Consider the following 144,179-nt stretch of genomic DNA (forward strand, 5'->3'; position numbering starts at 1 on the left):
GTGAAGCATTTACTATGTGCCAGGCACTGTCCTAAGCACTGGGAGGAAATACGAGCGAATCGGTATGGGGACAGTCTCTGTCCCACATGGGGCTCACCGTCTTAATCCCCATTTAACAGATGAAGTAACTGAAGCACAGAGAAGGGAAGTGATTTGCCCAAGGTCACACAGCAGTCAAGTGGTGGAGCCGGGATCAGAACCCATGATCTTCTGACTCCCAGGTCCGTGCTCTATCTACTTGGCCGTGCTTTCGCTGCTGTGACTTTTCCAGTGAGTCAACTGTATTCAAGTACTTACTGTGTGCAGAGCACTGTACTGAGTGCTTAGGAAGTACAATATAATAATAATAATAATAGATAATAGAGGGAAAGACAGACATTAATATAAATAATAAACTCCAGATAAGTGTATAAATGCAGTGGGGCTGGAGGGAGTGGTAAATAAAGGGAAGAGGTCAGAGCAACACAGAAGGGAGAGGAGGAAAGGAGGGCTTAGTCAGGGAAGGCCTCTGGGAGGAGACGTGCCTTCAATAAGGCTTTGAAATGCGGGACAGTAATTTTCCGTCGGTTACGAGGAGGGAGGGCAGAGGCAGGCCGTGGGAGAGGGGTCAACGGCGAGGAGATAGAGGTACGGTGAGAAGGTTGGCCTTAAAGCTAACGCTGGTTACCCTGACTTACTCATTTTCGGGTTCCAAGCTCCCGTGTCCAGGTATCGTGGCAGGAGCTTACCTGTCTCTTTGGTCTTTTAACGCGACTCTCTGAAAAGTCTTACCTTTCCACCCCACCCAACTTTCCAGACCACCGCCGAGTGTCTCCACAGTGTCTCGCCATCTTCTCTTTCAAATCCCCTCACTGGGTGAGTTGCTTTACTTCTTACTCGATATAATAGGAATTTTTTTAAGTCCTTACTATGTGTCAAGTACTGTTCTAAGCTCTAGGGTAGTCCCTGTCCCATAAGGGGCTTCATTCTAAATAGGAAGGAGAACAGATATTGAATCCCAATTTTACAGTTGAGGAAACTGAGGCACAGGGAAGTTAAGCGACTTGCCCAAAATCACACAGGAGGCAAGGGGTGGAACCGGACCTCTGACTCCCATGGCCGTGCTTTTTCCATTAGGCTTCACTGCTTCCCATTTGACATTTCTGTCAAATGTCTAGCTCCCGGTGTTAAGTCAAGCAGGCTGTGGTCTTTACGGTCACTGGGTTTTACATAGTAAAGCCAAGGCTTTTAAGTGTTTTTAAAAGGAATAAGTAGAGGCAAGAACTGGAGTAGATACAAGACTATCAAGTCAGACAGCTTCTGTCCCACGGGGGCCTCACAGATTAAGTCATAGGAAGAACAGACGTCGAATCCCCATTTTACAGAAGGGGAAACTGAGACTGTGACGTTTAGTGACCTGCCCAAGGTCACACGACAGGCCATTAGCAGAGCCAGAATTAGAACCCAGGACCGTATTCTTTCCACTAGGCCGATCCGATCTCCTCCGGCTGAGTCTCTGGGAGATCTCCACAGATATTTTTGCCTCTGATTTGCCATTGGTAGGATATTAAAATCATTTTGGGGTCTAAGCCTCAGTAATTTGATCATTAGAACTCAGATCATCTCGTCATCTTCATTCTTATGCTCAGATTACCTTAGACTGAGCAAGATAGCCCCAGAGAACCAGCGAGCACAGGAAAATAAAATGCGATATTTTCTGGTTCCTAGCCTCATGAGGAAATTCTGAAGCATTTAATTGTGCGACTGGATTTCGAGCAGAATTTCTTGATGGGATCGATAGAGCACAGATCATTGGAGAAGTCAACGCTAAAATGAAGGGATGGACGTGTCTGCTTATTCTACTCTGTTCTGCAGAGTGCTTAGTACAGAGCTCTGCACCTTGTAAGCACTTAATAAAAAGCAACTAGCGATTGATTGGTCGTCGTCAGGAGTCAGAATGTTTATATGAACATTTACTGTTTGTGTTTTCCCCTGTTAGGATTTGGGCTCCCTGAGGGCTACGAAGTTGCCATTTTGCTACTTTATTAAATATCTAGTATAATGCTTTGCTCATCAAAGGGGCTCAGCGAATACTCCTGGTGACTGATTCTGAGCCACTGTTTCTTTATCTCAAATTCATTCTGTTAACCATTCTAACCGCATTTCCTTCAATAGTATTTATTGAGCGCTTACTATGTGCAGAGCACTGTACTAAGCACTTGGAATGTACAAATCGGTAACAGAGACAGTCCCTGCCCTTTGACGGGCTTACAGAACGAGGGTGCTTGAAGAAAATACTGAAGTAAAAGATTTGAGTCCTGCCTTCAAGGCGCTTACGGTCAAAGAGGAAGCCAAGAAGACATAAATGGGTGAGTGATCAAGAGCTGAAAGAATATGAGAATAGTTGTCTTTCACTGAAAGCTCACTGTGGACAGGGAATGTGTCTGTTTATTGTTACACTGTACTCTCCCAAGCGCTTAGTGCATGGTGTGGAGGATAGAACGTGGGCCTGGGAGTCAGAAGGTCATAGGTTCTAGTCCCAGCTCCGCCACTTCTCTGCTGTGTGGGCTTGGGCAAGTCACTTCGCTTCTCTGGGCCTCAGTTACCTCATCTGTAAAATGGAGATTAAAACTGGGAGCCCTATGTGGGACAGGGACTGTCCCCGACTTGATCCGCTTGCATCCACTCCAGCGCTTAGCACAGTTCCTAGTAAGCGCTTAGCAAATACCACAACTATGATAATCATTATTATCGTTACAGTGCTCCGCCCACAGTAAATGCTCAAAAAATACCATCGCATGTATACGTTTTCCAGAACGACACTACCGACGGTGAAAGCCTTGCAGGATCGTGCAGGAGTGGCCGAAAGGATCGATGCTGATCGACAATTCTATTCCACACTGTGAACGTGCAAAAATTGCCAAGTGGCCTAAGGAACTCGGTGAAACCTCTCTGAGCAGCCAAGTTTCCTCAGTAATTGCCAGAGGCGACATCTGTTGATGGGTCAATTGCTCTAAAAAGATTGATTGGACACACCACGCTAATCTTCTTCTGCGCTGCTGATGTTGCGAAAGGTCATGTGGAACTGCCTTTTGGTCCAAAGTCACTGTGCAATTTAGAGAAGACATGGGTGACCGTGTTTTTCAATAGCCTGTCCAGGAGATGAGGGGTAGAATTCCGCCAGCCGCATAAAGCAGAGAAAGCCCAGAAATTTCCGCACAGGTGGATATATGAAGGAACGCTGGCTTATGGCGTTATGTCTCCAACTGCTTTCGTGTGCGGGATGTAGTAGAGCGATGGTCTAGATCCCCAGTTTGACCCCTTGTTTTCTTAGCAGAGGTAAATGAGAAGCAGTGGGGCCTAGTGGAAAGAGCACAGGCCCGGGGGTCAGAAGGACCTGGGTCGTCATCGATTGCTCGGTCTTTGACCCCGGGCTTCTCTGTGACACTTTGCTTCTCTGCGCCTCAGTTTCCTCAACTGTAAAATGGGGATTAAACCTGTTCTCCCTCCTACTTAGACCACGAGCCCCACGTGGGACAGGAACCGGGACCGACCTAATTAACTGGCACCCACCCCAGCGCTTAGAACTGTGTTTGACTTGTAGTAAATCGCAACGGCAATCAGCAAATACTAGAAACAGCGTGGCTTAGCGGAAAGAGCCCGGGGCTGTGCGTCAGGGGACGTGGGTTCTCATCCCGGCTCCGCCGCTTGTCTGCTGTGTGACCCTGGGCAAGTCACCTCACTTCTCTATGCTTCAGTTCCCTCATCTGTAAAGTGGGGATGAAGACTGTGAGCCCCACCTGGGACAACTTGATGACCTAGTATCTACCCCAGTGCTTAGAACAGTGCTTGGAACATAGTGAGTGCTTAGCAAATACCGTCATTATTATTATTATTATAAAAAAAAAACCTGATAGGTGGATATGAGTTCTGAGAGGAAGGAATAGCCCAAAGTGAGGGGTTAGTCATGAAGGAGGTGGTTTTAATAAGAGCTTGGAAGCCTCCCAGCAGTTATCCATAACAGTTCCTCATCCATACCATCCCCTCGGCACGTATGACTGTTTGGATGTTCATGACCTAGTGTTTCTCAGTAACGCCCGATTTAATGTTGGTATTTGTTAAGCGCTTCCTATGTGCCGAGCACCGTTCTAAGCGCTGGGGGAGATACAGGGTCATCAGGTCGTCCTACGTGAGGCTCACCGTTAATCCCCATTTTACAGATGAGGGAACTGAGGTGGCACAGAGAAGTGAAGCGACTTGCCCACAGTCACACAGCTGACACGTGGCAGATCCGGGATTCGAACCCATGACCTCAGGTCCCAAGCCCGGGCTCTTTCCACCGAGCCACGCTGCTTCTCTATTTCCTCTCACAATTCTTCTCCCCTCACCTTTCTGCATCATCTATCCACTTGGATCTGTAGTCCTTAAAGTACTTTGATTCTCACCCCACCTCCGGTTCCGTAGCATTTTTGTACGTATCCTTATAATCTGCCTTTTCCTCATCTGTCTCTCTCCTCCACTAGACTGTAAGCTCCTCAAGGGCAGGGATGGTGCCTTCCAACTCTACTCTCCCAAATCTCCCCAGTGCACACGGTGAGTGCTCAATCTCGTCTTATGCCGTCGAGTCGTTTCCGACCCATAGCGACATCCCGGACACATCTCTCCCAGAACGCCCCGCTCTCACTGCAGTCGCCCCGGTAGTGGATCCATAGAATTTTCTAGGTAAAAATCCGTAATGATAATAATAATAATAATGTTGGTATTTGTTAAGCGCTTACTATGTGCAGAGCACTGTTCTAAGCACTGGGGTAGACACAGGGGAATCAGGTCGTCCCACGTGGGGCTCACAGTCTTAATCCCCATTTTACAGATGAGGTAACTGGGGCCCAGAGAAGTGAAGTGACTCGCCCACAGTCACCCAGCCGACAAGTGGCAGAGTCGGGATTCGAACTCATGACCTCTGACTCCCAGGCCCGAGCTCTTTCCACTGAGCCACGCCGAAGCGGTTTACCATTACCTCCTTCCGCGCATTAAACTCGAGTCTCCGCCCTCGACTCTCTCCCGTGCCTCTGCTGCCCAGCACGGGCGGGTTTTTACCTTGTAGCGGACGGCCTTCCACTCGCTAGCCAGTGGCCAAACTTGGAACGGAACGGGTGGGCCTTTGTTTGACTCTCACTCCCTTTGCCGAGTCTGACGGAGTACTGGAAACTCTCCAGATGCGACCCTGAGGGAGGTGCTCAATAAATACCATTAATTGAGATAATAATAATGTTGGTATTTGTTAAGCGCTTACTATGTGCAGAGCACTGTTCTAAGAGCTGGGGGTGATACAGGGTCATCAGGTCATCCCACGTGAGGTTCACATTAATCCCCATTTTACAGATGAGGGAACTGAGGCACAGAGAAGTGAAGTGACTTGCCCACAGTCACACAGCTAACAAGCGGCAGAGCCGGGATTCGAACCCCTGACCTCTGACTCCCAAGCCAGGGCTCTTTCCAGTGAGCCACGCTGCTTCTCCCGACTCTGCCAGCCGATCAAGTCACTAAACCTCCCTGTACCTCAGTCTCCTTCTCTATAAAATGGGAATAAAATCCCTGTTCTCCCTCCTTCTTAGACCCATCTAGGATAGGGGACTTATCATCTTTTATCTACCTCAGGTCTTACAGCTCTTGCCCCGCAAATACCATTATCTCTATTAACATTCGCCTATTTCATTTGGTCGTATCTGCGCCGCTACTTCCCCCCCCCCCATGGGGAATGGTATCATATACGTTTGATATTTATATAACCGATGCGCCCGATAAATATAAGTGATTAATCGGAAGAGGAGAAGGACGTTCCGGAGGGAAAAGGCATGAGCAGTCGGTCTGTAGTAAGAGAGTGGAGAGTTAGGAAATTGCTTGGGAGGAGCAAAGGGAACAAGTTAGAGGGGGAGAAGGGAGCAGACAGGAAAGAGGCGGTCAGTTGGTGAAACGCCTTGAAACTGGCGGTCGAGAGTGTTTGTTTTACTAGACTAGACCGTAAGTTCGTCGTGGGCAGGGAATGTGTCCGTCTATCGTCGGACTGTACTCTCCCAAGCGCTTAGGAGAGTGCTCTGCACACAGGAAACTCTCAATCAGTACCACCGAATGAACCTGTCAGCTGTGTGACCGTGGGCGAGTCACTTAACTTCTCTGTGCCTCGGTGACCTCATCTGTAAAATGAGGATGAAGACGGTGAGCCCCACGTGGGCCGACCTGATTCCCCTGTGTCTACCCCAGCGCTCAGAACGGTGCTCTGCGCATAGTAAGCGCTCAACCAATACCAACATTATTATTACTGCCTCACGAAGAACAGAACGATAGGCTTTGCAGCTTGATGAAGAGGCACACATTCGATCACTTGGTCCTAGGGGGAAAAACACTCAAGCGGAAGATTCACGCGCTCCTCACCGGCCTGTATTAGAAACTGTTCTCCGGAGGTCACTTGAAACACTATATCGATCGTTAAAACATGGGGAATTCCTTTTCGATTCACACCCAGTCCACGGGCCCCGGAGGCTTTTCTGGTGGGAAACACTCTTCGTTGGACAGTTATTACATCACCCTCCTCACGAAGAAACAGTCGGTCGCTCACCCCGGTTCGGAAGCCGAGCCACCTCTCCCCCTCGCTCCTCGGGAGAAGTTAATATTTTCCCTCGCATTGCCCGGCAACGCTTTCTGGAGGCGAAAAGAGAAAAGGAAAAAAGCAAAAAACAGAACTGTGGTTGCTAAAGGCAGAGTTCTTGTGTTTGGGAATCAGTGCTGTTAGTTTGTTCCCAGCTAGGCCACGTACCTTGCTTAATGAGTGGAAGAATGTCTTTTCCAACCAAAAAGATATTTGCTGATTGGCACGAGGCGGTCTCTTTAACCCTACGGATGCCATGCTCTAGACTCTCAGCCCCTTGTGGGCAGGGATTGTCTCTCTTGAATAATTTGTTAAGCGCTTACTATGTGCAGAGCACCGTTCTAAGCGCCGGGGGAGATACGGGGTCATCAGGTTGTCCCACGTGGGGCTCCCAGTCTTCATCCCCATTTGACAGATGAGGTAACTGAGGCACAGAGAAGTGAAGTGACTCGCCCACCGTCACACAGCTGACGGGTGGCGGAGCCGGGATTCGAACCCACGACCTCTGACTCCCAAGCCCGGGCTCCTCCCACTGAGCCACGCTGCTGCTGCTTTATTACCGAATGGTACTTTCCAAGCGCTCAGGACAGTCCTCTGCACACGGTAAGCGCTCAGTAAATACTGTTGAATGAGTTTCCGTTGCGGGTGTGTGCGCGATATAATAATAATAAAGTTGGTATTCGTTAAGCGCTTACTATGTGCAGAGCACCGTTCTAAGCGCTGGGGGAAGATACGGGGTCATCAGGTTGTCCCACGTGGGGCTCCCAGTCTTCATCCCCATTTGACAGATGAGGTAACTGAGGCACAGAGAAGTGAAGTGACTCGCCCACCGTCACACAGCTGACAAGTGGCAGAGCCTCGATATCTTATCACCAGGTCGCTTCCACTAGCCTGTTGTGGGCAGGGACTCTCTCTCTCTCTATTGCTGAATTGGACTTTCCAAACGTTTAATGCAACGCTCCGCACACAGTAAGCGCTCAATAAATATGATTGAATGAATGAATGAATTTCCACCGCGCGTGTCTGCTCGATATCTTATCACCAGGTCGCTTCGACTTGCCCGCTTGTCCCGCTTCATCTTGTTTAATACTAAGGTTGGTAAATAGGCTACCTTAGGCTTTTATAATAATAATAATGTTGGTATCTGTTATGCGCTTACTATGTGCCGAGCACCGTTCAAAGCGCTGTGGGAGATACAGGGTCATCAGGTCGTCCCACGTGAGGCTCACGGTCTTTCATCCCCATTTTACACATGAGGAAACTGAGGCCCAGAGAAGTGAAGTGACTCGTCCACCGTCACACAGCTGACAGGTGGCGGAGCCGGGATTCGAACCCATGCCCTCTGACTCCCAAGCCCGGGCTCTTTCCACTGAGTTAGGCGCTTACTGTGCTTCAAGCACTGTGCTAAGCACTGAGCAAGATACAGTGTAATGATAACGTTGGTATCTGTTAAGCGCTTACTAGGTGCCGAGCACTGTTCTAAGCACTGGGGGAGATACAGGGGAATCGGGTTGTCCCACGTGAGGCTCACGGTCTTAATCCCGTTTCACAGATGAGGTCACCGAGGCACCGATCAGATGCGAGCCCCACGTGGGACAACCCGATTCCCCTGTGTCTACCCCAGCGCTTAGAACAGTGCTCGGCACCTAGTAAGCGCTTAACAGATACCAACGTTATTATTACTGTTATCAGCCGCAGTCCCCGTCCCACCCCCGGAGCTCACGTTCCGAGGGAGATGGAGAAAGGCTATTTTATCCTCGCTTCACAGTTGTGAAAATGAAGGGAAGTTTCCTTTCTTTTAAATCCCAGCCGCGTGGCCTAGTGGGAAGAATAAATAAAATAAACGGCGGTATGTGTTAAGCGCTTACTATGTGCAGAGCACTGTTCTAAGCGCTGGGGAATGGGAGGTGATCAGGTTGCCCCATGTGGGGCTCACAGTTTTAATCCCCATTTTACAGATGAGGGAACTGAGGCACGGGGAAGGGAAGTGACTTGCCCACAGTCACCCAGCTGGCAAGCGGCAGAGCCGGGATTAGAACCCACGACCTCTGACTCCCAAGCCCGGGCTCTTTCCACTGAGCCACGCACGGGTCTGGGAGTCGGAGGACATGGATTGCAATCCCAGCACTGCCTGTTGCCTGCTGTGTGACCTTGGGCAAGTCAGCTCTCTGCAGTCAGTTTCCTCACCTGGAAAATGGGAATTAATGCCTGTTCTCCCTCCTACCTGGACTGTCAGTTCCATGAGCGTCAGGGCTGGTCCCGAACCTCATCATCTTATATCCCCCTCAGCATTTAATGCAGTGCTCAGTGGAAAGAGCCCGGGCTTGGGAGTCAGAGGTCATGGGTTCGAATCCCGGTTCTGCCACTTGTCAGCTGGGTGACTGTGGGCAAGTCACTTCTCTGGGCCTCAGTTCCCCCATCTGGAAAAGGGGGATGAAACCTGTGAGCCTCACGTGGGACAACCTGATGACCCTGTATCTACCCTAGCGCTTAGAACAGTGCTCTGCACGTAGTGAGCGCTTAAATACCAACATCATTATCATTAATGTGGCACTTGGCAGATAGTAAGTGCTTAATAAGTAGTAATTACTATAATTATTGTACTTATTAAGCATTTACTATCTGCCAAGTCCAACGTTGATAATAATAATAATGGCTATTATTATCATTAGAGGCTGTGAAATGTCCTTGCAAACTTTCTGAAGGTCCCATCGTCTCCATTTGGCCGCTCGTTTTGGGCGTTTTCTATTTATTTTCGCCTCTAGGGTTGGCGGAGGGCCCCGATTCCAGTACGCATCCCTGTCAAGTGCAGAGTGTACCCAGCAAGAGGTAATATAATATGGAGAAATTAAATTAGGGCAGATCACTAACAGCTCAATTGCCTTTAGACGAAGTTGAGAGCTTTTCCTCGCTCCCAAGGCTATTTTTAGGTGTGTGTAGGGGGGGCGGAGGGGGACGGAGGATCTGGGGCGGTCGAGACTGGACGTTCCCCTCCCCTACTACGGCCAACTGGCCGCCGAGACTGTGGCAGCCTAAATGATCTGGAAGGGATGGAGGTGGAAAAGTAACTCCAGGGCTCTGAGCTTCGGGCTTCAGCTCTTGATCCTATTTAGTCGCCGTCGTTTTTACGAGACGTCCTTCCCCTCGACTCCGTTTATCGCCGTCGTTCTCGTCCGTCCGTCTCCCCCGATCGGACCGTGAGCCCGTCAGAGGGCAGGGACCGTCCCTATCTGTTGCCGACCCGTCCGTTCCAAGCGCTCAGTCCGGTGCTCCGCACATGGTAAGCGCTCAATAAATACTATTGAATGAATGAATGGTTGTTGTGGAAATACCGAGTCCTCGGGTTATTTCAACTTCTGAGCCTCAGTAGTCAACTGGGGTTCGTCCCGAAGGTCGCGGCTTGGAACTGACACATCACCACCACAATCATCGTGCATCTACCCCAGCGCTTAGTACGGTGTCTGGCACATAGTAGGCGTTGACCAAATACCACAATTCTCGTTATTATTATGATGACGTTTATCAGAGATAATAATGTTGGCATTTGTTAAGCGCTCACTATGTGCCGAGCACTGTTCTAAGCGCTGGGGGAGACACAGGGGAATCGGGTCGTCCCACGTGGGGCTCGCGGTCTTAATCCACAGATGAGGTAACTGAGGCCCAGAGAAGTGAAGTGACTCGCCCACAGTCACCCAGCTGACGAGTGGCGGAGCTGGGATTCGAACTCACGACTTCTGACTCCGAAGCCCGTGCTCTTTCCACTGAGCCGCGCCGCTTCTCCGAGCAATCTATTCTGAGATCCCATCCTTAGAGCAAATTTACTGGAACATTCTCACCCTACTGGTCGATGACGTTCAAGTCCTTAATAACGGTGATGCTTCACACTCCGAGTGAATTTTTCACAGCTCCGGCATCGAACAATTCAACATTCAGTCAATAGTATTTACTGAGCGCCTATTGCGTGCATAACACTGGGCCGAGCTCTCGCGAAAGTCGAGCGCAACGGAGTGGGAAGACACGTTCACTGGCCTCGATGAGCTTACGGTCTAGAGGGAGAGGCCGAAACATGAGTATTCACTGAGAAGCAGCGAGGCCCAGTGGAAAGAGCCCGGGCTTGGGAGTCAGAGGTCATGGGTTCGAATCCCCGCTCCGCCACTTGGCAGCTGGGTGACCGTGGGCGGGTCAGTTCACTTCTCTGGGCCTCAGTTACCTCATCCGCAAAATGGGGATTAACTGTGAGCCTCTCGTGGGACGACCCGATCGCCCCGTATCTACCCCAGCTCTTAGAACAGTGCTCTGCACATAGTAAGCGCTGAACACATGTCGACGTTATTATTATAAATAAAGAAGCGATGGATATTTACATAAATGCTACGCGGCTGAGTGCGGGGTGAATATCGAGTGCTAGAAGGGTTGAGCTCCAAGTGCGTAGATAATAATAATAACGTTGGTATCTGTTAAGCGCTTACTACGTGCAGAGCACCGTTCTAAGCACCGGGGTAGATGCAGGGTAATTAAGTCGTCCCACACGAGGCTCACAGTCTTCATCCCCATTTTCCAGATGAGGGAACTGAGGCCCAGAGAAGTTAAGTGACTCGTCCACAGTCACACAGCTGACTAGTGGCGGAGCCGGGATTAGAACCCACGACCGCTGACTCCCGAGCCGGGGCTCTTCCCACTGAGCCACGCTGCTTCTCTAACGCAGAAGGGAGAGAAAGTCTGGGAATAGAGGGCTTAGTGAGGGAAGGCCTCTCGGAGGAGGTGTCATCTCAATAAGGTGGAGAGAGTGGTGGGTCTGGAGGATACGGAGGGGGAGGAAGTTCCAGGCCAGAGGGAGGAGGCGGGAAAGGGGTCAGCAGTGAGAGAGAAGCAGCGTGGCCTATTGGAAAGAGCCCGGGTTTGGGACTCAGAGGTCGTGGGTTCTGATCCCGGCTCGGCCGCTTGTCCGCTGTGTGACCTCGGACAAGTCACCTGACTTCTCTGAGCCTCAGTCGCTCCCTCTGTAAAGTGGGGGTGGAGACTGCGAGCCCCCCCGGGGGACAACCTGATCACCTCGTATCTACTCCAGAGCTTAGAACAGTGCTTGGCACACAGTACGCGCTTAAGCACCGCCATCATTATTATTCCAAGTGAGATGGAGGCACAGCGAACAAGATGGCTCCAGAGGAGTCAAGTGTGGGGGCTAGGCTATAGTAGGCGATCGGCAAGGTGACGGAGGAGGGGACGGACTGAGTGTTTTAGAGACGATGGAAAGGAGTTTCTTTTTGGTATGGTGGGCAACCACCGGAGATCCTAACACATTCGGGAGAGGCGGACTTGAACTTTTCATAGAAAGATGATCCGGGTAAATGAATCACGTTCATTTGTAGTGCACGATAAATCATATACATCCAATCCTTTGCTCTCGGTTACGAATCTTGAATATGCCAATCGATAGTAAACGGCGGGCATACGGTACTGTGCTTAGTTGTGACTTTTATACTCGTTCCACTGCGCTTCACGGAACTGTCCGTCCGCTGCGCCGATCGAGCCGGACTGCCTAATAATAGCTTCTGCAAGAATGAGGTTAAAGAATCGGTTCAGTAAACTGACGGTGATTATTTACTCGAGCTGAATTTCTGCAAACCCAAAATGCTCATTTTGAAATGATTGAGGATCGCCTAATCGCGCGGATTCCCGCCGGACCCCATCCCCAAGTAGTCGGACCGAGACGGGCTGTGATCACTGCCCATTTTTCACGAAATAGAGGAGAAATCGCCCAGAGTCAAGGGTATGGAAAGAAAGGATGACATTGCGCAGGCTTGGGAAAAGTCTGCTTTCAAATCAGATAAGGTGTCTTATATGATAATATTTAAATTGGGCCAAGTCAATAACACAGATTATTTTTTAGCTAATGGATTTGCTAAAAGGTCACAGTGGGGACCTTGTGAACTCGGCCGGATAAACATCCGCGATCCTAAAGGTTATGTATAATTTTCCACAGACGCAGTTCATCGCTCTACCTGCGCCGAGACCACCGTGGTTGAAGAGACCGTTACAGGGTAGGATCCGATCACCCGGCGATATTTACTAAGCGGTCGAGCGCGGGTGCTGTCGCGTGGCCCCGAGCGAGGCCAACAGCCGATATCTGCAAATCCAGAGGAAAGGGAATGGAAAAGTCAGTCTCCCGGGAGCCCTCCCCACTTTACTGTGGCAGTGGAGATGCTGGGTTAAGTTAATAATTATTATTATTATGGTATTTGTTCGTTCATTCAATCATATTCATTGAGCGCTTACTGTGCGTTGCGCACCGTACTAAACGCTGGGGTAGATACAAGGTAATCAGGCCGTCCCTCGTGGAGCTCACAGTCTCGATCCCCATTTCTCTGAGGCCCAGAGAAAATAATAATGTTGGTATTTGTTAAGCGCTCACTGTGTGCAGAGCACCGTTCTAAGCGCTGGGGGAGATCCGGGGTCATCAGGTTGTGTCACGTGAGGCTCACAGTTAATCCCCATTTTACAGATGAGGTCACTGAGGCCCAGAGAAGTTGAGTGGCTCGCCCAAGATCACCCAGCAGACAGGTGGCGGTGCCGGGATTAGAACCCACGTCCCCTGACTCCCGACCCCCGGGCTCTTTCCGCTGAGCCTCGCTACTTCTCTGATCATTAGCAAGACGTTCAAGATGATACGTAGACTTTCCCATGATGTAACCGACCTGGAAAATGTATGTGTTTGTTTGAATATTCTCACCCAATCCGTTGACGGTCTTCAAGTCTAGAATAACGGTGATGCCTTGCACTCTGAGTGAAATTTCACAATTCCAGCGTAGAAGAATACAACAGTCAATCAAAAGTATTTATTGAGCGCGTAGGGTGTGCTGGTGTTTCTCAGCAAAGCTTTCGTCATCCATGGTGACCCATCATGACCACCTTGGTGACGCAGAACGTGGAGGGGAGGGACGGCCATTAGACCGTGAGCCCGGGCAGGGATAGTCTCTATCTGTTGCCGAATTGTCCATTCCAAGCGCTTAGTACGGTGCTCCGCACATAGTAAGCGCTCAATAAATACTATTGAATGAATGGCGCTCACAGCCTAAGGTACGGTAGAGAAGCAGCGTGGCTCAGTGGCAAGAGCCCAGGCTCGGGAGTCAGAAGTCATGGGTTCGAATGCCGGCTCTGCCACTTAGCTGTGTGACCGTGGGCAAGTCACTTCACTTCTCTGGGCCTCATTTCCCTCATCTGTAAAATGGGGATGAAGACTGTGAGCCTCACGTGGGACAACCTGGCTACCCTGTATCTACCCCAGTGCTTAGAACGGTGCTCTGCACATAGTAAGCGCTTAATAAATACCAACATTATCATTCTTATTACTACGGTGAGGGGACCTGGCAGTTGGAGTGGGATGAGAGCGAATCACGGTTTAGACTGGTGACCTCGGACCAGCCGCCCCTGGAAGCTACCCTCTGCCTCCGCCCCCACTTCCCACGCCGCGGCTTCGGCTTTCCGCCGCCCCGGCATTGTGAGCCGCCGATCGGTCCGTCGTATTTCTCGAGTGCTTATGGGGCGGCGTGGCGCAATGGATAGAAGACGGGCCCGGGAGGCAGGAGATCACGGGTTCTAATCCCACCTCCGCCCCCTGTCTGCCGTGTGACCTTGGACGAGTCACTGTGCCTCAGTAACCTCGTCTGCAAAATGGGGATCGAGACCGTGAGCCCCCACGGGGGGCAGGGACTCAGCCCGATTCGCTCGGATCCACCCCACCGCTTAGAACGGTGCCCGGTGCGCAGCGAGCGCTTAACAAATGCCGTAATTATTATAATCGTAATTGTTATTACCGGGGGCAGAGCACTTTACGGAGCGCCTGGGACTCATCCAACGGGGAAGGAAATCATGGCTACCACCCTGGGGGCTGCTGGTCAGGACTGGGTCCAGGCAGGACTTGAAAATGTTCACTCCTCCTTCTTCCCCCTCCCCGCCACCGCCCCGCACGTGGCCGTCGCAATTTACGTCTCCTGGAAGCCGTATATGTGCAAAACCCAGTTCTTTCGGTGGACAAAGTCCGAACGATAACTCTTGAAGTTTATGGACCTTAAAGGAAAGTGTACGGTCAACTGTTCTAAAGTATTCTGAAGGAAAGATTACTCTTGGCGGCGGCTTGAGAAGCAGCGTGGTCTAGTGAAAGAGCACGGGCCTCGGCGTCGGAAGATCTGGATCCACCCTGCCACTCGTCTGCTCCGTGTGGCCTTGGGCAAGTCACTTAACTGTTCTGTGCCTCAGTTTCCTCATCCGTAGAACGGGGATTTAATACCCGTCCTTCCTCCCGCTTAGACCGTGAGCCCCGTGGGGGACAGAGACCGCGTCCAACCTGATTATCTTGTACCTGCTCCATCTCTCCGTAGAGTATCTGCTTCGTAGTAGGTACTTAACAAACGCCCCAATTCAATCACTCGATCCAAATCAGTTGTATTGACTGAGCGCTTACGCTGTTCGGGGCACTGCTTGGAAGAGTACAGTTCAGCAGTAAACAATCACGTTCCCCGCCCACAAGGAGCTTACAGCTGAGACGGGGAGAATATACTATCGTTCTTCCAAATTAGTGTATCAGACGTGTCATTCCAACTGAGTTTCGAGGCTTGTGGTTACTTCGACTCATTGTTGAGTTCGCACGGAATGGTTAAATTCGTACCAAGCTCCAAGGAGGGGCAGAATTTGGGCACGGGGTTCGGTAAAAGATTTCAGCCATTCCCCAGCGTGGGCATGGACGGTGCCATATCTGGAGGCCGCGGCACCGACTTTCAAAGACTGTAAGCTCCTCAAGGGCAAGGTCTATGTCTACCGACTCCACTGTGTTGTCCTCTCCCAAGTGTTCAGTACGATGCTGTGCGCACGGTAAGTATTCAGGAATCAACAGATACCACTGACTGATTGATAGGCTGAAATATACCCCACGGCATCTCCAGGAACTGGTCTCTACAGGGCCGGTCTACTTGCATTTTCTTAACTAAAACGTGAACAGAAGCGATACGATGAGACAATGACAGGATCTCTAAATGAATGTCATCAAGAGAAAAAACACTTCTAATTTCTCAGACTCTGATAACAATAATAAGTATTATTATTATGGCATTCGTTACGTGTTTAATGATAACGTTGGTATTTGTTCAGCGCTTACTATAGGCAGTAAGCGCTGGGGTAGCTACAGGCTAATGAGATTGTCCCACGTGAGGCTCACAGTTTTAATCCCCATTTTACAGATGAGGTCACTGAGGCCCAGAGAAGTGAAGTGACTTGCCCACATTCACATAGTTGACAGGTGGAAGAGCTGGGATTCGAACCCATGACCTCTGACTCCCAGGCCCTTGTTCTTTCCACCGAGCCACACTGCCTCAATGTCTGTCACCCACTCCGGACTGTAAGATCCTTGCGGGTAGAGATCGTCTCTACCAACCCCGTGGTGGTGTACTCTGCCAAGAGAAGCAGCCTGGTGTAATACAGTGCTCTGCACATAGTAAACGCTTAACAAATACCAACATTATTATTATTATTATGATTAATAGATAGAGCAAGAGGCTGGGAGTCAGAAGATCACGGGTTCTTAACCCAGCTCCGCCGCTCGTCTGCTGTGTGACCTCAGCTAAGTCACTTTGCTTCTCTGGGCCTCAGTCACCTTATCTGTAACATGGGATTGAGACTGTGAGCCCCACATGGGACAGGGACCTGGTCCAACCCCGTTTCCTTGTATCCACCCCTGGCACATAGTAAGTGCTTAAAAAATACCATTATTATTATTTTTACTTGGCATGGTACTTAATACTATTGACCAACTGAACATGCTCCATTTGAGGACTATGTTTCTAGATAGGGTGTGAAATCCTCCTTATGATGCAGCTTGGCTTAGTGGGAAGGGCAAGGGCCTGAGAATCAGAAGACTTAAGAATTTAAGAACACGAATGAATGAATGAATGGATGGATGAATGAATGAATGAATGAAAAGAAGACCTGCGTTCGAATCTCAGCTCCACCATTTTTCTTTCCATCGTATTTATTGAGCGCTTACTGTGTGCAGAGCACTGTACTAAGTGCTTGAAAAGTACAGTTCAGCAATAAAGAGAGACAATCCTGCCCACATCGGGCTCACAGTCTAGAAGGGGGGGAACGGACATCAAAACAAGTAAACGGGCATCAACAGCATCAGTGTAAATAAATAGAATTATAGCTCTGTACACTTCAAAACAAATTCACAGGGATTAATATAATTAAATAGAATTATAGATATATAATTAGTTATAATTATAAATAATTAATTATAGAATTCATTATAATTATAGAATTATCTACACACGTACTGTGGGACCGGAGGGTGGACCAAAGGGAGTGAGTCGGGGCGATGGGGTGGGAGAGCTGAGGAAGAGGGGGGGCTTAGTCTGGGACCATTTGCCTACTCTGCGACCATACGCAAGTCACTTAACTTGCATTCATTCATTCGATCCTATTTATTGAGCGCTTACACTGTGCAGAGCACTGTACTAAGCCCTTGGAAAGTACAATTAACTTCTCTGTGCCCCGATTTCCTCATCTGTAAAATGGGCATTAAATACCCATCGAGAAGCAGCATGTCTCAGTGGAAAGAGCCCGGGCTTGGGAGTCAGAGGTCATGGGTACGAATCCCAGCTCTGCCACTTGGCAGCTGTGTGACTTTGGGCAAGTCACTTAACTTCTCTGTGCCTCAGTTACCTCATCTGGAAAATGGGGATGAAGACCGTGAGCCTCACGTGGGACAACCCGATGACCCTGTGTCTACCCCAGCGCTTAGAACAGTGCTCTGCACATAGTAAGCGCTTAACAAATACCAACATTATAGAGAAGCAGCGTGGCTTAGTGGAAAGAGCCCGGGCTTGGGAGTCAGAGGTCGTGAGTTCTTATCCCGGCTCCCCCGCTTGTCTGCTGTGTGACCTTGGGCAAGTCACTTAACTTCTCTGTGCCTCAGTTACCTCATCTGTAAAAATGAGGATTAAAAAATGGGAGCCCCGTGTGGGACAATCTGATTACCTTGTATCTATCCCAGTGCTTAGAGCAGTGCTCAGCACATAGTAAGCGCTTAACAAATACTATACCCATTCTCCCTCCTCTTTAGATGGTGCGCTCCATTTGAGACAGGGCCTGTTTCTGATGATCTAAAATGGCAGATAAGAACAATAAAAAATTACCCCAAAGGCTTCAGACTCCATTTTTAAGACATAAGACGAGTCTAGATCTTGTCTCTCCAGAACCGTAACCGGTAATAGTAGTTGTAACGATATTTATTCATCGCCTTCTGAGTGTAAAGTGCTGTACTAATATGGAGGAAAAAATATACCGGTGAGAATTAGACGGGGTCCCCGGCGGCGGAAGAACGGGACAGGGAAAATAGAGGAGGAGCTGATGACGCTACTCCGATGCATTTTGCATACCATTTGCTTCAAAATGGACAGTAATTCAGAGCACATGTCGATCATTTTCGCAATGCTTTCTGGAACCAAACGCAAATTTTTTTTTGTGCTTTACCGATTGACGCCGAACAATATCAAATTTTACAGTGCTTCGCTATTAGGCCTTCAGTGCCAATTATTTTCACGTGCACTAAACATTCTGCCTGCCATAACGCGGCACAGTCAAGGACGGAAACCGAGGTGCCACATTTCAATGCGCTTTGCCCTGGTGCTCAGCTATATTTTTTAAACCATCTTCGAGTGTCTCTGACAGCTTTTCACATACAGTCCAAGGTCCCGGCAGTCTACCGAGGCAAAATCTTTCCACCCGTGGGAAGCAGTGCATAATTGACCACTGTGGTATGCTGCAAAAGAGATAATGCAGAAAGTCCCAAGATAGGTCAGCTTATTAAAAAATTAACTTTCTATACCAAAGTGATGACGTATTCATCATCGCGCACTGATCTCTGCAAAAAGAAACAGAGGTCTGCGGTACAAATTCGTCCCCTTGACCAGAATTTTGTTTTCGCTCTTTTTTTTTAAGGCTTTTAAAAAAAATTCTGTACTGGAATTTTTTAAATCTCGTATTCAACTGTAGTTAGGTTGTTCCATTTGGCATATTTTGTAATTCTGCTAATGGGCCAGGCTGAAAGCTCCCTCTTTAGCCTATTTTCACATGCCAGTGGCTCCGCGGACAGTAACAGAACCCCCAGATGTAGCCCAACGAACAAAAACGCCACATCGCTGGCGAGCCTAGTGCACAGATACTAAAAAGATGGGGAAACCAAACAGACGCTCGCTCAAACCGAAGGAGGGTTTCTATTTTAAAACTTTTTGAAAAAGCAAACCCATTGTTTTGGCTTGGTGAAGATGTTTTTATCGTCTTGCTTTTAGAATTACCCTTAGAAGCAAAAGTTGTAAATGGTTGCTCCAGCCACAGAGAGACAGCTTATTAGTTTCAAACGCTGGATAGAAGCATGTAGCATTTCCAAGAAGATTTCTGGCTTCACCCTTTTAACCCAAAGACTCACTATAAATAGATGGTAAAGTCTGGGATTTCCACAGCTAAGTGCTGCTATAAATAGTTTTAAACATTTTCCCACTTCATGCTTTCTAAAAGAACATTCTCCACTTCCTTTCTCCAGTAACCTTTGGGAATAGAACTAGATCACATTCAGAACTTGAAATCCTTTTAATGAGCCTCCTAGCAGCCGATCTCCAAGTGCATCTTACCTAGAAAGGACTAAAATAAACGTGGCAAGAACTATTTTCACACGTTTGCTCCTATTACTCATCCCTCACATCGTAATCCATTTTTACTCGTTATAGGACGCGCAAAGTTATTTTTTTCTAATCTAATTCATAGATAGGTAAGACTTAATAGATTTATAGACTGAGTTAATCAGGTGTTAGCCTTAAAATCGACGATAGTGTTTTTCAGGTTTTCTGAGACATTTCCAAAAGTCGTTCAGAAATGTGGGGCTCGGATTCATTTTTTTCTGGTCTGTTGTTAGACGGTTAAGCCTGGATTTAATGTTCAGAGTTAGTGGAATAGATCACTAAGGCTAGCTCCCAAATTGCTCCTGTTTATTCTTGATAAAAATTCCCATTTGCAGAGACACTTTCCTTGGAATAAAGGGGAGAGAAATGTGTTTACTGCCTGAGTTCTAGCGACCCCTGCTGAAGGATTGTCAAAGAACCATCACTTCTGGTGGCTGAAGAAAATAATAATACTAATACTACTAATAATAATAGTATTTGTTAAGCGCTTACTATGTGCCAAGCACTGTTCTAAGCGCTGGGGTAGATACAGGGTAATCAGGTTGTCCCACATGGGGTTCACAGCCTTCATCCCCTGGGAAGAGCCTGGGCTTCGGAGTCAGAGGTCATGAGTTCCACTCCCGGCTCTGCCCCTTGTCAGCTGGGTGACCTTGGGCAAGTCGCTTCACTTCTCTGTGCCTCAGTTACCTCATCTGTAAAATGGGGATTAACCGTGAGCCTCACGGGGGACGACCTGATGACCCTGTGTCACCCCCAGCGCTTAGAACAGTGCTCTGCACATAGTAAGCGCTTAACAAATACCAACAGCATTATTATTATCCCCATTTCACAGAATGGCCCAGAGAATTTCAGACCCCATCTTCGACCGTGGGAAGGCGAGGAGGTGATATGGAGCTATAAAAAAAAATATTCAACTGTTCTGTTAAAGGGTGGTGAGAGGGAAAGCCCTAACATTTGAATCGGGGGCTGCGGGCTTCAACGATGCGGGGAAAAAATGAGAAATTACTGTGACTGGGGGGGGGGGGTCATTCATTCATTCAGTAGAATTTATTGAGCGCTTACTATGTGCAGAGCACTGTCCCATGGAGGATGCTGTGTTCTAGTGAAGTCAGACAGAACTACCCTCCCCACAGCACTTGTGTATATTTGTACGTATTCATTACTCTATTCATTTTATTAATGATGTGTACATATCTATGATTTTATTTATCTATTTTGATGCCGTTGATGCCTGTCTACTTGTTTTGTTTTCTTGTCTTTCTCCCCCTTCTGGACTGTGAGCCCGTTGTTGGGCGGGGACTGTCTATATCTCTTGCCGAATTATACTTTCCAAGCCCTTAGTACAGTGCTCTGCACACAGTAAATGCTCAAAAAATACGATTGAACGAATGAATGAACCACCTCTAACGCAATGCTTACCTCACAATAAATGCACCATAGGAAAAGGAAATATCTGCTGAACTATATGCAAACTATAGGAGTCGTAAAAAAGAAACTGGACACATCCAGGCCTATGGATGCACAGCTTCTGGATAAACCGTATCATTAACTGGTATTCAATGAGGCGTGATAACCATACTGGGCCAATCTGTCTTTCGCCCTTTTCAAACTGTGCTTTTAAACGATAACCAACCTCCCCCAGTCATCTTAAATAAATGGGTTTGGGACTTACGCCTGAAGCTCTTACCAAGCGAGGCCGGTTAACGTCTTGGAAACGGTGCTTCAGTGGGAAGCACGTGGGACTAGGAGTTAGGGGACCTGGGTTCCAAACCCTCTTCGGCCACTTGTCCGCTGTGTGACCTTGGGCAAGTCGCTCGACTTCTCTGTGCCTCGCTTTCCTCGTTTCTAAAATGGGAAGTAAATACCTGTTTTCCCTTCAGTTTAGTCCAGTCACAGAGGCCTCGTCCAACTGGATTACTTTGTATCTAGTACAGTGCTTGGACCATGTATATGTGTATTCATTCATTCATTCATTCATTCATTCTATAGCATTTATTGAGCGCTTACTATGTGCAGAGCACTGTACTAAGCGCTTGGAATGGACAAATCGGTAACAGATAGAGACAGTCCCTGCCCTTTGACGGGCTTACGGTCTAATCGGGGGAGACGGACAGACAAGAACGATGGCAATAAATAGAATCTAGGGGATGAACATCTGATTAAAACAGTAGCAAATAAATAGAATTAAGGCGATGTACATTTCATTAACAAAATAAATAGTGTAATGAAAATGTGTATATATATGTGTATGTATTGTGTATGTATGTACATATTTATAATTATAATTCTATTTTTATTAATGACGTGTATATATCTATAATTCTATTTATTTATAGTGTTGCTACTGACGCCTGTTTACTTGTTTTTATGTCTGTCTCCCCCCCTCTAGACTGTGAGCCCATTGTGAGCAGGGATTGTCTCTGTTACTCAGTTGTACTTCCCAAGTGCTTAGTACGGTGCCCTGCACACAGTAAGCACTCAATAAGCGTGATCGAATGAATGAACGACCATATTAAGTGCTTAACAAATACCACAACTATCAATAATCCAACTGAGAAGCTATCTCACGTAGTCCTGTTGGAAAATTCAGTGGAATAGCAAAGGAAATTAAGCTTCAATTTATTTAAAAAGCAAAGTCATCCGGTTGTCCTAATTCTTTTTTTATAGCATCAGAGGAGAAATCAGGTGGAGACAGGATGATATTGATGGTGATGATGATGATGATTCTGGAGTCTACCACAGGGAATGATGGAAGCCTTTGTACTGAGACTTCAGGACCAAGGATTTTCGAAAAGGAATGGACGAGAGTCTCAGTGGTTCTCACAGTGTCTCTCTCTCTTACAGACTCACACTCTGTCTTCGCTTCCAGGCACGTTACCGCTCAGGCACAGGATATGAGGGGTGAGTAGATAGGCAGGCACCCTCTCAGGGGTCGCCCCTGGAGAGTTTCCAGTCCTCTACCGGACTCGACTACGGGAAGGAGAGTCAAGCAGATGCCTGCCCATTCCATTCCTAGCCTGGTCAGTCGCTAGCGTATGGCAGGCCATCTGCTACAATTCAAGACTCCCCTGTGCTGGGCAGCAGCGGTACGGGAGAGAGTCAAGGGTGGAGACTCAGGTTTACCCCCCGGAAGAAGGCATCGGTAAACCACTTCCGTATTTTTACCAAGAAGACTCTAGGGATCCACTGTCAGAATGATTGCAGAAGGAGGTGGGGCGTTCTGGGAGAGATGTGTCCGTGGCGTGGCCACGGGTCAGAGAAGACTTGACGGCATAAGGCAAGACTCGGTAGGCAGGAGTGCAGCATAGTGTGAAGTCCACGCAAAGGTTTGTCTTTTATTTATAGGACCCACTTATGGCCTAAATAACTGCAGTGAATGTCAAGACTAGCCCTCTCCACTTAAATTTCCCCTAGAGGTTGACAACTCCGCTCTGCCCACCTCCCCAATCTTCAACCTTGGCATTATCCTTGACCCCTTTGTTCTCTTTCAATTTCCACAGTCAGTCTGTCTCTAAAGCCTGTCTTGCGGTCCTCAACTTTTCTCAGATCCCTTTTTCCCTCCCCACCATCCTCTCCATCCAAACAGCCCCTTTTCTGATTCTGCTGCTGTTCGTATTCTAGCTAGGCTACGGAATCAGCCTCCTCACTCGTCTCCCCGTCTCTAGCCTATCCTTCGCCCCACTATCGTTGGGCTGAAATATCATTCTGCCTCCATCCCTCCCCTCCTCAAAAACCCTCAGGGGTTCCCCATTCCTCCCCACAGCAAACGATCCCCTCGCCATTGGCTGTGAGACATTATTTTAACCAGTCACTCTGGCACAGGGAGACAGCTGACGCTGGGGACAGGAAGTGTGTCTACCAACTCTGTTCTATTGTAGTCAGTCAGTCGTATTTATGGAGCACTCACTGTGTGCAGAACACTATACTAAGCGCTTGGGAGAGAACACCGTAACGATATAACAGCCACATTCCCTGCCCACAGCGAGCGTACAGTCTAGAGGGGAAGACAGACCCCTTCCCAGCCCCACAGCACTAACGTTCATATCTGTGATTTATTTATATTATTGTCTGTTTCCTGCCCTCTAGACTGTAAGCTTGTTATGGGCAGGGAATGTGTCCATTTACTGTTGTGTTCTCTCAAGTGCTTAGTACAATGCTCTGCAAATACGATCGAATGAATAAATCAATGAGTTACAGATGTGCATAAGTGCTGTGGGGCTGGGAGGGGGGATGAATAAAGGGAGCAAGTCAGGGTGACACAGAAAGAAGTCGAAGAAAAGGAAAGAGGGTTTAGTTAGGGAAGGCCTCTTGGAGGAGATGGGCCTTCGGTAAGGCTGGGAAGGGGAGGAGAGTAATTGTCCGCTCCCAAGTACTACGTATAGTTCTCTGCACACTGGAAGCACTCAATAAATATGACTGACTGGGTAAAAGTCTCCTAGGCGGGCCAGCAACCTGCGATTCAAATTATTTTGATTGTTCCCTTTGCCTTTGGTTAGAGCGGAAACTCCTTGTGACCAAGGACCGTGTATCAGGCTTCTGTTGTACACAGGGTGACGTGGGGTAAGCCACTTCTGCTGCCGCTTTGTGACCTTGGCTAAGCCACTTAAATGACCTGTGCCTCAGTTTCTTCATCTATAAAATGAGAATTCATTGCCAGTTCCCCCTTCTAATTAGACCGTGAACTCCATGTGGGACAGGAATCCTGTCTGACCTGATTAGTTTGTATCTACCTCAGCGCATAGGGCCGGGGTACATAAGAAGTGCTTAAGAAATACCGCAATTATTATTATTGTCGTTACTATCATTATTATTATTTTCAATAAATTCCTTTACCATGACTGCACTATTCAGTAAATGGTAATAATGCAAAGGTATAGGAGTCTGGTTTCTGACTTTTGGGAGTCTAAAATCGACAGAGAAGCTGCGTGGTCTAGAGTATAGGCCTAGGAGTCAGAGGGACCTAGGGAGAAGCAGCTTGGCATTGTGGAAAGGGCACGGGCTTGGGCGTCAGAAGTCGTGGGTTCTAATTCTGACTCTGCCACTGATCACCTGTGTGACTTTGGGCAAGTCACTTGACTTCTCTATGCCTCAGTATCGCATCTGTAAAATGGGTATTAAGACCGGGAGCCCTACGTGGGACCACCCGATTACCTTGTATCTCCCTCAGCACTTAAAACAGTGCTCGGCACACAGTAAGCGCTTAACAAATGCCATCATCATCATCATCATCATCATCATTATTATTATTATTAATCCTGGCTTCGTCACTTGTCTGTTGTGTGACTTTGGGCAAGTCATTTAAATTCTCTGTGCTAATAGAGAATGTAAAAATTGGGGCTCAAAACTGTGAGCCCCATGTGGGACTTGGATTGTGTCCAACCTGATTAGCTTCTACCTACCTCAGAGCTTAGTACGGTGTCTGGTACATAGTAAAGACTTAACGAATACCCTAAAGAAAGGAAAAACCCTCCTTTTCAATGTGTCTTGCCACACCCATACACAAAGCGGGTGCTGCATTACAGCCGCATTCAACCGAGGAAGCATTTCGTCTGGTTTTAGAAGACTTGGGACCCAAATGTGGCTTGTGGTCCCAGAGTAAACGCCAGTTGGCATTAGCCCCCCTTCCCAACTAATCAAACAGTCAACAAATGGTATATTTGTTGAGGATTTACTGCTTGCAGAGCACTGTGCTAAATGCTTGGAAGAATACAGTACAAGGGAGTTGGTAGGTACGTTCCCATCCACAAGAAACATCCCACTCTTTCATTAAACCCCTCCGCCTCTAGCTCCTCACCATTTCTCTAGACTTTCTGGATTTTTCTCTCCTGCCTCTGCTGGGCTGAGTCTGGAGAGATTTCCTGAAGAAAACACACCATCCTCTCTAAGCAGGTGTTTCCACCTTTTACCTGCCTTATCGGTACGGATTAACCAGAGGAAGCTCGGTGATTGGAACTGTCTACTTAAAATTGGCCGAGGCATTTTAGATGTTTTGTAAATAAAGGCACTGCACAATATATTTTATTATATAGCTTATATGCTTAATCATTTGTTAATTCTATGGTGTTTCCAGTGACAGTGTATGGATCCAGAAGCTGGACGGTGAAAAGATGGGATAGAAAGAACATCGATTCTTTTGAAATGTTGTGTTGGACAAGGCTTCTGTGAATAGCGTAGACTCCCCCGAAAAACAAAAAAATGGGTGTGGGAGCAAATTAAGCCAATGTGGTCTTTGGAAGGCCAAATGATTTGACTGAGATTAGTGTATTTTGGACACATCATCAGGAGGACTGATTCTCTGGAGAAGACACTAATGCTAGGAAAAGTCTAGGGAAAAAACGGAAGAGATAGACCGGCAGCTAGGTGGTTGGAAAATAATACAACGGAAGAACCGTAGGCGAGGTTACGGCTTATGGCAGAAGATAGGACGCCTGGAAAAAATATATCCATTGAGTCGCTGTGAACCGGAAGCAACTTGACAACACTTACTAATAATAACAATAATAATAATTTGTTAAGCACTATGCTAAGGAATGGAGTAGATAGAGGACAATCAGATGACACCGTCTCTGTCCCACTTTGATCTCAAGATTTAAGGGACTGTATAAGCACCCCCTTAAACTGTAAGTTCCTTGTGGGTGTGGACAGGGATCACTTCTACCAACTCTGTTGTATAGTACTTTCCCCATGGCTCAATACGGTGCTCTGCACACAGCATGTGCTCAATAAGTAGAGAAGCAGCATGGTCTAGTGGCAAGAGCGGGACCCTGGGAGTCAGAGGACCTGAGTGCTAATCCCTGCTCTGCTCCTTCTCTTCTGTGTGATCTTGGAGAAGTCACTTAACTTCTCTCTGTTTCCTCATCTGTAAAATGGGGATCCGAAACCTGTCCCCCCTCCCACTTAGCCTGTGAGTCCTTAGACTTGGTCCATATGGAGCGTGAGGGTGACACACAAATTTGTGAAGCGTTCCATATTTTTCTGTTTTGCTTTGCTATTTGTCTCCCCCATTTAGACTGCGAGCCCGTCTTTGGGCACGGACCGTCTCTATCTGTTGCTGAATTGCCCATTCCAAGCGCTTACTACAGTGCTCTGCACATAGTAAGCGCTCAATAAATACTATTAAATGAATGAATGAATCACTGTGACTCTGTGTATTCATTCAATAGTATTTATTGAATACTAGGGGTTTGAGGAAGCGCTCACTATGTGCGGAGCACTGTACTAAGCACTCGGAATGGACAAATCGGTAACAGATAGAGACAGTCCCTGCCCTTTGATGGGCTTACAGCCTATCTCATAAGGGACAGAGACTGTGGTGAACCCAATTCTTTTATACTACTCCATTGTGCTTAGTACAGTGCTTGACACATAGTAAGTGCTTAACAAATGCCATCTTTAATAATAATAATGTTGGTATTTGTTAAGCGCTTACTATGTGCAGAGCACTGTTCTAAGCGCTGGGGTCGATACGGGGTAATCAAGTTGTCCCACGGGAGGCTCACAGTTAATCCCCATTTTGCAGATGAGGTAACTGAGGCCCAGAGAAGTGAAGTGACTTGCCCACAGTCACACAGCTGCCAAGTGGCAGAGCTGGGATTCGAACCCATGACCTCTGATTCCCAAGCCCGGACCCTTTTCACTGAGCCTTTGTCATTAAATAATAATAATAATAATGATGTTGGTATTTGTTAAGCGCTTAATATGTGCCGAGCACTGTTCTAAGCGCTGGGGTAGATGCAGGGAAATCAGATTGTCCCACGTGAGGCTCACAGTCTTCATCCCCACTTTCCGGATGAGGTAACTGAGGCACAGAGAAGTTGTGACTTGCCCACAGTCACACAGCTGACAAGTGGCAGAGCTGGGATTCGAACCCATGACCACTGACTCCCAAGCCCGGGCTCTTTCCAGTGAGCCACGCTGCATCGACTGAATGATTAATTCACGGAATTTCACGATAATATCAACCCAGAAATATTTCTGGTTGTCCATTTAGTGCAGAACGACGTACTACAGCGCTCGAGAGAGTACGATAGAATAAGTAGATATGATCCTGCTTTCAAAATGGTCTCATCTAGTGGGAGAGAACGGCACTAAAATGATTTACAGATGGGTGGGAAAAGGAGAAAAGGATGTGAACGTAAGTTAGCGTTTAAATGACGGGGTAAGCAAGGTTTTTACATAGATGCTACAGGAGGTTGAGACTACCAAAGCGCTTAAGTGACATGGAACTGCTGAAGTGGCAGTTGCTGGGATATAAAGTGGAGGGAAGAAAATTAATTGGGGAAGGACTCTCAGAGGAGAACTCCTGGAGGACACGTGATTTCCGAAGAACTGGCCCGGGAGATCAGCGGCCCGTCGGCTAAGAAGGGGGAGGACGTTCCGGGCCGCGGGGAGGGCGTGGGCATGACAAAGAGGATGGTGGTAGAGGGACAAAGCCAGAGCATGGTGAGCAGATAAGTCTGAGAGGACCAAGAACGTGAGCTTGGCGCAGTGGAAGATGAGAGCGGATAAATAATAATGATATTGGTATCTGTTAAGCGCTCACTATGTGCCGAGCACCGTTCTAAGCACTGGGGGGAGATACAGGGTCATCAGGTCGTCCCACGTGAGGCTCGCGGTTAATCCCCGTTTTACAGATGAGGTAGCTGAGGCCCAGAGAAGTGAAGTGACTAGCCCACAGTCACACAGCTGACAGGTGGCAGAGCCGGGATTCCAACCCGTGACCTCTGACTCCGAAGCCCAGGCTCTTTCCACTGAGCCACGCTGCTTCCCCTAGGAGGAAGGGAGTTGATGGAGCGCCTCAGAGCCAGTGGTCAGGGATTTCTACATTAATATTCATACCTCTCATTTATAATTCACTGAGTACATAATTCCTGGACTTGGCTCCCAGAGCAAATCCCCTATTTATATAATTGCTCCTATGGGAAAATTGGTCCTTACTTACAATGTTTCCACTTAAGGCACCGTAGTGTGCCAACTCGATCGTAAGTCCGAGGACGTACTGTAAACACGGGCGGTGCCAGGGCTTAGAACAGTGCTTGGCACATAGTAAGTGCTTAGCAAGGACCGTGATTATTATTATGGGGAGAGACCTGGATGAGGTAGAGTAGGAGTTACTTCAGGTACAACTGAAGTAGCCTTGACCGTAAACTCAGTGTGGGCAGGGAATGTGTCCGTTTCTTGTTATATTATACTCTCCCAAGTGTTTAGTACAGTGCAGGCGCTCAGTAAATACAATCAAATGAATGAACGAATGAATAAGATCAAGGGCTACCAGAGCAGATGCAACATTTAAGGTGATCGGAGATCTTTGGGCAGAGAATGTGTCTGTTATGTTGCCATATTGTACTCTCCCAAGTGCTTAGTACAGCGCTCTGCACACAGTAAGTGCTCAATAACTACAAGCGACTGATTGATCTTTGGAAGAATTTTATTCAAAGAAGCCTAACTTCCCTATCGTCCCTGTTCAAGGATTAGGTGCAGTTAAGCAAGGAGAGACAAAGGGGTAGAAAAAATAAATTGTGGTGTTTGTTAAGAACTTACTCTGTGTCAAGTACCGTACCCAGTGCTGGGATAGATACAGGATCAACGGACAGGACATATTGAAACTGAATGAAGAAGGCTTAGATGTCCTTTGGAAGTCTAACAAAAGTCAAATGGGATGAAGCAGCGTAGTTCACTGGAAAGAGCCCGGGCTTGAGAGTCGGAGGTCATGGGTTCGAATCCCGGCTCTGCCATTTGGCAGCTGTGTGACTGCGGGCAAGTCACTTAACTTCCCTGTGCCTCAGTTACCTCATCTGGAAAATGGGGATTAACTGTGAGCCTCACGTGGGACAACTGATGACCCTGTATCTACCCTAGCGCTTAGAACAGTGCTCTGCACATAGTAAGCACTTAACAAATACCAACATTATCATTATTATTTGATTAGACCGTAAGCCCGTCAAAGGGCAGGGACTGTCTCTATCTGTTACCGATTTGTACATTCCAAGTGCTTAGTACAGTGCTCTGCACATAGTAAGCGCTCAATAAATACTAATGAATGAATGAATGAATGAATGAATGAATGAAGATTCAGACTAAACTGTAGATTTATAGAACTACTGTTGTCTTTCTTCCCCACTCGCTCTTCCCAAATGCATAAATATGTAATGCATAAATATGTTACTGGGGTGTTTCTGTGTGTAAGAAAGAAGAAGGGAGGGAAGACTGCAGCAAAAACAGAGATAAGACAGTGGGGGTCGGGGTCCAGGTGTCAAAGATCGGCTCCACCAATACTCCCCTTCTTCTCCATCCAAATTGCCACCGTGGCCAAACACTTATCCTATCCTGCCTCGACGACTGCATCAGCCTCCTTGCTGACCTCCCCGCCTCCCGTCTCTCCCCACTCCAGGCCGTACATCACCGTGCTGCCCAGACCATTTTTGTACAAAACCATTCTGTCCACATTTCCCCATTCCTCAAGAACCTCCAACGTTTACTCATTCACCTCCTCATCAAACGGAAACTCCTCGATGTTGGCTTTAAAGCACTCAATCACCTTGCCCCACCACCACCTCACCTCTCTGATTTCCTACCACAACCCAGCCGGCACACTTGGCTCCTCTATTGCCAACCTACTCACTGGAACTCGATCTCACCTATCTCGCTACCAAACCCTCACCCACGTCCTTCTCTGGCCCGGATCTTCCTCCAGCTTCATATGTCACAGACCATCATTCTCTCCACCTTCAGAGCCTTAATAAAATCACAACTCCTCCAAGAGGCCTTCCCTAACTGAACCCTCATTTTTTTCTTCTCCTGCTCCCTTCTGCATCGCCCTTGGACTTGGATTTGCATCCTTTATTCATCACCGCCTCAGCCCCGCCGCACTTATGTACACCTCCGTGTTTTATCTATTTATATTAAAGAACTCTCCCTTCAACCCACGGCTCCCGCCGGCTATTGCCCCATCTCCCTCCTACCATTCCTGTCTGAACTTCGTGAGCAAGTGGTCTACACCCACTGTCTCAAGTTCCTCTCCTCCAGTTCTCTCCAATCTGTTTTCCTTCTCCTTCACTCCACAGAAAACGCCATCTCGAAGATCATAAGAGATCCCCTTCTGGCCAAACCCAAAAGCCTCTACTGCTTCATAATTCTCCTTGACCTCTGAGCTGCCTGCGACCCTGCTGACCACCCCCTTCTCCCGGAAACATTATCCAACGTCGGCTTCACCGACGCTCTCCACTCCTGGTTCTTCTCCTATCTCTTTGGGTGCTCATTCTCAGGCTCTTTCATGGACTCCTCCTCTGCCTCCCATTCCCAATCTGTGGGTGCTCCTCGAGTTTCAGTTAAGGATCCCCTTCTATTCTCCACGTACACCCATTCCTTTGAAGAACTCGTTCACTCCCATGGCTTCAACTACCACCTCTATGCGGACGATTCCCAAATCTCCATCTCCAGCCCTGATTTCTCTCCCTCTCTGCAGTCTCTAGTTTCCTTCTGCCTTCAAGACAGCTCTACTCGGATGTCCTGCCGTCACTTCAAACTGAATATCTTCCCTCCAAACCCCGTCCTTCCCCTGGCTGTCTCATAAGTGCCCACTCCAGTCCATATTTCATTCTGCTGCCCGGATCATTTTTCTCCAAAAACGTTCAGGCCACGTTTCCCCACTTCTCAAGAACCTCGGTGGTTGCCCATTCACCTCTGCTTCAAACAGAAATTCCTTACCATCGGCTTTAAAGCCTGCAAACCGCCTTGCCCCTTCCTAACTCACCTCGCTACTCTCCTACTCCATTCCAGCCTGCACACTTCATTCCTCTAATGCCAACTTTTCACTGGACCTCGATCTCATCCACCTCACCACCACTTTCTCAAGAAATCGGGATGTGGTTTCTCATCACATCCTGCCTCTGGCCTGTAATGACCTCGCTTTTCATATCCAACGGATAATTCCTCTCCCCACCTTCAAAGGTTTATTGAAGCCCACATTTCCTCTTCTCCCACTCCCTTCTGACTTGCCCTGACTTGTTTCCTTTATTCACCACCCCCACCCCCAGCCCCACAGCACATATGTACAGATCCAGAATTTATTTATTTTTAGTATTGTCCGTCTCCCCTTCTAGACTGTAAGCTCGTTGTGGGAAGGGAACCTGTCTTTTGTATTATTGTGTTGTACTCTCCCAAGCGCTTAGTACGGCATTCAATGAATATGATTGATTGATTGATTGATTGATTAATATCAGTCTCCCCTTTAGACGGTGAACTCACTGTGGCCAGCGAATGTGTCGTATTGTTGTGTTGAACTCTCCTATGAGCTTAGTACTGCTCTCTACACACAGTAAGCGTTCAGTAAATACGAGGGATTGATTGATCGATTGTGATCCTGGGTAATCATTTAACTTTTTCCTCTGAAAAATGGGAATTTAATATCTGTTTTTTATTTCTCCCATCAGCCTGTGAGCCCCTCTCGGGACAAGGACTGTGACTTATCTTGTTCTCCTGTCTCTACCCCAGTGCTTGTTGGTCGTAAATGCTTAACAACTGTAAATGTAAACATAGTGAACGCTCTGTTAACCGAAGCCGGGCTCCTCTCACAGGCCGGGTGCTCTTCCATTTCTAAAAATTGCCAACCTTGCAATGACTGTGTGGCTCCTCCAGCTGCTCTGCAGTTCTCCTCCCCCCTTTCACTCCCACCTACCCCATTTCTTAGCCCCCACCCCACCACCACACACTGCACACTACATGGCAGCTCCCACCTAAGTCGGGGCGACGTGTGAGGCCGGTCCTGACTACCGCCCCTCTCCACGGCAGCAAACAACTGGTCTCCCTGCTGTCTCCCATTTCCCTATGCTGGGATCCTTCCTCCGACTGTGTCTATGTAGGTCTGAGTTTGTTGGTGCATGTGTGGCTGAAGGTGTGTCTCTCTCCCCTATCTCTCCATTCTCTCTTACCCCCATCCATTTCTCTGCTTTTCCCCCTCTTTCTGCTTCTCTCTGCTTCTCCCCCGCTTTCTGTCTCTCCTTCCCATCCCTCTTCTCTCCCTCTCCCTCTGACTCTCTCTCCTCCCTCTTTCTCCCTCTGTCTCCCTGTGTCTCTCTCTCCTCCCTCTGGCTCCCCTTCTATCTCTCTCTCCTCTCTCTTCTCCCTCTGGCTCCCTTTCTTTCTCTCTCTCTCCTCTCTCTTCCTCTCCCCCATCTCTCTCTCCCCTCCCTTCCTCTCTCCCATTCCTCCCTCTGTCTCTCTCTCCTTTGTCTGCCTCTGGTCTCGACCCTCCCAAGGCTCTCCTCCCTGTCCCACTTTGAGTCCTGGGAAATAGGTCACCTAACTGCAGCCCGGCGAGGGAGAGTGGATTTCTTCCTATATCATCTGAACGCAGCCGAAAAGCTGCCTCGATTGAAAGCAGTCCCTGACTCAGCATAGGGCAGGGCAGCCTTGTGTATGTTTATGGCCAGAGTGTTGAAAAGGATGTTTATTCCCTTTGATTTCATCCGCACAAAAATCGGGACCCCTGGACTCTCTTTCCTTTTGTATCCCTGTCATCTGCTGGCTGAAGACGCAGTCTAAAATGACCTGCAAGCTTTGTGAGAGATCCTGCCCTTGTGCTTGAAAACAACAACAAAAGAGTGTCTGACAAAGTTCTTCCTTTCCCATTCTTCCTCCCCTTGCTCACTTCCAGGCCTCTGCAAAATGAATGGCGACGCGAAGTGTCCGGATTGACCGCTTCGGGGCAGGAGGTGAAATTGGCCCAGGGTTTTACCGCCATCCGGAAGATGGTGCCACTGACAAAGTAAGCGGTCGCCAGCCGTTTCAATCAGTCGATCGATCAAACTGTGGTATCTATCTAGTGCTTAATATGTACGAACACTATACTGAGTGCTTGGAAAAGTTCCGCACACTAGAGTTGGAGGACATGATCCCTTTCCAATGAGGAGCTTACGATGTAGTGGGGGAGAGAGACATAAAATCGAGTACAGACAGAGGAGATGGCAGAGTGCAAGGATATGTCCGTATATTCCGGGGGCTGAGGATGGGGTGAGTATCGAAATCCTTAAAGGATTCAGCTCCGAGAAGCAACTCCAAGAAGCTCAGAGAAGCGGCGTGGCGGCAGTGGATAGAGCACGGACTCAGGAGTCAGAAGATCGTGGGTTCCAATTCCGGCTCCACCACTTGTCTGCTGTGTGACCTTGGGCAAGTCACTTCACCTCTCTGGGCCTCAGTTCCCTCATCTGTAAAATGGGGATTGAGACTCTGAGCCCCATGTGGGACAGGGACTGTGTCCAATTCCATTTGCTTGTATTCACCCCAGCACCTAATACGGTGCCTGGCACACGGTAAGTACTTCACTAATTCCGCAATTATTATTAGTATTAGCTCTGGCTACGGTGGTGGCACCCCGGGGGGGGGGGGGGGAGATGGGTGGGGGAAGTGAGGACTTAGGGAAAGAAGCCTATTCTCCATGTGGCTCAGCAAGCCAAAGAGGAGGCCAAGCAGCCCAGAAGCACGTGTGAGAAAAATCCAAATTGCGATACCTCACTGGCTGCCTTGTCTCCATGAGCCTAAATGGCAGACCCAAGAGCAAACCAAAGCCCCTTGCAGAAATTGACACCAGATGCCCCGCCAGTTATCCGGGCGGAAAACTGGGTCCGCTAAGAAAAAGGGTCGTGCAGCTTTATTTTTCAGCTGAGGGGAACGGTTTACTTGGTGACCACCAGTTCAACGTGAGAGGGTCTGAGGGCTCCGTGGCTGCAGGCTCAAAAAAGCCTTGCTGGCTTTCATTTCCGGGCACCGACAATCCATCTCCGCTCTTCACGGGTGAATAAAGTCTGCTGGAGGCGGGAGTTTCTCTTACGGATGGAGGCCATGGGCTGGGGTAAGCAGTATTGAGAGATTTTCCTCACCGAAATCTCCTAGGGTAGAATGAGGCTCCTCTCAGCCCCTTTCCCACTGGGTCTTGGTCAGGGAACCCTGGTGGATTGGGAGATTCTCTGGCAAAGCTTTGGCCATAGAGGGGAAGAGTCCACAAGGGCTGGGGGAAGCAGGCTACCAGCTGAGGCTCTGATTTCAGCAGGAAAAAAAAAATTAATGGTATATGTTAAGCTCTTACTACGTTCATTCATTCATTCAATTGTTTTTATTGAGTGCTTACTGTTTGCAGAGCACTGAACTAAGCACTTAGGAAAGTACAATGGAGAAGCAGCGTGGCTCGGTGGAAAGAGCACGGACTTGGGAGTCAGACGTCATGGGTTCGAATCCCAGCTCTGCCACTTGGCAGCTGTGTGACTTTGGGCAGGTCACTTCGCTTCTCTGAGCCTCCGTTACCTCATCTGTAAAATGGGGATTAACTGTGAGCCTCACATCGGACAACCCGATGACCCTGTATCTACCCCAGTGCTTAGAACGGTGCTCTGCACAGAGTAAGCGCTTAACAAATACCAACATTATCATTATCATTACAATTCGACAACAGACGGAGACAATCCCTACCCAACACGGGCTCACAGTCTAGAAGGGGGGAGACAGACAACAAAGAAACCAAGTAGACAGGCATCAGTAGCCGGCCATTCACTGTTCCAAGAGCTGGGGTAGATACGAGGTAATCAGGTCGGACACAGTCCCTGTCCCACATAGGGTTCGCACTCTGAATCCCCCTTTTACAGATGAGGTAACTGAGACACAGAGAAGTGAGGTGACACGCCCAGATCACACAGCGGACAAGCGGCAGAGCCAGGAGGATTAGAACCCAGGACCTTCTGACTCCCAGGCCCGTGGTCTATCCACCACCTAATGCAGCTGAAGAATAAAGCTGCACGACCCTTCTTCTTAGCAGACCTAGTTTTCCGCCCGGATAACTGGCGGGGCATCTGGTGTCAATTTCTGCAAGGGGCTTTGGTTTGTTCTTGGGCCTGCCATTTGGGCTCATGGAGAGAAGGCAGCCAGTGAGGTATCGCAATTTGGATGTTGCTCCCACGTGCTTCTGGGCTGCGCTTGGCCTCCTCTTTGGCTTGCCGCTGCGCCACATGGAGAATAGGCTTCTTTCCCTAAAACTAATTCCGGATTCTTATAACTCCCACCCAAGTCTTTCAGCCCGCTGCCTTGGGCAGAAACCGTGGGAGATGAAGGATCGTGATAAAAAGATGGATCCCGACTCCATCGCCAGAGTTGGAGACCCACCTGCGTCAGCTCACCCCAACCCACCGGGAAGCCGGGAACCTCACCCCCACTGGGGCTCCGGGGGTCTACTGGGAGAAGGTCTCTCGATGGCTGTGGCAGGTTGGGTTAAGATCTGCCTGCCTGGACTAGAGAGGAGCTTGATGACTATTTCCTCCGGGGAGCGTTGGCTGCTATTGTTATAATCATCATCATCATAATAATGCTGGTATTTGTTAAGTGCTTACTATGTGCAGAGCACTGTTCTGATAATGCTGGTATTTGTTAAGCGCTTACTATGCACCAGGCACTGTTCTAAGCGCTGGGGTGGATACAAGCAAATCGGGTTGGACCCCGGGGCCTGTCCCACGTGGGGCTCACAGTCTCAGTCCCCATTTTACAGATGAGGTCACTGAGGCACAGAGAAGCAAAGTGACTTGCCCAAGGTCACACAGCTGACAAATGACAGAGCCGGGATTAGAACCCATGGCCTTCTGACTCCCAGGCCTGTGCTCTAACCGCTACACCGTGCTTATTGTCATCGTTAGTTTCTTTGCACTGGCATTTCTTTCCCTTCTGAGACGGTGAGTCTCCCAGAACCGGGGACAGCCTGAATTATTTTTTTAAATCTTTGTTCGGCGTTCAGTTCAGTGCTCGGCAAATTATAAATCCTTAAATACGTGTCATTACTTCTCTCCTATAAGGGGATGGGATTTAATAATTAACAGTTATGATGTAAGAGCCTGGGCTTCGGAGTCAGAGGTCATGAGTTCCGCTCCCGGCTCTGCCACTTGTCAACTGTGTGACTGTGGGCAAGTCACTTCACTTCTCTGGGCCTCGGTTACCTCATCTGTAAAATGGGGATTAACTGTGAGCCTCACGTGGGACGACCCGATTACCCTGTATCTACCCCAGCGCTTAGAACAGTGCTCTGCACATAGTAAGCGCTTAACAAATACCAACATTATTAACGTTATTATTATCTACTGCATGTCAAGTACTGGGTTAAGCCCCGGCACTGACCTAACAGCTGAAAGGCCGACATTAAGGCAGCGGCCATGTAATTTCAGGCCAGGAGACTGAGTTCTAGTACAAGCTCGCCCACTGGCCTGCCTGTGGGACCCGGGACGTCTCATTAACTGTTTCCTCCGCTGTACAGTGGATCTAATATCTGCCTTGCCTAACCCCTAAGACAGTGTAAGATTAAAGTCAGATAATACCTAGGCGCTTTGAACTAGAAAACACTATATAAATTAAAGGGGCATGTTATTAGTCTGGGATTATAATGATTCATTTAATAATATATCGCTGTTAGTTTTCTAAAACCACGGGACCGAGTACTTTGACATCTGTGATCCAGTTAGGAGACTAAACCTAAGTCTGACAACTGGAGTTGAGGATTTGCACCAACTGCGGAGGTGTTTGATTTCCAGCGCTTAGAGCAGTGCTTTGCACATAGAAGCGCTTAACAGATGCCGTCGTTATTATTATTCCACACGAATAAAATGGAATAGCTACCTCAGGGCGGGGGAGGATCTTTAGAAGGTTGATGCGAGAACCGGTTCTCCGTGGGATTTGAACCGGCAGCTAGCTATCGGTCCATCGATCGTGTTTATCGAGCGCACGCTGCGTGCAGAGCACCGTACTGAGCACTTGGGAGAGTACAGCCCGACACTGTAACGGACACATTCCCTGGCCACCGTGAGCTTGTCTTCCTACAAGACGAATGGGAGGAGGTGGAAAGTTCCCTTCAAGACTTCCCGGTAAAGGCGATGGGAAAATTAAAGTTCATTCGATCAGAGGGCAGGGGACAGAAGGAAAGAAAATTATGGTGGGGTAAGGTCTTCCGGCAGGAGTCCAGTCTAGAACAGCCCTGGGGACTGGCCTTGCCCCAAAACAAATCACCTTCCCCGATTTCAAACATGCCCATGCAACCCCTAACCTAAAAACCTCGGCTCCCTCCAGTTATCTCCCCGTCTCCCTCGTGCTATTCCTCTCCAGAGTTCTTGAGAGAGTTGGCCTACACCCACCGTCTTCATTTGCACTCCTCCAATTTTCACCCCGACCCCTTGCAGTCTGGCTTCCGACTCTTTCGCTCCCACAGAAATGGCCTTCTCTAAGGTCGCCGTTGACCTCGGTTTGCCGAATCCATCGGCCTCTACTCCCTCCTAATCCTCCTCGGCCTCTCGGCGGCCCCCGACGCCGTGGACCACCCCTTCCCCTGGAATCGGAGAGGCAGCGTGGCTCTGTGGAAAGAGCACGGGCTTTGCAGTCGGAGGTCATGGGTTCGGATCCCGGCTCGGCCACTTGTCAGCTGTGTGACTGGGGGCAAGTCACTTCACTTCTCTGGGCCTCAGTTATCTCATCTGTAAAATGGGGGTTAAGACTTTGAGCCCCACGTGGGACAACCTGATTCCCCTGTGTCTACCCCAGCGCTTAGAACAGTGCTCTGCACATAGTAAGTGCTTAACAAATACCAATATTATTATTATTATTATTATTATTAAATCAACCTCGGCTTCTCTCTGGCCTCTCCTTGGTCTCTTGGGCGAGCTCCTCCACCCCCTCTGCCTCCTGACCTCTGCCTCTGGGAGTCCCTCAGAGTCAGTTCTGGGTCCTTTTTCTATTCTCTATCTACACCCCCTCCCTCGGAGAAGTCGTTCGATCCCACGGCTTCGACTCCCACCTCTACGAGGACCGTTCACGAGTCTACCTCTCCGGCCCCGATCTCTCTCCTTCTCTGCAGTCTTACACCTGCTCCTGCCTTCAGGACATTTCTGCTTTTTCCCCCTTTTTCTCTCAGCAGGAACACCGGGCCGGTGCCAAGCCGCGGAAAATCACCCCTGCTCACGGCCCCACTTGCAAGATCGGAGCCGGGCGGCTGCGGGTGGCGGGATGAAAGGAGCGGTTTCTCTCCTTTGACTGCCCCGCGCTCCCCGTTAACTCCGTCTAAAACAGTTCTGGATCAATATGAGAATTGGGCAGATCTACCTCCAAGCTGGTTTTGGGGACCAGCAAACTGGCCAGTTGCTCAGAGATCAGGTCAAAATTATCGGGTGTTGGGCACAGGGAAGCGAGAGGGAAGTTGCACTTAAAGGACAAAAATGAAAGAAGCCAGCGAAGTGAAAGCTGCAAAGAGAGAGGAGGAGGGCAAGAGTTGACAAGCAACTAGTGGATGGTCAATAAATGTTAATTGACCGTGTCGATGCTTGGCTTAATGGGAGCGGCCGGGGCCAAATCGATTCTCTTTTTCTGTATTTTGCAACATCATCAAAGACTTAGAAGTTCACGTGTTGCAAAGCATGTTTCAAGTTCACTTCTTTAAAGGGCTTTAAACTCTGCTCCTCATTTTGCTGGAGAAACTGGGTTTTTTTTCCTCCCTTCTCCATCCTGCAAGGTCAGACGGCTGAAGCGATCGGTGTGACCTACTGGAAAGAGCGCAGGCCTAGGCCTCGGCGGACTCGGGTTTTCGTCCTGGCTTTACCACTTGCCTGCTGGGTGACCTCGGGCAAGTCACTCAACCTTGTCGGCGCCTCAGTTCCTCATCTGTAAAAGAGACATTGAATGCCTGTTCTTTCTCCTACTTTGACGGTGAACCCCAGGTGGGACAGACCTGTGCTGACCTGAATATCTCAAATCTCCCCTAGGAGTAGCAAAGTGCTTGGCACATAGTAAGTGCTTAACAAATACCACTCTCCTCCTCCTTCTCTTATCGTTATTATTATTATCGTTATTAGCTGGAGGGCATTTATTTTGGCCAGGGGCATCAGACATTTAGAAATTCAGGTCCATGTTTCGCCACTCTTCAAGAGGTGGTTGCCCCTCCACCTCCACATCAAACAGAAACTCCTTACCGGTGATTTTAAAGCATTTAATCGGCTTGCCTCCTCCTACCTTACCTCACTGCTCTCCTCCCACTACGACCCAGCCCACGCACCTCTCTCCTCTAATGCTAACCTTCTACTCGCCGCACCTCGATCTCGTCCGACTCGCCGCTAACCTCTCGCCCACGTCCTGCCTCTGGCCTGAAATGCCCTCCCTCTTCATAACCGGCGGACGACTACTCTCCCCACCTTCAAAGCCTTATCGAGGACACCTCTCTTCCACGGGGCCTTCCTTAACTGAGCCTTCATTTCCTCTTCTTCCACTCCCTTCTGCATCGCCCTTGCTCTTGAACTTGCTCCCTTCTTTCACTTCTCCCTCAGCCCCACAGCATTTGTGTGCCTATCTGTAATTAATTAATTGATTAATATCAATGTCTATCTCCCTTTTAGACTAAGCTCGCCGTGGCCAGGGAACCCACTCCGTTACACTGGTCTCTCCCAAGCACTTAGTACAGTGATCTGCACACAGTAGCCCCTCGGTGAATACGATTGATTGATAGAAAAATGGAAGCGGTGCAAGAGAGGAGTTGTGCTTCTTGAGAGAAAATGAATTCGAAATGCCAAAAGTGACGAAGGCAGGGTGAGCAGATCCAGGGTGGAGGAAAGAGTGAAGAGGGTCAGGTTAATAAACTGGAAGTGGAAATTTGGGCTCAATTTCTGAGGAGAGCAGAGTTGTTCAGAGAGTCCAAGAGTGAATCGGCAGGGTCAGGGATTAGTTGGAGCACAGTATAAAACTCTGGACGGTGGAAAGGAACCACCAAATAGGTTACCGCAATTGTAAATACGCAGTGGTCACAGGTTACGGGCTTCGGCAAGGAGAAGGGACAGATTTTATTCATTCGATAGTATTTATTGAGCGCTTACTATGTGCAGAGCACTGTACTAAGATTTTAGGAGTGCGATCAAGAGAAGGAGGGAAACTAAATGTCGCGTAAAGAATGGACATTGGACTTCCGGTGTAACCCGGGTTTTAAGTCGGATCGACAATTGTTAAACTGTTGGAAATGAAAATATGATGAGCTAGGACACGTCGCCGGTAATAAGCGATAACTAAGAATAGAAAACTTGGAACTTAGAGAGATCAGGAAATCTATTTTGAAATGGCCTTGGAAATAGAATGGCATGTTCCACTGGAGCTATCTTCAGATCTCATCAGGGCATTCCCAGATGAAGTCCTAAATGTAATAGGTGAAACCCAGAGACACACCCTGCTGCGGAGCACATGACAATTTAGAGGACGACTGTTGTCATCCCTCGGTAGGTAAGAAAAGTCCCTCCTCTGGGGTCCGTCTAACGAACCACAAGGCTGACTGATGGAGGCACGAATCATCAGAGGTGGCTTTGCTTATCTTTAACTGTGGAGATCTCAACCAAAGGGCAAGAAAAGAGAACATTTCCAAATGTATACTTTAGGTTTTAGGTTTCTTTTTTTAGCAATGGAGGCTATTTAAATCTGCCTCCCTAGCCCTCTCTCCTGTGCTACGATTTCACGTTTTTCCTTGACCACTCGGATGCCGGGACCTTAAACTTAACATGTCTAAAACCGGTCGTTCTCAAGTCCACTTTCCTTCCTAACTTTCCCACTCTCTCACTTGACCTGCAACTTTGGTGTCATCCTCAAGCCCGCACGTCCTTCAGTTCTCACGTTCGATCAATTGTCAACACGGCCTAGTGGATAGAGCACAGGCCTGGGAGTCAGAAGGACCTGGGTTCTAATCCAGACTCTGCCACTCTGCTGTGTGACTTTGGGCAAGTCACTTCACTTCTCTATACCTCAGGCACCTCATCTGTAAAAAGGGAATTTAAAAAAAAAACCCTCTGAGAGAAGCAGCGTGGCTCAGTGGAACGAGCCTGGACTTGGGAGTTAGAGGTCATGGGTTCGAATTCCAGCTCTGCTACATGTCAGCTGTGGGACTGTGGGCAAGTCACTTCACTTCTCTGCGCCTCAGTTACCTCATCTGTAAAATGGGGATGAAGACTGTGAGCCTCACGAGGGACAACCGGATTACCCCGTTATCTACCCCGGCGCTTAGAACAGTGCTCTGCACATACTAAGCGCTTAACAGATACCAACATTATTATTGTGGGACGTGGACTGTGTCCAACCTGATTATTTTCTATCTACCCCAGTGCTTAGAACAGTGCCCGGGCAAAGAGTAAGCCCTTAACAATTATGATTAAAAAAACGAAACTTATCGGTTTCCGTCACCTGCAACTCTCAACTCTCATTCTTTGTTCCCCTCAAACTTATTTCACTCTTGATCCCCCACCCGTCCCATCTCATTTCACTGTTTTTTCCTATATCCCAGAAAGGTTTGTATGAATGAAGTTTGGAAGGACATGAATAATAGCGTTTGTTCCTAGAGAAGTGAAGTGACTTGTCCAAGGTCACACGAGCCTGTAGGAACCTAGATCCCGACGCCCAGGCCAGTGGTCTTTCCAGACAAGTTCCCTGAGAAGAAAGGACGGCGTAAGGAGAAGACCACGGGCCCGGGAGTCGGGTGACGTGGGTTCAAAACCCGGGTTGGCCGCTTGCCCCCTTTGTGACCTTGGGTGGGTCACTGTGCCTCGTGGGAAAATGGGAATTCAATCCCTGTTCTCTCTCTCCCCTTTATATTGTGAATCTCACGGGGACGGGGACTTTATCCACTCTGTTTATGTTGTACTTTCTACAGCCCTTACTACCTAGTTTTTTTACGGTATTTGTTTCCCCATTACGATAAGTCCGTTTACGCGTTTTGATGTCGGTCTCCCCTTCTTCTAGACCGCGAGCCCGTTGTGGGCAAGGATTGTCTCTACTTGTGGCTGAACTGTACTTTCCGAGCGCTTAGCGCAGTCCCCTCTACGCAGCAGGCGCTCACTAAATACGACTGAACGAGTCGTAGGGATGTGTGGAGCACCGGGGTGGACTGTTCCGCGTCCTGGGGTCGATCTAACTTCATCGGGTGCGACATCGCCTCCGTCCATTCATTCATTCATTCATTCAATAGTATGGAGCGCTGACTATGTGCGGAGCACTGTCCTAAATGCTTGGAATGGACGACTGGGCAACAGACAGCGGCCACCTCGGCCCGACGGCGGGCTCACGGTCTGACCGGGAGAGACGGCCACGCCGTCCCACCCTCGAAACAGAAGGGAGACCCGTTCTTTCAACCCCCTTTAAATAGTGATGGTGTGTGTTAGGCGCTTACTCTGCGCAGAGCACTGTTTTAGGCCCCGACGAGTCAAGCGCCCTGGCCAAGGTCACCGAGGGGGCAAATGGCGGGGCAGGGGGTGAGCTGACCCCTAGGCCACGTGCTTGCCCAAGGTACAACGATCATTGATCTTCCCGTCCCCCCCTCCATCGGTCCCCTCTTCCCCCTTGTCCAGTCTCTGGCCCCTTCCCCGCTAGAGAAGCAGTGTGGTTCAGTGGCAAGAGCCCGGGCTTGGGAGGCAGAGGTCATGGGTTCGAATCCCCGCTCTGTGGCAGCTGTGTGACTGTGGGTGAGTCACTTCACTTCTCTGTGCCTCAGTGACCTCCTCTGTAAAATGGGGATTAACTGTGAGCTCCTGGTGGGACAACCTGGTGACCCTGTATCTCCCCCAGCGCTTAGAACAGTGCTCTGCACATAGGAAGCGCTTAACAAATACCAACATTATTATTATTAGAGCCCAAGGGGGCGCCTACTACGACGACGCCTAGTGCTGTAAAGGACCAGCCCTCCTGGCTCAGGCCCCCCCCCCGCGCACTGCGCATGCGCCATAGCCGACCACCTCTCCCGCCCTCGTGCCTCAGCCCCGTTCCGCGCATGCGCTTAGTCGGCCACCCCCTCCTCCCTCCCGCCCTCGTGCCTCAGCCCCGCTCCGCGCCTGCGCCTTAGCCGGCCCCCCCTCCTCCCTCCAGCCCCCGTCCCTCAGCCCCGCTCCGCGCCTGCGCCGTGGCCGGCCGCCCCTCCAGCCCCGATCCCTCAGCCCCGCTCCGCGCCTGCGCCGTGGCCGGCCGCCCCTCCAGCCCCGATCCCTCAGCCCCGCTCCGCGCCTGCGCCGTGGCCGGCCGCCCCTCCAGCCCCGATCCCTCAGCCCCGCTCCGCGCCTGCGCCGTGGCCGGCCGCCCCTCCAGCCCCGATCCCTCAGCCCCGCTCCGCGCCTGCGCCGTGGCCGGCCGCCCCTCCAGCCCCGATCCCTCAGCCCCGCTCCGCGCCTGCGCCGTGGCCGGCCGCCCCTCCAGCCCCGATCCCTCAGCCCCGCTCCGCGCCTGCGCCGTGGCCGGCCGCCCCTCCAGCCCCGATCCCTCAGCCCCGCTCCGCGCCTGCGCCGTGGCCGGCCGCCGGCCCTCGGCCCCGCGGCCGTCTTCGTCTCCACCAATCAGGAGCGGCCTTTCGTGCCGAGGGGGCGGGGCCGGGCCCTCCCCCTCCGACGGCTGCCAATATGGCGGCGGCGGGGAGGGAGAAGGGGGCGGGCGGAGGGAGGGGCGGGTCCCCGAGCGGAACGGCCGGGGCGACGATGAGGGGGGAGAAGCAGCGGCTCGTCGGGGGCCGGCCCGTCGGGCGGTCGGCCGGTCCTTGCGTGTGAGGGGAGGGGAGGGGAGGGGAGGGGAGGGGAGGAGAGGGCGGGCCCGGGCCCCGAAGATGCTGCTGTCCCTGGTGCTCCACACCTACTCTATGCGCTACGTGCTGCCGGCCGCCGTCATGATGGGCACGGCCCCCACCTACATCCTGGCCTGGGCCTCCTGGCGCCTGCTGGCCGCCCTCTGCCCGGCCTCCCGCCTCTACCGGGAGCTGGACGACCGGCTCTACGCCATCTACCAGAGCATGGTGCTCTTCTTCTTCGAGAACTACACCGGCGTGCAGGTCAGTGCGCCGCGCCCCGCCCCGCCCCGGCCCGGCCCGCGGGGCTCCGCCGGAAAGAGCCCGGCCTTGGCCGTCGGAGGTCGTGGGTTCCGATCCCGACACCTGGCAGCTGGGTCACGGCGGGCGGGTCCCTTCGCCGGGCCTCAGTGGCCTCCTCGGGAAAATGGGGACGGGCCGGGAGCCTCACGCGGGGCGACCCGATGACCCTGGGCCTCCCCCAGCGCTCAGCACGGTGCCCTGCACGGAGGAAGCGCTTAGCAAATATCAACATCAGTAGTAGTAGTAGTATTCTCTGGGCCTCAGTGGCCTCCTCTGGAAAATGGGGATGGGCTGGGAGCCTCCCCTAGCGCTTAGCACCGTGCTCTGCACGGAGGAAGCGCTTAGCAAATATCAACATCAGTAGTAGTAGTAGTATTCTCTGGGCCTCAGTGGCCTCCTCTGGAAAATGGGGATGGGCTGGGAGCCTCACGCGGGGCGACCCGATGACCCTGGGCCTCCCCCAGCGCTCAGCACGGTGCTCTGCACGGAGGAAGCGCTTAGCAAATAACATCATTAGTAATAGTAGTATTCTCTGGGCCTCAGTGGCCTCCTCTGGAAAATGGGGATGAAGACTGGGAGCCCCACGTGGGGCGACCCGATGACCCTGGGTCTCCCCCGGCGCTCAGCACGGTGCTCTGCACGGAGGAAGCGTGGCTCAGTGGAAAGAGCCCGGCCTTGGCAGTCAGAGGTCATGGGTTCCGATCCCGACACCTGGCAGCTGGGTGACGGCGGGCAGGTCCCTTCTCTGGGCCTCAGTTCCCTCCTCTGGAAAATGGGGATGAACTGGGACCCTCACGGGGGACAACCCCATGACCCTGGATCTCCCCCAGCGCTTAGCACAGTGCTCTGCACATAGGAAGCGCTTAACAAATACCACCATTATAATTATTATCTCCATTTTACAGAGGGGGTGACTGAGGCCCAGAGAAGGAAAGTGACTTGCCCACAGTCCCACAGCAGGCAAGCGGCAGAGCCGGGAGTCGAACCCACGACCTCTGACTCCCGAGGCCGGGCTCTTTCCACTGAGCCACACTGCTTCCCATCATGAAGCGGCATAATAATGACAGTGATGGGAGGGGCGCTTACTGTGTGCCGGACAGTGTACTAGACGCTGGGGTGGGCACCGGTAAAGCGGGCTGGACGCGGTCCCCGTCCCACGTGGGGCTCACGGTCTTCATCCCCATTTTACGGATGAGGGAACCGAGGCCCGGACTAGTGAAGTCACAGTAATGGTAGTGGTGGTATTTGTTAAGCGCTTACTAAGCTCCAAGCACTGTATTGAGCTCTGGGGTAGATAGAAGGTAAGCGGGTTGTCCCATGTGGGGCTCACAGTCCTAATTCCCATTTTACAGAGAGGGAACTGGAGCCCCAGAGAAGTGAAGTGACGTGCCCCAGGTTGCACAGCGGTTCAGCGGGGGAGCTGGGATTAGAACCCAGGACCTTCTGACTCCCAGGCCCGGGTTCTATCCACCAATTAATGAATTAATGACCGCGTTGGTTAAGCGCTTACTATGTGCCAAGCACTGTTCTAAGCACTGGGGGGATACAAGGTGATGAGGTTGTCCCACGTGGGGCTCACTTTCTTCACCCCCATGTTACAGATGAGGTAACTGAGGCCCAGAGAAGTGAAGTGACTTGCCCACGGTCACACAGCTGACAAGTGGCAGAGCCGGGATTAGAACCCACGACCTCTGACTCCCAAGCCCTGTCTCTTTCCCCTGAGCCACGCTGCTTCTTGACAGGGACTGTGTCCGACCCGATTATCTAATATCCACCCCAGTGCTGTCAACGGTGCTCGGCACATCATAAATTCTTAATAATATTGCTATTTTGTTAAGCGCTTACTATGTGCCGAACACTGTTCTAAGCGCTGGGGTAGACACGGGGGAATAATAAATACCATTATCATTATTAGTGGGAAGAGCTGCTCTGGCCCAAGGTCGAGGTGTAATCCAGGCAGATCACATAGTCCCTGACCCACATGGTCGAAGGGGGAGGGCGAACGAGCGTTTACCGCCCCGTTTTATAGATGGGGAAACTGAGGCACGGAGCCGTTTCCCCAGTCGGTAAGCCGGGTCTTCCGCCTCCCAGTGCTGCGCCCCTTCCATCAGACCCCGCCGCCGGAGGGAATCCCCCCCCCCCGCCCCGAAGCCGTCCGTCTCTCCCAGGGGTTCAGTACAGCGCTCCGCCCAGAGGAAGCGCTTAGTCAATAGCCCACACGGATGGATCGACTGGATGTGGATCGACTGGATGTGGTCTCGTCGGGGCCCGGGAACCCCCTCGCCCGTTCCTCGGCACCCACCCACCTCAAGGTGCTGTATTTTCCGCCCGGGGGCCAGGGGTTCGACATTTGCTGTGGAGGACACCCCTCTCTTCCCCCTCCAGCCCGGGAGCTCCCCGTGGGCTGGGATCGTCACTCTCTACTACTCTCCCCCGACGCTCGGTACGGCGCTCCGCCCGCCGTAGGCGCCCCCTCGACGGGATTCGAAGAAGGAATCAGTGGGGACCGGCGTTAGGAAGGTTTTCGGGGTCATTAGCACGGCGATGACAGCGGCAAGGACGGTGGGGTCCGCCTTCCCGCCGCGGATCACGTCTCGTTTCACGTGGGGTCGGCCGGTCGTCCGAAGAGGATGCCGCGGTCAGGGCGATCGCGTCCACGGAGGTTGGTGTCGCACCGAGAATCTCCTGCACGCGGAAGGGATCTCACAGACACTCAGAAAACCAAGTGAACGCAAATTCCCCTCCCCTCCCCCCTCCCCGAAAAAGCAGGCTTTACACGCCGTTATGACAGAATTAGGAGAAATGGCCTATTGGAGACTTCAGGCCGATGCTACAGGTGGCTCGGACGTACTCGGTCCGCCGTATAAGTTTCTTCAACACTTCGGAGTGTGGTTTACTTTTTACCAAGCCTCAGAAGTTGCGATTGGTACTTGATGCACGTGAGGGTTCGAATGAAAACCTCCGCCCTGCTAGAAACTGGGAAGTCGTGAGTCACATTAATAAGAAGGCGCTCTTTTCAACTTGGGTTCCTAGCAGAACTGCCCCTCTTAACCAAGCAATCACCGTTCTTGGGATATATAACGGAGGTTTGTCGGTCGGTTGGGGGTAATTGCGAGTGGAGTACGACCCCGTTCTCGTGGTTCTGGTTGAGACCAAACGTTTCATTTTCAGAGAAGTGGAAATCTTGAAGACGTGTGGTGCGGCAGGACGGGTCCCCGTCTCTGGCCCTGTTCTGCTACTCGATTAATTACTGACTAAAACCAGTTCATTAAAATTCACCAAAATGGCAGTCAGTTTTTGCCCCCCCGGGTTAAAAAGACAGGAGCTAGAGAGACTTTGGGTAAAGTTGTGTGTTTTTTTAATTAACGTTCTCAAGATCGTACCCGCATCGTGCTGTGCCGTACACCGGGTGGAAAATATTTTTAACTTTATAATTTTAGAATTCAGATAGAGGAGGTGGTGTGGATGGCAGTGAAACAGTTTCATGAAAGTTTGTTGGGATTTAAGTTTTTAATGTCTATGGATTGATTCCATTTATAGTGGTCCTCCTCTCTCTCACCCCCCACCTTGGAGCAGTTGTTTACGTACTATTGTTAACCAGCTATCAATGATATGTCAGAATATTGCCCGTAATCATTTTTGTCCCTATTTAAAGACAGGAGATTGTTTAGGGATGGGAGAGTAAATGCAGATCCTCTCTTTATTCAAGAAGGTCCACGGGGAAAAAATGAGACAGTATTCTAACCTTACATTTTGAAAAAGGACAAAATTATGTCGTGTTCATACCTGTGGCTTGAAGCAATAGGTAGTATTCATTCCTTGCGCTGTGAAATCTTTAAGGTTTTTTTAAGAATTCGAACGATGCAAAGTAAAGAGAAACTAGAACACCGCAAAGAAAATAAAGTACTGCTTTTGAAGAAGTAATTTAGTGAATCCCATGAAAGATATTTTGATCTTTTAATTTGGTAATCTCTACATTCACTCTTTTGGGACGTTACAGTATAAAATACGTGGGCAAGTTAATCAGGTGTGGAAAATCAGGTTTGGAACATGGGGAAGCAGCGTGAAGTAGTGGAAAGAGCCCAGGCCTGGGATTCAGACCACCTGGGTTCTAATCTGGGATCTGTCACTTACCTGCTGTGTGACCTTGGGCAAGTCATTTAACTTATCTGTGCCTCAGTTACCTCCTCTGTAAAAGGAGGATTCCACACCTGTTCTCCCTCCTACTTACACCTTGAGCCCCATGTGGGACCTGATTATCTTGTATCTACCCCAGCGCCTAGTAGTAAAGTGCTTGGCACATAGTAAGAGCTTAACAAATACCACTATTATCATCAGTAGTGGGAGTACAAAATGTTCCATATAAGGACACGGTGGCCCGAATGTACTTTCCATCAAAATACATTTGAAATCACCATTCTTTTAAAAATTTTGTCATCAATTGTAATGTTAGAATGTGTGAATTAACATTTCAAATTACTTGGTTTGTTTTCCCCCTTCAGTTGTAAAGAAAATAAAAAGAAAATAATTCCTAAATTATCAATTTCATTCTCAAGCTATTAATGGCTCTTTTATGTGGGTGTCATAAAAAAAAAAAAAAAGGTCTCCCTTTCTGTTTCAGTCCCTCTTACTTTCTGGTAGACTAAACTCACGAGACTTTCTCCCCCCCATTAGTATTTATTATGAGCTACTATATAGCAAGACCTGATCTAGGCACTTAAAAGAGTTCGGCAAAAGTAAAAGAACCATGTGTCCTTCGGAATATTATTGCCTTTTTATTTTTCTACCTTCCATGGTTCTTTATCCAGAGTTACAGAATTGGTCGTCTCCTCTGGTCACCACTGTTCATAAAAGAAACTCGAGGTCCTATATTAGAATACAGTCATGAAAGTCTTGCCCTTGTGCAAGTCTTATTAGTCAGGTTGAGATGGTATTTGGCCTCAGAGCCTTTTTTGAAGCTTCCAGACATCTTTTTGTGTGTCCTCGCGATCCTCTACTTGGAAGAGGGTAAATCGTAAGATAGGTTAATTACCCGGCCCCATTTCCAGATGTGCGGGAGAAAGTCCGTGTTGGTGGTTCAGCTTAGAGAAGCAGCGTGGCTCTGTGGCCAGAGCCGGGGCTTGGGAGTCAGAGGTCATGGGTTCGAATTGCGGCTCTGCCACTTGTCAGCTGTGTGACTGTGGGCAAGTCGCCTCTCTGTGTCTCAGTTCCCTCATCTGTAAAATGGGGATGGAGACTGTGAGCCTCACGTGGGACAACCTCATTATCTACGCCAGCGCTTAGAACAGTGCTCTGCACGTGGCGCTTAACAAATACCAACATTATTATTATTATTAGCTCCCATCGACGGCAGCGTCGCTGGGCCCCGGGAAGCCGTAGCCGCGGCGAGTACGTGAGATTTCATTCATTTTGGTGCCACGGTTAGTGAGTCTTTCGATCAGGTTCAGACCTTCCTTTTCCCGAAGGCGACAGTACCTTCCCTGGGCCCGTTTGGTGTTTTTCAGAAGGCCGGCCAATTCACCGCCCCCTCTCACGCTCCATTTGGGAGCCCCCTTGGGCGGCGTGTAGGCTCCGAAACCCAGGGAGTGGCCGAGCCACCGCCGCCGGTGGGAGAAAATGTGTCCGTGGAAGATGCTGTGTGTGCCAGCTGGCATTGTTCCGGGAGGCAGTGGCACTTGAGTGAAGACCAGCCTCTAAGCTCCTTGCGGGCAGGGAAAGTGTCTGCCAACCCTGCTGTACTCTCTCAAGTACCCAGTACGGTGGCTCTACGCGCAATAAGCGCTCAAAAAGTACCACTGACGGAGTACCGCGCTTACAAAGAGCCACTCACGCGTCTAGGACTTTGCTAAGTTGGGCAGGGCCCTGTGGTGCCCCCAAAAGACAGCTGGCTGCTCGTAATCATTGTGTTATTTAAGTGTTTACCGTGCGTCAAGGACTGTACTAAGCGCTGCGGTAGACACAGGGTAATCACATTGTCCGACGCGAGGCTCACAGTCTTCATCCCCATTTTACAGACGAGGGAACTGAGGCACAGAGAAGTTCAGTGACTTGGCCACAGTCACACAACTGACAAGTGGCAGAGCTGGGATTCGAACCCACGACCTCTGACTCCCAAGCCCGGGCTCTTTCCACTGAGATCCGATCCCTGTCTTAAGTAGAGCGCACACGCTAAGCAGGAGGGAGAGCAGCTGTTGAATCATTTAACAGATGAAGCAACAGGCATTGAGAAGTTAGTGACTTGATCAAGTTCACACGGCAGTCAATTAGCAGAAGTGGGATTGGAACTCAGGTCCTCTCACTCCAAGGCCCGTGCTCTTTTCCTTGGGTCACACAGCTTTTCATTTCCACCTAGTCCCCTGTTCTTGGACATTTTCTGCCCTGGTCTTACTTTTGTCTTTATTTTCTGACACAGTTCTTTTAAAAATTAAGTTGCAAAGAAAATAAAGTTGAAGAATGAAATAAAGTACGTCCTGTGAATGATCATTCATAGTTTTCTTTTAACATAATTTCCCTTCATCCTCATGCTGCACTGGGTATCTTTTTAAATTTTTTTTTCCCAGTAATTCCTTATATCTTGCTCCGTTTTTCACTTGTTTTTCTCTTGCCTTGCGGTCTTTTCATTGTCCAGCTCAGAGATGGTCCTTGACTCCTCCTAGTAAAATGTTTAAAAGTCGTGCTGTATTTTCAACGATCGGTGATTTAAGGCAGGATTTTTGCATAGGTTAAGAAAAATTCCTGAAAAAAAAAAGAAATCATTTTAAGGAACATTTAAAAGTCTGAATTTTTTTAATTGTTCTGGGTAATTGCAGGTATATAAAATGTTACACAGTATTTAATATCTGTGGACTCTTTAAGGTGATAAGGTGATTCTTGAAATTTGCAAGTTGCAACCTAGCAGGTAAACCTGCTTTCATCAAATATGCACCTAGTTCTTCGGTGCCGGGTTTGGATTTAGCAAAATCCCCCGTTAAGGAAAATATGCACTGAAGTACTCGCCCAGGTCCGATACCGTGCGCATATACGTGAACTCAACTGTTTCTTCTGACGCTATGCCGCGCTGCCTCGAGGCGGTTTCTCCCCGATGGAATCAAGTTTTGTAATTCTGCCCTCAACTTGGAGTCAAAACGCACAGTGTAAGCATTGTTCTAGGAGAAGCGAGTGTACCTGGATGCTCTTTGGATTTCTTGATAAGCCTCAGTTCCCCCCCCAATATTAATTTGCTTTTGAATCAGTGGCGTTTACTGAACGCTTCCTATGTGCAGAGCACTGTACGAAGCGCTTGGAGAGGCGGGAACGTTCCCTGCCCGTCATGAGCTTACACGCTACTATGTCATTTAAAGATGTATTGAGTGCTGTGGGGTTGGTGGTGGGGCAGATATCAATGCCCAGAGGACACAGATCCAAGTAAACTGAGGATGCAGAAGGGAGAGCGAGCTGGGGAAAGGAGGACTTAATCAGGGAAGGCCTCTTGGAGGAGTTGTGACTTCAGGAATGCTTTGAAGGTGGAGAGAGTGGTGGTCTGGCGTATATGGAGCGGGGAGGGCGTTCCAGGCTAGGAGGAAGACGTGGGAAAGGAGTCGGCGGCGAGATCTGTTTCCGCTTGACGTTATTCTACTCTGTATTCGTAAACCCATTGAGTGCAAAGCTAAATAATGTTCCTGCAGTACCTCACATTCTTCAACTTTCTATCACCTTCCTCGGCGGTTCTAATTCTTCTTATTTTGTGTATTTTATTCCAAGTTTAAATGTGCTTTCCATTATTACTAAAATTAGAAAATCCCTGCTCCATTGAACTTTCTGGGCTCCTAAATTTAAATAACATTTTTTTTTTTCCTCAGAAAAGAGCAGACTCCTAAGTTGGTTTCTTCTTCGATATATAGTACCAGTGGTCAGGTTCATTTAAATTCCTGGGAAGGCCAGTGAGGTGCATTTTAGAAATTTGGGGTATTTAGCGAGGGATTGTTGTTTGTACTACTTTTATGTCCTAAATTTTGATATTTTCCTGAAAGAGAGGTAAGATCATCATTAACTTCAATGTCTTTCCACCTACCGTTCCATATACATTTCCTTAGGCATTTTTATTTATCAGCAGTAGCCTTTTCTTGTTTCCTAGGGTGTTAATCCTCTGAAAGTGTCTTATTCTTGGGATTAACTCTGGCTAATCCTAACCTTGCCTGTTTATTTTAGGCCCCAGCATGTATGCGGTTTACCATCTAGTTAGAGGCATATTGAAGAACAACGCATTAGGCCGATTTTCAACATAAATTAATTCTACTCACAGGTACTCTTGGCATTTATTGAGTGCTTACTGTGTGCTGAGCGCTATACTAAGCGTTAGGGAGAGTACAAGAGAAGAGTTGGGAGATCTCTTTCCCTGCCCCAAGGAGTTTGCGGTCCAGAGGGGGAGACGGACATTTAAAATAAATTAGGTCTATGTATGTGTGCTGTGGGGTGAATAAAGAGTGCAGATCCAAGTGGGAGGGCGACACAGGAGGGAGAGGGATTAAGGTAAATGAGGGTTTAGTTGAGAGGGGCGTCTTGGAGGAGATGTGATTTTTGAATAAGGTTTTCGCATGTGGGGAGAGGGGTCCGGTCCTCTGTCGGATCTGAAGGGGCAGGGGAGTTTCGGGCCAGAGACGGCCCGCGGACCAGAGGTCGGCCGTAAGATAGAGAGCTCTAGCCCAGATAGTCGAGATGCCGACTGGTGCATGTTTGACTCTTATTCATTACCTTTTCCGTGATGTCTTCTCAAGGAGCACTTTCATCTCTTAAAGCTTAACTAACCTAGTCATAATAGCGTTTACCGAGGGCTCATTGGTTATCACGCATGCACCGGTTTGACTCTGCTTCAGTTGGTGGATTTTTATACACTAACGCAGTTAAAACGGCAGGGGTAAAATGTGAATTCAGAAGCAAGTTCTGAATGATTAAAGTGTGGATTTTGGGCTTCTTGCCCGTCGTAACATTTTTTTAAAAAAATTGGGCTACACCCCAACCTTCTTATCTTTCAAATTTCTGCATTCTTAAATGCGCTGTTAACATTTTAGATGTGTTTGAGTGCATGCGGAAATATGGAGCCTTTTAAAATGTCTAAACGTCCAACTCTATTTGTTTAAATATCTCATGTCAGTATCCTGTGCTCTTGTAGTTACTCTGCCACGGATTTGCTAACTCCTACACTCCAGGGTTTTAAAGGCCCTTCAGAATCCTGTAGCTTCCAGGTTTCTGTTGCCATGGCGTGATTGCGTAAAAGGGCACAGGATGGTGTGATTGTTGTGGGCAGGGAACCTGTCTACCAACTCCGCTGCATTGTACTTTCCCAAATGCTCAGTGCAGTGCTCTGTGCATGGTAAGCGCTCAAGGAATACGAATGAACAAAGGTAAAGACTGTTGATTGATCGATCCTCTTGATTATGTACCTACGTTTTCGATACTAAAGGTTCGGCGGTTGTTTACCGGAGTGAATTTGTTTTCAGATTCCCTTAAGTGAGATGTGGGCAGTACAATCTGAGGGCTGACCTGGCCTGCCAGTCCATTCATTCCAGACCCCCACACTGCTCAATAAATGCAGAAGCAGCCCTTGCATCTGTTTAACTGGACTCCGTCAGTCCGTGATTGGAGTCAAGTAGACTGTAAAGCCCGGTAATGGGCAGGGATTGTCTCTATCTGTTGCCGAATTGTACATTCCAAGCGCTTAGGACAGTGCTCTGCACATAGTAAGCGCTCGATATTAAATCATTGAATGAATGAATCCCTAACCCTGTGTAGAACAGATGCTGGGGACTTAGGCGCCGTAGTCCCAGAAAAGGGTGGGAGTGGAAATGTAACTGCATCTCAGTTTTCCCTTGTACTATGCCCGTGCGCCGTCCTCTGCCTCTGCTTTTGAACGGACAGCCAGTTGAAGTTTGACGGGCAGGGACCAGTTTTTCAATGCCCCTGCCCCTCACCCATAACAGCCTAATACAGTCTATTTTACTGTGTGACCCTCGGCTGTTTATTAAAACTTCCTAAATAATTGCCTAACCTATCTTTCCCCAAAGCGGAGTTTTGTTCGAAGATTTATTGTATTAACTTTAGTGATTAGTCATTTTTGTCCAGGTATCTAATATCCCCTAACTTTTTTGTCTAGTGAAGTGATTGATGGTATAACTTTTTATTTTGACATGTTTTTAAAATTCTGGCGCTGCCCAGGGCAGAGCTAGAGGTTTTGGGACCTCAGGCGAATCACTTTTGAGGTAGCGTAGGCCACTTCTGACCAGAGGAAGGGCTGTGGATGAAATAGAATTTTTAAGGAATTTTGATCCCTCGAGAACATAAGCCCTCCTGTAACACTTAAGCAAGGTGACATAATTCAGTGCAAGGAAGTTTGAAAAAAAAAATCCTGCTCTGTGTAACACCTTAGTAAAACCTTGAGATTCTTACAAGAGCTGTTCAGGATTTAAGAATGTCATTTAAAATGGTAACTTTCATTTACATAGCTCTTTTACACCAAATGATTCAAAATACTTAATTAACTAAATGTATAACCTTTTTGTACATGACAGTTAAACTTTTAGGATGAAATATGGCAGTTAATTGCCTTTACCATTTCTTGTGAGGGTGAAAATTGGTTTTATTTTTATTAGCACTTAATATTTCTCATATTATCCTTTTTTTGAGCTGACAGGTGATCTTTTTTTTTTTTCCCCATTAAAGGTCCATTATCCTTTGGAATGCAGAATCAGTCATTTATGGAGGGCTTCCAGTGAGCAGATGACTTTACTAAGCGTTTGGGAGAGTTCGGTGTAACGATATAGCAGACGCATCCCCCGCCCACAACAAGTTTGCAGAAATCTTAAATCGTTTTTGTTATTTCTGTTCAGCAGAGGTTAATAAAGCTTAGGCAAGACAGCTTTAATCAGTCAGTATTTACTGAACTCATATTTTGGAGAGAGCACTGTACTAACTGAGAATATAAAGAGTTAGTAAACATGATCCCTGTCCTCAAGGAGCTTCCAGTCTAATGGGGAGAGTTCTGTAGTTGTTTACTAAGTTATCATGCGCTAACGAATTGTTTCAAATGGGAAATAAAGATAGTCTAATGGAATATAATCGCACTACTCAGTTGACTTTGAACCTGGCCAGGGATTTGCATTATTCCCTAATCTTGCAAGAACTTCCCAAGAGAAGTGATTAGGACCTTTGTTTTCGCACTCCTATCCATCGTCAACCAAGTATTTCCCAACTCCGACCGGCTCTGATGGCGCAGTTCTTTCTGGTACTCCTTCGGCCAGGGGAAGGCATCGTTGCAACCAGGTGGCTGTGGGCCAGTTTGGTGACCCTGCCGTATTTATGGAGCACTTACTCTGTGCAGAGCACTGAACCAAGAGCTCGGGAAAGCGCAGTACAACGGAATTAGCGGGCACGTTCGCTTCCCGTGACGAGTTTACGGACTAGAACGCCCGTGGTGTTCACCAGAGGGGTTTAAGGAGATGAGCTACCGTGCCCCGGGTACATCTGGGAGCTCCCTCGGCGGTCACTTGTGGGGGCTGCCCTTTTGGGGGACTGCCACACGCAACAGGCACTAAAGGAGGGCACTAAAGGAGTTAAATTCCCCTGCAGACCGGAGCAGAGCCACTTCTGCCGATCCGCTGAATCACTTGTCAGGCCGGATCCGGCCCACGGACCGTGTTTTGACCTTCACTTCTTCGCCGATTCTTTTTCAGATGCAAGGCAGGGTGTCTTCTCCAGCAGAACCTTTAAAAAGAAAATGACACCAAGAGGCAGACACGTGTGAGGGACATAATGTCCAGGGTGTGGGAGGGTGAACTGCCGATTGGAAGTGGGTCTTTGTGTTTTAAGCGAACGAAAACGTCAGTCATTACGGTCGGTTCTCCAGTAACATGGGAACTGCTGTCTCGAGGCAGCTCATATTAAGGAGAAGCTGCAGCTTGGTCCTTGGACCTTCATTTGACATTTGGGCGCTTGTATCCAGCCGTTTCTTCCGCCACCGCATCCAGGCCCACCCGGGCAGACACGAGTTGTAGGAACAACATTACCCAATTCCCTCCACAGAGTTCTGCCCCAAATCCCGCAAGAAAACAGGCGTCGGGATTGACTGTTCTCTAGCCTTAACCTCGTTTATTCCCCTCGTGTCTTCCCCCCCCCCCTTCGAAGCACCCGAAGCAGCGGTATTTATTGAGCGTCTGGGGTAGAGCATTTGTCTGAGATATACTTGGTCTACCACACTACGGGTAGTGAAGGTCTCAGGCTGCTGACGCTGCTCGGATCATCCAGAGCCGTCGTGCAACCGTAGTCTTCCCGGCGTCTGACGCCGTTTGCTGGCTGTACTGCTGCGGTTAAAATCCTAGCTAGCCCGTAGGCACAGAGATCGCGCCGGGAAGGGCGTTCCCGAAGGTATCGCTCAGCGGCCCAGTGGTCAGAACGGAGCGGGGATACGCCGCTGCCGTTCCGGTCTCCCCGTGGCCCGGGGGCACAGGATATGTCAGGATTTAGGGTCCAGAGGGAGTGGGCCACGGTTCCCACTGGAACTCCCCAGCCCCCTCCTCATTTAATCAGATCTGACCGCACTGCTAGAAGTCGGATCTAAGAGTTACAACAGTGTGAAGTAGACATCTGGATCCATTTGTATTTCGCTGCGTTTTCTCGGCAAGAGTCATCGTGTTCACAAAGCTCTCGAATAGGTACTGGGGGAAGATCCAGTTGCTTCCTTCCTCAGAATAAGGGCATGAGACCCTACCCATCAGGTCCGATTAGTAGGTGACTTTTACCGATAGACTTGTTGGTTGGTTTATATTCAAATTAAAAAAAAGGCCTATTAATAAATGGGTTTTAAGTTGAATCGGTGGAGTTGAAAACGATTTTAGTGTGCTCTTCCGAGCTCTTCAGCAGATGGCCTTTTTTTTTTTTTTTTTTTTAACACGGAGAGCCATCAGAGTCAGTGCACAGCAGTGCAAATCCCTCCTGTCCTGTGAACAAGTATATTTAGGATTAACAATAATAGTAGTTATGGTATTAAGTGCTTATTATGGGCCAGGCACTGTATTAACGCTGAGGCGGATACAGGCAAATCAGGTTAGACGCAGTCCGTATCCCACAGGGGACTCCCGGTCTTAATCCCCATTTTACAGATGGGGAAACCGAGACCCAGAGAAGTTAAGTGACTTGCCCGAGGTTATGTCACTTGTCAGAGCCGGGATTAGAACCCAGGTCCTTCCGACTCCCGGGCCCGTGCTCTGTCCTCAGGGCCACGCTGCTTCAGTATTTGCTTATATCCACTTCTTAGAGCAAAAAGCTTTTAGAACCATTTGCAGAGTCACCAAATTCTTGTTTGTGTCTCACGGGAACCCCGGCTGTCGTCTGCGCTGCCTGTTTGCTGTGCCTCATCACATGAGCTGGGGCTTCATTTTACCCTGAAAACGGTTACCTTGAAACGTAGCAACATAGAAACAGAGATAAAACTACCGACAGCAAAAATATTAAAACCAAAAAATAGGGTGGTAGTTACTGAGTGTAATTAAGTATTTGGAGCCCTCGATCTAGATGTTTTGACCTAGTTTATTTCCAAATGGCTTTGAATTTTCCCAGGACCATTGAGATGCCTAGGGAAGCGATATACTCTGACCACTGTCGTAGCTGATGGCCGTTTCTTAAATATTTTTTCTTTTTCAGACCATTTGGGAATTAGTTGGTGCCCAGAAATTTTCTGCCGCTTTACTGTTACAGTTACAAGCTTAGACAAGGTTAATTTAGAAAACAACAAAGGCCATGAATGGGTTAGAAACATTGATTACTTTAATTTGAATGACTTGCCGTGACGTAATTGGTGCCTTTAGATTTCAGTTTGGAAAAATTGAATTTTTTTATGAGAAATATTTTATGCTTTAAATTGAGTTTCTGTTCTGCCATGAAATATTAGCGTGTGGATGCACTTGGCACTTTTGTGTTTGTCATTAATTGGGCTTGCCTGAAAAAGCCCCGAAAAAGTAAATTAAACAGACATGGTAACTCCTCAAAGCCTTCCCAATTTAGAACCATAAGAACTATAATTTGTGAAGGCATTTTAATGTAATGACGATTGGTATAATTTCCCACATCTGTAAAAAATGACTTGTGGAAAATTAATTACTATTTTGTCAGTGTGGAAGAAACATATGAAATTAAATAACTTGCATTTAAGCAAAAAATGCTTATTTAAAATAGTATGGAGAGGTAAGGCTATTTGTAGCCTTGAAAATACGAACGGAAAGGAATGTTCCCAGATGTATTTTTCTGTCCCTTTTGACAGTTATTCCAATCGTTTCTGTGTTTTCTTTAACCGAAACAATTCCTTTTCCTCTGAAATATATAGAGAATCTTAATCTGGAAAGGATAGGACACTTAAATGCCTGGAATATATTTTTTTAAACGAATGTTTTTGCCTAAGAAAAAACCCAACTTCGAAAGCCATCAACCACCCTTTCTTCAAACCTCTGCCTCTATTGTCCAAGAGTAATTGTAGATACAGAAGTGTAGTTTAATTGACATTGTCTAAGCTGTTCATTTTACTTATAGTCAGAGAAATAAAGGGCTACCAACCAAATCACATATATATCTTCTTGATGAAATCCTTTTACAAAGTAGAGGTATTCCAGGACATTTTCAATTATGCATAAGATGCTTTACAATGAGCCTGCTCAAATTGGACTCTGACTTTTGTCAAAGGCGCACCGTTCCCTGTTTCACAAGGTCGTGTGCTTGCCGAACCATCTGCGTGTGCTTGTGCACCGGGGAAGAAATTTCAGAGAGTGAGTGGCCTTTGGGCTCCGTTTTTACCTCCGCGGTGGAAGAGAAGGGGTTAGATTCTATCTTCATTCATTCAGTCGAATTTATTGAGCACTTAATGTGTGCAGAGCACTGTACTGATTGATTGGAAAGTACAGTTCGGTACCAGCTAGAGACAATCCCTACCCAACAACGGGCCGAATATCAATACAGCCTGGAGGAGGGGCCTGGAAATTAGAGGACCTGGTTTCTAATTGAGACCTCTGCCAATTGCTTGCGGTGTGACCTTGGGCAAGTCACTTAACTTGTCTCTGCCTCAGTTTCTTCGACTGTAAAACTCATTCATTCAGTAGTATTTAGTGAGCTCTTACTATGTGCAGAGCACTGTACTGAGTGCTTGGAGCGTACAGTTTGGCAACAGATAGAGACCATCCCTCCCCAGTGATGGGGGGAGACAGCAAAATAAAACAGAACAAAACAAAACAAGCAGTCTAGCACAGACATCATCAAAATAAATAGAATCATAGAGATATACACATCATTGACAAAATAAATAGGGTAATATATATGCTAATATGCAGAGTGCTGAGGAGAGGGGAAGGGCAGAGGGCGGGGGGGGGGGGAATGGGGAGGGGAGGAGGAGCAGAGGGAAAGGGGGGCTCAGTGTGGGAAGGCCTCCTGGAGGAGGTGAGCTCTCAGTAGGGCTTTGAAGAGGGAAAGAGAGTTAGTTTGGCAGATGTGAGGTGGGAGGGCGTTCCAGGACAGCGGGAGGATGTGGGCCGGAGTCGATGGCGGGACAGGCGCGAATGGGGGGATTCATTACCCGTTCTCTCCTGCATAGGCTGTGTGAGCCCCATGTGGGACAGGCACTGTGTCTGACCGATTACCTTGTATTTACCGCCGTGCTTAGAACAGTGCTTGACACATAGGAAGTACATGACAAATACGATAAAAGTTAAAGCAACCACCCCGGTTTTCAGATACCTTGAAACCATGTTTAAAAATGGTGGAATTATTAAAATTACAATCATTTGGCGTGGCTTCTGTGCCGGGCATTAGGGTAGATATAAGGTTGGACACAGTCCCTGTCTTGCATGGGACTCCCAGCCTGAGTAGGAAGGGAGAGCGGGTATTCAATCTTCACTTTACAGATGAGGAAACTGAGGCACAGAGAAGTTAAGTAACTTGCCCAAGGTCACACAACAGGCGAGGGGCCGGGCCGAGATTAGAAATGCAGTCCTAAGTCCCAGATCTGTGCCCTTTCCACTAAATCGATAAACATTTTCAACTAGAAAAGACTATAGAAAGGTTAATCATTTGGTGGTATTTAATTGAGCACTGACTTTATGCATAGTAGTGTTCTAAGCACTTGGGAGAGTACAATACAATAGTGTAGAAGAACATTCCCAAATTCTATTATTGTGTGATAGCCAAAATACATATTTTGAAAGAACTGAATATTCAGTAGTTTCTCTGCTAAAAATATGACTGGAAATGACACACATTTTTGGAAAACCTCACGGGTATATTAATCTTCAAAGTCAATGCTTGACTCTCCGTACCATGTTTAGAGAGAAGGGAACAGAATAGTCTCCTGAATTGTCCAAGAATTTCTTTCAGTCTTAGAAAACAAAGACTACATGGGGCCCAGGCCTATCTACAGAGGACTTGACAACTGAGAATAAAATGACCTCTCTATGAGCCAGTAACTAGAAAGGTCAGGTAAGAATTCACTTTAAAGTGTGTCTTTCTGCTTGTGCTCCCTGTCCTCATTTCTCCTCTGGTCAACTTTTTCCATTTCCGCTGTGTTCATTTTCAGATATCCTGTCTAGTGGTTTACAATTTATCACTGGGATAACATAACTACCCCTTGAATATCCACAATAATAGGAAAATTAAACGATGGCCTGGGAAATGGAAATCCTCAAATAATGAAAAAGCCCCCTCGCTTGAGCCCGTGAGGCCAAACCCTTAGTACAGTGCTCTGCACACAGTGAGCGCTCAATCAATACGATTGAATTGCATCGAATGAACCCTTCCCTCACGAAACCTTTTATTAAAGCTGTTAATAAATAGATGCCCTAAAGAGTTTTGTCTCTCCCTTCCCCTTTTCCTTTCCCACACCATTTGATGGAGGTTCCAGGGTGAAGTTAAGTGGACCACAGAAGAACAGCAGAGAGAGGGACTGTTTATATATATTATGTGTATAATATGTATATTATGTTATGTATATTATGTTATATAATATATGTTAAGGCCTGTCTCCCCTTCTAGAATGAGAGCTCGTTGTGGGCGGGTAATGTGTCTGTCGTTTCATCGTGCTCTCCCAAGTTCTTCGTACAGTGCTTTGCACACAGGTGGCACTCGATAAATACGATCGAAGGAAAGGACCCAGAAAATCCATAAATCAAATATTATCCCTGGAATAATTAAAATTGACCATTCCTCTTATTTGACAAGATCGTCAATCCAGTGATGAATTATCAGTGGTACGATGGGTTTTGTTACCTGCATTCATGAGTCGCTTGAATTCTGAGCTGAATAGGGCAGTGAAAGACTATGTACAATGTGCAGTGAAAGAACTTAGGTTTTCATTTGCAGTGTGTAGAAAGCATATTGCCACTAATTAAGGCAGGGTCAGACCTTCACCAGAAAGAAGTCCTGTGTGCAGGAAAGTCATAATAGAGCTAGAAATGTGATCAAGTGATCAAGGGGGTAAAGTAGCTTCCTAACTAGTCGTGGTTGGGGAAGAATTGCATCTGGAAAGACAAGGTCACCAAGTCGAAGTCGAAATCAATATCCGAACGGGGCGAATACAGTGCGTGGCGCAGTGGAAAGAGCACGGGCTTTGGAGTCAGGGCTCATGAGTTCGAATCCCAGCTCTGCCATTTGTCAGCTGTGTGACTGTGGGCAAGTCACTTAACTTCTCTGTGCCTCAGTTCCCTCATCTGTAAAATGGGGATTAAGACCGTGAGCCCCACGTGGGACAACCTGATTCCCCTGTGTCTACCCCAGCGCTTAGAACAGTGCTCTGCACATAGTAAGCGCTTAACAAATACCAACATTATTATCCCTATGAGATTCCCTAAGGGAACAGCCCACTAAGGCATGAAGAGCAGACAATCGTTTTAATTGTATTTGAGCATCTGAGTACAAAGCATCATACTAAGACAAAAAGTGTTCACAACGATATAGCTGTTTTACAAATCCACCATTATACATGAAAATACATACATGAAAGAGATGCACAGGCACATATTTTCTCCGACAGGAACGAATTATGCAAAATGCCAAAGATAGTGGTAGGATTTGGGTGGAGGAGATACAAGTTAGAAGGTGAACCTGGGAGGAGCCAAGCCTGTGAGCTGGAAAGTAGCAGATGCAAAGAGCTGTTGTGTACGTGGAGAAAGCTGGTGGAGAAGCCTGAAGCCAATGGCGAGGAATTTCTGCCTGATGGGGAGAGCGGTGGGTAAGGAGTGGAGAGAGATGTGCAGAGAGAAACTCCGGGGAGACGATCTATGATGCAGTTTGCGATTTAGACCTGAAAGGTGGGCAGGGTGGAGTGGGGGAATCCAGTGGTGGGAAGCATTCTAACGTAATATGTCAGGAGCTCAGACATGGGTTGTAGCCGGGTGGAGAGAAAGGGTGGAGTTAGGCCCGGAAATGAGATCGATACAGTTGTTAAATGAACGAAAGGAAAATTATTCTCACCAGCTGCGTGGTAAACATATTGAATTCATTCCCACAGGAAGTCGTGCAGGGAGAAACTAGAAATAATTTTATGAAGGGTTTGGGAAAAATAACACGGATAAGAGGTACGCAGTAGATTATTGGGGGGAATGTTAGGGATATCAAACCCTCCTTCGCCTTTACCCCCTGAACTGCCCTGGAGCGGCCTTTACCGGTCCCCAGCCTCAGGCCTCCTGCTGCCCACACTAGGCCCGAGCGCCCCGCAACTCCTGCGGCGGCCCCTTCACCCCAAGTCCTTTGCTCTCCGTCCGCACTCCCTGGCCTGGGCGGGGGGGGGGCCCACCTCCCGCCCACCTCCCGCCCACCTCGGGAAGGGTACGTGGGGAAGCTTCACCTCAGCCCCCTACTTGGCCTCTCAACCCTAATGGGATCACCCACCCACGGCCTCTCTGTGCCAGTCCCCCTGGAGGCGAACCCGCCCCTCCTTGGTCACCCGGGGACGGTCACCGAGTTCCCCCCCCCCCCCCCCCCCGTCGGGATTCAACACCGTGACCGACTTCTCGTGGGTAGAGCTCACGTCTCCCAATTCTGTTGTATGGTACTCTTCCAAGGGCGTAGAAGAGTGTTCCGCACACAGTAAGCGTTCGACAAATACCACTGGATCGATCGATCGCGGGCAACCATCACGATTTTCCTTCCAGCATCCTTCGGTGCCACTGTTGGAGAGAGAATTCCGGGCAGGATGGCCAGTTGGTATTTTTCCCAGTATGGCATAACTTATATTCTTGTGAGTCTAGACGGAATCAGAAGCAGCCATTTGTTGGAATCTCGGAGAAGCAAAACTGCAACGATAGTGTCTACAAAATTAGACTGCAAACTTCTTTAATTCCACGAAGGAATTTAGCAAACCACTTTCAGATATTACAGTATAGTACTTTGTCCGTTTTTCCCAAATATTTAATGGAGTTAATTGAAGCCAAACATGAATAAACTTTTGCAGTTTCTTTTTTGTTTGTTTTATACAGGGAAGGTGTACGCTAGTTAGCCTGATCTTCGGTTCCGTCATTTGGAAGTGATTCTCGATTTCAGTAACTAGGCTTTGTAGAGATTTTTTTTTAGCTTACAAGTCTAAGATGTAGCAATAGTGCTGTTTATTGCATGCTCTCTACTGAGCACTTGGGTAAGTACATCAGAAGTCATGTTCCCTGCCAACAGAATAGTGGAATCAGAATAAATAAATTGAATGTTCAGTCAAAATGTATGTGAATCAAAATGCAGAGGATGGGTATGGATTGATATGAGTGCAAAAGGGGATGATAGATTAGTAGTAGAGTTTCTAGGTTGGGGATTTGTCTAAAACAAGGTGCACTCTCCTCCTGATCTTCCTCCTGTCAGTTGGAAATGTCCTTGTGGACTTTGAGGCATCTAACGTTATGCTACCCTTCCGTGTCAATTATGAATAGAATATTGTATATTTCACAGACCTACTGTTTATTACTTTGCCAGCTCCATTTAGAATCACTGAATTATTGTATCAAAGTATTAAATGTTGAAAAACAACAGTTAATATTTGATTTTTGTTTTATCTTTTAGATAATACTATATGGGGATTTGCCAAAAAATAAAGAGAATGTCATATATTTATCAAATCATCAGTGCACAGGTTTGTATCTTGTGTTGGCGTGTAATGTGGATTTTTCACAAAAATCTAAAAGCTCTGACTATAAAAATGGATAAACAGTGTTTCCTTTAAATTATTCCTGTAGGGAGCACTATGATACCCATGAAATAGATATATATATTTTTTTTACCACTGTGTGTCCATGCATTTTTCCCTACGCTGTGTGTCTTCATGTTTTCTCAACAAAGTTTTTGCCTCACCCCTGCGCCAAGTTCTTTTTTCTTTCCGCTCTTCCCTACCATCTCTCCCACCATGACTCCTTCATCCACCTTTCTCCTCCCTTCTGCACTAATAAGGTTCAGAGAATAATGATGCTCAGAGTTGAGGGTTTTACTGTTTGAGCCTCTCCCCCCACCCCAAAGTTCCCACTCACCCTCTATCCTCCTGAATAGTTTATGAAATTCACTGGGAAAGTTGGATGGGTCCGTTGTCTACAGTGGTTTCTGTGAACGGTCCATATAAATCCCAGCTCCGCAACTCATCAGCTGTGTGACTTTGGGCAAGTCACTTCACTTCTCTGTGCCTCAGTTACCTCATCTGTAAAATGGGGATTAAGACTGTGAGCCCCACATGGGACAACCTGATTCCCCTGTGTCTACCCCAGCGCTTAGAACAGTGCTCGGCACGTAGTAAGCGCTTAACAAATACCAACATTAACTGCTTTTCCGTATAATTTCTGTGAGTGTGGGACAAAAGCACTGTGGCTTGCTCTGCGTTAGAGTTGCAGACTGACAGGAGGAACTACATTTCAGGTTGCTCTTGTGGAAATTGGGCAACCTATGCTGTTTTCCCTAGGAAGCTCTTTCTTATTTCTCCAGTTAGTACAGACAAGCAGACATCTTCAAGTCTTTTGGCAGAACCTGGACTTGCAGTTACAGCAGCCAGGCAGAGCTATAATGTGGTGACCTGGGGGGCCACATATTTTCCTTTAAATGTACAGGTATCTCAATGCAGATGAAGTACCCAACATGTAAATCTTTAAACTTCTGTTCTTTTGATCAGTTTGAGGCTAGTTGAATTCCTTGAGTGGCACTGGGCCCCATAATCTGGAGGTGTCGGGGGCTGTTTGGGTTTTGTTTGTTTTAAATTACACTTCAATACAGTCCCAGCAAGCATTTTCATTCCAAGGAAGATGTGAACTCTGATTTGACTTGTCCTGCTTGGAAAAGAGTATGCCCGAACCAAAATTCGAACAGAAAGGGAATAGAGCGTGGCTTTCTTTTTCCCTTACAATGAAGAGGCATTCTTCTTTCTCCCAGAAATGAGAAAACACATTGTAGTATACGTGCCCTGATCTGCCCAACCCATTCTTCTTACACCGCTTTTCATTCCGTCCAGATAAATACCAGTTGTGTGTCTTTCAACTCTTTTGAATTGTATTCTCCCAAGTGCTCTGTACGATTCTCTGCCTACAGGAAGTACTCAATAATAACAATAATTCATTCATTCAATAGTATTTATTGAACGCTTACTATGTCCAGAGCACTGGACTAAATGCTTGGAATGTACAAATCGGTAACAGATAGAGACAGTCCCTGCCCTTTGACGGGCTTACGGTCTAATCGGGGGAGACAGATAGACAAGAACAGTGGCAATAATAATGATTATGGTATTTGTTAAGCACTTACTATGTGCCAAGCACTGTTCTAAGCGCTAGGGTAGATAGAAGGTAATCAGTTTGCCCCACCTGGGGCTCACAGTCTCAATCCCCGTTTTACAGATGAGGTAGCTGAGACTCAGAGAAGCCTAGTGACTTGCCTAAAGTCACCCAGCAGACAAGTGGCGGAGCCGGGATCATTCAGTAGTATTTATTGAGCGCTTACTATGTGCCGAGCACTGTACTAAGCGCTTGGAATGTACAAATCGGCAACAGATAGAGACAGTCCCTGCCCATTGACGGGCTTATGACCTCTGACTCCCAAGTGTTCTTTCCACTAAGCCATGCTGCCCTCTAAATAACAATAAATACCATTGATTGATTGGAAGAAATTTCCTTAATCCTTTAACCGTGTTCTCTCCCGTATACAAAAGGAAAGCCTGCATTTTGGGAGAAGCGGGCTGCTATAGAAGCGTAAATCTGTGACGGGACTTTTAAAAGGTCTGTCTATTGCAAATGTTATCTTTCTGGGAGAGCAGTTTCTAAACCAGCTGCAAGTTGGTTGTTTGTGCTCCCTAAGGAAGGAGATAAAACATTTTCCCAGGGAACTGTTTTAATTGTTTATCACCCTTGTCAACTCAAAGTCATTGGCTGAATTTTAAGCCCATTTTTATTCTACCCTCTGCATATTAAATGTGTGGCTCTCAAAAGTGGAGCCCAGCTCCGACTATTGGATGAGATCTGCTTCAGCTTATTCTCGAAATACTAAATACACAGTTACTTCTATTAATGTTTCATGGATGAGTCTTGAATGGGTAGTCAATCAGCAAAGAGTACTCAGATCTCCTAAGATTCCTAAGGATGGAACTTGAAGCTGCTTGGCTGATAGCCCTTGGATAGCGTTCGAGGGCTCTTCCATAACTGAGTTGTATTTCATGAATAGTAGTTTCTGTTAAATTGCTATGATAATGATATGCCATGTTCCATGTTTTAATACAATGAGGTAATGATTTCACATTTCCCACCATGCTGCTTGAAAATTATTCTCTCAACTACTTTTTCGGTTGATTTTTGAGATTTTTAAGTTAACAGAATTTTCCCTAATTCTAAACAAAGATCTCATTCCCCAGAGTTCTCAAAAATGCATGTGCAGAAATTCATTTTACTAGAATAAATACCTTGTAAGCAAATCCAAAAGACGCGATTTTTCCAATAACCTGTAAACAGCTCTTCGTTCTAAAATGTCGTCTTAATTCTCCATTTCCTCTCAAGCGTGGTAATGGGAAACTTTAAAAAGATAGGTGGTGTTAATTGTGTTTTATGATGCATTGTTTATCATAGCCCAAAATCTGTTGATTGCATCGATTACATTAGCACTCAAATGTACCAATTTTATCATTTTGGCCAGAGTTAGCATGAATTCACAAATCTACTACTCATTCAATAGTATTTATTGAGCGCTTACTATGTGCAGAGCACTGTACTAAGCGCTTGGAGTGTACAAATCGGCAACAGATAGACAGTCCCTGCCCATTGACGGGCTTACAGTCTAAGTCTATTTGCATAGCAAAACACTTGAGTAGAAAAAAAAGAAATTTGGATGGTAGTGGGGATATAACCCTAATTTCTAAAAAAGTTGATTTTGGAGTTGTAATTGATCTAAACAATCATTTCCTAAATATACTATGATTTTTTTAAGCCAGTGGATATTTTAGGAAATGGTAATGTAAAAAATCACTGAAACTCTTTGCTTTTTTTTAATAGCATGTCATTCATTTTTCCTTTAATCAAAAAGGTCTCTTGTCTTCATACATATGTGTGTGTATACATATATATGTACACATATGTGCATTCCCATTTTAAAGTGTTCTTGTGTCCCTTGCAAGCAGATCCTAATTTGTAGATTAGTAACACCAAATTTTGTGTACAGTGCTTTTGTTTTTCCCAAGCACTTTCCCCTTAGTTATTTCATTGTAATCTTATAACATCCTTATGATGTTCTGGAACTCCAAGCCATTATGGCATTTTGCATTTTAAATTTGAAGTGACTTGGATTGCCAACATAATTTATGCCAGTATTGCTGAGGGCAGTCAGGCAGACTGATCTTGGGACACCTAAGACGTTCTGAAAGATGGGTGTAAATGTTTTCCACTCTGTGGTGAGTACACAGTCATTACAAGTTTATCTGAATGAATCGTTTATGAGTAGAACTGCCAAGTTAGAGGTGTTTTGGACTAATGTGAGGAAAACCTTGGCTCAAGTTAAGCACCGCTTGCCTGATGCGTCTGGTTTTTTTGTGGGGTTTTTTTTCTTTGACCTTTCAGATAACTGTAGCCAGTCAGTAAAGTGAAAGGGGAGATTATAAATTGATTCTGGTTATGCCATTAGAATGTAAAATTTTAAAATACAGTATTCTCAATTTATTAAATCCTTGAAATCACTTGAAGAGGATGTAGTTTGTTAATATGTAAAAAGGGCGGAATTGTTAGTTCTCACCCAGTCCAGTTATGCAAACTTAGGTCCATTTTGTCTTTGCAGTTGACTGGATTGTTGCTGACATTTTGGCAGTCAGACAGAATGCTCTTGGACATGTACGATATGTTCTGAAAGATGGCTTAAAATGGCTCCCATTGTATGGCTGGTATTTTTCTCAGGTAAATTTTTTCACCATTGATTTTTCTTGCTTGGTTGTGATGTATCCTCTTAAACAAGATGCTGATTATCTAAAGGTAAGTGGAAATACTTGTGCGTGTTTGTTGACTAACATGTTAACTGCCTACATAGTTCCTAAGTCCAATTAAGCAAAAGAGTACAAGATTCAAATGTATTAAAGTCAAGAACCAGCTCAGGGAATCAGAGAACAGTAATGTGTGATCCAGTTTAAATTTACGGAGTATTTTTCGATCGTCATTAAATTCTCTGTTCACCCATTTCTCCTCTAACACAAGGGTTGTATTCTTACAAAAACTTGTGCTGTAATAGCTCTTCCCGAAATTGCGGGCAGGGACACAAGCGGTTTCTTCAAGAAGCGGTCCGTGTCAGAAAAGCTTTCAAGAAAGATATATTCATTCCTCCATTCAATTGTATTTTTTGAATGCTTACTGTGCACAGAGCGCTGTACTAAGCGCTTGGAAAGTACACTTCAGCAACAAAGAGAGACGATTCCTGCCTACATTGAGCTCACAGTTCTAGACGGGGTTACAGATATCAAAAGAAGTAAACTGGCATCAGTAGCATTAATATAAATAAATAGAATTATCGATATGTACATATATAGACAAGGGCTGTGGGGCCGGGAGGGAGGGTAGAGCAAAGGAAGCGAGTTGGGGTGCTGGGGAGGGTAGGGAGAGTTGAAGAAAAAGGGGGCTTATTCTGGGAAAGCCTCCTGGAGGAGGTGAGCCTTCAGTAGGGCTTCGAAGGGGGGAAGTGTGATTGTTTGGTGGATTTGAGGAGGGAGGTTGTTCCGGGCCAGAGGCAGGACGTGGGCCAGAGGTCCACGGCGGGGCAGGTGAGAACGAGGCACAGTGAGGAGGTTAGTGGAGGAGCGGAGCGTGCGGGCTGGGCTGGAGAAAAAGAGAAGGGAGGTGAGGTGGGAGGGGGCCAGGTGATGGTGGGCTTTGAATCAAGAGTGAGGAGTTTTTTGCTTGATACGGTGGTCGATAGGCAACCACTGGTGATTTTTGAGGATGGAGGGATGACATGCCCACGACGTTTCTGTAGAAAGATAATCCGGGCAGCAGAGTGAAGCAGGGAGAGACAGGAGGATGGGCGATCAGAGAGGAGACTGATGCAGTCATCCAGTCGGGAGAGGATGAGAGATTGTACCGACAAGGTAGCGGTTTGGATAGAGATAAAGGGAGGACCTTGGCCATGTCGTGAAAGTGAGACCGGCAGGTTTTGGTGACGGATTGGATGCGTGGGGTGAATGAGAGAGCGGAGTCAAGGATGACACCGAGGTTGCGGGCTTGTGAGACGGAAAGGCGGTCGTGCCGTCCACAGGGACGGGAAAGTCAGGGAGAGGACAGGGTTTGGGAGGGAAGATAAGGAGCTCGGTCTTGGACGTGTTGAGTTTTAGGTGATGGGCGGACATCCAAGAGTAGGTGTCCTGAAGGCAGGAGGAGATTGTCTCTAATTGTTGCCGAATTTTAATTTCCAAGCACTTAGTACAGTGCTGTGCACACAGTAAGAGCTCAATAAATATGATCGAACGAGTGAATGCGAGCCTGGAGGGAGGGAGAGAGAACAGAGGAGTCATAGCTTTCATTGCTGCAGGATTAGTCTCTTCATTTTTTTCCCTTTGAGAAGTGAACCTCCTGTTCCGAGGGTGTGAAATAATTTCCAACTTCTCTATTAAGCATGTAAACAATTAAAGTTATACGAACAGGGAATAAGCAAGTAAAACCATACTAGTAGCCTAAAGAATATCTTTTTGAAGCAATTAAGGGTGGTTGTGAAATTGTTTATGTAAAAAGTGTCATACGCAGAAATGTGTCTAATATATGCTGATTGTTTTCAAAGTGCTATTGTCAGCTTATACTGGAAGTTGAATTTATTTTTCTTCCACTTAAAGCTGTCGATTGGATTTATGTTTTATAGCCTCGTTGAAAAAAGAAAATAAAACCAATTTCACTTAATGAAACAGTTTACAGAAGTAGCCCTCAAAAGTAAAATGTAGTCGAAATTACAGACTTCACGTCTCTGTCAGGCAGCCGGCAAAAGCGCAACCCAATCGATTTCTTCTTATTTGCTCAGTGACCATTACATCCTTTTTTTTGGTGATTTTACACAAATCACAAATGGCGTTGTGTATGGAAACTTCCTAATTTCATAGAGGTAATCAATCATATTTTATTGAGAGCTTACTGTGTGCAGAGCACTGTACTAAGCACTTGGGAGAGTACGGTATAACAGAGTTGGTAGAAATGTTCCCTCCCCACAGCGAGCGAGTTCTGTGGAAATGTATATTATCTCCTTGTATTCACAAAATATGTGTTGGGAGCATAACACACGGATTATGAACACTTAACATCATTTATATTCAGTCTCTTAGGGTTTGGTTATGTTGCCTTTTAAAAAAGGCATTATTTTTTTAAAAATCATTCTTAACTGGCATTTAAACTTTCTGCTGTGCTTTTAGAAACAAGAGACTTTTTGTCTCTATACATTAGGGGCATTGGTGGGCAGGGAACACGTCTACCAACTCGGCTGTATTTTCCCAAGCACTTAGTACAGGGTTCTGCATGTAATACGCCACTCAATATATACCATTAATTGATTGTCTGGGTTTTGCCGTAGGAGCCTGGCGAAGATGTAGCATCTAATTTTAATACCCGTGCCTTTAAAGTATTAAAATAGCCGTTATTGACCACCTGCCCTATTTCATCTCTGACATTTTTGATAATGATGCTTCTGTTTCACCTTTCGTTCGGTACAGCTAGCACAGTACTTAAATAGATCTATATACCAGGGAACAATACCTTTATATTTATTAGGCCCCTTTTTTCTCCTTTTTTATTGATGGGGATTTTTTTGTATTTTTCCTAGAATATGATTGTTTTATTGAAAATGTAACTTTTTCATTTTCACGTGCTTTTTCCCATAGTCCTCTATTGATTGTAATGGTTTTTCATTATTGTTCAGGGATACGTGAGTTTAAAAATTCCAGTCACCCAGATCGAACTGCCCTTCAGAAACTTCAAGTTAGTTAGCAAGGAGATTACTGGATTGAAATGGCCGTTCCGCTCCAAAAGAAATTGAGCTGAACCTCCTAGGCCCCCGATCAAATCACTAAAAATGAAGCAAAGGGGATTTGCTTGGAATATATTGGCAGGTTGACCAGGTCACTTCTTCTCTACCCCTATGTGGAAGTCAAATGAAATAGCCGTGATTTTTGAGTTGGGAGGCCATTCATTCGATCGGATTTATTGAGCGCTTCCGTGTGCCGAGCACTGTACTAAGCACATGGCAAGCAAAGTACGGCAATAGAGAGACACAATCCCTGCCCACAGCAGGCTCACACTCTAGGGGAGGGGAGACACACATCAATAGAAGGAAACAGGCAGCGCTTAGGACGGTGCTTAGCGCTTAATACAATTCTCCGCATACAGTAAGCGTTCAATAACTATGGTTAAGTGAAAGAATGAATAAATATAAATAAAGAGTATAAAGTGCCGTGGAGCGTGGAGAGGGGGGAAAAGCAAAGGGAGCGAGTGATGCGGAAGGGAGGGGGAGCTGAGGAAAAGCAGGGCTTAGCCAGGGAAGGCCTCTTGGAGGAGGTGTATCTTCAGTGGGGCTTTGAAGGGGGGAGAGTCATTGGTGGATTTGAGGAGGAAAGGGCGTTCCAGGCTAGAGGAAGAACGTGGGCCAGGGGTCGGCGGTGAGACAGGCAAAAACGAGGCCCAGTGAGAAGGTTAGTGGCACCAGTGGAGCGGAGTGTGCAAGCTGGGATGGAGAAGGAGCGAACGGAAGCGAGGGAGAAGGGGGCAAGGGCATGGACAGCTTTAAAGCCAATAGTGAGGAGTTTTTATTCCTCTTTCCCCTGCCATTTCTGGTACCATTAAGACAGTAAAAAATTACTCTCATGACCTCTCCTTGTTCCTAAGTAAAAATAAGTACACTGCTTTGCACACAATAAGGACTCAATCAATGTGATCGAATAAAGTGACATTTCATGAAATAGTAAAGAAGTGGTCATCACTAGCAGCATGCAAGTCAAGAAACAAAGGCCAGATTCTGCAAACAGATTGTCCTAAAATAGTTTACCTGCATCTACTAACTCTGTTTTCTTCTGGCCACCTGCCCCCCCCCCCCCCAAAAAAAGATGTTGCACTGTTCATTACTCTTAAATTTTTCAAGGTACTACTACAAACATTTAGCACAGTGCTCAGCACATTTTAAACGCTCAATATATACCATAGATTGAGTGATCGATTTGATTAGTGGACGAAAGTAATATCCTTTTCTCCTGCAAACAGAATTAGTGAAACATCAGCTCAGCATCATCTTAAATTACCATTTCTCTGTTATAGTGGCTTGAAAACATTATAATCTTTCGAATACACAATAGACTTGAATTTTGATTTGAGTAACATTTAAAAGGCAATAGATTATTGCCAACTAAGCACTAGATGAAATTTACTTGATAAAACACATATAATGGGTCTGGAAAAGTAGATATTTCTGACTTTTCTATAATTTTAAAATGTGTGTAATATCAACTGCATTAAACTTACCTCTTTTTCCCTTTTCATTTTATATGTGGAAGCACGGAGGGATTTATGTAAAACGAAGTGCCAAATTCAATGAAAAAGAAATGAAAAATAAACTGCAGACCCAAGTGAAAGCAGGAACTCCAGTAAGATTTTGGTATTTTTTTTTCCTTAATGCCGAGGCATTTTAGCTGTTGTTATGGTTATTTGTGTTAGAGTAAATTGTATAAATGTTTTGAATGTCAAAATGTTACTTCCAGGCCAAATCATTACACCTGCATTTTAGTTATTTCACTGTGTTAGTTTTTCTAAAGTGGTTATTTTTCATAAAATTTTATTCTGCAGAGACTATTGTTTGTCAGAAATGGTTGCAAAATTTGAAATCTGTGAGGTCCTTGTGGGTGAGGGGAAGTGTCTACCCACTCTATATTATTGTCCTCGACCAAGCGCTTATTACAGAACTCTGCACAAAGTAATTGCTCAGTAAATGAGATAAATGCTCAGTAAATGAGAAGCAGCATGGTTCAGTGCAAAGATCCCGGGCTTGGGAGTAAGACTTGATGGGTTCTAATCCCGGCTCCGCCGCTTGTCAACTGTGTGACATTGGGCAAGTCACTTAACTTCTCTGTGCCTCAGTTACCTCATCTGGAAAATGGGGATTAAGACTGTGAGCCCCACAGGGGACAACCTGATTACCTTGAACCCCCCCCCCCCCCACCCCGTGCTTAGAATAGTGCTTGGTTCATAGTAAGTGCTTAACAAATGCCATCGTCATTATTATTTTAATTGATCGATTGATTAATAGAACTAATTTTTTTGGCAACTGGGCTGTTGAATCTAAGCCTACTTTCATTAATAAAAACAACCTAGTACATTTTTGCTATATTACTAAATACATTGAATGATTTCACTTGGCCAAAAAACCAGATAGATAATTACTCTCAAAAATTTCTGCACACATTTGGATGATTAATCATGCACGATAAGTGGTATTTTAAAATAAGTTTCCATTTTTAAGAACCCTGGTCACTACCAATCAGTCATATTTATTGAGTGCTTACTGTGTGCACAACACTGTCCTAAGCGCTAGGTAGAGTACACTACAACAGAGTTGGTAGACACAGTCCCTGCCCAAAACAGAAGTACATAGAAGGGAGACGGACGTTGATATTTATAACGAAATTACAGATATGTTCATAAGTGCTGGGGGGCAGAAGGAGAGGTGAATAAGGGGAGCAAATTCAAGAGCAAGGGTTCTGCAGAAGGGATTGGAGATGAGAAAATGAGGACTTAATCAGGGAAGGCCGCTTGGAAGAGAGATGCTTCCAACAAGGCTCTGAAGGTGGGGAGAGTTTATCGTCCGTGGGATATGAAGAAGGAGGGTATTCCGGGCCAGAGGCGGGGCGTGGGAAGGGGTCGACAGTGAGATAGATGAGGTCGAGGTATAGTATATAAATTGGCATTAGAGAAGAAAAAGTGTGTGGACTGGGTTGTAGTAAGAAATCAGAGAGGTAAGGTAAAAGGGGCCAAGGTAACAGTGCTTTGAAGATGATGGTGAGGAGTTTCTTTTGGATGTGGAGGTTCTTGAGGTATGGGAGAATACGGACTTGAACGGTTAAAAGTGGTCCGGGCAGTGAGAAAAGTGGATTATGGATTGAATTGGAGGGAGAGAGAGGAGGCAGGGAGGGGACCAAGTGACTTTTTCCGTACCCCTCAGGTTTAGAGTCCAGTGACTGGATCACTATATTTGCTATACAACCATGTATTTCACCCTTGTCTTGGGGCCTGTCGGCTCAATGATTCCTTTACTTTAGTAGAAAGCAGTGAATTTCCCAAGGATTTACTCGATCGTACCCGGCTCAGTTATAACGGCTAAAATGTTAAAGAAGAGTTTTGAACAGTCAGTTTTAACAAGTGTTTTTATAGTACCACGCTAAATTTGGCTTTGGTATGAAAAGCTCAGTCTTAAAAGAAGAGCAAAGCGAAAGAAAGGATGTTAAGATTTGATCAAAATAAGGTAATGCATGAGATTACTATTTTGAATGCAAAGAAATTTGCGACGACGGTCCATAGTTAGCATTTTTATTTTCTGTGAAGACTTCTTTAATTGGAATTTTGAGCTTTTATCCGGAAAAACCACACGAGAACGTAGAAAAGGTTATTCCCTTTGGTAAGTAGAGCGGCATTCCAACATGAAAAGTCTGGACAAAATAACTACAGAGACTCTCTGATTACTGCCATCTGAGGAGTAACTTCAGTAGAAAAAGCAGCAGCCCTCCCATGAATACCGAACGAACCCTTAGTGGGTGTGCTTTCAGAGTCTACTTACATACAAAACTAGAACTTTCACACAACGAGAGAGAGAGCTGTTAGAAATAGCATATGAAAATTTGAGGGCTGAATAAAGTGTTAGTCGGGAAACCTGCATTGATGTGAGCAGTTGTAGAATATAGTACCACATTTTAAAATTAACTGGTGATTGAATCTCGATGGTTGTAAGCTCATGGAGGCAGGGACCATGCCTTTTACTCTCTATTGTACCCTAAATGTCTAGTTAGCGCTCTGGACACAGTGAGCGTCTAGTACTAATAGATACTGGATAGATAATAGAATATTTGATAGATAATAATAGAATAGATAATGGAAATATCAAATATATAGCGGTCTGGATAACTCTTGCTGTATCAGTGGAATGACCAGAAACAGTACTGTCCCACCAGATTGCATTCTTAATTGCTTCCAAGAAAATAATGCTAGTCAAAAGAGCACAAAGGAAAGTATGGCTTCCAGTGGGAAATAATGATGTATTACCAAGGTTAAAAGAGAGCAAAAACTATGTATTTGAAAACAGTGATTTAGAAGCTTCAGTGAATATAGTTACATGACAGATACCCACCGCAGGAGGGACGAGAACTAGGAACGTGGAGTTCCCATGCTTTAGATTCTAAGCCTACTTTATTGCTGAATTGTACTTTCCAAGCGCTTAGTACAGTGCTCTGCACACAGGAAATGCTCAATAAATATGATTAAATGAATGAATGCTCCAGGGGGACACCTGCTTCCCAGGCCAGCCTTCTCCTTTCCCCTAAGGTTTTGGAGCCAAGTCTGACTTTCCCGTTCTTTTTTGTTGTTGTTGTGGGGGGGGGGGGGGGGGCGCGGTTTGTTTGTTGTTTAACATGGGAAGGGTTGTGACACTGTAAAATCGAGGACCTTTGGCCAGGAACAGCGTCAGAAATGTTGCAGTGTCTGTTCAGTCTTATTCTTTGCTCTGTACTTAAGAAATGGCAGAGGTCCAGACTACAGAGTAATCCGCTTAAGGAGGGTAAACATAATCACTTTTGACTCTACTTCACAGATGGAATTATTTCCTTCCATCTGATTTGATTATGTATTGCTCTTTACTCAGAAGCAAGATTGGAATTGGGTATAACGACCAAGTCTGTGTGGGGTAAAACAAATAATTGTTTGAAAAAAACATTGTGACATTCACTCATTTCATAGTGCAAAATTTTCCAACCTCATTTTCAACCCCACAGTGAGCAAAAAAAGAGCTAAAAATGATGTTTTTTTTAAATTTTTAGCTACGGAATTGACTTTTCTGGTCGTGATTCCTATTTGGATTTTGTAATATAAAGCATTTTCTTTGAAAAGTTGAAGGTATATGAGAATATAAGGAATATAGTATTTTTGTCATATGTAGTATAGTTTTGTATTCCTTTGGATCATTTAAGAAAGGAAGTCCCAAAAAGCAAGGCTTTCTTTTACTTTTAAATTGAACTTTTTTCTCCTGCCTCTTGACGTATATTTTTGGTGAAATTAGTAGAGTTGAGCTTTATAAAGTAAAAAGCGAGCCAAAGAAATGTCCTTTTGCAAAGCCAGTGGCAAAGAGTTACATCCGGCAGAGTCCTTAAATTAGAATTAATTGGGAGTAAGAGTCGGTGTCTAAAAAATATAAAAGAGGAAAGGGCTTGTGTTAATAATATTAAATAGGATATGCTTGTGGTGACACTGTTACAGTATCAGGAAATTATCTAATGAATCATAATGTGGTCAGGGTCTTTATAGGATGATTGTTTACTGAGAAGTTTCTCCTGCCAGAAAATTTGTCCTTTATTACCACAATCCTCAGATTGAGTCCAAGAAATAAAATCCCAACAGAGGTTAGAAGCATTTCATATCGGCTTCATTTAGGCAAACGGTGGGTAATCGAGGTTACTGACTTTTATGGTAGGCCACCCCAGTCAAATCCAAGACTTTTCAAAAAGTTAGCGTCTATCGCCCTCCTCAAACCATCTTAAAATTCGATACTATCCCTGTGCAAATATCTGGAAAGACATTCTTAATATTCTAATAGCTATCATGTTGAATAGGTATTTCGGGACCTAGCACATCATGTGGATACCTAATGAATGTTCAGTGAACTGCCCAATTCACGGTCCGTTAATATGAAGTCCAGAAAAAGGTCCTCCATTCATTCATTCATTCAATCAGTAGAATTTATTGAGCGCTTACCGTGTGCAGAGCACTGTACTAAGCGCTTGGAATGTGCAATTTGGTAACAGATAGAGACAATCCCTGCCCATTGACGGGCAACACTTACTGTACTGCATTCTGACGTCAACTATCAACATTCAAATTCAGGCATCCTTAGGGGAAATTTCATCATGTTGGATCTTTTCTTTTTTGTGGGGGGGCATATTCTTAATGCAAAGAAACACTTCATTCCTCAAAGCCTAATACCTTCACTTGAAACACAAATATCCTATCTTCGTGGTCTGAAAGATGTGATGGTATAGAAAAGGACACTCTGTCAATCAATAACGTGCCTACGGTGCTTAGAACAGTACACGGGAGGTTTGGAGGGAGGCAGGTGACCGTAAAGCAGTTATGCCTGCTCCAGATTTCCACAGATAGAGGCCCTTCTGCCCACTGTGGCTCCTTCGGGAGCTGTCGCGGCGCTCACGGACCCTTTAGCCCGATAAGGCCTGCCGACCTGCCGTCTTTCAACCGTGGCTGCTGTGGAAGCTGCTCGTGCTGCAGCTGTGGGTCTGTATTTGCGCCTCTGGACCCCCCAGGCCGGGGCAGTCGACCCCCTCCTCGCGGGGGCCCAGGAGCAGGGGAAGGAGGAACCGCCCGTGCCCTGCCGCTGCCAGACCTAGAAATGCAGCAGCGTCTTCTAGGCCGGGCCGGAGCCTTATAATAATAATGTCGATATTTGTGAAGCGCTTACTATGTGCAGAGCACTGTTCTAAGCGTGGGGTAGATACAGGGTCATCGGCTTGTCCCACGTGAGGCTCACAGTCTTCATCCCCTTTTCCAGATGAGGTCACTGAGGCACAGAGAAGTAAAGTGACTTGCCCACAGTCACACAGCTGACAAGTGGCAGAACCGGGATTCGAGCCCGTGACCTCCGACTCCCAAGCCCGGGCTCTTTCCACCGAGCCACGCTGCTTCTCCTACAGCAGCTCCGGCTAAGACGACGTCTCTCGTGCTGCTCCCAGTTGCTGCCGGGGGTAGCCGTTCCCACGGGAGAAGCAATAGGAATGGCTCACTTCCACAGGTCCCTGGTGGCAGAGATTTGGGCCACCGTATTAACCCCACCTCAGTCGCCCAAGGATGGAGTAGGCTAGGCCCTAAGCTCGTTGTAGGTGGGGAACGTGTCTGTTTCTTGTTGTGTTCTTCTCTCCCAAGCGCTGAGTACGGTGCTCAGTTTTCTGGCTTTGGTCTGCCGTCTCTGTCTCTACCCTTGCACCGGTGGACAGTGTGATGCCTAGATAGCAGAATTCTGGGCTGCTGTTCAATCCTTCCGTGGGATTTTTGTTTTTTTGTTTTTTTATGATATCACGTGCTTACTGTGTGCCAGTCACCACAGTAAGCGCTGGGGTAGATTCAAGATAACCGGACCGGACGCAGTCCCTGGCCCACGTAGGGCTCACGGTCTTAATCCCCATTTTGTGGGTGAGGTAACAGGCACAGAGAGTGAAGTGGCCCGCCCGAGGTCACACAGGCAAGCGGAAGAAGCGGAATTAGAACCCGGGTCCTCTGACTCCCAGGCCCGTAGAAGCAGCGTGGCTCAGTGGAAGGAGCCCGGGCTTGGGAGTCGTGGGTTCTAATCCCGGCTCCGCTGTTTGCCAGCTGTGTGACTTTGGACAAGTCACTTAATTTCTCCGTGCCTCAGTCACCTCATCTGTGAAACGGGGATTAAAACTGTGAACCCCACGTGGGACAACTTGATCACCTTGTATCTCCCCCCAGCGCTTAGAACAGTGCTTTGCACATAGTAAGCGCTTAACAAATACCACCATATATTTTTTTTAATTTTATTTACTTCTCCTTATAGCTAAAATTGATTGAACACTTACTGTACTAAGCACTTGAGAGTACACAACTCAGCAGAGTTGGTTGGCACGATCCCCGTCCACAAAGATCTTACAGTCTAGACGGAGCGACAGGTATTCGAAATAAATTACAGATAGGGGAAATTCATCTCTGGCTTGCCAGAGGAGATTCTCGACTGAGCTGACTCTACTAGATCCAGGGATCTAGTACGCCAGTGCGAAACCTTAAATACCGTTGATTCTTTGGGCTGTGAATCTGTCCCATTTTGCAGATTCAGAAAAGTCATTTAATCATCCACATAGCTTTCTGGGAATGCACTGCTAACACAATCTGGTTTGCTGCATGAATAAAGCTTCAAGCGTGTCATTCTTCTGAGCGAGGAAGAACGTTCATGAATGTGATCCACGTGAATATGGTGGTTGTAAAATGCTTTGCAACGCACAATGTCATTGGAAGCAAAAATGGGTTTCCCTTCTGCGTTGACGCTTGTGTTCTGTAAAAGCATTTGGCACTTTGGAATCTAATGGGACACGGTATAGACAACGGCTTAATTTATGGATGCTCTTTCAGCGATGTCAGAAAATGGTGCCGGGATCTTTGGCACGTGCTGAAACATTGTAAATTTGCCACAGTCGGGAGTGGACTTTGGTGATGTGCCATTACCTATCCCAGTGTGATGCAAAATTCTCTGCATATAGCTCAAATGAGGGCAGTTTCCTGTGGTTCACTGAGGAAGGATAATAGTTGCTGTAATGGTCACTAAAGTGAAATAGGCTGTTCTCTCAGAGCTGAATATAGGTCTCGTCAACTCATCGACTCAGTAGGTCTTTTGCGGATTCTGGAGAAGTCAGAACTGCAGAAGTTGTGGTGCCGAGCTGCTAGAAGATGATGGGTCCCCTTTAAAAAGGCCTTCTATTCACCGGGATCTGGGGGCAGATAAATAAAAAATAAATTGTGGTATTAAGCGCTTACTATGTGCAAAACACTGTTCTAAGCGCCGGGGGATACAAGGTGATCAGTTTGTCCCACATGGGGCTCACAGTTTTAATCCCCATTTGGCAGGCTCTTCCTTTTCCATTTGACTTCCCGTACCTCCAGCTGGAATTACCTCCCAAAGGGAACACTGAAACCTGAAAGTGACGGGGGTTCACTACGTTCAGCCTCTCATTCATTCGTTCAATCGGATTTACTGAGCGCTTACTGTGTGCAGAGCACTGTACTAAGCGCTTGGGACATGCAGTTCAGCAACAAATAGAGATAGTCCCGGCCCACAATGGGCTCACAGTCTGGAAGGGGGGGAGACAGACATCAAAAGAAGAAAAGAAGGCATCAGTAGCATGATTAGAAATAAAAGGCACTGTAGAGCTATACACATCATTAATAAAAATAAATAGAATTATGATTATGAATGTGTACATATCTGCACATGTGGGGACGGGGAGCGAGTTGGGGCGATAGGGAGCGGGAGCAGAGGAAGAGGGGGGCTTAGTCTGGGAAAACTTTCCAAAGCTTGAGGCTCTTTTTGATATTTTATAGGCTTTCCTGTTTCTTTGGTCTCCATGCGGTGGGGTGGGGGATCTAATTGGAAAAAAAAATGGTGCTGTCCAAGCACTTACTTCAGGGCTGTGCACACAGAAAGCGCTCAATAAATACTATTGAACAAATGAACGAATGAAAGAACAAACCTGCCGCTGTGGCTATAAAGCTGCCTTCTGTTTTTGCGGTTCAGATGTGGAGGGTACCAGACCACTAAATTGCTCTCTTTTCTTGGAAGTGCTTCTGGAATGCAGTGGTTTCTTAATTTCCAAATGAAAATAAGAATATATTGAAAGCGTTCCCTTATGATGCCTCCAAAAGAAATAGATCCCCTTTTATTGCAGATGGTTATGGAAGGGAAAATATCTACTGCAGATTTTTTAGTTGGAAAATTGTCATTCACTTATTCCACGATCTCCGATTTAAAATGTATTTAAATCAGAGAGCTTCGCATGTAAATTATGAGCAAAATGCACGTGTACACAGTGAGAGAAAGGGTTGAAAGATGAAAAGGAACAGGCCCTAGAGGGTAAAATACGGTCCTCTGAGCCAGAGGCAGTACTCCCGCCTCCTTTACGGCCAGAGATGCGGCTCGGATCCTCCCGCGTGTCGATGAGGGGTTTGAATTGAAACGGAAGCCGATTAAAAACCGTCTCGGGTCGACGCAGGCTACGCTTCAGCCGTCTTCGGCTCCCTTCACTTTCCCTTCTTCTTTCACCGATGTCCTCAGTAGGCCCGGGGGATTGGTGAGAGACAACCCCCGTGAATGAGGTGAAACCAAAATACTATCGGACCCTGACCGCGGCTGCACTTAAAGCACCATAAAGTGTATCCGACGACTCCCGTCTCTCTGGGCTCTCCAGAAAGGGGGACGACGCGGCGGGGCGGGACTGACGGGCCAGCCGTCGAAGAGGGTGGCTGCAGCTGCCGGCGACCAGAGAAGCAACAGGGAGCCAGAGCAGGACCCGGGCCGCCTGCCGCCGTGACGCGGAGTGTGAATTCAGCAAGTTGTGAATGCCAGGGGACTGCTATCTAAGCATCCTTCTTATAGTGCTCAGGGCCAGATGTATTTTATTCACGTTTCACCCGTGTAAATTACATCTCCCAAGATTCAGCTCGCCTTTGACGGATTCTCGTATCGCCTACTTGGAGCAGTCTTTATTTAGCATTCTTATTTGTCCATAACGTAGTTGATATCATGCTCTCTTAGTCCTTTAAGAATCTCACTTCTACCAGCCAAAGGAAGTCGCTGTAGAGACCTAGCTGTTCACCTTGTGGTTTGTCTGCTACTTAGCTATTGGTTAGCATGGGCTCTCTGGCATTCACTCTTGAATCTTCCACTTCTAGAGTGGCTTTGGTAATTGCCTCTGAAGCATTAATTCCGTTGCCTTACGTGAGTGCGAAGAACCGAGAAATATTAACTCGGTGATGCGAGATTTTGAGCTTTTCCGTTTCCTCCCTTTGTCACCCTTCCCTTCTCCCCATCTTCTTGCCTCTCTCCCCTGCTTCAAAGTGAGACTGAATGAATTTCAGTTAATGCATACACCAACTGTTTGAGCGATCTTACGACATCCCCATATTCTAAAGTCTCCTCCTTTACTATCTGGCATGGGAAATTAAAGACTTGCCACTGACTGGTCGTTTCTTGTTCGGTTGTAAAAAGATAAAAACACATTTTCTTGATCTCTGGTTCTTTCATTTTCTTAACTGTAGGCAATATATAGACTCCTTAGGTTGTAAGAGTAGACGTCATGTAACGTGAAAGGACCTTGTATTTTGCCATTCTTGCCTTTTGTAGAGATTTTTGAAAGTGTATTTCTCTGACCAGAAGACAAAACTCTTCCGTGAACTATTAGGCTGCAGCAGATGCTGCTTGCTTCTTCCCTTTCCCTTTCCTTCTAAAGATTGTTAGGCTGTAATATTGAGTGTCTTTAATCTATTTAGAGGAAAGGGAGTTGTTGTGGTTTTTTTTTAATGAAACTATCAATAAAAGGTGTCTCTTTGGGGAAAAAACAGCCCTGTCATGGCACCTTTTCTTAGAATCTCTGAAAATAGGAGTAATACTAATCCCCTTCTTTCTCACAGGAACATCATGAGAATAAAACGAGATCATGTCTATCAAATATACGTGAGGTAGGGCAGTTGTATTAATGTTATGAAGATTCGAGGAAATAGGATTTTGACTCTTTGGAAAAAAGTCATCTCAACGGTAGTTATCATTCTTGGTACTGAAAAAATGATTTTTCCTCTTTCCCAAGAAAGAGCGCCTCGATATTTCCTTCATCTTATCAAGACTGAGCTTCAGCATCTGTCAGTTTATCTTATCTCTTCCTTTTGTTAATGTACTTGTTCCCTGGGGAAATTTTGAAGCCAGATATTGATTAATTTCAGTCTTGAATCCCTCGAACAGATTTCTGTACTCATTGAACAGGAGGTTTTGATTTAATGGGAATCATTAAGATGAGTGAAAACACATTTCTAGCAAGAGAACAATTATCCAGTATCATCCCCCGAGACCTCTGAGGAAGGAACAGATAAGCAAAATAGCTATATCCAATGACGTTCGCAAACTTCTCAGCTCACGCGATCTGTTTAAGGAAATACTTGTAAATGAAAAAGAATTGGCTGGTCACTTAATTTTTGTTTCTTTGAGGCTGACCAGGATTGGGGTGATGAGCAGGATTCGGAAAAATCCTCAATTTTCATAGTGTTTTCACCATTACCAACCCCAAATGCCTTCTCGAATCTCAAATCAGTTTTCATTCATTCATTCACTGATTCGTTCAGTCGTATTTATTGAGCGCTCAGTGTGTGCAGAGCACTGTACTATACTAAGCACTTGGCAAGTACAACTCGGCAACAGATAGAGGCAATCCCTACCCAGCAGTGGGCTCACAGTCTAGAAGGGGGAGACAGACAACAAAACAAAACAAGTAGGCATCGATAGCATCAAAATAGATAGAATTATAGATATATACACATCATTAATAAAATAAATAGAATAATAAATTTGTACAAATTTCCTGTGGGGCAGGAAAGGGGTAGAGCAGAGGGAGGGAGTCGGGGCGATGGGCAGGGGAGGAGGAGCAGAGGAAAGGGGGGGCTCAGTGTGGGAAGGCCTCCTGGAGGAGGTGAGCTCTCAGTAGGGCTTCGTAGAGGGGAAGAGAGTGAGTGTGGCAGATGAGAGGAGGGAGGGCATTCCAGGCCACAGGTAGGACGTGGGACAGGGGTCCAGGGTGGGACAGGCGAGAATGAGGCACAGTGAGGAGGTGAGCTCCAGAGGAGCGGAGTGTGTGGGCTGGGATGGAGAGGGAGAAAAGGGAGGTGAAGTAGAAGGGGGCAAAGGGATGGGCAGCTTTGAAGCCAAGAGTGAGGAGTTTTTGCTTCATGAGAAGGTTGATGGGTGACCACCGGAGAGATTTGTGGAGGGGGGTTGACATGCCCAGAACGTTTCTGTAGAAGGATAATCCGGGCAGCAGAGTGAAGTATAGATTGAAGCGGGGAGAGACAGGAGGATGGGCGATCAGAGGAGGCTGATGCAGTCATCCAGTCGGGAGAGGATGAGAGATTGTACCGACAAGGTAGCGATTTGGATAGAGATAAAGGGAGGACCTTGGCCATGTCGTGAAAGTGAGACCGGCAGGTTTTGGTGACGGTTTGGATGTGTGGGGTGAATGAGAGAGCGGAGTCAAGGTTGACACGGAGGTTGTGGGCTTGTGAGACGGGAAGGGCGGTGGCGCCGTCCACAGTGATGGGAAAGGCAGGGAGAGGACAGGGTTCGGGAGGGAAGATAAGGAGCTCGGTCTTGGACAGGTTGAGTTTTAGGTGGCGGGCGGACATCCAGGTGGAGGTGTCCTGAAGGCAGGAGGAGATACGAACCTGGCGGGAGGGAGAGAGAACAGGGGAGGAGATGTAGATTTGGGGGTCATCTGTGCAGAGATGATAGTTGAAGCCATGGGAGCGATTGAGTTCACCAAGGAAGTGAGTATAGATGGACAACAGAAGGGGACCGAGAACTGAGGAACCCCTTGAGGAACCACAACAGTTAGGGGATGGAAGGGAGAGAAAGAGCCCATGAAGGAGTTGGGCAGGTGAAAGAAATCTGAACTGCTGCTTTGTAGGTTTATTGGTATTAGTTAAGGAAGGGTTATTCTGGGAAGCATTAAGTAGTTAGCTAATATTGTTCTGTGGATTCTCAACTTTTTGCTTCCCGGGGTCTGCTAGTTAGGTTTGCTTTGTTCAGAATCACTGCAGCTTGCATTTTTAAGACTGATATGAGATACGTAGTGGAACCTTATTTTATTTTTTTCTAACGCAGTCCAAAATTGACCGTGTAAAATGTACCCGAAATATTCCTGGATCGAGTTATTTGTGTGAAGCATCGTTTCCTAGTGAAGCTTGGGATCAGGAATTATCACTAGAACCACCATCTAACTGGAAAAATTGTTGGATCCCTACTATTGTCTTCTAAATGTCAAGCCTACCTCTGAAATATGTCTCACTGTTAAGAGCCGGCTAAATATTTTCAAACGCTGTTCCTTCCAATTGTGTTTGTAAAGCAGATGATGTATAAAATAGCTTTATCCCCCTTAAGAAATGCTGTGCTAGATTTAGGAATGCAAGTTAATTTAAAGTAAACAAGCCAAAAAAAAAAAAAGCCCTCTTTCTTTATATCCCACAGATGTATCTTGTGATTTTTCCAGAAGGAACACGGTACAATCCAGAGCTTCCGAAAGTAATTGCAGATAGTCAGTCATTTGCTTCTAAAGCAGGTAAGTTGAAATTTAAAAGCATCTGGGGAATCGTAAAAAGCTATGCCTGGAAAAAGTAAACTCCCTCAATGAATTCAAAGGTGACTGTATTGAGCAATAGCACTATGAATTTTCTGTTTTGCTGTCTTTCAAAAAGTGAAATGCTTCACATAACTCCTTTGTCCTTACAACATGTTTTCTTTTCATTCAATAGTATTTATTGAGCGCTTACTATGTGCAGAGCACTGTACTAAGCGCTTGGAGTGTACAATTCGGCAACAGATAGAGACAATCCCTGCCCAGTGACGGGCTCACAGTCCAATCGGAGGAGACAGGCAGCAGAGCAAAACAGAACAAAACAAAAACAAGAAAATATCATCACGATAAATAGAATCAAGGGGATGTACACCTTATTAACAAAATAAATAGGGTAATAGATAATATATACAAATGAGCACAGTGCTGAAGGGGTAGGAGCAGAGGATGAGGTGGGGAGGAGAGGGGAAGCAGAGGGAAAGGGGACTCAGCTGAGCTGAGGTGAAGGGGGAAGGGGGCTCTTTTAAAGTTGGTGGCTTCAAGTAAAATAGTACCTATATTTAGATAGAGAAGCCAGAATACCAAAAGAGTTAATGATTTGGCCAATGTCATATAGCCGGTAATTAATGGTAGAATAAAAGTTAGAATCCCGGACTCTGGCTGCTCTTAGGAATCAGTCAAATCAGACTGAGTTAGTGTGGCCCGTCGACAAATGAATTATGAGTAATGAAGTAACACTCCCGATGTTTCCCTGTTCCGTGCTTAGGACTTAATCTCTTTCGAGCGACGTCCTTCGATTCAAAAATCAGCCCTTTTTTTGAGGAACATAAGCAACATGTGTTTTACAGAATGTTTTGAGTAAACAAAGTTGACTCCGATACGGGTTTGAAACAAGTAATAAATTGCTACAATAAAAGATGTTCTTAAAGAACTCATTTTATGCAACCATCGGAGTGCCGTTTGAAGCGCTTGGGGGAGTGCAGTATAACAAACAGGCACATTCCCTGCCTACCACGAGCTTATAGTCTAGAGGACCGTAGTCATTATGCTTTGAATTAATTTTACCAAAATGCCACCGTCGTGGTTAGGCTTTGAATGGCTTTAAGAAAAATTCATCAGTGGCGGCTAGTTATTACAATAGCATAAAGGAATTTCCTATTTCCCAGAAATTTTGGAATCTGGCCTTGATACATATCCTGTAGCGTTATGGGAAAACGAATTTAAAGCTGTCACCGAATTCTGTTCCTTAGGTAATACATTATTCAGTGGTTCACAAATGGAGCTAGAAAACAGAAACAAAAAGGTCAGTTTGGCTTTGGGGAGGCTGCAAGACGAAGAATGGTGACAGCAAGATCTGTACCAAGTCGAAGGCCTAAAGACCTGGGGAAACACAGTCTTAATTCTATAAACGGTGGACTGTTGAGAAACAAGTGCAGCAGGCAGACTCCACTGGCAGGCAGCGGGCAGAAGCACCATTGCTCTCCTCTAGCGAAAGCTTTGCCCAAACTGGGACGTCAGAACAGAAAATGGAAATAAAACCTGTGTGAGTCAAAACCAGTGGCGTGAAAGGATCTGTGCTTACGGACGAACAATACAAGAGGCTTATGGATCACGCACTGGTCTTTTCAGCCACACTCACACGCGTCGCCATCGTCAGTGACGTCTTTGAAAAAGAACAGCCCTACTTAGATCCGCACCCACTTCTGTCTGAGCTCGTCTTAGGGCTTTATTTATTCAGTGTCTTCTCTGAATCCCTCTGCACCGCTGACCCCTGTGTAAGGTTATGAGCGTCAAGTGGAGTTTTCCTCTTCTCACTGAGTCTCTGAGCTAAGGTCACCGTTTGTTGGGTTTTAAAACAGACAGTCATATTTCCAGCTGGTCGTTCCACCGTCCCGTATGGATTCAGTCCTGGGCACTTTGACGTTCAACGTAGAGGCTCCTGCCACCCAGTTCCAGAGCTCAGGACGGCACCCAAGTGAGCACGAACCCGACAGTGGCTCTGGAGCAAATCAGGAGTATTCAGTGGTCCTCACAGACCAAAGCTCTGCGATGGCCTGCCCGCAGAATGCATATGGCGTCATGTGGGTTTCCTTAATTGTGGTATTTGTTAAGCGCTTACTGTTTGTCAAGCCCTACAGTAAATGCTCTTCTTAAAGAACCCACAGTACTAAGTGCTGGCGTGATACAAGATAATAATAACAATGTTGGTATTTGTTAAGCACTTACTATGTGCCAAGCACGGCTGTAAGCGCTGGGGTCGATAGAAGGTAATCAGGTCGTCCCACGTAGGACTCACAGTCTTCATCCCCATTTTACAGATGAGGTGGCTGAGGCACAGAGAAGTTAAGTGATTTGCCCAAGGTCACAAGATAATCAGGTCCCACTTGGGGTTCAGGGTCTAAGTACATATCTGTAATTTATATAATTGTCTGTCTTCCTCTCCCTTCCCTCAGCGCCCCCACCTCCCCTGACCGTAAGCTTGTGGGCAGGGAATATGTCTGTTTATTGTTGTATTCTACTCTCCCATGTGTTTGGTACAGTGCTCTGCACAGAGTAAGCACTCAATAAATATGATTGAATTCATAAATTAATAGGAAGGTGAACAGGTATGGAATCCCCATTTTGCAAATGAGGGCTTTAAGACACAGAAAGGTTAAGTGACTTGTCCAAGGCTCCAAGGCTGATAAGTGGTGAAACTAGTATTAGAACCCTGGTCCTCTGGCTTCCAGGCCCATACTCTTTCCACTAGGCCACGCTGCTTTGGATGATAGCGTGGCTCAGTGGAAAGAGCCTGGGCTTCGGAGTCAGAGGTCATGGGTTCGACTCCCGGCTCTGCCACTTGTCAGCTGTGTGACTGTGGGCGAGTCACTTAACTTCTCTGTGCCTCAGTTGCCTCATCTGTAAAATGGGGATTAACTCTGAGCCTCACGGGGGACAACCTGATTATCCTGTATCTCCCCCAGCGCTTAGAACAGTGCTCTGCACATAGTAAGTGCTTAACAAATACCAACATTATTATTATTATTAGTATTATGATAGTGTGCTATCTATAAGTTAGAGAGAGTTAAGTTAATTCTTTGAGAGCACATGTACGTTCCAAGAAAAATTGCAGTTAAAGCAGTTTGAAGAATCCTGGCTTGTTCTGAGGCTCTTAATCAGTTTGATTCTTTTGTGTTTCTTAGCCTCCCTTCCAGAATCCTAGTAGTCTTTCATATATCTCCTTATTCTAAAGACAAAGCTCAATTATTTTCTTAAATAATAACCGTGGTACTCATTGCGAGTTTATGATGTGCTTGTGCTGGGGATAATACAAGATAGCCAGTTCAGACGCAATCCTTCTCCCTCATGGGGCTCACAGTCCAAGAGGGAGAGAGAACAGATATTTTTATCCCCATTTTACAGAAGAAGGAGCTGGCACCGACAGGTTGGGATTCGCCCGAGGTCATACAGCAGGAAGGGGGACTGAGCATTTTCCCTAGAAATGATGGTGGTGACATAAAATTGATCTTGTAGTGGACTGGAAGAATGGAAACAATGTTACTCTTACCCGTTTTGGGGGGTCTTGCAAGTCTGATCTATTTCAAATCCAGGATAACTGCAAAATGTACAGACATTCATAGTGATGTTGAGTTAGTCTTTATTTTATTGCTCTTATTTTAGAGTGTGTGTGTGTAAGCCCTCTTTCCCAAGTTTTATTGTAACTATAATAACAGAAGATTAGTGTCTGGAATTACACATTGAGGATTTTCGATGTGGTTTTTATGAGCTGGATGAACTGCTTTTCGCTTGTGAGAGCTGTACTTAATGCTTTCAGATACATTTGTTCCATATTTGTATTTAATACCTTACTGCATTTATTTTATAGTTCTGCTCTCATGAAAAATGAGCTGTTGGGGTGTTTTCAGTTTTGTAGAAAAGAATTCCAAATTCTTAATCGTTCAGAATTTAAAGAAAATTCCAATTAAATTGATAATATCTATTGAATTGAATCAATAGTATTGAATTCCTGCTCAGTGCTAAGTGCTGTACTAAGTGTGGGGGAGGGTAATGTAGATATGAGAGAGAGAATTCTTGCTCACAAAGAGTTTACAATACATGGGCGATAGAAACAATAGTTTAAAGATAAAAGGAAGAAGGCTAAGATAGCAGAATATATAAATAAAAATGTACAGATGTAAAACAAAAAGTTGTGAGTGGCAAAAAAAAAAAAGTTGAGGCGATAGAAAGATGTAACCAGAAGAAAAGAAAAATTAAGCAGGGAAAACTTCAGGTGTGCAAGATGGGGATAAAAGTATTGCCACCAAATGTTGCAGATGATCAGAATGCCTAGTTTACTGCCCTGGCAAATTCACCGTACATGCATTTAATTCTTTCTGGAATATGGACGAGTCAACTCACAAGGTGTATGTTGTTGAATTGTTTGTAGGCCAGTTGTGTGTTTCAGAAGAATTCAGAAGGCCTTAGGGGAAATAAATTAGTTATCCTTAATAAAATGAAAACAGAAAGGAAAAAGATTAGATTCAAAGGAGGGGAGAAAGAAGAGGACCTCAGTAGAGCACTTGAGATTGCCTCTTACTTTTTTTGAACTCTCCCAAGGACCGCAATTGTGTAGGCACTCAATTAACTTCACCGCCTCCCTGTAGCGCAGCCTTTGCTTCCGAGTTTATCCTCTCCGGGCTGTGGGGGTCGGGCCTTCCACTCCCAGTAAGCGCGAGGCATCTCGAGCCATTTTGCTCCTTTGCAGTCACTTTGAGTTGTGGAACTCCAGCGAAGCGTGAGCTGCTTAGTGAGGTTAGTGGCCAGTGAACGGACGGCTACGCCAAACAGGGAATGAACGGCACGTACCGACTCTGGAAAGGAAAGCTGTTCTGCGGAGTTTGCAAAGCTCCAGCGATGTTTGCTGAAGGAGAGGCCGTAATTTGGTACAAAATATGTTTCCTCCTCAGTCGGGGTAACGGAATCTCACAGTGGAAGCAATTATCCTAGTAAATATGATATCAAGTCAAGATTAATTTATTTTTTCCAGTTCTGTCATGTTTCAGGAGGCATGATTTACCTGAAGTTGACAAAAGCTTTCAAATCAGTCACCTTTTTCAGAAGACTCAATCATCTTAACGTACCCATGATTTGGACAGAAATGATATGAAGAAGTGGTTTGCACCTTTTTACTGAAAGGGAAAGAATAGTACACAGCCAACGACCGTACAAGGAAACAATTGCAATAAACTAGATTAAAATTCTTGTCTTCACGCGCAACCTGTAATTGATCAGATCTTGAATGAGCATTTTTCTGTTTGGAATTTTTTAATTCCTATAAGTCTTTGCCTTGAAAAACCACATTTGACTACCGGTTCAATGTGAAAGAGTAGAATGCTAGGGAAATTGAAAAGTAGAAGTTATTTACTGGATGTACATTTTATGGGAATTTGAGATCACAGATTTTTCCCACTGTGGGTAGCAATCGAGAAAAAGAGTTTTCGGTTGTTTTTTTTTCCCCTCTGATCACAAGCAGGAGTGATTGCTTAAAATTAAAAACAAAAACTTTGTTCCGTCTATTAAATTCATTTTTCCTAGAGTTGAAACTGGAAGCATCCGTATGTGGTAAATTTGGGCTCCCATCATTTTGGAATTAAGAATGCCCTTTTCCACTTGTTAACATTTTTATTTTTCTTGTTTATATGGGCGACTGTACACGTGTGCTAAAGGATACGTGTGCATGCTTCAGTCAGTCGCCTTACCTTATTCTGTTTCCTGTTGTGAATGACTGGTTGTTTTTTTCCTGAGTTTAATTGGCGTATTTATCTGTGGTTTTGTCACTTTATAATGTTCAAGGTTCTCCCCCTCCCCCCAGGTCTGAACTGTCTGAGTTTGGCTAACAGTTTTTTAAAATGGAACACACAGGATCATTTGTGTCTGAATACGGGAACTCCAGATATTGAGGACTATGCCGATTATGGAGAGATTTCCAGAAGAGGAGAATGGAATGTTTTATCTTCCCCTTAGAGTTTCTAAAAGAAGAGTGGCTTCTGAAGTTGAAAAGCAAGCTTTGTGCATTAGGCTCTGTGGGTGTGAACCACTGTGCCAAATCTGTGGGTGGAAGGCACTGCCAGGTTTTCATTTACAAAAATCTCGGAGGGGGTCCAATCCTTTCTGGAGGCTAAGGAAATGGAATTGAAAGGCATAAATATTCGTCTTTGGGAATAGTCAGCATCGGCTGGCTGGCGAAAAATGCCCTTAACTTTTTTTAAAAATCGGTCTTTATCAATTCTGGGGTATTCTAAAAATAACATTCAGATCGCATGTCGTTAAAAGATGAGGTGAAAGGGCATTTCTGTTTGCAAAGCAGCGTGGCTCAGTGGAAAGAGCACGGTCTTGGAGTTCTAATCCTGCTTTGTCACGTAGCTGTGTGACTTTGGGCAAGTCACTTCACTTCTCTGTACCTCAGTGACTTCAACTGTAAAATAGGGATTATGACCATGTGAGCCCCACGTGGGACACCCTGAGAAGCAGCGTGGCTCAGTGAAAGCGCCGGGCTCAGGAGTCAGAGGTCATGGGTTCTAATCCCGGCTCCGCCACTTGTCAGCAGTGTGACTTTGGGCAAGTTACTTAATTTCGCGGTGCCTCCGTTACCTCATCTGTAAAATGAGGATGAAGACTGTGAGCCCCACGTGGACGACCTGATTACTTTGTATCTCCCCCAGCGCTTAGAACAGTGCTCGGCACATAGCGCTTAACAAATACCAACATTATTATTACCTTGTATCTACCCCAGCGCTTGGAACAGTGTTTGGCACATAGTAAGCGCTTAACAAATACAACCATTATTATTATTAAAACATGGATGTAATCTAAGGTGCAGGGAGGGATGACCTGTGCACTCCAACAATGACCACATTTGGAGTATGTGCCGTGAGTTCATCCAGCCTACGATTCTAACCCCAAAATAATTGCTTGGAGGACGCCTGGCATAATAGTGATAGTATTATTATTCATTTGTTAAGCCTCTACGATGTACCCGTTCAGGATACAGTGCCGGGTCGATTACGTGGACATCAGTTCAAACATCTCTGTACCACAGGGGCTTCGTAATATATTTGGGAGAGGAGAAGAGCATAGAAGGAGAACGTAATCAAAGCACAAGAAAACAAAGAAAATACGAAGAGTGAAGCAATGTTAAAGTTAATAGGGCAGGCTTTGAACCCCTCGTCCCTTCAGCCAAAAAATTCACGGGCGAGGGGGAACTCTTCTCGTCTTACCAACTTCCTAAATGAGTGGGGAGGAACTGAACCGCGACATTCCTTAGGAGCTTCCTATCCTCAGAATCATAAACTTCAGTGCCAGTCCTCTGTGATCTAATGAAGAGTCATAATCTTGGCAGTGTATCTTCATGGGAAAGATCCAGTGCTTAGAACAGTGCTTGGCAACTAGTAAGCGCTTAACAAATGCCGTTCTTATATGCCTCACTCCTATTCATCTTGGTTGCTCTTCTGGGTGCGTTATTTAGTTTTGTTATGTTCGTGACCAAAAAGTAGGGCCCAGGCCTGGGAGTTGGAGGACCTGGTTTCTCATCCCGGCTCTGCCACTTTTCTCCTGCGTGGGCATGAGTAAATCACTCAACTTCTCTTTGCCTCATCTGTAAAATGGGGATTAAATCCTCCGACTAAGACCGTGAGACCTGTGTGGTACAGGGACAGTGTCCAAAGTAATTATCCTCTGTCAATCCCAGAGTTTAGGACAGCCAGTACTATTAAAAAGAAAAAAAAAAGTTTGTCCCTCTCAGCTCTCAGTGACTAAATCCTGGAAACTCACAGGGAAGCATTCTGTGTTTAGGCTGCTTCAAGGACACGGATTGAATTTAGTGTTCTCCTGCCAGTTTCAACCAAATAGACCAAAAGCTCATCCTCCACACTGAAAACTCATTCCGGGCAGCGAACGCCTCCTCTCATTCTGTCATACCGTATTCTCCCAAGTGCTTAATTCAGTGCTCTGCACGTAGTGAGTGCTCAATAAATTCCATTGATTAATTGTTTAAAAAGTAGTAATTAGCCGTATTTTTTCTTGTCGGATCTCATTAGTGCCGACAGGATCCTAAACTTATTTTCTGCTTGCAGTCAGGTTTGCCTGCTGCAGGCGTGATTATCGTGTACCAGTTTTTGTTTTTATTTGCTTGTCATATATAAAATATCTGGGTTGACTAAAAGTCTGTTCCTTTTAACCCTTTACTTAATAATTTATAATATCATCTTGGAGTTGGAGGTCATCAGCTCTAGATTAAATCAACTTCATTTTGACATCTGTGAAGAGGAAAGGTCATATAACTCCAAGAATTTTTGTGTCAGCCTCCTTTAACATATTTTGTTTTGCTTTTCTAGGTCTCTCAGTGTTAAAACATGTTTTAACACCACGAGTGAAAGCAACACATGTTGCAATTGACTCCATGAAGAATTATTTAGATGCAGTGTACGATGTCACTGTAGCATATGAAGGTACTGTGGACCATAAAGGACAGAGGAAAATAGCACCATCCATGACTGGTGAGTTTGAGGTTCTTAATTTGTGCAAATCTACTGCTGCACCTTATAGTTGCTGGATGACTCATTTTGGGGTTTTTTTTAAAAAAAAAGTCCCATCATATTGGTAATTACCATTTCTAAAAATGATACATAGTAGCTCCTCACTAGAACACAAACTTCTATAAAATGACTTTTGATCAAAATATATAGTCTGTCAGCAGATGCTACTTGATTGACCTTTTTTTTTTTTGGAGAGCAAAAACCAGGCAAATGAAATAGGAAGAATGCAAACAGAATAATAAAAAATGTTTTTAATAGTTGTATGTAGTTCGTGTTTTCCTCTGTAGAATATTGAGTTAATATCGAGCGACTTAAGCTTTTATTATTGCTACTGTGACCGTTGCCATTTCTTGATTTTTCTCTTCTCTGTTCCTTCTCACTTCCTACTATCATTGACCCAGATCCTCTGCAACAGAAGTGTGCAGCAGAGAGTGGGGAGACACATGAGCCAGGGGAAAGGTGAAGGAGGATAGCCAGGGCCACCAGAGCCTTTTGCCAGGCCACTGATGGCCAGGGGCACAGTTTGGAGAACACTGGCATAGCACATTTTAGGTGCGCAAAAATTATTAATTAAAATGCATCTTTGATTTTTATTTTTTTCATAAAATGTTTCTTTCCCAAATTTAGTCTCGCAGCCTACTACTGATAGGTGTGTGAGGTTATGAAGTACAGTTATTAGGTGGTGAATAGAAGACATGAGTAATGCTAGGTTTTATTTCAGAATCGGTTTCTGTTTTGTAAGATTTTCTTATTCCTTAAATTTCAGAAAGCCTTTCTGCTCTCACGGTATTTTCCCAGGAAGTATTTCTGCGGTAGCTTCACTACCCATTAGGGAATCCGCCGATAAGCATTTGTTATTAAGATTCTAATCCTAAAATTAGGCCACCTCCCGCTTTTACCAAAAATTTCAAACTGCTGCCTGATTAGGTAGCGTTCTGGAAAGAGAGTTAGACTCATTATAATAACTTGTTGATGCAAACACAGCAGCCTCGTTAATAAGCCATTTAACTAAGAAGAGAATTGTTCTGTTGCAGCTCTGGCAGGAAATGCCAATTCTGTACTTTGCCTATAATTCAGGCCAGCTTTCCCGGTGCCAGCTCCCCTGTAATCAAGGATCGGAAAGCTTCAGTGCAGTCTCGGAAATTGGTGCCATCCAGCCCCAGAAGAACCATCTTTTCTAGTGAATCAGCCCACTCCGATACGGTTACAGTGTAGCCGTCAAAGAGCAGAAGGAGCAGTCTAGATCGGGGAGTTTTAACCCCGTTTCCTAGTCCCGGTCATCTACCACCCCCCAAGGTCCAACTTTCTGGACCGTTTTAATCCCTTTCTCACGTTCTTTCTCTCTCTCCGTTCCCACGTTGATCCCTGGGGACTTCACTCTCTAGGTGGACGTTCCTGCCTACCCTTCCGCGGGCCGCTTTCTGTTACCCCTCAACTCCACTGACCTCCTGCTCCTCCTCACCTCACCCTCTCCCCAACTCAGATACACACTCGCTTTCATCACCTCTAGTCACTGTACAGTCCCTACCACTCATTCATTCGGTCGTATTTATTGAACAATGACTCTGTCCAGAGCACTGTACTGAGTGCTTGGAAAATACAATTCAGCAATAAAGAGAGACAGTCCCTGCCCACACCGGGCTTTCAGTCTAGAAGGGGGGGAGACAGACATCAAAACAAGTAAACAGGCATCAATATAAATAGAATTATAGATATGAATATAAATGCTCTGGGGCGGAGAGAGGAGGCGAAGGGCAAAGGGAGCGAGTCGAGGTGATGCGGAAGGGAAGGGGAGCTGAGGAAAAGGATGGACTCATCCTCACGCTTAACCACTCTGAAATCCCTCTGTCCAACCACAGTTTCCTCACCCGCCTTCTCTCCCATACACCTCCCTCCCCCCAGATCTGTCCTGTTCCCCGTAGAGACCTCGATCTTTTGACCCCATCCAAATCTCAAGTCATCATGCCCCATTTAGTCCCAGTGCCTTAACTACCTTCCCTCGATGACCAGATTGATGGTCTGAGCACCACCTTCTCTACTTAACTCACTCACTCCCCTATCTCTTTGTCGATCCCATACCACTAACCCATAACCCTGGATTCCCACTACAGTCCACTTCCTTCACGCCTGTGCACGAGCCACACAGTGATGCTACCAGAAATATAGATATCAAGCTGACCTCGTCCACCACAAGTTCATCCTTGCCTGCTTTGACTGTGCCCTCTCTTCTGCCTGGCGACATTATCTCTCTGTCCTGTTTGACTCCCGTGCCCATCGTCCTCACCAGTTGTTTCGGATATTTAACTCCCTCCTCAAACCCCCCGTATCCCTTCCTCTTGCATCTTTTGCCCCTGTGACCTGGCCACTTGCTTTATTTAGAAAATTGAAGCCATCAGGCATGAGGAGCAGCATGGTGTAGTGAATAGAGCCCGGGCCTGGGAGTCAGGAGGCCGTGGGTTCTAATCCCGACTCCGCCACTTATCTGCTGTGTGACCTTGGGCAAGTCACTTCACTTCTCCGTGCCTCGGTTCCCTCATCTGTAAAATGGGGATTGAGACCGTGAGCCCAATGTGGGGCAGAGACTGTGTCCAACCCAATTTGCTTGTACGCAGCCCAGCACTTAGTACAGTGCCTGACATATAATAAGCGCTTAACAAATACAATTGTTATTATTATCTCCCTAAAATCTCCCCTCCTCCTTTCCAGGCCCTCCCTCCTTCTGCCCCTTCTGATTCTTTCTTCTTTCGCAGCAGTATCTCAAGAGATCACCCACCTCCTCTCAAAGCCACCACCCCCTCCACCTGTGCTGACCTCATCCCTTTGCACTTTATCAAAACATTTGGCTCCCTTCCTTCTTCCGTTCTTGACTGCCATCTTAAACTTCACTCTCCAGTGGCTTCTTCCCCACTGCTTTGGAAGGTGCTCATGTCTTCCCTGTCGTAATAATAAAAAAAAAAAACCCTCCCTTGACTCCATGGCTTCCTCCAGTTATCATCCCGTCTCTTTCCTACCATTTCACTCCAGACTTCTTGAGTGATTTGTCAACACCTGTTCTCCTTCACTTCTCTCCTTGACCTCTTGGAGTCTGGCTTCCATCCCCGTCACTCCACGGAAACTGCCTTCTCAGAGGTCACCAGCGAATCTCCTCCTTGCCAGATTCAACTGCCTCTATTCCGTCCTCGTCCTTCTTATCCACTCAGATGCCTTCAACACTGTCTAGAGCCCCCTTTGTCTTGGGAAGATTATCCAACATGGTTTCAGTGAAGCCGTCCTCCTCCTTTCTCCCCCTTTCTCTCTGGCTGTTCATTCTCAGTCTCTTTCACAGGCTCCTCCTCAGCCTCCCACCTCCTCCTAACTGTTGGAGTTGCTCAAGGCTCAGTTCTGGGTCCTTTTCCCTTCTCCCATATACTCACCGCATTGGAGAATTCATTTGCTTTTATGGCTTTGACAACCACCTCTAAGCAGATGATTCCCAAATCGCTGTCTCCAGCCTTGACCTCTTTCCTTTTCTGCAGTCTCCTGTTTCCTCCTGCCTTCAGGACATGTACATGTCCAAACCAGAACTCCTCATATTCTCACCCAAGCCTTGTCCTCCCCATGACTGTCCCATCACCGGAGACCCACCGCCCTCCTCCCCGGCTCACGAGCTCGTAACTTTGGCGTTTTCCTCGACTCATCTCTCCCACTCAATCTTTCACCAGATTCTGGCGGCTCAGCCTTCACAACATCAGTAAAATCCGCCCTTCCCTCTCCATTCAGACCGCTACCGTATTAATCCAAGCACTGACTCGACTGTCCTGACTTGATTACTGCGTCAGCCTCTTCGCAGTGATCTCCCTGCCTCCCGTATCCCCACTTCAGTCCGTGCTTCACTCTGCTACCCACATTTTCTTCCACAAAATGTTTGCTCTGTGATTCCCCGCTTATCAAGAACCTCCGCATCAAACAGAAACTCCTTCCCGTTGACTAGCAAGTACTGTCACCTTTCCCCCTCCTACCTCACTTCCCTGATTTCCTACTACAACCCTCCCCGCACACTTCACCCCTCTAACGCCAGTCTGTTCACTCTACCTTGATCTCATCAATCTAGTAACTAATCCCTCACCCACATCCTATCTCCCTCCCTCTTCATATCTGACAGATGTTCACTCTCCCTACCTTCAAAGCCTTATTAAAAACACATCTCCAAGAAGTCTTCTCTGACCAAGTCCTATTTCCTCTTCTCTGCCTCCCTTCTGCATCACCCTTGCGCTAGAATTTGCACCCTTTATTCCCCACTCCATCAGCCCCATCAAACTTAAGTACATATCTGCAATTTTATTTATATTAATGTCCGTCCTTCCCCCCAAACCCCAGTCTGTAAGCTCTTTAGGGCAGGCTACTACCAATTCTGTTATATTGTACGCTGCTAAGTGCTTAGTACAGTGCTCTGTGTATAGTAAGTGCTCAGTAAATATAGTTGATTGGATTGATTTTTCAAGCAGTAGTATTTTTATTGAGTGTCTGCTCTGTGCAAGCCCCCGTACTACATGCTTGGGAGACAGAAACAGGGAACATTGACGTGATCCCTATCCTCGAGGCTCTTACAATCTAGTGGGCTCCAAAGATTCTCTTTATTTAGCGGTAGTCATTCATCAGGTTTTACAGGAATAAATTCTATTCATTGGCAAATTTGGACTCTGGGTGAGTTAATAATAATAATTATGGTATTTGTTAGCCTGTATCAGAAAGTAAAGCTCTTCTGTTCTGGTAGTAAGGGACGACTAGAAAGATGTAAAAAATGGGCACCCAACTTTCATTCTTTTCCAGAATTTAACCACTGGGCCATGGGAAGCAGGGTGGCATAGTGGATATAGGATGGGCTGGGAGCCAGAGGATCTTGGTTCTCATCCCGGCTCTGCCACTTCCCTGCTGTGTGACCTTGGCCAAGTCTCTTAACTTCTCTGTGCCGTAGTTACCTCAACTGCAAAATGGAGACTCAACACCTGCCCGGACTGTGAGCCCCATGTGCGACAGGGACCGTATCTGGCCTAATTAACTTGTGTCTATCACAGTGCTTAGAAGAGTGCTTGACACCTAGTAAGCACATAAATACCATTTAAAAAAACAAGGAAAATTTGCTTTTTCATTAACCATCATCTAATGGCTGCAAGAGGAGAAACGATCTCCTCTTATGTTGGCCATTGAACAGTCTTAAAATTCATGTTAGCCCTGGGCAAGTGAGTACTTTCCTGTTTTGCCCAGAATTGTACCAAGCTGAAAGGGCCTGTTTATCAAATGCTAGGTTACTGGGTTCGTGGGCGTGAAGTTTTATTCATTCATTTATTCAGTCGTAATTTTTGAGTGCTTGCTGTTTGTAGAGCCCTGTGCTAAGCACTTGGGAGAGTACAGTATAACAGTGTTGGTTCTATTCTGTCCACAAGGAGCTTGCAATCTAGTCTGCTATACTCTGTATGACCTTAATTAGATTAAATCTATAAAACATTAAATAATTACACGCCTTACCGATTGTTACCTAGTTCTAGGGATTTGGAGAGGCTAAAAAAATGCTTGCTCAGAGCGTTCTTTGGCAGGTATGATTCATGTGTATTAAATTAGTAAAGCCTAGTTTCTTAGCTTAATTGCGTAAACCTTTACAGAGTTGAAATAGCGAAGTGAAGTTTCCGGGGACTACCTTTCATCCACCTGTTTTGCTTAAAAAATGACTCCAACCACTGCTTAAGTGCCCACTTTACAATTCTACCATAAATGGTAAAATCGGTAAAATTTTAGGATGCCCATGGTGCTTCAGCATAACATGCCGAGATAAAACTTGTTATACCTTTTCTATTGAAAATGCTTTACCCATACTGCATGCTGCTGCTGTCTATGCAGATTTTAAAAGAATACATTAAAATTGTGTTACATTATCCACTGGTTAGACACTTGCAATTTTTACTGTTAAAGATAAATTGTCTTGAGATTCCATCTCCCTCAATTCTAGGAGAATTATGCACACCTTTTAAAGTGGCTTTTCCCTAAAGGTTATAAAGCATCTAAAATCTAACACGGAACTATCGGCAGAGCCTAAAAATAGGTTAAGAAACGGTATTTTCTCATGGCAGTTTATCCAAACTACTCTTTGGCCTTGACCAAGGCTAATACTGTTGCATATGTTTCTTATCTACTTCTGCGAATGCAAAAAAAAAAATAAAGTTCCCCTTTAGTCCGGGGGCTCTGTCAGCACTTGAAACCATTTACATAGAGGGCACGGATATTGAGAGAAAGATAAGAATGATTTCTGAAGTCCTCTGTCCTTCTACAGTAAACTTTTATTTTCCCCAGACACTATGTCCCCAGCATATTTCAAGATCCTTCGATGGGGGTGAATGTGCCTTACCAGATATTGAGACATCTTGCTTTAATGGATGAGTGCTGTAATAAGGAGAACCTTTTGTATTAATTTGGGGATGGGAAGAATATGCCATTTAGCCTTAAATTCCAAATTTCTGGTTCCTTTGTACCCTTCAAGCACTTGATCTTTATCGTCCCCTTAACCCCTAGCACTCACGTACGAGGCCTTAATTTATTTTGTCTGTCTCCCCTTCTAGAATGTAAGTTCCTTGTGGGTAGGGATCGTGCCTCCTAGCTCTTAAACTGTCCTAAGTGCTTAGTCCACTGCTCTGCATATGCGTACAGGAAGCATTCAGATGCCATCGATTGATTTGATAGAAAAATACTTTTTCAGAGACACCGATAGACGAGTCCCACTAAGACTGTTTACTTGCTTAACATCTCAATTTATTTCATTTACTATTTTACGTAAGCAGTTATCTCATCTGAAAATGGGATTGGGACTATGAGCCGCACGTGGGACAGAGGCCGTGTCCAACGTGAATATCTTGTATCTACCTCAACGAGAGGGGTACAGTGCCTGGCGGAAAATAAACGCTTAACAAATGCCATTTAAAAGGAAAATAAAGCTTTTGGGATTCCGCCTCTGGGTTTCCACACCATGACGGCAGTGGCGACAGGAGTAAAATTGGGAAAGCCCAGCTCCACTACTCTGTTTCCTCCACCAACGTGTCCCTGTCTGTCCGCCGCTTAGCGGCTTTGCGTGCCGTGTTCTTAGTTTTGTCAGTTTTTGCAATTTACTTCTTTGCCTTATGGCATGGGGACTTTGGGACTTTCCCCATCTTTGATAGGTACACAGCAGTAAGGGCAGAACGCTCTTCTGTCCCAGAAATCCAGAGCCGAGCTGAACGCTGCAAGCGATAAGGGTATATAAAAATATAGCGGTATATATACATTTGTAGAATATAGAGGTATATATATATATATATATAGAGAGAGAGAGAGAGAGAGAGAGAGGTAAGAATATATAGGTAAATAGAGAAACAGCATGGCTCAGGGGAAAGAGCACGGACTTGGGAGTCAGAGGTCTTGGGTTCGTATCCCGGCTCTGCCACTTGTCAGCTGTGTGACTGTGGGCAAATCACTTAACTTCTCTGTGCCTCAGTTCCCTCATCTGTAAAATGGGGATTAAGACTGTGAGCCTCACGTGGGACAACCTGATGACCCTGTATCTACGCCAGCGCTTAGAACAGTCCTCTGCACATAGTAAGCTCTTAACAAATACCAACATTATTATTATTATTATATATCGCAGTACTTACATTGCTGCTCGTTTCCTTTCTCCTTCCTCCTTTTCCTGTCTTTTCTTCTCATCGCCTAGTCCTCCTCACTGTCTCTCTATCTTCCTCTTTCTCCCTGCTTCCCCTCCCTTTTATCGGCTTTCTGTCAGCTGTGTCCTCTTGGGACCCTTCATCAAGCAAATGGTATTTGATCAGTTACTGTGTGTGGAGCACTGTAACTAAGCTCTTGGGAGAGTACCGTACAAAAGAGACGGAAGACGTGGTTTTTTGCCCACCAGAAGCTCACGGGCCGTGTGTCCTAATAATAATGATAGTGTGGCGTTCGTTGCCTGCTTCCTATGTTTTAAGCCCTGGGGTGGATACGAGTTGATCAGGTAGGACAACCTCTTAATCCCCATTTTACAGATGAGGTAACTGAGGCATAGAGGAGTGAAGTGACTTGGCCAGGGTCACACAGCAGACAGGTGGCAGAGCCAGAATTAGAACCCTGGTCCTTGTGACTCCCAGGCCCGTGCTCCGTCCACTAAGCCGTGCTGCTTCTCAACGTGCTTTCGTGTCTTCCTGTACCCTGACACTTCTAGACCACTGCTGTTGTAGCTGGAGTTCCCTGGGGCCTCTCAATGACGGACTGCAACTTCAAACCAGGCCACACCTTGCTCCCTGCGTGACCCCGGGCCCTTCCACCCCTTCGGGCCACGCCAGCCCTCACTGACTCCCGTCCCTCCAAGCCTGACACCGTTTCCCACCAAACACACACCCAGCTGCGTAGTTCCTCGGCCACATACGTGCAGATAAGAAACCGTAAAAGCACTGTGCGTGACTGTTACAGTATGTGTTACTCTGACAGATCACAGACGGTTAGCAAGAAGCAGAGAAGGCAGGGGCGCATATGCAAGGATTGTTAAGCAGAGGCAGCTGAGTCCGAAGACCGACATCCTCTTTACCACCCGAATGTAGTTTGGCTTCAAGGACAAGCCGGGAGACGTTGGTAGGACCCGAGGTCCCACTCTGAGCTGTCCTACCTGCCTGCTTTCGCACCCTCCCCCCATTACAAACATATAACATTTCATTTTCTTTTACGTAACATTCTCCTTTTTCAGAAAATCTTATTAAAGTAGGTCGAATAAATCGTATACCTGTCACTGTTTTGATTTTAAGCCCCATTTTAGTTCTCGTCCAGGTGGAAATGACTTAATTTACTATTTTTTTTTTAGTTCAGAAGCAAAAGCCAGCTAATTCAGTGTCAGTTTGTAAATCGTTGGTTTTTAGTGGACAAAGTGTGTGCATCTATCATCTGTTCCGTTTCATCTAATCACTCATCACATTTGTTGCGACTTTTGTTTTTGCTAGAATTCCTGTGCAAAGAATGTCCCAAAGTTCATATTCACATTGATCGCATAGACCTAAAAGATATTCCAGAAGAACAGATTTATATGAAAAGATGGCTTCATGAACGCTTTGAAATCAAGGATAAGTAAGTACCAGATTTCCGGGGCATCGGGGGACGAGTCTATCGTTCTGAATAGCGGCCGAACAAGACGCTGTAATGGCCGTTGTCCATGTCGTGCTCGTTGCAGCCGGTTACGCTTCGCGAAGTGGTTTGTGACGAAAAGTACCGAAACGTGGATTTGAGTCGACTTTTTCTTTTTTTCAATCTGTCCCCAGGTTGCTTATAGAGTTTTATGATGCAAAGGATTCCGAAAGGAGAAACAGGTTTCCCGGAAAGTGTGTTCACTCCAAACTGAGCCTCAAGAAAACTTTACCATCCTTACTGTTCTTAGGCGGCCTGACCGCTAGCATGCTTCTGACCGAGGCTGGAAGGAAACTGTATGTGAGAACGTGGATATATGGAACTTTAATCGGCTGCCTGTGGGTTAGTATTAAAGCCTGAGCAGACGCTGACTCGAATCAGTGGGACGGGCTGCCCTGGCTCTTGGAGGCTGCGCGTAACGGCAGACTGGCTCCCGGATGCAGAAAGAAGTGTAAATAAAGCCTTACCTGATTGAACGTCGGATTCTTTAGAAATTGTGGCTTCAGCCTACGCGCGATTGGTCGGGAGCAGATGTATGTAGTTTGACGTGCGTACTACTGAATTTGCCGGCGAGGCGACCGACCCGTTCTCAGTCACGTTACGTCGCATCCCCCGTGATCTCAATGCCCATCTTAAATAGGCCGCAGGAGGTTAGTGGAGGTTTAGAGCGTGGGATTGGCCCGGGACTTAAATGGACCAGGAAATGTATTTCCCGGCACTACTTTAGGATAACGATTCTTCCGCTGTTCCTCTTTAGTTTTTCCGTAAGTGGACCTTAGCCCAGCCACTTTGTTCTTTTCAATCCTATGGGAGTTTTATTTGGGGGTCCGGGTGTTCTCAGGGGCGATCGAAGAAATCCGTGCGGAGATCAGATGTTCCCCGAAAAGTTAACGAGATATTCTTGGGGAAAGAGGGTGTGTTTATCTAGAGTGTGATCTATTGATTATATCGCTTCATTAGCTTATTTAATTATGTACGCAAAACATTTAATTGTAACTTTAATTTTCATCACAGCAGCAGCCTATTTTGTGCACCCTGTACTGCGCATAAAAGAATGTACAGGGTCAAATGAAAAACACTTAAAACTGCGGGCTAATCAGATTGTGTTTAAGAGTACGCGAACTAGAACCGTAGAATATATGTGCCATAAATAGTAGAGCTGGTTGAAGTTGCACGTTACTTGGTGATTAGCGGAACCACCGAGTGTGATCTGAACAAGTGCTGCGGTACGGTTATGGTTCAAGGTAGTCCGTTGAGATAACAAGGAAAATTCAGATGTTCCTGCTACCCTTTCAAAGCGCGTGCATTTTGCCTACTAATCTATGATTTAGCTTAATATCTGGTTACCGTATAATTTTCACGGTGTCACGTAGACTTCTTTTGGATTCTGATGCATCGAAGTTGGATTGAAGTTTGGGGTGTCGATATGTATGGTTTGCACTGTAGATTAATAGGGAGAGAAATGCATATCCAGCCAGTGTTTGGCCTGCTTAAAAATGAACTCTCTTAAGCCTTTGTGAGTGGATTTCCACTGTGACTGCCAACGCCTTTTATAATTATCTCATGTCGAGAAATTCCAGTTGCTGGAGTCAGTGGAATACTTAGTACCCCAAGACCAGAGGAATGATCTTGACCCAATTCCGCTGGAAAATCTTGACTCCTAACATCAAAATGCAAGAACGAGATTACATTTTATCTCTCGCCTCTGAACTCCTTTTGGTGTAGCCTCTATTGGGTTTAATGTCATCTGGCAGGGCTAAATAAAGCTCATCGTAGCAAATGAGGAAGTTATTTAAGAAAGAACCGCTAAACCTTTGAAATCCATATCATCTTCTGTTACCTAAGTTTATGCCTTCATCAATTTCCCGGGCGACCTTTAAACTCGCCATTTGGTATTTCTTGAAAATGGACGTCTTTTGTTACCGAATTGCTATCTCTATTACTGAGGCAACGAGACGTTAACTGAATCACGATGAACCAACTGAAAAGTACTACGGGGAATTTAGTCGAGGACGATATTGTCTTAAGTGTCTGAATCCAGAGTGAAACCCTGTTCAAGTAACAGCCTTAAAGACCTCTGTGGTGAGCAAATGCATCAGGCGGTCGGTCTCTCCCGAAGGGGTTAAAGAGACGAAACCTCTATCTCTGATGCTCTGATGCCAAACTATTAACTTTATTTTCCAATACGAAGTAGAATTTGGAATGAAGCCTCAATGTCTTGAATGAATAACCACCTTGGAAAGCAGCCCCCCAAAATGGCAGGCAAGAGAAGAAAATTAAATGGAAGTTTCGCAGTGTAGTTTGAGCAGAATAATTATTATAAGGGGTATGCAGTAGGTTTAAATTTTAAAATGCATTCCTGTTGGATTTATGTGAACTCTAAATAGTACAGAAGGGCAAAGCAGCCAGCTTGTTCTGACCTAGACTGTCCTGCGTCTGACTACCCAAGCACACTTCCCACGAAAAAAACCAACAACTGATGAATAGAAATTGAAATTTGTTTTTCTTTTGTATTAAATCCATGGAGAGTCTGTTCTAATATGCACTGATATTCACTTGGATTATTCCTTAGTCAAGAGCCATTTGTTCATTTTTGGTTTCGATTTGACTTGTGTTCTTACATAAAATGTTATCCTTTAAGCTTTTATGTTTTTGCCGTCGTTGTTTACAGCGTAATTATTCTTTACCAAAACGCAATCACCGTGCATGCTTTTTATGCTTTTTCAGCAAAGGGGTTTGTGTGAAAGTCAGCAAAATAAAATCTTTCATCGTCTCATGTCTGTGCTCCTGATAGTTCTGTGTGCCTTAAATAGTTCGTGAACACTGGCTTATTGTCAGGCGGTGTATTTTCTTCACATCTCATACTTGACTGCCAACGATAATTGTCAAGTTTCTACGATGGTTTTCTTTGGAAGCAGATGGGCAATCTCCACGTGATAGATTAATGTTACTTGGCTGAAGATGGTCCTGGTTTGGATCTGGCAGATGGTTTCAGTGGTCTTGGTGGTAACGGTGAGTGGCAAGATAAGTGGAATAATTTGCTCATTGAGGGGGGAGGGGAGGGAAGAAAACACACCCGAAACTCCCAAGGGTACCGAATGCCCCCTCAGAAGGGGATAGCAGTCTCTTACCTCCCCTTTCTCTGTTCTTCATTGAAGCAGACATATTCCTGCATCGTGTAGTTAAGCTCCAGTGCTCAGGTGGGTTCGAACGAACAAATAGATGTTGGAGCAGAAGCAAATGGCAGCGGCCAAGATGCTGAAATGAATAGGAGAGTGTGACTGCCGCCAACCCACTCCTGGCCCCTCCCCCCCAGCGTGTCATGAACCCCTAGTTTACGGGAGCCACTAGCCTGGCTAACAGATGCCTAAGGGCATTGCACAGGGATGGGAGAGGTCCTGTTCTTCCCACCCACTTTTCCTCCACTTGAGCACTCTAATCAACGAAATTCACCGAGAAGCTACTTAAGGCCACCTAGGCGGCCCTACCTTTTCTCCTTTTGCAGAAGGCTGAATCAGGTTCGCTGATGTTATTGTGTCCTAACAGTATCCTTAGAGGTAAACGACAATCAAAAGAACATTAAAGATCCAGAGTGTAAATATCCATTAGGCCATTGTAAAAACATTTTGTACCCTGTGTTCTCATTCATAAAATCTCCTCGTTCAAGACATTTTCCCCTTCAACTGTTTTTTGCATCCTAACATTTCCATTGCAAAGAGGTCATGAATTGTGTTGTAATTCCATCACTACATTCCAAATGGCAATTTTTTTGATTGGGGCAACTTGAAAGAAATGGGACGACATGTTAGCTTGGGGTACCGCATTTCAAAAGGCTAGGTGACTGTTGTATCAAAATTGGATTTTCTTGATCCTGAAACTGCATAATCAAAAAATATTTGCGTGGAAGCTAAACATTAAAGATCATGGGATTCTCATGAATCACCCGAGACAGAGCATGAAGATGTCGTTCAGTTCAATCTGTCCATTCTCCCCTTTACTTCATTCGATCGTACTTACTGAGCGTTTACTGTGCGCAGAGCACGTACTAAATGCTTGGAAAGTACAATACAGTAATAATACAGGGATAGTCCCTGCCCACACGGACTCATCTCCCTCACCCTTTCCCAACTGATGATAATTATGGTAGTTAAGTCCTTACTGTGTGCCAAGCACTGTACTAAACGCTGAGGTAGATGAAAGGTCATAAGGTCCCACATGGGGCTCACAGTCTATTCGTGCATTCATTCATTCGCATTTATTGAGCACTTACTGTGTAAATAGGAAGGAGAGCAGGTATTGAATTCCCATTTTGTAGATGAGGAAACTGAGGCACAAGAATAATAATGTTGGTATTTGTTAAGTGCTTAATATGTGCAGAGCACTGTTCTAAGCGCTGGGGTAGATACTGGGTAATCAGGTTGTCCCACATCAGGCTCACAGTCTTCATCCCCATTTTCTAGATGAGGTCACTGAGGCCCAGAGAAGTGAAGTGACTGCCCACAGTCACACAGCTGACGAGTGGCGGAGCAGGGATTCGAACCCATGACCTCCGACTCCCAAGCCCGGGCTCTTGCCACCGAGCCACGCTGCTTCTCAACTCAAGAAGTTGAGTGAACTTGATTAATCTCATTCTGACGTCTGTCTCTCCCTTTAGGCTGTGTCTTCCTTGGGGTCAGGGATCATGACGACCAACTCGGTTATACCATGCTCTCCCAGTGCTTAGTACAGTGCTCTGCACCCAGTAAGAGCTCAATCAATACTATTAGTTTAATCTATAGGAGGGTAGTTCTTTTGGGAATTGGGTATTGCCAAACCCTCTACTGTAATGGACAGTAGTGCTTGGCACATAGTAAGTGCTTAACAAATACCATTATTATTATTAATGGTGATTATTCTGAACAGGAGTAACTGGAGCAGCCACAAGAAATATTAAAATGCTTTTCCTATATTGTGAAAAATTCATAATTGACCCATGGCCACACTTTCCTGACAATTTCTTTTTAGTTCAGATAATGCCGCCGCTTCACACTTTTCCTGGAAGAATATGGAATTAGACTGTAAACTTGTTGTGGGCAAGGAATGGGTCTCATATCGTACTCTTTCAAGTGACTGGTACGATGCTCTGCACACAGTAGACACTCAAAAAATATGATTGAGGTCAATGATGGGATTTGTTAAGCACTAATGTTCCGAGCATTGTGATAAACGCTAAGGTGCGTACAGAGATCCAACAGATTCCCTGTCTCTCATAGGCTCAGGGAGCGAGAACAGGTATTTTATCCCTATTTTATAGATAAAAAAACCGAGGCACTGAAAGCAGCCTGGCCTAGCATCGGATAGAAGAAAATGAGGTTGGACGCAGTCCCTGTCCCGCATGGGGCTCGTAGTCTTAACTGCCATTTTTCAGATGATATCCCGAGTCCTTAGTAAAGTACAATACGGTGCTTTCCGATCAGTAAGGAGTCGGTGAATGCCAGCAACCCCTTGATTTCCTCCGGTAGTTCTGCTGGGAAACAATAAATTGATTGATGGCAGTGGGGCTGAGGTTGGAGTGAATAACAAGTACTTAAAAAGTACAGATCCAAATACGAGGGTACGTAGAAAGGGAGTCGGGGGAATTGAGGGCTTGGTCGAGGAAGGCCTCTTGGAGGAGAGGCCCCACCTCCCCACCTTCAAAACTTTATTAAGATGACCCCTCCTCCAAGAGGCCTTCCTCGACTAAGCCCTCAATTCCCCCGACTCCCTTTCTACGTGCCCTCGTATTTGGATCCGTACTTCTTAAGTACTTGTAGTTCACCTCAACCTCAGCCCCACAGCCATCAATCAATCAAGTAAGCGAACATATTTACTGAGTGCTTACTATGCAGATCAATGGTATTTAGCCAGCGCTAATGTGCACAGCGCTGTACTAAGTGCTTGGGAGAGTACAATATAACGGAATTGGTGGACATATTCCCTTGCTCATAAGGACTTTACTGTCTAGAGGGACAGACAGACATTAATATAGAGTCATTATGGATATGAACATTAGTAGGGTGGGGTGAATAAAGAGTGAAAATCCAAGTTCACGAGAGGGGAGAAGAGGAGTTGAGGGCTTAGTTGAGGAAGGCCTCTTGGAGGAGATGTCATTTTGTGAAGACTTTGATGGAGGGAAGAATGATCACCTGTCTTATGAAAGGGAAAGGTGTCCGAGGGCAGAGACAGGACACGGGTGAGGGGCTGGCGACGAGATCCAGGTGCAGTGAGTGGGTTGGCATTAGGGGAGTGAAGTGTGCCGGTGGAGGTTCTTGAAGAGTGAGGAAACGTGGATTGCAAGGTTTTGTAGACAAATCATCCGGGCAGAAAAGTGAAGTATGTAATGTTGGTATTTGTTAAGCGCTTACTATGTGCAGAGCACCGTTCTAAGCCCTGGGCTAGACACAGGGGAATCAGGTTGTCCCACGTGGGGCTCACAGTCTTCATCCCCATTTTACAGATGAGGGAACTGAGGCACAGAGAAGTTAAGTGACTTGCCCACAGTCACACAGCTGACAGGTGGCAGAGCTGGGATTCGAACTCATGAGCTCTGACTCCAAAGCCCAGGCTCTTTCCACCGAGCCATGGACTGAAGTGGGAAGAGACAGGAGGCAGGGAGGTCGGCTAGGAGGCTGAAAAAGTATTCATTCAATAGTACTTATTGAGCACTTATTATGTGCAGAGCACTGTACTAAGCGCTTGCAATGTACAAGTCGGCAACAGATAGAGACGGTCCCTGCCCTTTGATGGGCTCACAGCCTAAACGGGAGAGACAGACAAGAACAGTGGCAATAAATAGAGTCAAGGGGAAGAACATCTCATAAAAACAATGGCAACTAAAGAGAATCAGGGTGATGTACATCTCATTAAACAAAATAAAATAAATAGGGTGACGAAGATATATACAGTCAAGCGGACGAGTACAGTGCTGAGGGGGTGGGACAGGAGAGGGGGAGGAGGGGAGGGAAGGGGGAAGAAGAGGTTTAGCTGCGGAGAGGTGAAGTGGGGGGAGCAGAGGGAAAAAGGCGGGAGCTCAGTCTGGGAAGGCCTCTCGGAGGAGGTGAGTTTTAAGTAGGGATTTGAAGAGGGGAAGAGAATCAGATTGGCGGAGGTGAGGAGGGAGGGCGTTCCGGGACCGCGGGAGGACGTGGCCCGGGGGTCGACGGCGGGACGGGCCAGACCGAGGGACGGCGAGGAGGTGGGCGGCGGAGGAGCGGAGGGTGCAGGGTGGGCGGTGGAAAGAGAGAAGGGAGGAGAGGTAGGAAGGGGCGAGGTGACGGACAGCCTCGAAGCCTAGAGTGAGAAGTTTTTGTTTGGAGCGGAGGTCGACAGGCAACCGCTGGAGGTGTTTAAGAAGGGGAGTGACACGCCCAGAGCGTTTCTGCGGGAAGATGAGCCGGGCAGCGGAGTGAAGAATAGACCGGAGCGGGGCGAGAGAGGAGGTAGTATTAGATAGGAAGTAGTAGATAGGATCAAATTAGTGCTTGAATTGACACGGTAGCAGTTTGAATGGAGAGCTGAGGGCGGATTTTAGTGAATTTGTGAAGGTCGGACCAGCGGGACCTGGTGAGAGATTGAATATGCGGGTTGAATGAGAGAGATGAGTCAAAGGCAATGCCAAGGTTATGGGCTTGCGGGACAAGGAGGATGATGGTGCTGTCTCCAGTGATGAGAAAGTCAGGGGGAAGGTAGGGTTAGGGCGGGGAGATGAGGTGTTCTCTTTTGGATATGTTACGGTTGAAGGGTTGATGGGACAGCCAAGTAAAGATGTCCCGAAGGCAGGAGGAAATACGACACTGCAGAGATGGAGAAAGATCAGGGCCGGACACGTAGACAGAGATGGTAGTCGAAGCCACGGGAACGAATGAGTTCTCCAAAGGACTGTATGTAAACGGAGAAAAAGAAGGGAGAGCAGGACTGAACCTTGAGGGACTCCCGTGGAGGACCGAGACGGAATCTGCAAAAGAGGCCGAGAAGGAGCGGCCAGAGATTTAAAAGGAGAATCGGGAGAGGACCGTGTCAGGGAAACCAAGGTTAGCTATTTTTTCCGAGAGAAGGGGGAGGTCAACAGAGTTGAAAGCAGTTGAGAGGTAGAGGAGGATTAGGGTGGAGTAGAATCCGTTGGTTTGGGCAAGGAGAAGATCGTCGGTGACCTTTGAGAGGGCAATTTCTGTGGAGAGAATGGGGAGGAAGACCGACCGTGCTTATGTATGTAACTGTAATTTATTTTAATATCAATCTTACTCTGTAGATCGCAAGCTCATTGCGGGCAGGAAACGTGTCTACCGACTGTTACACCGTACCCTCCCAGGTGCGCGGCATATCAGTAGTGTAATAGTTTCTATTGTACCCTCACAGTGAACGCTCAATAAATACGATCGATCGATCGAGACCGAGTTGTCATTAGAGGAGCAAAGTGGCAGACCAAGGTTGTAGGCAATGGTCAGGTCAGGTGGCAGGGGAACGGATCGAATGTTTTAAAGCCGATGGTGAAGAGTTTCTGTTCCGTGGGGCGGTCGATGGGCGACCACTGGACGTTCTGGAGGAGTGGGGAAATCGTTTTATAGAAAAACGATTCAGGCAGGAAAAGAGAACAGCGAGGAGACTGACGCAGTCATCAAGGTGGGGTAGGATAAGTGCTTTGATGCGCGTGGTAACAGTTTGGATGGAGAGAAAAGAGCGGATTTTAGTGATTTTGTAAAGGTAAAACCTACAAGGATTTGGTGGAAGATTGATCATGTGGGTTGAATGAGAGAGATGAGTTAAGGATAATGCCAAGGTAACGGGTTTCCTGCCGTTTGTGAGCTGGCGGAATGTGCGAAAATTGTTGTAGTTGGTTAACGAACAACAGGGTTAAGACCTAAAAGCGCGAATGAACTCGTCAGTGGAATAAGATTTGAGGGGACAGATCGAGTTATTGACGTTTTAGTGGATGAAGTTTTGAGTCTTGTAGGCGCCATCGGTTGGAGGTGCCGTTTGAATCGGAATCGGCTTCGGTGCTGTTACTTGTTCAGTCTATCTGCACTTTTCCGTAGTTCCGTGTAATTGTACACCTAAGGTATAGGTGCTGCCCAATCATTTCCTAGAGAATAGGCTTCGAAAGTTTTAATTGCTGTATATTTCACATGAAAACCCAGTGAGCTGACAGCCCCGAAATTTTATTTGCCTGTGATTAGTTGAAGAAATCTTGTAATTGTATCATTTATATTTCAAGAACATCTAAAGGAGAATAAGGCCATTAATGTTTCACATTACTATTACACCTGAGTGTAATTCATTAGCTCTATCACTTTATTTTTTCGGTAACAAACCCGTTTACTACATTTGTGCCTAAAGTTAATTCAGAAACAGAGTCTGCTGTGGAAAAATATTTCTCGATGAAGATCTGTGCAGAAAGATAAGATGTTTATTGTGGCATTAGGAGAAACCTGAGAAAATAATTGGGCTAACAGCTCTACCTTAAAATGGATCATAAAACATAAAGTAGAAAGAATATATTCGGGAGAAGTATTTAGGAAACATTGTTTTTCCTACTGAGATAATGAGATTTGGGGTTTTTTTTTTAATCTTAAAATTGCAGTTGTATTGCAGATACCTTTAAGAAATAACAGACATGACAAAATACACAGCAGCGCCTCATAAATTTATGGTAAATTCAGAAGGAGAATTTGAGGCTGACTTATAGAAGTGATTTGTTTTTTTAAAAAAAAATTTGTTTAACTGCAGAGGTATAGAGAATAATAATTATGGTTAAATGCTTACGTGGTCAAGTACCGTTCTAAGCACCGAGGTCTGTCTCCCCTTATGTTCTCTGCAGGACGGGATTACATCTGCCAACTCTGTCGTACTTTCCCGAGCATTTAGCACAGTGCTCCGCGTGCAGTAAGCGCTCAATAAATACAGTTGATTGATTGATTTCATTCATTCAATAGTATTTATTGAGCGCTTACTATGTGCAGAACACTGTGCTAAGCGCTTGGAGTGTACAATCGGCAACAGACAGAGACAATCCCTGCCCAATAACGGTCTCACAGTCTAAACAGGGGAGATAGCAAAGCAAAACAGAACAAAATGAAACGAGGCATCATCAAGATAAATAGAATCAAGGAGATATACACCTCACTAACAAAATAAATAGGGTAATAAATAATATATACAAACGAGCAAATGGATTATGAATGCCTAATGGGAGTTTATTAGACTATGAACCATTGGCTTCCATTTTGTTTTCCTGACTAATTCAGTACATCAACACTGTTAATACTTTTCTCAAGCTTAGTGATGGATCAGTAACAGCTGTTATTTAACCAAATATATAAATCCAATCCACTACCTAAAAAAGTCAAAGATGGGTGTGATTTTGCCTTTAGTTTCTGAAGTATACAGTGCATATTACAGTGTAGAAAATAAAGAACTCCCGTCCCTTTATAGGCTTTTCATCTCAACGGGACAAAATATTCTGGTCACGGTGGCAGATGGCACACCCATTTTAAAGATGAAGTAAGCTCAGGGATGCCATTCAAATACGCATTAAAAATCTACTTGGTGCCTTTCAGAACATTAAACTTTATGAAAGACCTTATATCAAAGGGCTAAGTGGGCGGTTTAATGACAAAAAAAAAAATCAATCTGAGTTTAGGGTAGGTACAGTTTAATCAGATCAGATAGTCTCAGCACATTCACATTCCACCTTTTCCCTCTTTTACAGGTTAGGAATCTGAACACCAGAGAGGTTAAGTAACTCGTCTACAGTCACACAGCACACCAGTGACGGAGTTGGGATTAGCCCAGGTTTTCCTGATTTATAGCTCCAAGCTCTTTCTATTAGACTATGCTGCTTCATGTGTTTGGTGTGTTGGAGAGGGATGGGGTTGAAGAGGAGGGGTCATTTCAGTGCATGGGTTAAATTTAGCCTTAGCTTCATTCATTCATTCAATAGTATTTATTGAGCGCTTACTATGTGCCGAGCACTGTACCAAGCACTTGGAATGGACAAATCGGTAACAGATAGAGACAGTCCCTGCCCTTTGACGGGCTCACGGTCTAATCGGGGGAGTCGGACAGACGAGAACAATGGCAATAAATAGAATCGAGGGGAAGAACATCTCATTAAAACAATAGCAGATAAATAGAATCAAGGCGATGTACATCTCATCAACAAAATAAATAGGGTGATGAAGATACGTAGAGTTGAGCGGACGAGTACAGTGCCGAGGGGAGGGGACGGGAGAGGGGGAGGAGCGGAGGGAAAGGGGGGAGAAGAGGGTTTAGCTGCGGAGAGGTGAAGGGGGGTGTAGAGGGAGCAGAGGGAGAAGGGGAGCTCAGTGTGGGAAGGCCTCTCGGAGGAGGTGAGCTTTAAGTAGGGTTTCGAAGAGGGGAAGCGAATGAGTCTGGCGGAGGTGAGGAGGGAGGGCGGGCGTTCCGGGACCGCGGGAGGACGTGGCCCGGGGGTCGACGGCGGGACGGGCGAGAACGGGGGACGGCGAGGAGTGGGCGGCGGAGGAGCGGAGCGTGCGGGGTGGGCGGTGGAAAGAGAGAAGGGAGGAGAGGTAGGAGGGGGCGAGGTGACGGAGAGCCTCGAAGCCTAGAGTGAGAAGTTTTTGTTTCGCCTGGAGGTCGATAGGCAACGCTGGAGGTTTTTAAGAAGGGGAGTGACAGGCCCAGAGCGTTTCTGCAGGAAGACCAGCTGGGCAGTGGAGTGAAGGATAGACTGGAGCAGCCAGCCTGTCGGTGGTCTTCTTTCCTCTGATTATATCTTTAAATCTTCCCGTGGTCCCTGAGAATTCAGGAAACCTCCTCTTCCTTTTCCATTCCCTTTTCTCTCCCGTTCGCTTCCGGTGCGCTTTCCAGTTGCTTAAATCTTGACCGAGGCTTGTTGAACGCGTTAGATCAAGCTCGCTCTTCGGATCAACGTCTGCCTGGCTTTGGCGGCTTAGAAAGGGCAAAGGGTAGAAGAAAGAATGCCTCGTGGTTCCAAATTCCAAATTTCACATGGATGGGATGTAGCTGGCTGTTGGAATGCTGGTCTTAGTGAAGCTATTTATTGAAAGGATTCTTCGCTGTCGTGACTTGCTCTGATGACACTGAATAGCAGAAGATGATCAAGTAGCTTAGTCCGTTCAGAGCTCTGCACCGAGCGTTTGGGAGAGGACGGTACAATCAACAGCTAGGCGCTTAGCTTCCCCTCCGCTCAGCACTGTGTTCATTTGTATATATTTTTATTACCCTATTTATTTGGTTAACGAGGTGCACATCCCCTTGATTCTATTTATCGTGATTATGTTGTCTTATTTTTGTCCGTCTGTCTCCCTCGATTAGACTGTGAGCCCGTCATTGGGCGGGGATTGCCTCTATCTGATGCCGAATTGTACGTTCCAAGCGCTTAGTCCAGTGCTCCGCACGTAGTAGCGGAGCGCGGGAAGCACACGGCAAGCAGCGTGGCTCAGTGGAAAGAGCCCGGGCTTGGGAGTCGGAGGTCACGAGTTCGAATCCCGACTCTGCCTCTTGTCAGCTGTGTGACTGTGGGCAAGTCACTTCACTGCTCTGGGCCTCAGTTACCTCATCTGTAAAATGGGGATGAAGACTGTGAGTCCCACGTGGGACAACCTGATTACCCTGTATCTACCCAGCGCTTAGAACAGTGCTCTGCACATAGTAAGCGCTTAACAAATACCAACGTTATTATTATTATAGTAAGTGCTCGACAAATACTATTAAATGAATGAATGAATAGTCTGAGCCTGTCTCCCCACTTCTAGACAGTGAGCCCGTTGTGGGCGGGGATTGTCTCGTTTGCCGAATTGTCTTTCCAAGGGCTTGGTACAGTGCTCTGCACACAGTAAGCGCTCAATAAGTACGATCGGATGAATCAATGAGAAAATCCATTACTTCTGTGGCCCTATGAGTCCTCACGTAGGTGAATGCAACTTTTTGGAGACAAGCCTGTAGATTCACCGAGGGAACAGGTCAAGTGGAAAAGATAAACGTGATAGAACAACGGGACGGAAGGAAGAAATTGCACCCTGGAATTCAGCGGCAACGGAAGAAACGCTGAATCGACCTCTGATGATGATGATGATGATGATGATGATGGTATTTGTTAAGCGCTAACCATGTGCAGAGCACTGTTCTGAGCGCTGGGGAGGATACAAGGTGATCAGGTCGTCCCACGTGGGGCTCACAGTCTCCATCCTCATTTTACAGATGAGGTAACCGAGGCACAGAGAAGTGAAGTGACTTGCCCGAAGTCACCCAGCTGACAAGCGGCGGAGGCGGGGATCGGAACCCACGACACAATCCTCGTCTCACACAAGGCTCACAATCTACCTCCATTTTGCAGAAGAGGAAACCCGCGCTCAGAGAGGTTGAATGACTCTCCAAGGGTCACGCAATAGTCCAGTGGTGGCTCTGGGTTCGAACCCAGCTCTCCTGACTCACAGTCCTGTAGTCTCCCCTCCCTTCCGTTTTGGCTGGAGCCTGCGTGAGATGAGCCTGAAGTGAACCGTCGAGCAAATGTTAAGTGTTTTGAGTCCCTTGGGATGATCCCAGCTCAGAATTCCCTCCGGGTTTTGTGGCGTCACCTGCCCGGCTGATGGGCGGTCTGCGTTTGGTTCTTTACTAGCCCCATCGCTCTCTCTCTCCCTCCCCCGCCTTGTCATCTCCGCAGTCCAAGTAGGTGGGCGATATAAGGTGGGGTGCGAGGTGGGGAGGATGGGGGATGGGGGCCCCTCAGGACTTCCATTCCCCCGGATGGCTCTTTGTGTGGTGGTGCCGAGGCCAACTAGGAGGTCCTCTGGAGGACGCAATCCTTCGGGGGAAAAAAAAAAACCAACCCTTCATGCGTGACCTCAACGTGATATTCTTCCATCCTCTAAACTGCAGTAAAAAGTGTTAGCCGCAAATCCCAATAGCGGCGCTGATTGCCCCTAAACATCTGGGCCCTGACCAAAATGTTTCCAACCTGGAGAGAAGTTTTCCTCATGTGCAGGTGGGAAGCAGCCCGGTATATAATAATAATAATATTGGTGGTATTTGTTAAGCGCTTACTATGTGCAAAGCACTGTTCTGAGCGCTGGGGTGTTGCGAGGTGATCAGGTTGTCTCACGTGGGCCTCACAGTTTTCATCCCCATTTCACAGATGAGGGAACTGAGGCACCGAGAAGTGAAGTGACTTGCCCGAAGTCATACAACTGGCAGGCGGCGGAGCTGGGATTTGAACCCGTGACCTCTGACTCCCAAACCTGGGCTCTTTCCACTGAGCCACGCTGCTTCTTCTTTAGCCATGATTTGTGTGTGTGTGTGTGTGTGTGTGTGTATAATGGTATTTGTGAAGTGCTTACTATGTGCCAAGCCCTGTTCTAAGCACTGAGGTAGATATAAGGTAAGCAGGTTGGACACAGTCTCTATCCCACATGGTGCTCACAGTCATAACCCCAGCGTGGCTCAGTGGAAAGAGCCCGGGCTTGGGAGTTAGCGGTCCTGGGTTCGAATCCCATCTCTGCCACTTGTCAGATGGGTGACTGTGGGCAAGTCACTTCTCTGGGCCTCAGTTACCTCATCTGGAAAAGGGGGATGAAGACTGTGAGCCACACGAGGGACAGCCTGATTACCTTGTATCTACCCCAGCGCTTAGAACAGTGCTCTGCACATAGTAAGTGCTTCACAAATGCCAGCATTATTATTATAATCCCCATTTTCCAGATGAGGGAATTGAGGCACAGAGAAGTGAAGTGACTTACGCAAGGTCACACGGCAGCACAGTCAGTATTAGAACCCACGACCTTCAGACTCCCAGGCCCGTGCTCTATCCACCATACCGCGCTCCTTCTCCGGGAGCGCGGGCCTGGGAGTCAGAGGACCTGGGTTCTAATCCCGGCTCTGCCACCTGCCCGCCGCGGGACCCGGGGCAAGTCGCTGAACTTCTCTGGGCCTCAGTTCCCTCAAAATGGGGGTTCTCCATCCTACCGTTTGCCCCTGGTGGGACCTTTCTTATCTCGTATCCACCCCAGAACTCGGTACAGAGCTTGGCGTAGAGTTAGTGCTTGACTTCTACCACGAGTATTAAAAAGTGGGGGCCGCAGGGTCTCTACTGAGTTTACTAAGTTTTTATAAATAGGAACCTTCCCAAAATATCCAGTTACTTCGTTGTACCCAGACTAAAGAGCAACACTGAAACCTCAGCTCCTAATGCCATTCAAGAAAAATATACTTAAGATGTTTATACGAGTGGCTACTTGGGTGCTGAAGGAGGCCAACCCTGAACACGATACTTGGAGAGACACCAATCACAATCAACTCTCCTCCCACAAGGAGCCTGAGTTTTTCCATTACTTTCAGCAAAATTCCACTCCGTGGTCCGACTGGAGGTGTTAAACTAGCGCTGGGATCATTTGGGATTGCAAAATCGCCGGAGTGGGATTGTGAAATGTCTTCCTCGGATTTCCAAATCCCCCGAAGAGTTCACCTCCCAGCTCGCTTACGGTGCAGATTTTCCAGACACCCGCGGGACCCTGGGAGTGAGAAGACCTGGCTTCTAATCCCAGTTCCCGCCACCTGTCTGCTGGGTGACCTCGGGCAAGTCACTTCACCGCTCTGTGCCTCAGTTACCTCATCTGTAAAATGGGGATGGTGAATGTGAGCCCTACGGGGGACGTAGACTGTGTCCCACCTTGCATCTACCCCAGTGCTTAGTAATAATAATGTTGGCGTTCGTTAAGCGCTTACTATGTGCAGAGCACCGTTCTAAGCGCTGGGGGGGATACAGGGTCATCGGGTCGTCCCACGTGAGACTCACGGTCTTAATCCCCATTTTACAGATGAGGGAACTGAGGCACAGAGAAGTGAAGTGACTTGCCCACAGTCGCACAGCTGACGAGTGGCAGAGCCGGGATTCAAACCCATGACCTCTGACTCCCAAGCCCGGGCTCTTTCCACTGAGCCGCGCTGCTTCCTGGCACATAGTAAGTGCTTAACAAATACAATAAAAAAAAAAAAAAAAAACAGAGAAGGGAAGTGAGGGAAAAGAATAATCGAGACCATCTTCAGTTGATACACACTGGAAATAGGATGACCTGGAGGAAAGAGCCCAGGCCTGGGAGTGAAAGGGTCTGAGTTCTAATTCCAGCTCGGCCACTTGCCTGCTCCGCGCACCTGGCCAAGTCGCTTATCTTCCCTGTGCTTCGGTTTCCTCAACTGTAAAACGGGGATTCTGTTCTCCCTCCTACCTAGACTACGAGCTCCGTCTGGGACGGGGACTGTGCCTCACCTGATTAACTCGTATCTCCCCCGGCACTTAGAACCCTGCTCAACACATATAGTAAGCGCTTAAATAAATAGAAGCATAACAATCGCTATCATCGTTATGATTTAATAACACGTTCCGAGGACGGAAAAGTGCCTTCCTTCTAGAAAGTTCAAAGAACGTCCCCGCAAAGAGCTCATTAGCTCCTTCGTTAGCAAGGGACGGAGGGGGGCCAGCCTTTTTATTTTACAACAGGGGAGATCGAGATCCAGAGAGGCGAGGTAACTCGTCCGGAGTCACGGACGAGAGTCGGGGGCAGAGTCGAAACCGGGACTTAGGTCCCCTGACACCAACCCGGGGTTCTTTCCGTTGGAATAACCGGCCCCTCTCTTTATTTGTTGTCGCTCTGAATCGGATTTACCTAGCACCTCCACTCCGGGGAAATCACGCAGGGAATTAGAACTTCAGCCGGCACGACTCGTTCATCGAGCCGCCGACTCGAGCGCGGTCCCGAAAGGATGGGTTCGAATGGGAACCCGTTCTTCGACCGTTTCTCATCTCACTTCATTTACCTTTCCTTTACCCGCTAAAGAATCATCAGTCAAGCTCACGGATGTCTGGCGAGCGCTAATAAAATGCCGAAAAGAGAGCCCGGCCCGGTGATTCGTTACTCCGTCTCCGCTGTAATTTGCTACTTGACGCCCGGGCGGAAAAATCACCCCGGTATGGGGATGGGAGATGAGAGAGAGTTTTACGTTCTGCACCTCAGGCGGGCACACGGTAGGTCCGAGGGCGAAGCCTCTCTCCCCTCTCACCTGGGTGAAGTGCGATTTGTCCCCGTCGGGGCCTGAGGTGTTACCTCCGTACGTCTGCCCTGACGCGCTCCCGCGGTTGCGCTCGGCGCGGGGATCGTTTGTGCCGGGCCCGGTTTTACCCGCGGGATGTGGGGAGAGCCGACCCCGCGCCAGGTAATCATCTTCCCGTCACGGGTCGCTGAAGGAGGCCGCAGAGAGCCCGCCCGATGCGGCGAACCTTCTCTCTGTTTGGCGCCGCTCGATCGCTCGATCTTCCGTGCGCCCTGGTTTCCGCCCTGGATGCACCCCCGTTTCCGGCCGTCAGCAAGCTCGCCCCAGCCACGCTGATAGGTGACAACCACAGGCCTTCGAAGCGAAGTAGTGATTTCTGACTTGGCTCATCCAGGGCAGTCAGGAGGACGGAGAAAACGTTATCATCATTATGGTATCCGTTAAGCACTCACTATGTGCCGGGAACTGTACTAAGCACCGGGGTGGATACAGACAAATCAAATTGGACAGAGTCCCCGTCCCACGTGGGGCTCACAGTCTCCGTCCCCATTTTACGGATGAGGTAACCGAGGCCCAGAGAAGCGAAGCGACTCGCCCAGGGGCGAGTGGCAGAGCCCGGGTTAGGATCCGGGACTCGCTGACTCCCGGGCCTGGGCTCTACCCACCGCGCCGTGCTGCTTCTCGACGTTTCCGTCCGGCGCTTTTATTACGAAAGCGCGGACCGGCTGCCTCGGAGACGGAGGTGCCACGTAAGTACAAGCCCCCCTTTCTCTAATTCATCGTAAAACCGAGACCGAGCCGAGGCCGGGGACCAGCAATTTAAGCGGGAGTGGATGGCCGAGGACAGGCCCGGGAGGCTCACGGGCGGCCGGAAGCAAGTGGCTCTTTGACCCGAAACTGGGCCCAGACAGACGGGCGAAGAGGCCAAAGACAAAAAGAGCCCCCAGCGCTGTAAACGTTAAGCCAACCATACGACCGGGGACGTTTCTTGGGTCCCCGGTGTGGTCAGGACGATCAGTCCTACCTTGGTCTTTTCAACATTTCCTGCACATGTAAGTGACCTGCACTGTCAGTGGGGTCTTCCCTCTCTCTCACTCCCTCAATCATATTTATTGAGTGCTTCCTGTGTGCAGTGCGCTGTACTAAGCACTCGGGAAACGGTAAACAGTAAACGGTGGGAAACAGTAAACAGTGACATGGGGAAGCAGCGTGACTCGGTGGCGAGAGCCCGGGCTTGGGAGTTACAGGTCCCGGGTTCGAATTCCGGCTCCGCCACTTAGCTGCGTGACGGTGGGCGAGTCACTTCACTTCTCTGGGCCTCAGTTACCTCGTCTGTAAAAGGGGGATGAAGACTGGGAGCCTCACGTGGGACAACCTGATTACCCTATATGGAGAAGCAGCGTGGCTCAGTGGAAAGATCACGGGCTTTGGAGTCGGAGGTCATGGGTTCGAATCCCGGCTCTGCCACTTGTCAGCTGTGTGACTGTGGGCGAGTCACTTCACCTCTCGGTGCCTCGGTTCCCTCGTCTGGAAAATGGGGATGAAGACTGTGAGCCCCACGTGGGACAACCTGATTGCCTTATATCTCCCCCAGCGCTTAGAACAGTGCTCGGCACATAGTAAGCGCTTAACAAGTGCCAACATTATGATTGTTATTATTATTATTACCCCAGCGCTTAGAACGGTGCTCTGCACATAGTAAACGCTTAAAAAATACCAACATTATAATCCCCTTCCCACAGTGAGCTTCTAGTCTCTCTCTCTCTCTCTCTCACTCTCTTTCATACAGTGGAAAGAGCCCGGGCTTGGGAGTCAGAGGTCGTGGGTTTGAATCCCGGCTCTGCCACTTGTCAGCTGGGTGACTGTGGGCAAGTCACTTCACTCCTCTGCGCCTCAATTACCTCATCTGTAAAATGGGGATTAAGACTGTGAGCCTCACGTGGGAAAACCTGATCACCCTGTATCTACCCCAGCGCTTAGAACAGTGCTCTGCACATAGGAAGCACTTAAATACCAACATCATTATTATTATATATATAGGAGACACAACATAGCCTAATGGACAGAGGACGGGCTTGGGAGTCAGAAGGACCTGGGTTTTAATCCCAGCTCTGCCACAAGTCCGCCGTAGGATTTGGGCAAGTCACTTCACTTCTCCGAGCCTAAGCCGCCTTAACCGTAATCGAGACTGCGAGCCCCACGTGGGACAGGGACGACGTCTAACCCGATTTGCTTCGATCCATTTCGGCGCTTAGTACGGTGCCCGGCACGTAGTAAGCACTTAAATGGCACAGTTAGCATTAAACCTACCGAGGAGGAAGCGATAAATAAATTGTAATTATGCGTGATTATCGTGTGCAGAACACCGTGCTAAGAGCTTGGGAGAGAACAGTATAACGGAGTCGGTAGACATTTTCTCGGCTCACGGTGAACTCACAGTCCAGAAGGGGAGACAGACGTTAATATATTTAAATGACAGATCTGTACCTATGTACGTAATCTTCGGAGTCAGAGATCGCGAGTACTAATCCTGGCTCCTCTACCAGTCTGCTGTGTGACCTTGGGCAGGTCACTTAACTTCCCTGTGCCTCAGTGCCCTCAGCTGTAAAATGGAGATGGGGACTGTGAGCCCCATACGGGACAGGGGCTGTCTCCAACTTGACGACCTTGTATCCATCCCAGCACTTAGAACGGTGCTTGGCACATAGTAAGTGCTTAGCGGATACCATTATTATTATAATTATTATTGTTACGTAAGTGTTGTGGGGCTGAGGGAGGGGTGAATGAAGAGAGCAAATCAGAGGGATGCAGAAGGAAGTGGGAAGAGGAACAATGAGGATGAGGGAAGAGGGAGAAGATGTGCCATCAACAAGGCTTTGAAGGTGGAGAGAGTAAGCAGCGCACACGCGCACGCACGCACACTCAGTCTCTCTCTCTCACGGCAATCCTCTCCCCGGGGCCTCCTTAAAGAATGAAAACTGTGAGGTGAGAATTTCCACGAAGCGGTTGATTTCAGAATTCCAGAATCCAGTTCCATGAAGGTGGAAGCGCGGCGACCCTCTAGAAGTGCTCTGTCCCTTCCTGTTTGTCCCACGTCCTCCGACACGGGATGGTCCCACATCCTCCGACACGGACTGCAGAGGATGTGACAAGTCACAGATACGCCTCGGGCCAGCGCAGCTCTGTCACATGGTGTGAGTCCTTTCCCAGCGCGCTCCCAGCCCGAAGTCCCCGCAACATCACCGGAAAAACAGTTTCCACAGGATGGGGCCGAAAAAGGTGGCAACTTTTCTACCCAACAGAGAAGGAGCACCGATTGAGGAATGAAAGTGTCCACATCCTGACTCGGAAAGGGACGGGCCTCTCATTCCCGGTGCTCTTGCTACCGTCGGGGCCGATAATGAAGCCGCACGAAAGAGCAGAGGTCGGGAAGTCAGAGGACCTGAGTTTTAATACCGGCTCTGCCGAATGCTTGCTGTGTGACCTTGGACGAGTCACTTAAATTCTCTGTGCCCTAGTTCTCCTCTTCTTCCTCCAATCCATACTGTGAACCCCTTGCAGGACGGGCATTACGTCCGACCTACTTCACGTGCCCTTTCCACTATGCCACGCTGCTTCTCTAAGCACTTAACAAATGCCATAGAGAGGTCATAAATGATAACGATCGGAACGGTATTTGTTAAGCATTTTACTGCGTGCAGAGCGTTGTACTGAACACTGGGATAAATACAAGATAATCCAGTCAAGCACAGCCCCCGTCCCGTAGGGGGCTCACAGTCTAAGTAGGAGGAAGAGCAGATATTGAATCCCCATTTTACAGATGAGGAATCTGAGGCGCAGAGAAGTTAAGTGACTTTGCCAAGATCACACAGAGTCAGAATGAGAACCCGGATCCTCCGAGCCCCAGATCTGTGCTCTTGCCACTAGATCATGCTGCTTCTCTCTGTAATCGTAATAATCATGGTGTTTGTTAAGCGCATACTATGTGTCAAGCACTGTACCGAGCAGTGGGGCAGATAGAGAAGCAGCGTGGCTTGGGAGTCAGGGGTCATGAGTTCGAATCCCGGCTCTGCCACTCAGCTGTGCGACTGTGGGAAAGTCACAACTTCTCTGTGCCTCAGTTACCTCATCTGTAAAATGGGGATTAAGACTGTGAGCCTCACGTGGGAAAACCTGATCACCCTGTATCCACCCCAGCGCTTAGACCAGTGCTCGGCACATAGTAGGCGCTTAACAAATACCAACGTTATTATTACAAGATAACAAAGGCCCACTTGGGGCTCTCAGCCTAAGTAGGAAGGAGGACAGGTAGCGAAACCCCATTCTGCGGTCGAGTCAGCCGGTCAGTCGTATATATTAATAATAATGTCGGTATTTGTTAAGCGCTTACTATGTGCAGAGCACTGTTCTAACTGCTGGGGTAGACACAGGGGAATCAGGTCGTCCCCCGTGGGGCCCACAGTCTTCATCCCCATTTGACAGATGAGGTAACTGAGGCCCAGAGAAGCGAAGCGACTTGCCCACAGTCACACAGCTGCCAAGGGGCAGAGCCGGGATTCGAACCCATGACCTCCGACTCCAAAGCCCGTGCTCTTGCCACTGAGCCACGCTGCTTCTCTGCGCTCATATACATTGAGCGCTTACTGCGTGCAGAGCACCGTACTGAGTGCTCGAGAGCACAACGCAACGATGAACTGCCACACTCCCTGCCCGCAGCAACCTTCCGTATGGAACCGAGGCCCAGAGAAGTTCAGGTGACTTGCCCGAGGTCACGCAGGAGCAGGGTTTAGAACCCAGAGCCTCAGACTCCCAGATCTAGGCTCCCTCCCCTCGCCGGAGTGCTTCTCTGTGTGTGTCCAACACAGCTGGGGACAGCCTCCAGTTTCCCGCCTGGAAGGTGGCTACCTAAAAAGCAGAGGAGCGTAAAAGCGGAACCGGAAACAGAACCCCCGGCTTTCTCAGTTAGGAACCGATAACCTCTCTATCCGTGTGGTTCCGAACAGGAAGGGAGTTCTGCGGGAAAACTATAATGTTGGGGGAATGTTCTCGGTGTCGACCACTGGAGCGGCAAGGAGCAACGGTACAGGCCGCCTGTACGATCATGTTCCGTTTTGAAGGGTTTCGAGTGGGTCACTGGTTTTCTTCCTTCTCTCCCTCTCGCTGGCTCGTCGAAATTCTCACCATAAATATTCCCCTTTCGCGAATCGGTCATCGCTGCGGCTTTAGACTTCTCCCCGAAGCCTGTCCCGGCTGAAGATATTTAGCGTTTACTCTGGGTTGTTTGTTTTTTCTTCTTTTTCAATTTCAAAGTCTCCATTGGATTTTACTCGACGCAAGCTAAACGGTAGACCTTCGGAGAAGCCGCGTGGCGCGGTGGGAAGAGCGCGGGCTTTGGATTCGGAGTCACGGGTTCGAATCCCAGCTCCGCCACTTAGCTGTGCGACTGTGGGCAAGTCACTTCACTTCTCTGTGCCGCAGTCACCTCATCTGTAAAACGGGGATGGAGACCGTGAGCCCCGCGTGGGACAACCTGATTCCCCCGTGTCCACCCCGGCGCTTAGAACGGTGCTCGGCACATGGTAAGCGCTTAACGGATACCAACGTTATTAGACCTATTCTGCCCCTCTGCCTTCTCCTCCCTCCCGTTTAGGATCCCGGTTTCGGGAATTTCCTTAGAAATTCCCAGCTCTCGTATTTACTGCCATCTCGTGGCTTTCAGAAAATCATTAGTTGAAAACCTCAGGCAAGAAGCCGGGCCCAGTGGAAGAAGACCAGGCCGGGGAGCCAGAAGATTTGGGGGTTTTCCTGTTGTCGTCGTTTGCCCTTGAATCGGTGACCCACCGCCCTCGAGCCCATGGCACTTATGCGCATACCTTTAAATTACATATTGTAAATTATTTGCATTAACGTCCGTCTCCCCCTCTAGACTGAGCTAGTAAGTTCAGTAACAGGTAGCCTCGTCTCGTCAGGTTTCCATGTCTGTGAAGTGCTTACTGTGTTCCTTCATTCATCCACTAGTACTTACGGAGCGCTTACTATGCGCAGAGCACTGTACGAAGCGCTCGGAGTGTACGGTTCGGCCAGAGGGGGAGCAGCGCGGCTCAGCGGAAAGAGCCCGGGCTTCGGAGTCGGGGGGTCACGGGTTCGACTCCCGGCTCCGCCACTCGTCAGCTGTGTGACTGTGGGCGAGTCGCTTCACTTCTCTGGGCCTCAGTGACCTCATCTGGAAAACGGGGATTAACTGCGAAGCCTCACGTGGGACGACCTGATCGCCCTGTATTTACAGTGCTCTGCACATAGCGCTTAGCAAATACCGACATCGTTATTAGTATTATTATTAGATAGAGCCAATCTCTGCCCGGTGACGGGCTCACAGTCTAAATGGGGGAGACGGACAACAAAGCAGAACAGAACAAAAGGAAACAAGCGGTCGAGCGCAGACATCGTCGAGATAGATAGAATCGTGGAGATATACACGAACACCGTTCAAAGCGCCGGGGTAGATACAATCTAATCAGGTTGGATACGGTCCCTGTTCCACAGGGGGCTCAATGTTTTAATCCTCATTTGACAGATGAGGCAACTGAGGCGCAGGGAAGTGAAGTGACTCTCCCAAGGTCACACAGCAGACAAGTGGCAGAGCCGGGATCCGAACCCAGGACCTTCTGACTCCCGGGGCCTTGCCCTCTCCACTGGGCCACGCTGCTTCTGCTAGCTCTGTTGTATCTGTACTCTCCCCAGGGCTTAGTGCAGTCCTCTGCACAAAGTATGCGCTCAGTAAATACCGTTGATTGATAGATTGACTGAAATGGCATTCATTAAGCACTTACTCTATGCCAGGAACTGTATTAAGCAATGGGGAAAGTACAAGATAATCAGGTTGGACACAGTCTACGTCCCACACGGGGCTCACAGTCTTCATCCCCATTTTACAGATGAAGTAATGGAGCAACAGAGAAGAATAATAATAATAATAATAATAATCACGGTATTAGTTAAATCCTTACTGTGACCCAGGCACTGTACTAAGCTCTGGGGTGGATATAGAGCAAATCGGGTTGAACACGGTCCCTGTCCCACATGGAGCTCATAATCTCAATCCCCATTTTACAGTTGAAGTGATCGAGGAACAGAGAATAATGATAACGATGGTAATTACGGTATTTGTTGAATACTTACTATGTTCCGGGCACTGTACTAAGCTCTGGGGTGGATATAGAGCAAATCGGGTTGAACACGGTCCCTGTCCCACATGGAGCTCATAGTCTCAATCCCCATTTTACAGGTGAGGTAACTGAGGCCCAGAGAGGTGAGTGACTTGCCCCCGGTCCCACAGCAGGCCAGTGGCAGAACTGGGACTAGAACCCAGGTCCTCTGTCTCCTAGGCCCGAGTTATTTCCACTAGGCCAAGCTGCTTCTCAAGCTTCCCCAGTTACCTTGACAAACCAGGGAGAGAAGGTTTAGTGAAGCACAAGAAAGCGTCTCTGATATCGTCTCTGAAGAAGAGTGGCCTAATGGAAAGAGCACGGGCCTGGGCTCTGAGTTCTAATCCCGGCTCCACCATTTGCCCGGTGTGTGACCTTCAGCAAACCACTCAACTTCTCTGGACCTCAGTTTCCTCATCTGTAAAAGAGGATTAAATACCTGTTCTCCCTCCCCCTTAGACCGTGAACCCCATTTTGCTCGGGGACCGAGTCCAATCTGCTTATGTCGTGTCGATGCCAGTGTTCAGTGCGGAGCTCGGCTCACAGTAAACACGTTATTGCTATTATTAGTAGCATAAGTACGTGAGAAAGTAAGGTCTTGAGAGCCAGGATAATCCTGCAGGGATACCCGTTTCTCTGGCTCCCAGTAACGGGATAATATAAGAATCCTGCTCTTTGGTATTCTGGTGTAGAAATGGGAAGGAGAAGGGCAGCAAAACATCTAAGGGAATCTGAGATGTTAATTCCTCATTTGAACTCCCTTCCAGTCAGGCATCATGCTTGCTGAAAAGAGAGAGAAATGCTTCCTCAACACCAACACTAAAGCCTGAGCAGGAGGAAGGAGAAGAGTACGTCCTGTGAGAAAATGATTTCGGCCCAGTTTGCTACAGATTCTCTGTCTTCTTTGATTTAAAATTTAAATGTGTCGGTGCCTGTCCGTCTGTGTGCGCGCGTAGCGCTCCACGGACGGTGTGAGTTGTTCTGAAGAAAACTAGAGCCCATCGAGTACGGTCGGGAAAATTTTAAGGAAGGCAGGGGAAAACGTGAAGTGGCAAACTCTCCTTCAGAGTACGACCATCCTCCTGGGGCTGAGGAAGGAAAAAAAGAGCAAGTTACACCTCATCCATTTTAAAAAGTGATTCGGGCGTGTGGCCCGGTAACAGAGCCGAGGGAAATAGCCAACTGGGAGCCGTTAGTTGGATGGAGGAGGCCCCCAGAGACCTGCTGGAAGCCCAAGAGCTGCAATCCCAGCTCCGGTCAAAAGCTGGGCTCTGGCCAGGAGTAGGCCATCTGACCCGGAGGGGATTTCCACCTGGAATTTCTGCTTACGCTCCTGCTCTTCCCATGAAAAACAGCCCTCGCCCAGAGGAATTGTAGTTTTAAGAAGAAAAGATAAGGTGTCGGATCCCCTCTTCTTTCATTCTCCAAACACCTCTTCCTGATGTCTGTGAAGACTGGAACCCCGGGGGAAAGGAGGATGTTGAGACTGAGATCCTTCTGGATCCTCTCCTCGCTACCCACGTCCATCATTCCATCAGAAATGAATAAAATGCCAGCGGACATCAGCTAATATCCGTAATAGAGAAGCAGCGTGGTTCACTGGAAAGAGCCCGGGCTTGGGAGTCCGAGGTCACGGGTTCGAATCCCGGCTGTGCGACCGTGGGCGAGTCCCTTAACTTCTCTGTGCCTCAGTTCCCTCATCTGTCAAACGGGGAGGAAGACTGTGAGCCTCACATGGGACATCCCGATTACCCTTTATCTACCCCAGCGCTTAGAATAGTGCTCCGCACATAGTAAGCGCTTAACAAATACCAACGTCATTACTATTATTATTATTATTGTTAATAACTGTGGTATTTGCTAAGTGCTCAGTTGTGTGCGTGGCTTAGTGGATAGAGCACGGGCCTGGGGTCTGAAGGTCGTAGGTTTTAATTCCAGCTCTGCCGCTTGTCTGCTGTGTGTGACCTTGGGCAAGTCGCTTTACTTCTCTGTGCCTCAGTTACCTCGTCTGTAAAATGGGGATTGAGACTGTGAGCCCCACGTGGGACAGGGACTGTGTCCAACCTGATTTGCTTGTATCCGCCCTAGCGCTCAGTATAGTGCCTGGCACATAATAAGCACTTAACAGATACCGTTATTATGATAATAAATGATAAACGCTGTGCGCTAAGTGCTAAGGGTAGATATAATACAACCAGCTCAGGCAGAGTCCCTGTCCCATAGGGCAGGGAGAACAGGTGTTTGATACCCATTTTCCAGCTGAGGACACCGAGGCACCGAGCGGTCGAATGACTTTTTTTATGGTATTCGTTAAGTGCTTATTCTGTGCCCGTCACCGTAACAAACGCTGGGGCGGGTACGAGCTGATCGGTTTGGGCAGAGTCCCCGTCCCACGTGGGGCTCACAGTCTTCATGCCCATTTTACAGATGAGGAAACTGGGACACAGAGAAGTGAAGTGACTTGCCCGAGGCCACACAGCAGGCAAGTGGCTGAAAAGATTAGGACCCAGGTGTCTTGACTCCATCTGGAAAACGTCCAAAGTAGATTACACCAGGTCTGGCGTTCCGTGTTCCGGGGCACTATCGAAACCGGTTTTTTTTTTTCCTTCGAGGCCTGCAGGGCTAAAATGGCTTAGCCGCCTTTCCACCCTGATCACCCACCCGGTCTGGTGTTCTCAGGGAAACCAGTCCCCTTTCTGTCTGAAAGGCCAACCCCCTTGGCCCCTTCGGTCCTCAAGAGCAGGGCATCTTAGCTGAAATTGAAACTCGAACCAAGACAATCTCCCTCTCTTGGCTTCTCGGGACAGAAATCCCACCGCTCCAGGTTACTGTTTCCTTTCCTGAGGCTTATGCCCGCTTCTGACGCTCCTTAGCCAAGCCCGTATTCATCCCGCCGCCTCTTGGGCTCTGTGGATCTTCCTTTCTCCGAACGGCTCAAGCCGCCTGGGCCGTCTTATCCGGTCCCTGGGGGTCAGGTTGAGTTTGTTCTCATCCTCCCTTATTGACAGGAGAAACCGAGAACAAGTTCAATTGCTCTTCCAGGCCATAGTTCCTAGAGAGGAATGGGCTGGAAAGAACCCTGACACTTCAAACTCCAAAAGATAGTGATTAAAATAATCTCTCTCGGTCTCTCTGTCTCCCATTTTCTTTCTCCCCTCCTCCTTCCCTCTTCTTTCTCTCTCCCCCCTTCCTCCTCTCTCTCTGTCCCTCCTCACTCTCTTTCTCCCTTTCTTTCTTCCCCTCCCTCTCACCTTGCCCCCCTTTCTATTCCTCCTTCCTTTCTCTGTCTCTCTGTCTCTATCTTTCTCTCTCTCTCCCTCACTCCCTCAAATAACATTCTGGGACTCCACGCAAACTCACCTTTCAGTAGGAGAGGAAAGGAAATGCTTTAGTGAATTATGCCCGGGGAACTTTTTAATGAGAGCAGAAAATCTTTCCTTATTTGGAGACTGTGCGAACCGATTCTTTCTGAGGAAACTCCACGGCGGTAGCCACTTGCTGGCCTCATCCTGCTTCTAAAATAGATACTGGATACTGACCAAGGGCAACAGAGTTTAGCTCCAGAGCCTTTGTTCATCTCGTTATTGACAGAGCTTCTCGTAGGTCAATGAGCGGCTTTCTTCTGGGCACTCCGAGACTCCTCTGTGTCAGCTGTTGGACCACGGGGATACGGGGGGAGAGTGAATCAGGCTCGGCACCATCCTTCACCACCACTGGCAACGATGATAATGATAATAATAACTGTGGTATTTATTAAACCCTCACTACGTGCCAGGCGCTGTCCTAAGCGCAGCGATGGATACAAGCGGATCAGGTTGGACACAGTCTCTGTCCCACGTGGGGCTCACAGTCTCACTCCCCATTTTAATAATAATAATAATGTTGGTATTTGTTAAGCGCTTACTAGGTGCAGGGCACCGTTCTAAGCGCTGGGGGAGATACAGGGTCATCAGGTCGTCCCACGTGAGGCTCACGGTTAATCCCCGTGTTAACAGATGAGGGAACTGAGGCACAGATGAGGTCACTGAGGCCCAGAGAAGTGAAGCCCAAGGGCACACAGCAGACAAGTGATGGAGCCGGGATTAGAACCCATGACCTTCTGACTCCCGGGCCTGTGCTCTAGCCACTGGGCCACACTGCTTTCTCAAAAGAGAAGCAGCACCATCCTGGTGAGAGCGGGCTGATGATAACATTATCAATAATAACGTTGGTATGTGTTAAGCGCTTACGATGCGCAGAGCGCTCTTCTAGGCGCTGGGGTAGATAGAGGGTCATCAGGTTGTCCCACGTGAGGCTCACAGTCTTCATCCCCATTTTACAGGCGAGGGAACCGAGGCCCAGAGAAGTTGAGTGACTTGCCCGCAGTCACCCAGCCGGCAAGCGGCGGGGCCGGGATTCGAACCCGTGATCTCTGACTCCCAAGGCCGGGCTCCTGCCACCGAGTCACGCTGTTTCTCTGCTCCCCACCTTACTCGAATAGCTTCAGGTGATTAGCCGACGTTCCCAACCAATCAGATCCTGTCCTCGGGAACCGATCGGAGGACGCGGCTCGGAAATCGACCCCTTCAACTGGGTGAGGGACATCATCCCGTCAGACGGACCCTAGGAAATTTGCCCCTATTTTGCGGACCCCCCCCCCCCCCCCCCCCCCCCCCCGGGATCTCTATCCTAAACCCACCTCCCCGCTGGATAAGTTCAGGACATCATTAGTTGCTGGGGCACCACCACCGTTCAGCAGGATCCCAGAGTGATAATAATAATTTATCATCGGATTAATAGCTGCAGTCTTCGCTTACTACGTGCCAAGCACTGGAGTAGGTGGTCAGGTTGGACACAATCCCCGCCCCATATGGAGTTCACAGTCTAAGGAGGAGGGAGAACAGGAAGACTAGGGGGAAGCTGCATCGGATTAGGGGCCTGGGAGTCAGAAGACCTGGGTTCTAATCTCGACTCTGCCGCTTTGCCTGCCGGTTCACCTGGGGCAAGTCAGTTCTCTTCTCTGGGTCTCGGTTGGGTATACGACACCGGTTCTCCCTCTCACTTCGTGTGGGACGTGGGCTGTGTCTGACCTGAATAATTTATATCTACCCCGGGGCTTAGAACGGTGTCTGGCGTACTGTAAGTGCTTAACAAGTGTGAAAATAACGAGGATGATAAATCGTGTTTAATAATAACGGGCAGCGTGGCTCAGCGGAACGTGCACGGGCTTGGGAGTCAGAGGTCACGGGTTCGAATCCCAGCTCTGCCACTTGTCAGCTGTGTGACCGTGAGCGAGTCACTTAACCTCTCTGTGCCTCAGTTCCCTCACCTGTCAAATGGGGATTAAGACCGTGAGCCTCACGCGGGACAACCTGATTATCCCGTACCTCCCCCAGCGCTTAGAACGGTGCTCTGCACATAGTAAGCGCTTAACAAATACCAACACTATCAATAATCCCCGTTTGACAGATGAGGAAATCGAGGCCCAGAGAAGTTGAGTGACTTGTCCGAGGTCACACAGCAGACGTTCACCCCTATTCCCTCTGTCTGCTCTACCCCTTTCCCTGACCCAGATCACTTCTGTATATTTGTACCTATTTATTACTCTATTTTATTAATGATGTGCACATATCTATAATTCTATTTATCCATTTTGCTGCTACCGATGCCCGTCTACTTATTTTGTTTTGTTGTCTCTCTCCCCCTTCTAGACTGTGAGCCCATTGTTGGGTAGGGATCGTCCCTATCTGTTGCCGAACTGTACATTCCAAGCACTTAGTACAGCCCTCTGCACACACAGAGTACTCAATAAATACGACCGAATCAGTGAATGAAGTGGTGGAGTCAGGATTAGAACCCAGGTCCTCTGACTCCCAGACCCGTAATCTTTCTGGTAGGCCATGCTGCTTTGGCGGTTGCCTAGAGGAACACACTCCTCTCTGCAAATGGGGGCGGAGGAGGAAGGGCTAGCAAATTTTTCCTACACTTCGCCTGTCTCCCAAGAGGCAGACTTGAAAAGTACACCAGGCATCATAAAAATAAATACAGCTGCCCGAATAGAGAAAAGAGCCCAGATCCGAGAGTCGGGAGATCTGGATTCTAATCCCGCCTCTGTCACCTGTTGTGTAACTCTAGGCAAGTCATTTAACTTCTCTGTGCTTCCGTTTTCACTCTGGTTAAATGAGAATGAGACACCTGTTCCCTCTCCCCTTTCGATTGGGAATCCCGTGTTAGGACAGGGACCGTGTCCATCCTGACTATTTCCTATCTACCTCTGCGTTTAATAGAGTGCCTGGCACGTCGTAAATGCTTAACAAACACCACAGTGTTTATTACCGTGAGTGTGCCTAACGGAGAAGAGATCGCCAGTCACGCGTGAGTCTTCTCAGTCACAATCACACCCAAGGACTCTTCGCCCGCTTTTGTCCCTTCTCAGGTCTCGCCCATCGATCCGCAGCGAGGCCGTCACTAGGGTGCCGAGAGGGACGTCCAGAGAATGGCCGCGTTTCTGAGGAGATCCTGGCTGGATGTCCGCTCCGTCTTCTCCGTCCTCTCCGTAGGCCCCGTCCTCCCTGCCCGCTGCCCCTTGGCAGGAGCCCCCGGGGAGAGATGGAATGTATTCCCTCCGGGGCACTCGTGGCTCGCCTAAGAACCGGACAGCAACCTCCCCCCTTGACCAAGAGGGGAGAAATCCTGGCACTTCACATGCAACTAAGGGTGATGGAGAAGTCGAAGGAGCACAGTTACTTGCATGAATCTAAATCTTAGAAGCAGCGTGGCTCAGTGCAAAGGGCCTGGGCTTCGGAGTCAGAGGTCATGGGTTCGACACCCAGCTCCGCCACTCGTCAGCTGTGTGACTGTGGGCGAGTCCCTTCACTTCTCTGGGCCTCAGTGAGTGACCTCGTCTGTAAAATGGGGATTAGCTGTGAACCTCACGTGGGACAACCTGATGACCCTGCACCTAGCGAGCGCTTAACAGATACCAACATCATTATTATTGTTATTGTTAATCTTTCACTGGCAGAGAGGCCGAGCGGAAGGAGCCTGAGCCTGGTAGTCAGAGGTGCTGGGTTCTAATTCTGGCTCTACCATTGGCCTGCAGTGTCGCCTTGGGCAAGTCGCTCAACTTCCCAGGACCTCAGTTTCCTCGTTTGAAAATGGGGATTAAATGCCAATTCTCCCCCGCTCTTCGACGGTGAGGTCGAGGCGGGACGGGGACTGGGTCTGACCTGATTATCGTCTCTCTACCCCAGGGCTTAGTACGGTGCTTGGCATATAGTAAGTGCTTAGCGGATATTATTATCATCTTCATCATCAGTTACCCCAGCCCTTAGTACAGTACTCAGCACATAGTAATAATAACTTAACAAATGCCAGAATTTGCTCCTGAGAACATCCCGATCCTACGCGTGCTGGGTTCCGGGTCTCGTCTGCTGTCCGCCCTTCCCACGCTCCAAAAGGTGCCGGCACCCGAGCCGAACCCCCAGAATCCTGATGCCTTCCCTTCAACGCTGCCAGCCCTTACGATGAACCCCGTTGCGCGAAACTTCAGTTAGGAGTTTAGGAGAGTTATTGTTTTGGATGAGTCGCTTAAACTGTTGCTAAGAGTTTTGCTGAGCCTCTTTGGCAACGGGGCACTGTTTCCATTTGTTAGAACATCCCTCCTGCTCTGTTTTCCCACCGGAGCACCGCGAGGCGAAAGATCGGCTTGGCCTCCCCTGCCCGCTAATGATGTTTCTCAAAATATAATATGCAGCCGGGGGGGGGGGGGGGGGGGCTCTCCCGGGGGATTCTGTGGCCCCGGTCTCATCCGATTGCTTCGGAGAATCTGGTTTTTGCATAGCTTAAGCTGCCTTTCATTTCAGCTGCCTTTCATTCGCAGCCACTGATTCGCGTACTTTCACGAGGCGATCTGGATCTCTAGTCCAGAGAACGGTTCTAGCACGGACCAGTGGAAAGACGATCAATCAAGCATATTTATTGAGTGCTTACTGTGTGCAGAGCACCGTGTTGAGCTTTTGGAAGAGTGCAATCGAACAGACAGATTCCCTGCCCCCGTTAAGCTAATTGGCTCATTCAGTAGTATTTATCGAGCGCTTACTGTGTGCAGAGCACTGTACCAAGAGCTTGGAATGTACCATTTGGCAAAAGATAGAGACAAGCCCCGGCCCAATAACGGGCTCACAGTCTTACAGTCTAGAGGGGCAAAGACCACGGAGAAAGGAATAAAGGGACCGAGACTCTAATCCCAGATGATAATGACGATGATGATGGTATCAGTTAAGCGCTCACTACGTGCCAGGCACCGTACTAAGCGTCGGGGTAGACACGAGCGGATCGGGTTGGACGCGGTCCCCGTCCCACGTGGGGCTCCCGGTCTCGATCCCCACTTTACAGATGAGGTCACTGAAGCAGGGACAAGCGAAGCGACTTACCCAAGGTCACACGGCAGACCTCCGGCGAAGCGGGATCAGAAGCCGTGACCCAGATCGGCCAGTGCTACTGGCCCGCTCTGTGACTTTGAGCGAGGGAGTTCACTTCTCTGTGTCTCATTTCCCTCGTCTATAAAATGGGGATCGATCAATCGATGGGGTTTATTAAATGCTTACTTTGTGCAGAGAACTGTACTGAGCGCTTGGGAAAGTACGATCCGGCAGTAGGGTCGGGGCAACCAACCCTGCTTATGGAGCTTACTGTCTACGGGGGGGAGACGACCGTGGAAACAGATTACAGATGGAGGAAACGGAAGCATGTGAGGATATGAGCATAAGCGCCGTGGGGCTAAGGGTGGGGCGATTATCAAGTGCTGAAGAGGTACGGGTCAGAGTGAATAATAATAATGTTGGTATTTGTTAAGCGCTTATTATGTGCAGAGCACCGTTCTAAGCGCTGGGGTAGATACAGGGTCATCAGGTTGTCCAACGTGAGGTTCGCAGTCTTCGTCCCCATTCTGCAGAGAATAGGCAACGCGAGGTGAGAAGGAGTAGGAGAAATGAGCGCTTAGTCAGGGAAGGGCTCCCGAAGGAGGTGGGATTTTAGGAAGACCGAAGGTGAAGAGAGTGACGGTCAGTGGGATGTGAAAGGCGTGGAGTGTAAGTCCCCTGTGGGCAGCGATTGTCTCTTTTTATTGCTGAATTGTAGTTTCCAGGCGCTTAGTACATTGATCTGCACACAGTAAGCGCTCAGTAAATCCGATTCAACCAGTTCGATCATATTTACTGAGCGCTTACTCCGTGCAGAGCACTGTACTAAGCACTTGGGAGAAGACGACAGAAGGAGAAGCAACGTGGCGTAGTGGCTAGAGGCCGGCCCTGGGAGTCAGAAGAGCGTGGATTCTAATCCCGGCTCTGCCGCTTGTCTACTATGTGACCTTGGGTAAGTCGCTTCGCTTCTCGGGGCCTCAATTCCCTCGTCTGTAAAATGGGGATGGAGACTATGAGCCCCAAATGGGACAGGGACCGTGTCCGACCCAGTTCGCTCACATCCACCCCGGTGCTTAGAACAGCTCCTGGCACACAGTAAGCGCTTAAGGAACACCACAATTATTAACAATAAACAGACACATTCCCTGCCCACGGCGAGCTTACCCAGCCCAGAGGGAGGAGGCGGGTGAGGGATCTGTGGCACGATGGACAAGATGGCGCTACGCCGATAAACTCCCCGGTGATAAGAACTACCGTGGCATCTGTTAAGCGTTGACTGTGTGTCAAACGCTAAGGAAGATAACAAATTAGACATGGTCCATCTCCCACATGCTCTCACAGTCCAAGAGAGAGGGAGAACAGGTATTTTACATATATTTGGGGGGGGTTGGGGGTCACGTGTCCTCCTGGAGTGTTGCTGGGAGAATCGGGGTGCCCCTTAAATTATTCCGAACCCGGGTTTGCAAGAAGAACCGCCCCGTAGACTCTTAGCTCCTCTCGGGGCATCAAACTAAAGAATAATGATATTTATAATAACGATGGCATTTATTTAGTGCTTAATGTCTGCCAAGCTCTGTGCTGATAATAACAATCAGTTTGGTAAGCGCCTACTAGGTAGCTGCCAAGGATTATATTATGTACCGGGGTAGACCCGAGATAATCAGGTCAGAGACGGCCTCTGTCCCGTATGGGGCTCACGGTCTTAGAAAAATTTAAATACAATTTAATCCCCTTTTTACAGATGAGATCATTGAGAAGTGAAGCGATTTGCCCAAGGTCACGCAGCGATAAGTGGCGGAGTCAGGATTAGAACTAAGGCCCTCTGACTCCCAGGCCCGTGCTCTATCCACTAAACCAGGCCGAGACAAGATAATCAGATCGTACCCTGTTCCCGTCTCCCACGGAACTTCCAGGATAACAGGGAGGGAGAACAAGTATTTTTTTTCCATTTTTTATATAAAGGAACTGAGGTTCAGTGAAGTTAAGTAAGCAGTGTGGCTTAGTGGAAAGAGCACTGGCTTGGGAGTCAGAGGACGTGGGTTCTAATCCTGACTCCCCCACTAGCCTGCTGTGTGGCTTTGGGCGAGCCACTTCACTTCTCTGTGCCGCAGTTACGTCATCTGTAAAGTAGGGATGAAGACTGTGAGCCCCAAGCGGGACAACCCCATTACCTTATATCTACCGTAGAGCTCAGAACAGTGCTCGGCACACCGTAAACCCATCGCAAATGCCATAGTATCATTATAACTCGAATTTCTTGACTCCCGGTGTATGAATAATAATAACGTCGGTATTTGTTAAGCGCTTACTACGTGCAGAGTACTGTTCTAAGCACTGGGGTAGATACAGGATAATCAGGTTGTCCCACGTGAGGCTCACGGTCTGAATCCCCGTTTTACAGGTGAGGTAACTGAGGCACAGAAAAGTTAAGTGACCTGACCACAGTCACACAGCTGACAAGTGGCAGATCTGGGGTTCGAACCCATGACAGACTAAAGTTAGTTTTTAGTAAGCGTTAACTAGGATTTATTTTGTTCCCTGAACAAGCTCTTCGAGAGCCCCATTAACACCGCATTGACTGTGCGTGTCCCTCACTACACAAAAGGTCCGCTGTAAACTGACACTCTGAGATGGGTGTTGAGTCCATTTTCCAGATATTGGAGCGTCTGGCTTGAAATATCTGAACAATTCAGCTCAGAATATATTTTGAAGCCTCAGCTATCCAGGCAATTTGCATGTGAAGAGCTTTTCTGCGAAACCATTAAAACCGCAAGGTCAATCCTTTTTAAAATTCATTCGTTCACCCAATCATATTTATTGAGGGTTTCCTGTGTGCAGAGCACAGAACTAAGTATCTGGGAAATTACAGTACGAAAATTAAAAACCCCATTCCCCGCCCACGAGGAGCTTACAGCCTCTGATGTTGGTCCCCTTGATGTCCGCTGACCCGACTCCGTCTCACTTGACGCTGTGCTTTTATTATTTCCATACGAAAAGCCTACTGTGGGCCGGGATTCTTTCTCTTTATTGCTGAACTGTGCTTTCCAAGCGCTCAGTACAGTGCTCTGCACACGGTGAGCGCTCGATAAAAAAGATCGAATGAACGAATGCAGAACTGACAATATCGATGGTATTTTTTAAGAGCTTACTATGCAACAGACACTGTGTTAAGCGCTGGGGTTGACGGCGATGATGATGGCGATGGAGGTGGTGAAGTCCCCATAGCACTTATGTATATATCTGTGATTTTATTTATTTGATGTCTGTTTACTTTGTCTCCCTGCCTCTAGACCGTGAGCTTGTTGTGGGCAGGGATCGTCTCTCTCTGTTGCTATATTGTAATTTCCCAAGCGCTACGTGTTCCGCACAGTAAGCGCTCAGTAAGTACGGTTGAATAAATGAATGAACTATTTGTCCCGCACTTTTCCGAGCGCCGGTAGATAGGAGCTAATGGGGTTCATAATAATAACGTTGGTATTTGTTAAGCGCTTACTATGTGCCGAGCACCGTTCTAAGCGCTGGGGTAGACACAGGGGAATCGGGATGTCCCACGTGGGGCTCACAGTCTTAATCCCCATTTTACAGATGAGGTCACTGAGGCCCAGAGAGGTTAAGTGACTCGCCCACGGTCACACAGCTGACCCGGGGCAGAGCTGGGATTCGAACTCATGACCCCTGACTCCAAAGCCCGTGCTCTTTCCACTGAGCCACGCTGCTTCTCTAAGGTGGGCGCAGGTTGGACACGGTCCCCGTCCCACACGGGGCTCACAGCCTTAATCCTCATTTTACAGATGAGGTCACTGAGGTACAGAGAAGTTAAACGACTCGCTTCACAACTGAGGCTGAAATAGTTTCTCTGGGAAAGAACTCAATTCTGCTTTAAATGGTAGCGGATGAGGGAATGGGAGACGGACAAGACAGCAGTCCCAGCCTGAGGAATGGCAGTCGAGCCCCCCCACGATACACCTTTCTGAGTTCATTTCAGTCGAATTTTATTTGTCCCAAGTGACAGGAGCTTTCGACTCCAAGGGAGACCGTGCCATAAGTGAATGGTTTATTGCTGTCGGGAAATTTTCCCTGCTATTCAGCCCACATTTCCTTTTCCCTAATTACATCCCATTATTCCTAGCTAAACCCCCCATGTGCCAGACCAAATCACTCCTTTTCCTGCTGTTTATACCTTTCAGATGTTTGTGACTTCGCACGCTTCCTTTTCCCTTAATCCCGATTTAGTTAAAACACCACAGTTTTCATTCCCCCGATCTAAGATCTGCGGTCCATTCATCATTTCGGCTTGGGGGCAGCGTGGCTCAGTGGAAAGAGCCCGGGCTCGGGAGTCACAGGTGATAATAATAATAATAATAATAATGTTGGTATTTGTTTAGCGCTTACTATGTGCCGAGCACTGTTCTAAGCGCTGGGGTAGACATAGGGGAATCAGGTTGTCCCACGTGGGGCTCACAGTCTTAATCCCCATTTTACAGATGAGGGAACTGAGGCACAGAGAAGTGAAGTGACTTGCCCACGGTCACACAGCCGACAAGGTGATGGGTTCAAATCCCTGCTCTGCCATTTGTCAGCTGTGTGACCGTGGGCAAGTCACTTCACGTCTCTGTGGCTCAGTTACCTCATCTGGACAATGGGGATGAAGACTGTGAGCCTCACGTGGGACGACCTGATGACCCTGTATCTCCCCCAGCGCTTAGAACGGTGCTCTGCACATAGTAAGCGCTTAACAAACACCAACATTATCATTATTATTATTTTAAAGCACTTTCCGTGTGCCAAGCACTATACCAAACCCTGGGGCAGATACGAGAAATTCAGGTTAGATGGAGATGCTATTGATGCCTATTTGTTTTGTATTTTTTTGTTGTTGTCTGTCTCCCTCCTTCTAGACCGTGAGCCCGTTGGTGGGGAGGGATCGTCTCTATTTGTTGCCGAATTGAACTTTACGAGCGCTTAGTACAGTGCTCTGCACACAGTAAGTGCTCAATCAATTCTCCTGAATGAATGAATGAGTGAATGAATCCTTGTTCTCACAGAGGGGGGCCAAAGTCTAAGTAGTCGAAGGGTTGGGTATTGAATCCCTATTTTATCCCTGAGGAAATGTAGGCAAAGAGAAGTTAAGGGATTTGCCCATGCTCACACAGCAGGCAAATGGTAGAATTACAACTCGGGTCCCCTGACTCCCAGGCAAGCAGCTTGGCCTATTGGATAGAGCACCGGCCTGGGAGTCAGAAGGACCTGGGTTCTAATCCCGGCTCTACCCCTTGTCTGTTGGGTGACCTTGGGCAAAACACTTAATTTCTCTGGGCCTCGGTTCCCCCATCTGTAAAATGGGGATTAAGACTGCGAGCCCCACGTGGGACAGGGACTGGTTCCAACCTGATTAGCTTGTATCCATCCCAGCACTTAGCACAGTGCTTGACACCTAATAAAGGCCTAACAAATGCCATCATCATTCATTCAGTAACACACACACACCCACAAATATAGGTACATATCAATCAATCAATCAAGTTTATTGCGAGCAGAACCCTGTACTAAGCACTTGGGCAAGTACAATATAATGATGTACTACTGGAGAAGCAGCGTGGCTCAATGGAAAGAGCCCGGGCTTGGGAGTCAGAGGTCATGGGTTCTAATCCCGCCTCCACCACTTGTCAGTTGTGTGACTTTGGACGAGTCACTTAACTTCTCTGAGCCTCAGTTACCTCATCTGAAAATGGGGATGAAGACTGTGAGCCCCACGTGGGACCACCTGAACACCTTGTATCCCCCCCAGCGCTTAGAACAGTGCTTTGCACATAGTAAGCGCTTAACAAATGCCATCGTTATTATAATGATGTAACAGACACATTCCCTGCCCACAGAGATCTTACAGTCATATCTACATATACAGCTACGTGCGGACGTATGCGTATTTATACAGTTCTGTGTAGATACGCAGCTCTTTCGCTCTCTAGCTCTCTCTCTCTCGTCTATATCTATATATGTACACACATAATACACGCATCTGTCTTTAAATGACAAGATAATGCTCTTTTGTTTATTCGTGATAATAATGGCATCTGTTAATCGACGGGATTTATTGAGTGCTTACTGTGTGCAGAGCACTGTACTAAGCACTTGGGTGAGCACAGTATAACCATATAACCGATTCGGTAGACGCATTCCCTGTCCACAAGGAGCTTACGGTCTAGAGGGGGAGATGGACATTAATGTAGAGGAAGAGATTACGGAGAGGTTAGTCAGTCCTGTGGGACTGAGGACGGGGGCGTTGGATAAAGGGAACAAATCAGGTGACACAGAAGGGAGTGGGAGAAGAGGAACTCAGGCTTAGTCAGGGAAGGCCTCTTGGAAGAGATGTCTGATCGTGGGTCATGGTCATGTCTGGTCATGGGTTCGAATCCCGGCTCTGCCACTTGTCAGCTGTGTGACTGTGGGCAAGTCACTTCACTTCTCTGAGCCTCAGTTCCCTCATCTGGAAAATGGGGATAAAGACCGTGAGCCTCACGTGGGACAACCTGACGACCCTGTATCTACCCCAGCGCTCAGAACAGTGCTCTGCACATAATAAGCACTTAAATACCAACATTATTATTATTACTTAAGTGGAAATGTTTCTTAATCTTTCTAATGGTGGTTGCTAAACACTTACCGTGTACCAGGCACTGTATTAAGCACTAGGCTAGATACAAGCTAATGGCATTGGACACAGTCCCTGTCCCACATGGGGCTCCCAATCTTAATCCCCATTTTGCAAATGAGGTAAGTGAGGCTCAAAGAAGGTAAGTGACTTGTCTAAGGTCACTCAGCAGAAAGGCGGAGGAGCCAGGATTAGAATTCTAGTTCTTTCTGACTCCCAGGCCCATTTTCGATCCACTAGGCCACACTGTTCCTTCTGACTCATATCCGGGAACTCAAGGAGATCTGTCTTCTGCCCTAATAATTTGAATCTCTCTCCTAGCCCCACTCGGGCCACGCACCAAGTTGGGTTCAGGAAGATGACTTTCTCCGCCTCTCACCTCCCCGACTTGTGCCTTCGGTCGGGCAGATCCTGTTAACCCGGAGTTCTCAGTGAAGAAGTCAATTTTCAGAGCCTCACAGACCCGAGGATCCCTACTTTTATTCCGCTTTGCCAAACCCAACCTTTTCATTAGCTGTTCCCCAGAGCGATTTTTTTTCCAAAGCTCAGTTCAGGAGTTCATTTAATCTCCCTCACAACCCTCCCACCGGAGCGAAGTGAGACCTTGAATAATAAGCGAGAAGGGAGGCAGGCGGGCGGTCACAGCTGACCCCTCCGGTTCTTTTCTACCCCTTCCTCTTGGCTCAGAGCTCCTAATTGCAAATCCGGGGAGGCGGGTCAGATCTTGAATCCCGGCAGTTGGAAGACACCTGCGTTAGCCATAGACCAGTGGAGCTCGTTAGCACTAATTCCTCTGAAATGTGGGATCCAAGTAGTACCTCCTGACATTCATTTCCAGCCCAAGGCCAACCTGCCCTTTCGCTGGCCAGGAAGAAAGATACAAAGGCTCAGTGGATCCTGATTGCTTTAGAAGTGGGTTAGGGCAGAAGGGCTTTGTTCCTTTTCTTTTTGTCGTGTTTTTTAAGCGCTCACTATGTGCCAGGCACTGAACCTAAATACTGTGATAGATACGAGGTAATCCGGTTGGACACAGTCCATGTCCCATATGGGGCTCAAGGCCGTAATCCCCACTTGACAGAGGAGGGAAGTGAAGCATATAGAAGGTAAGTGACTTCCCCAAGGTCATTCAGAAATTGAATGACAGGTGGGTTTAGAACCCGGGTCCTTCTGACACTCTGGCCCTTGCTCTATCCACTAGGCCAAGCTGCTTCTCCGATTCCTTTGAAATCCCAAAGCCGGAAGGAACCCCAAGAAATCTCTCTGGCCTTTTCTTCACAGCTTGGCAATAT

General features: G+C 47.3%; 1 protein-coding gene across 1 annotated transcript; it reads left to right on the forward strand.

Moving 5' to 3' along the window:
* The first annotated feature begins 43,836 nt into the window (after positions 1 to 43,836).
* On the forward strand, positions 43,837 to 106,346 carry AGPAT5 (1-acylglycerol-3-phosphate O-acyltransferase 5). The gene is made up of 8 exons (XM_029050582.2): positions 43,837 to 44,191; positions 64,277 to 64,346; positions 68,501 to 68,616; positions 73,227 to 73,316; positions 85,727 to 85,817; positions 94,205 to 94,366; positions 103,390 to 103,513; positions 103,705 to 106,346. The coding sequence occupies exons 1-8, from the start codon at positions 43,970 to 43,972 to the stop codon at positions 103,928 to 103,930; spliced, it is 1,101 nt and encodes a 366-aa protein (XP_028906415.1). The 5' UTR covers positions 43,837 to 43,969; the 3' UTR covers positions 103,931 to 106,346.
* The last annotated feature ends 37,833 nt before the right edge of the window (positions 106,347 to 144,179 follow it).

This window comes from Ornithorhynchus anatinus, chromosome X1, assembly GCF_004115215.2.
Source record: "Ornithorhynchus anatinus isolate Pmale09 chromosome X1, mOrnAna1.pri.v4, whole genome shotgun sequence".
NCBI lineage: Eukaryota > Metazoa > Chordata > Mammalia > Monotremata > Ornithorhynchidae > Ornithorhynchus > Ornithorhynchus anatinus.

Excerpts from the sequence above, each read along its gene's own strand:
- AGPAT5 (XM_029050582.2), top strand. The coding sequence starts at position 43,970 with ATGCTGCTGTCCCTGGTGCTCCACACCTACTCTATGCGCTACGTGCTG. Across the intron at positions 85,818-94,204 it reads GTCATTTGCTTCTAAAGCAG|GTCTCTCAGTGTTAAAACAT; the intron begins GTAAGTTGAAAT and ends TTGCTTTTCTAG. Across the intron at positions 103,514-103,704 it reads CGCTTTGAAATCAAGGATAA|GTTGCTTATAGAGTTTTATG; the intron begins GTAAGTACCAGA and ends ATCTGTCCCCAG.